This window comes from Dipteris shenzhenensis, chromosome 33, assembly GCF_047967505.1.
Source record: "Dipteris shenzhenensis isolate YYH24624 ecotype China chromosome 33, Dip_SZ_1.0, whole genome shotgun sequence".
Classification (NCBI taxonomy): Eukaryota; Viridiplantae; Streptophyta; class Polypodiopsida; order Gleicheniales; family Dipteridaceae; genus Dipteris; species Dipteris shenzhenensis.
The window spans coordinates 24652479-24796657 of NC_141628.1; the positions used below are offsets into that span (position 1 = coordinate 24652479).

At 42.5% G+C, this 144179-nt stretch overlaps 2 protein-coding genes and 1 pseudogene across 2 annotated transcripts; 1 reads left to right on the forward strand and 2 right to left on the reverse strand.

The window, feature by feature from the left end:
- Positions 1 to 26842: 26842 nt before the first annotated feature.
- Positions 26843 to 104264, reverse strand: TERT (telomerase reverse transcriptase). The gene is made up of 15 exons (XM_087371620.1): positions 104103 to 104264; positions 103685 to 103756; positions 103421 to 103498; positions 103113 to 103232; positions 75942 to 76101; positions 68649 to 69035; positions 68299 to 68537; positions 49225 to 49453; positions 32725 to 32848; positions 31697 to 31847; positions 30774 to 30873; positions 29134 to 30566; positions 28212 to 28936; positions 27765 to 28037; positions 26843 to 27514 (listed from the first exon to the last, which is right to left on the reverse strand). The coding sequence occupies exons 1-15, from the start codon at positions 104262 to 104264 to the stop codon at positions 27238 to 27240; spliced, it is 4530 nt and encodes a 1509-aa protein (XP_087227746.1). The 3' UTR covers positions 26843 to 27237.
- A 15626-nt stretch (positions 104265 to 119890) lies between these two features.
- Positions 119891 to 121619, reverse strand: LOC147879866 (3-ketoacyl-CoA synthase 11 pseudogene; annotated as a pseudogene).
- Positions 121620 to 126696: 5077 nt separating this feature from the next.
- LOC147879867 (phenylacetaldehyde reductase-like) lies at positions 126697 to 128941 on the forward strand. The gene is made up of 5 exons (XM_087371443.1): positions 126697 to 127137; positions 127239 to 127405; positions 127516 to 127707; positions 127792 to 128117; positions 128371 to 128941. The coding sequence occupies exons 1-5, from the start codon at positions 126972 to 126974 to the stop codon at positions 128489 to 128491; spliced, it is 972 nt and encodes a 323-aa protein (XP_087227569.1). The 5' UTR covers positions 126697 to 126971; the 3' UTR covers positions 128492 to 128941.
- The last annotated feature ends 15238 nt before the right edge of the window (positions 128942 to 144179 follow it).

Consider the following 144179-nt stretch of genomic DNA (forward strand, 5'->3'; position numbering starts at 1 on the left):
TGCCAGTACTGCATTAGCAAGATACCTACATAATAGAATGCAATGTGACATACTGTTTATAGGTGGTTGTAGTAAGTTCCTTACAAGAAATTGGTTCCATAGTGAGGTGGCACTGGTAGTGTAACAATACCAGTATAAAAGTAAGGATATGTACACTCATGGGAAAGGAAACAGTGGTAGCACAAGATACTAACCATTCATAGTAAGGTTGTGTGTTGTCATGGAAATGTACTTTACTTGAAACCAGTGGTAGCACAACAATACCGGATTCATGATTAGATTCTATGCTATCATAGTAAGTTGGTAACGTACTTTACTTCCTGTTATTGTATCAATATCATGCAAATAGTTGTTTTTCGTACCATTGACTTAACACTTTCTTAAAGCAGGATCGGTTCCATACAAAAGTTGCAGTGGTTCCACAAGACTATCACTATAATTTTACCAAGAATGTTGGTGTATACTGATATTACCATGGGACAAAATACCAGTTTATACTGGTATCATGTAAGTAATCTATCTATTCAATTGATGCTACAGGTGGAGATTTATGTCTTGTTTAAGGAAATGCACCTAGAGATCAAGATCGACAACGGGCATTTGAGAACTTGAAGGCTTATTTCATTTATATGCTCAAGGATTGCTACACATGTTGTTGCATTGCACACATTCATATGTCCTCTTTAAAGGATGCCTTGAATCACGAGGAGTTTATGAGCCTAAACTTCACACACCTTTGTATCAAGAAAATCAATTACAAAAGATTCCAACGTTTCATTTATAAAAGTGTCCAGAGTGTCAATTACAAAATAATCCAGAGTGATATTTCCAAAGTATGTATCCTTGGATACATCAGGGATAAGCTGTCCAAAAAACAATGTTGATTTCACTGCATAGTGCCATCCATAGGTTTACAGCAATTGTCTATAAGCGTTTGTAGGATTTGGGTTTACAACAACCAGATGTCCCTTCGTCCTCGTCTTCAGACTCCTCTCCTACTTGTCCAACTTCTTTCCAGCCTGCTACTACTAATACAGAGTCAACGTCAACCTCATCCGTGCCTCCACTTTGTGCTGCACCATTCAGAACTCTTGTGTTCTTTATGGTCATTATTTCACTACCTAAAGGTTCAAAAATAAGAATAATATTAGCATTAGAGTTAGGTATCTAATCTCCATCTTGGCACATTGACATTCACATTTGCTAGTCTTCTTCTTCTTCTTCTTGGTGGTCTACCCCAGTTTGTTTGGGGATGTGTTCTTCCTCTTCTTCCGAGCAATCTGTTCTAGTGTCTCATTATTGTCACCTACATGAATTGGAAAAAATGTCAAATTAGGCTCTTAAAGCAAGGCAATTTGGATGTGCCTCCAACTATAGAGGCAAGTCCAACTCAGCGTGTATAAGGGAGGCTGTTGATCCAAGCACCCTCTCTTCAGTTTCCTTAGCTGCCAATTGCATGGAACATGTTAAGGGGCTTCTCTAAGACATTATTTGTATGTATCAGAGTTTTATGTTGATGTTGATCATGATACTCTGAAACATTTTTGTAAACAACCTGACTTGAGAGGCCGCCAAGCTAGGTGGGCAAAACTCATGCAGGAGTTTAACTTGACGATTCGGTACCAAAGAGGGAAGGATAATAAAGTTGCTGATGTGTTGTCATGCATTATGCATGATATGAGAAGTGCTTTAGAGTCTCAACTTTATCAAGATAATGCCTATATTGCAAAGATATGGGCCATTTGGTCACCAAGATCAGCTAACCCATCTCTTTCTTTGGGGTTGGAGTGTGTCTCTTCAAGGGTGTAGCCTCCTTACACGTGGCTATTGGTTTTTCTTCTTTTGAAGGGTCAGGCCTTCGTTAGGAAGGCCTTTGTCAGGCAAGCCATCATCGCCAATGAACCCCTCCCACGTATCTTTATTTGTGTTGATTGGGCTTCTCATGTGTCATTCGGATGATTCCTCCTTTTGTGAGGACTCTCACCTCCCTTGGGAATCTTCAGGATAGATGTCCCTTGTCTTCTAGATACCATCTCTTTTGTAGAACAGGGAATCTCATGGCTGCACTTACTATTTAGGCAATTGTCTTAAGAAAGACAGGCATTTGCAAAGCAACACGAGTGGTATGGGTGTTGGTAGGGCAAAATCAAAAGATTTAGCAGGTCATCATCCTCAAATAAGGGCATACTACAAGTAGTGCAATTAATAGCGATGATTATGCATATCTCTTTGTGCAACTTTGGTAGCCATGGAAACAATGAAATGCTTCCCCTTTGACGAATCATCTATTCAAAGAATGCAACTTGCAATCTCATTTGTTCCACTTTCGTGGTATTCTCCATGTAAGCATGTTGTACATGAGAAAAAGTAATGCAGTGAGAAATTGTGAGAGGTCTAGGGTGCATGCAAATAACTCTTAACTTCTCCAAGAAGATAATTCTCAAGAATAATTAGTCAATATAGTCATCACCTGTGCTTCCTTTAATGAGGTCTGTAGGCTATCATATGATTCCACACCAAAAGGGTTCATGTACTACAATGTTGTTCATAAGCCTGCCTCTTCATCTTTGAGCTACTTTAGAATAATAGCATTAGTTGACACTATAGATTTTGCTTTTTCCAAGGCCTTCTCTTATGTACATAGCCTTTCCCTCAGGCTTGCCATCAATCCAAATGCTCACTCATTTGGATGTAGCTCGCACTTTGCACTCTGCACGTTCCGAGACCATGAATCAATAGACCACACGACCTTCTGCAATTTTTGTTGCACCAACCCCAAGATATCTACCAGCAAAGATTTAGCTGTGTCGCCTGAGAGTACTCTCAATGGAAGAAAAATGGAAGAGAGAGAGAGAGAGCCACAAGTTTTGGTGGGTGCTTAAACACCCTAATCTTTAGTATATCCATATATATATATATATATATATATATATATATATAGTTTTTGTATACATAACCAAGGTAAGGCATAGGGGCCTTTAATCCCACAACCTCCAACTTAAATTCCAATGTGTCTTTAAGGGAGAATAACCAGTGAGCATACTATCCAATGCCCATCAATACACGACAATACTCAAACTGCTGACCAAGTAGACTCATCATCAGCATATCTGCAGAGTTATCATCTGTATGAACCTTGACAAGCTCTATGAGCTTGTCCTCAAGTACCTACCACAGATGAAATGGTACTTGACCTCAATGTGTTTGGTCTTTGCATGAAAGATCGAATTTCGTGCTAGCTGAATAGTACTCATGGAATCAGTATGCAATGTCGATGCTCCTGTATGAATCCCCAAATCTCCCACTAGCCAATCAAGCCATATAGCCTCCTTGCAACCCTCTCTCAACCCTCTGTGGTTGCAATATACTCGGCCTCTATGGTAGACAAAGCAACACACTTTTGTGCACAAGACATCCATGACATTGCACCACCTCCAAAGGTGAACAAATAGCCATAAGTGGATCTCTTGCTATCCACATGCCCTGCATAGTCTAAATTTGCATACCCAAGTACACGCATCTCTCCTCTGCCAAAGCAGATACATATCTCCCTGGTACCCTTCATGTACCTTATGATGCACTTCATTGCCTTCCAATGCCTCTTTTCTAGATTAGCCATATATTGGCTAACAACTCCCACTGCAAAGACTCCCAACCACTGATGCATAAGGAATCTTGGCCATCATGGCCCTCTCGTCATCTTATTTGGGACTGTCTTTCTGAGTTAGTTTCACATATGGAGGAAATGGAGTACTTACTGCCTTCCCCCCCTCCATATTGAAACACTACAATGCTTTTGTAACATACTCCTTCCGTGAAAGCCAAAGGAGTTTCCTACTCCAGTCAGACATGATGCACATACTAAGAATATGACCTATAGGTCCCAAATCCTTCATGTCAAAGGCCTCATGCAACTTGGCCTTCAATGCATCCATCTCATAAGTGTGCTAGCCAATAGCATATCGTTCACATAAAATGCGAAGAGTATTAGGCTATTATCCTTAACCCTCTTAGTGTAGAGGCAGTAATCAATCTCACTTCTTCTGTGAAACCCTGGGACCAAATGAAAAGCATCAAACTTCTGATACATCTTCTAGGCGCTTGCTTAAGTCCATAGAGACTCTTTTTCAACTTGCAGACCGAATTCTCTTTGCCCTTTTCTTCAAAGCCTTTCGGCTGTATCATGTAAATTTCCTCATGCAGATCCCCATGCAAGAAAGCTATCTTGACATCCATCTGCATAAGCTCCTATCCTCTGCTACCACAAGTCAAAGAACACGTCTAAGTGTGGTCATCTTCACAATTGGAGAGAAGATCTCATCAAACTCCACACCCTTGTCTTACTTGAACCCTTTAGCAACCAAATGGGCCATGTACTTAGGCACATCATCACCTGTGACCTTCATCTTGTGCACCCATTAACATGGCATTAGGCAATGCTTTCTTTCCATGTGGCAAAGAGACCTAGCCCTAAGTCTTATTCTTCATGAGTGAACTCATCTCTGATTTCATAGCATACATCCTCGCTCATCATAGCCTATCTGTAGCAAGAAGGCTCCCTGCAATCAGTAAGCATCACATAGTTTGCCCCTGGAGCATATCTCTCAAGTGGTCTAGACACTCTAGTTCATCTTCTCAAGGGAATTTCAGTTTGTTGTCCCTCCTGCATCATCCACATTTGGCTCATCATTTCCATCAATAGATGATCCATCATCTACCCTTGATTGTATACCTATGGGAGTACCTGGTCGCACCATTTCCTGCACATTCGGTGCATGGACAACTTGTTGTCTATCAACATATGCGGGTGGATTCACATCTTGGAAAGTGATTCTCCTCATTTCCACATCCCTCATGGGTATCTTATGCGTCCTCTTCTCATTAAAGACCACATCATGGCTTCGTATGATCTTCTTTACTTTTGAATCCAAGAGACAATAGCCCATCTCTCCACTTTCACCATAATCCAGTAAGATGCATTTCCTAGACTTAGGATCTAGCTTCTTTTGAAGCTCTTTTGGCACATATGCATATGCCTCACACCCAAATATACGTGAATGAGAGTAAGAGGGCTTCTTGCCACTCCATGCCAGAAAGATGTACATTGGAAAGCATACATTGCAACCTTTTCTGAATGGTGCGGTTCATATGTTCTGCAATTGGATTTTTCTCTAGAGTATGAGGGGATGTGAGCTCCCTCTTGATTCCACATGTATCACAAAAATGCTAAAAGTCATGAGAGAGATACTCTCCACCATTGTCAGTCTGTAGGCATTTAAGTATTCCACTTGACTGATTTTCAACCAAAGCCAACCATTTTAGAAATACCTTGAATACATTGCTTTTCTGGGCTATAGCATAAGGCCACACTTTCCTAGTTGCATGATCAATGAGTGTCACATAGTATTCATCAACCCTGCCTATTGACCGTGTAGGCATGAGACCACATATGTCTGAATACACCAAATCAAGCCTTTCAAGCTCTTTCTTTCCCCTTCTTTTATGGGCTAAGTTAGTTTGCTTCTCATAGAGACAATGCTCACAAAATTCAAAGTTAGAAAAACTCAAATGTGGTACATAACCCAAATGGCATAAGAGTTTCATTCCATTCTGGCTCATGTGCCCCAACTAGCAATCCCATAAAGAAGTGCTTGACTACTCGGTTATTACAACAACATGATTAAACACCCCTGATACATGTAAGGGATACAATGTCCCACACTTGGTGCCTTTTGCCAAAACCATAGAGCCCATTTGAATTTTCCAACAGTGAAAGCAACATCATCTAGTTGGCTCACTAAAATGAGACTCTTGGATAGCTTAGGCACATGTCTCATATTTTTTCAAAATAAAAGCAGATCCATTTGCAAATGAAAACTCTATGTCACTTGCTCCCACTATGTCACATGCATAGTTATTTCCAAGATGCACACAACCAGTCTTTCCATTGTCATAAGTGGAGAACTATTCCCTATGGGGAGTAACATGGAATAAAGTACCAAAATCGAAAATCCAATCCTAGGAATATGCATCATCTGAAGTGGTAAGCAACTCTACAGGTAGACTACACATTAAGAGAATGTCATTGTCACTATTATCAGTGATGATTGCATTGATCTCCTCTATCTTCACCTTTCCCTTGTCCTCCCTTAGACTCTTTTCTTGCTTATGTGCACCCCAATTTGCATTCTTTTTCTTATCCTTTTGCTCCCTTTTCATCTTGTAGCAATCCTTCTTTTTTTTTGGTAGAAAAAAGTTTGTAGTATATTATATCATCAAAAATATGATCAATACATGTTCTTTAGAGTAGAACAGTTAGCCCCCATGGGGAGAAGTTTCTTTAGCAAAATATTTCTAATAGAAACTCATGAGCTTGAAGGATTCAAAGTCTATCATAGCAATAGACTTAAAGCAATGGTTGAGAACCATTCTCCTCCCAGCTAGACTGGCTTGGAAACCTCTCCATTTCTCAATCTTGTTTTGAAATCTAAAAACCAGTCCCATCTCAATTTGAGGGAGATGTCAAACCCCATGGGGATACCCAATAATCTAAAGATAGTACCATGTTTAATTCTCTAGCAGCCCATTTCCTTCAAGATAGCCTTTTCATCCCCTTCGAGAGTTGCATAACCAATTTTGGAATGATTGATTCTGGATCCAGAAGCTTTACAAAAGATGTCTAGGCATTCCATAGCTTTTTTTATATCCTGAGTCTCATTCTTGAGGGTTAAATTTGTGTCATCAGCAAACTATTGGCATATAAGGTGTTTGCCAGAGGGTAACTCAATGCCTTTCACATTTCCTTCTTGACTTTGATGTTGAAGAAGCCCACCTAGAGAGTTTGCTGTAATTGCAAAGAGTAAGGGAGCAATAGGACAACTCTGTCTTATAGATCTTTCAAGGACAAAGGCTTGACTCGTGACTCCATTGACATAGACCTTGGCTAAGGCATTGGTGAGAAGAATTTTGATATAGGCGATGAACAAAGGGCCAAGACCCATATCAGAAAGTGTCTGAATGATGAAGTCCCAGTCCAATCTATCAAATGCTTTATCAAAGTCAACCTTCATAAAGCAGATATCCTTCTTTGTTTCCCTTGCATACTCAACCCTCCTAGATATTAATGATGGCTTCCAGAAGAGGTCTACTCTTTATGAGGCCTTTTTGTTCAGGTAGTATCCACTTAGCCATTCTATTTTTGACTCTTAGAGCAAGGGCTTTAGCAAAAATCTTGTAGCTACATTTAAGCATAGTCAGTGGCCTCCAATTTCTTAACTCTTCCTTATCCCCCTCCTTAGTAATTAGTTTGATAACTCCCCCATTGATATGAGTAGGCAGATTCCCACTGTTAACACTCTCTTGCCATAATAGTAGGAGATAAGGGCCAACACTAGACCAAAATATTTTGTAGAATTCAATTGGTAGTCCATCTTCTCTTGGTGTTTTGCCATCTACCATTACCTTGATAGCCTCAAAGAGTTCATCAATAGACATAGGTTTTTCAAGGTATTTGTTATCAAAGCTTAGTATAGTGTTCTTTCTAACACCCTTACATAGTTCCCTGGCCTTGGTCACTCCTGCATCAACTTGTATAGTGGAGGATAACAGGTTCTAAAAGTGGAGATGAATGAGATCAATATTCTCCTCAGTAAAAGACGTAAGAGAATTGTCAGCTTTTCTAAGGAGAAGAATCTCTTCATTAGATCTTTTTAAGAGAGAGAGCACAATTCAATGCAAAAGCATTGATGTAGAGATAGTTTATATTACTTCTCAATAATACAATGTATAGGACTTCTCATGTTTTTTGACATGTATAGTATTTCTCAATGATTAAGTAACCAACAGCCCACTGATTTAGTAATTGAGTACATGTGTAGATATCTACTACTGTGACTAGCTCATAGAGGAGGCTAATCCTCATTCATAGGCTATTGCTTTTTAGGATCCTATTTTGAATGCAATTTCAGCTGCTATCGCGGTGGAGCCTTTTAGCTTCTACTATACTTGGATGGTCCTCAGGAGGCTCTGATCATGTAATGCATGTGCATGATCGTCTATCTTCTCCTCATGCACCAACTCCTCATGTAATGTTTGCTCCTCTAACATTTGCTCCAACACCTTGTTGCATCATCTCTTATTGATCTTTCTACTTTTGTACTCTTAACTATTGGAGAAACATACTAGAGAACCTCTACTACTAGTTTGGCTATGTACTCTAAACTACTGGGGAAACATACTGAAGAAGCTATGCTACTACTCAAGCCTTATACATCGTTTGAATTGTAATAGCCCTCCTTCAGTTGTGTAACAAATAGTAATGCAAATTGATTTTTTTAAATTCTACATGAACCTTTTGTACATGAATTATCCATAATGGAAAGCTTATTGCTTTTAAAAGTGATAAGATCTTGACCTTTGTTGATTTATTGATTTTTCATATGCTATTTTTAAAGCCTTCTAAGAAGGTACCCTTGAGTCCTAATTTGAAATCAATGTTTCTACCACTGACTAGTGCTACATGTTATACATAATGCAAAGAAGAGAAAGAATAATTCTATGTAGCGACATCCCAAATGGGATTAATTGTTGAGAGAAATCAAAAACCCATATTATAGGTCAATTGTATCAATACAAAAATTAGTGAGGCATAAACAAAGACTTCCCAAATGGGATTGTTGAGATAAACCAAAACTCATATTATAGGTATTGTATCAATACAATGAGTGATCCATAATCAAAATCTAAAGTACAACTACAATGACAATATCTACTTCTATGTAGATGAAGTTAGAGGCTGCTATGAAGGCTATTCATAAGGCTATTATGAAGGTTGCTCATCAGGGTGTTGTGGATCCTCCTTATGTAAATGATGGCTCTCACTGGGAAGATTCTCCTCTACTTTGGGTTTGTACTTAGCTAAAATGGTTTCCTCACCCCTTGCTCCTTTATACCACTTGTGGTGATAGGCTCCTTTACACTACTTGTGGTGGTAGGCACCTCCCTGTCAGCACAACAACATGCTCCATGGTCGTAGTAGCCTCCATAATAGTGGGCTCCTTTGTTTCGAAAGCACTACCTCTGGATCTCTCTCTACATCTCCCTCGAGATGCTTTATGAGCATAACCAAGGAGCATTTCTATGACCATGGATCTATATCCATCCACATACACTTATGTAAAACTATCCTGTGTAACCTACAATTAAGAACAAGAATAAGAAAGATCAGATTATATTTTGTTTTACAATGGCATTTTTAAAAGAGTCATTATGAACATATAGATTTATATATTTACCTTGCTTGGTTGTGGATCTACAAAGTAATATTTAACAAATACTTAGCATGAATCATTGTCCTCCACCCACATGAATGGGTATCATTCTATTGTGACACCTTAACAAACTTAACAACCTTAAGATATGGTTTATAATTCAGGAGGCCTGCAAGGTAGTCCCATTGATGAGGTTTCAAAAAATGTCACCAATTAAAGTTGCAAAGAGGGCCTTTAATCTTATCGAGGGAAAAATTAGTTCAGTATAGTGTAGAACTCAAGTATCATATAGTCATTGTTTTGACTATCATGATTGTACATTGATTTGTTAGTAAGTTTTCAAACTCTTGCAAAAAGTAGCTACTACTAATTTTGAATAGTATTGCATAAATGAGAGTAGTTGTATTGAACTTCAAACCATTGCATCATATGGCCACTATTTTACTCTAGGAATGGAAGTGTACATGTATTAAATTTGCAAATTTTACATAATATAGTCACTGGTTTGCTCTACTGAGTTGTACTTTGTACACTTTATTACAAAGTTTTTAAACTCTATTGAACCACTTGTGGTTCACAAAAGTCTTTGAATGTCTCCATTCCACATGTCTCTGTGCAGTAGTTGAATTATCGAAGATTTTCCTTCTTCTTTATTTTGGGCCATCTTGAGTGCTAGCTTGACTTGTGATGTTGCCATTTTTTTCTTACATTGCAATCTTTATAGCATACATTGATAGAACCATTGGGAAAATTCTTTGAGGTTGTTTTCCTTCTGTGCTCCTCCAAATGTTGTGTATGTCCAAAAAATGCATTTCGTGTCAAAGTGCGGATCATACTTAGCCTAGTGCACACAAGATCAACGGAAGAACTAAGGAGGCTCAAAGCACACTAAATAAGACATGAGAGGGAGATAGCAAATCTATATCTCTTGCAATGTGTGCTCAACAATACATGATAGGCCTCTTATATAGAGAGTGCCCTTTGAATAGTCAACACATGTGGGATCTTCTGATCCACATCTCTCCTTATGGATATCCTCAATCCACATCTCCACATCATGTAGTCCACATCTTAGGGTGGCTAATTTAATACATTCCTTATCACATACCTTTGGCCCTTTAATCTATGTGCTCATGGCACCATAACTCTCAACACCTCCCCTTGGTGCCATGACCCTTTGGCTACTGCAAGGTGGTCAGATGTGAGTTACATTCCATCACCTCCCCTTAGTGCTTGCATTGCTACTTAAGGTGGTCAAGTGTGGTTTTTACATGTCAATACCTCCCCTGGGTGCTTTCATAGCTACTCTCAAGTGGTCTGGTTTGATTTACAAAATATAGGCAAGGTTGGCAAGGTTTTTGTTCCTCAATACATTCCATTGATGTCACCTTTTGGCTCATGGCTTGATGACGATGGCGTTTGTTTCTTTGCTTGGTGTAGCTTCATGCATGATGCTTTGTTGTGCCTTAATGCTTTATGTGTGGATGCCATGCTTTGTGCTATGGTCATCTCATGCACTTGTGCTTTTGGCATACTTATGACACCGATGTGTGCATTCATGCTTTGCTTTATCATTTGTTACAAAGGTCTTACCAATTGATTTCTTTCAATATTGGCATATCTAATTGCTAACAATGATTTTGATTTGACAAGCGTGTAGAGCTCAAAAAGACGATCACTTTCCTTTTTGGAGCATGTCCAAATTCCTCCTAGATAGGGAGTTATGGCTTGTTGAAGATTTTGTGAAGAAGAGGGGGCCTTGATGATGTGGCATAGGGGTTCACATGTAGAATTCAAACTGTGCTTAATAGGATGTTGCGTGCTTAGTTGGCAGAGGCTGTTCACATGTAGCTTGTAGGACTGTGCTTGGCAAGGGGCCCTATGCCATGTGGTAACTAACTAAACCGAAGTTACAATGACTTAACCATGGTAAGGCTAGTCTAACCATAATCTTAACTATAGTTAATTGACCAAAACGTAACCATGGTAAATCTTTACCATAGTTACTTAACCAGTCCTATCTGCCATGTGTCACTCAATGGTGACCTTGGTGGATTTGGATTTTTGGTTGTGGATTTAGAGGCTCGGAGCTATGGCGCATCGCAGAGTCGATCGTTTGGAGAAGACGTAGTCGTGTGCTATTGGCATGTCTTCTATTGCAGATCTACCTTGCAAGGGCCGTAGGTGGAACAAAGGTAGAGAAGGCGCAGTCTATCGAGGGAGCTTGGAGCTTGATGGAGCCACATGAGAGGCATCTAGACACGGCCCGTTGGCCTGGTTGGAGAGTCGGCTAGAGTCTTTTGCAACTGGTGTCACTTGGTGGAGTGGGCAGAAGGTCATTGCTACAAAGGCTTTGAAGCCTTGGGTACTGTAGTCCAGATGGCATTCGATGGTTGCCAGAGCTACGCGCGGAGATCGTTTCTAGCTTTGTCTCACTTTTTGGAGGAGCCAACTTCACGGGGCATGTTATGGTATGCGAGCATTAGTGAAATACAGTGTGAGGCAGTGATTAGTAAGTTCTGGGAGTGACATAAACTCCTTAGCATCATGGAGCACCTCCATCAGGGACTTTGGAGAGGTTGCTATAGTTGACGTTGTGAGCAGCAGTGCAGCTTGGCTTGTTGCAGGCTAGTCAAGAAGCGTGGACATTGCTGGAAGGTCAAAGATGCACTGCTCGTTAATGGCTCATTGTGGGAAGACTATGTTGTGAGCAGGAGGCTATGGGCCAATTGACAAGGCTAGAGCTTAAGGCCTTTGAGCCTTTCATTAGCAAGGTTTCTTTTGCTCTCAAAGGAGTCTCAAGATATTTGTCTTTCTATTTCTCCATTGGACGCTGCAGTGCCAAACCTACACTCTTTGAGTCGTTGGGAGCTTCTCTTGCTTTGTCTCTTTTAGTCAAGAGTATGTTTAAAAACATCTCTCCTTCTCAGCAGATCCAAAGGAGGTCACTCACAAATCTTTCTTTGAAAGACTCTCCCTATCTCTCTCTCTCTCACAACAACAAGATCTCTCAAGAGGTTGAACAAAAGAAAAACTCTCATAAAAAGAATATGGAATGCACACTCATGAACTTCCTCAATCTCAATCTAGGCTTAGCTAAACCTATGCTTTGATACCATGTCAAAGTGCAAATCGTATTTAGCCTAGTGCACATAAGATCAATGGAAGTACTAAGGAGGCTCAAAGCACACTAAATAAGACATGAGAGGGAGATAGCAAATCTATATCTCTTGCAATGTGTGTTCAACAATACATGATAGGCCTCTTATATAGAGAGCCCTTTGAATAGTCAGCACATGTGGGATCTTCTGATCCACATCTCTCCTTATGGATATCCTCAATCCACATCACATCATGTAGTCCACATCTTAGGGTGGCTACTTTAATACATTCCTTATCACATATCTTTGGCCTTTAATCTATGTGCTCATGGCACCATAACTCTCAACATTTCGTGAGATGTGTAATGAGACTTCTCCATTCCCTGAATGAACCAAATATTGCAGGGTATCCATATTTTTTAACAAAATATGGAAGATGGTTGTAGTAGATAATATGTTGCATTTACAATACACAAGAAGGCACATTGTGTTGTTAAGAGATAACGTAAGGAAATGCCAGTAAGAAAAGATTGAAATAATTACCATGTAATGTGTTATGTTGCACATTATCCAAGCTTCTTTCATTGATTTTCCAAAAGTCTTCAGTTCCTCTTCCAATGCACACGATGATCTAAGCTCACTAGGGATTAACTAGGTGTGTAGTTGTATAAGAGCCTCCCGAATAACCTGGTTAGCCTTGTGATAAGTGAGTGAAATAAAGGAAGATTCAAGGGGCTTATATCAATAAAAAGCAGCCTAACATAGTTGCTTTGCAAGAACATAATCAACATGCTTTTGCTAGCCGCACGGGCCATTTTGTAGGTTATGATATATTCTATGCAGGTGATAAATGCTAGTCAAGCATGAATATCGACCACTCATGGCATTCAATGATCCACAGGGCCAGTGGTTTGCCATTCAATCTTTACTCTTTGGGAAACTCTTTGACTGTGCTTCGATTTATGCTCCACAATCATCGCACAAGAGAGGGGTTGTCTAGTAGGAAATGCAAACCTATCCTTGGAGGCAAAATATGTTTCTGCTTGGGGACTTTATTAATGCATCTTAGCCCGGTGATGACACCTCGAGCATAACACAAATGCTTGCAATGGAAAGAATGCATTGGACTCATTTGCTTTCTTAGCATACACTTTGGAAAACTATGCAACCTGTGCTCCTTGGATATACTTTTCAACATAATGCTTGCTCTACCTATCAGACCCACTTGGATCACTGTTACATGGTTAATGCTCAGCAATACTACATTTACCTACATGATGTGGGCAGACTGTGCTTTCCCTCACTCTGATCATGCCCCCCTTTGGTTAAAGCTTTCTTTCTTTCCCATGTGTGATCGCATACTTTGGGAAACAGGATCACCTATTGTCAATAGTAGCTACTTGCCACATGATGCCTATAAACATAGGGTGGTAGATGCAATTGCTCCATTTTGGGCACATGCTTATATTGATTGGCACTTTGCATGGTTGACCCTCACATATCAAATGTAGTATGTCATTCGTGACTATGGTAAAACTTATTTGCCTTCTCTTAATTATCTCCTATAGAAGTAAGCTCTCTATGCCAGGCCCATTATTTTCTTCAGAACAATGATTATAGAAAACTCCACAAATGGGAAACCAAGGCAAGGCAAATGGCCTTTACAGGATAAGGGTTATTCAAAAGTATGCATTATAGGAGGCAACGTGATAACATATGTAGAGTCAAGAAAACAGATGGAAGTTGGACCAATTCCAGGGTTCAATTGGCTACTGAATTTGTTCATTATTATGCCACTCATTTTGCAGAGGCTGCCTTTGTATCACGGGATGTGATGACTGCACGCAAGGAATTCCTTCGTTATGTTACTCCAATTATGTCACCCCATCAGGTTGAAAACTTGGAGCCTCATTCATGGACAATATGCTATTAGATCTTGTGGTAATGGAAATCCCTTGGCTGGGATGGACTTATAGTGGAATTACTTTTGTAGTATTGGGATGATATGTCCCTTGCCCTTTTGTATATGATCACTAAGGCTTGGGACTCCTACTGCCTGCCTCTGCCAATTGGGAAAAAGGGTAGAAAACAATTATGTGAAACTTTAGAAGATTGGAGGCTACAATCACCCTTATGTCAATCATTTACAAATTGGTTACCAAGATGCTGGCGGCTCACATTAAGGATTTCTTGCATGAAGGATTCCATCCTACTCAGTATGGTTTTGTCCCCTGTAGGCATTTTATAGACAATGTAGCAAATGCCTATATGGGAGTTGAATATGCCTATGTAGGAATCACACTGCCATACAAAAACTTTTCTCTGTCGAGTGATGTCAAGGTCACCCCTACCCCTACTACTTTTGTCGAAGGTCTATAAGCACCATCAAAGTGTAAGACCCAAGTCAATTTCATATGAGCACCAAGACACGTATGTCCCAAGTCTCTTGATAATCTAGGATTGGGAGGATGACTAGATGAGGGGAAGCCAAAACCTCAACAAGCTCACAAATTTCTATTGAAAATTCACTTTATGTTCAAATAGAATTACCACATGAAGTTCATGATGAGGAACAAATGGGTTCCGAGGACGGAACATCTTAACCATATAAATGCATGTTATTACATAAGAATTCTGAGAACCCTAGCTCCTTTGCGTAATCATAGTAATAGCTCCTTAGCTTTTCCTACACCTTGACCTTTTTCTTGAACGCTCTTTTCTTCCTAATTCGACACAGATGCCCTGTTTGGGTGGAGGTGGTGCATTTTCCTCAGTGTTTGGATTCCCTATTGTCTAAGATTATAGCTTCTTTAGGCAAGGTGGTCTGTCCTCTGAGACCAAATTGGAATTCAAACAGATTATGTATTTTATAGGACACTGATAATTAGCATGGTCAATAATGTTTTGATGGGCAATGCTTTCTACAAGCTTAAATGGGGTTTATTTGTAGGAGCTTGCTTTGACTGTAAAAAATTTGGGCATATGGCATCACAATGCCCCTTGCGCTTGCAAAAATTTGGGCATATGGCATCACAATGCCCCTTGTACTTGCAAAAATTATCGAAAGATTCAATGCCTATTTTTCAGCAAAATAAGGATAGTGTTGTATCTACTGTGACAAAAAATAAAGGAACTAAAAAGGTGTATGCTGCTCAAGAGAAAGGTACAGAGCCAGCTATTGTCAATGGGAATGCCTCTCCTTCAGTACCTTCAACTTCTCAATCCAAAGGAAAAGAAAAGACCTTGCAGGAAGTTTGGCAAACTCTGAGGAAAACTATCACAGCCAAAAAACATTTGCCTTCACGCACTTGAAGTGGTACTTCTTCTAATGGCCACACCCCTCAAGAAAATTCTAGTGTGGGCATTACTTGGGCTACTGTAATAGCCAATCGAACCCTCTTCCTAGAGCAAGATATTGTGGGTTTGTTGTCTTCTCCACAGACTTTGGTGACACCTTAGGATAGGGGTCCTGACCTTGAGGTGGACATGCAATCTTGGTTTCTTTGCTGTCCTTTGTAGATACTCTATAAATATGTTGTCACATCTTAACTGTTTAATGCTCAATGTATAGGGTTTTTTGTAATACTATAAAATGGAATTGGTTTGGGGGTATCTAAACAGTTTCAGGTCTGACATTGTGACTCTGCAAGAGCACAATCAACACATGTATGCTCGACAGCAGGGTCACTTTAATGGATAGGATATTTTTTATCCTGAGCAACATTCTTTCTCAGGTGTAGCATTTTTTATAAGGCATGATTTGTAGCCTATAGTGGCATACGATGATGCAAATGGCAGCTGGATGGTTATGCAATGTCTAATTCAAGGCGATATTTTTGAATTCGCCTCATTTTATGCCCCACAATCATCTCATGGTAGAGGTTTGATATGGGAGGATATGTAGAGCTATCCCTAGCATCATTATGCTTTCATTTGTGGTGATTTTAATAATGCGCCTTAGCCAAGAGATAAAACATCTGGTAAGACACATATGTTGGCCTACGAATGAGATCATTGGTCTCAACTTTTGCTTCAGCTTTGACTAGTTGATCTCTGGAAGTACAGGATCAATCCACAACATTGTGACATTTTAACCACAAAAATGTGGGTGGATTACACTTCAGATCATGCCCCTCTATGGTTGAGGACTTCTTTCCATGACATGCCAGATGATTGCTTATTTCACACAGAAGGATGCTTATTTCATGAACAAGAGTTACTTGTAGCATGATGCCTAGAAGGCTTTGGTCTATGATGTGTATCAGCCTCTTTCTCGTCAAAGTCTCATTGACTTAGACTATGCATGGACTGCTTTTGTTGCCAGAATGTAATCTGTTATCAGAGATTATGGTAAAAATTACATGAAGAATTTGAGGGCAAATGTGACCCGAGCAAAACAAAATTGTTAATCATTAACTGAGATGAGTCATTCTAGGCTTCTCTCTAGGGAAGAAAATGACTTGATCTATCGGGCTAGATTTTAATTTTTTTGGGCAGAAAAGTAATGTATCTTTACTGCTTTATATCATGTGAAACATCAAAAAGATAGAACCAGAGCTGTCTATTGTGGCTAAAAGAGCCCTTCCATCAGAGGAACAACAAAAGGATAAAATCCCAAAAAGATGATTCCAGGATAGATTTTTCTTACAAAGTAATGATCTTACGAAAGTATCTAAATGGGAAACCCGTGCAAGGCAGAAAGCTTTCCTGGATAAAGGTTGATCATCTAAGGAATTTTTTAAAAGTTTACATTCCAAGAGGCAATCTTCAAATATCTCTCATACTCTGATGCCTGATGGGATTTGGACTTCCTCCCAGGCACAACTTACTGCAGCATGTGTTACTCATTTCTCCACACAGTTTGGCATGGTAAATCTTCCTTCTTGAGAGGTTATTTTAACAAGAACTGAGCTCCTTCGTTATGTTTCTTCTACACAGGCTGTCAATTTGGAAGTGCCTTTGATTAAATAGGAGCTATTTGATGCTTTGAAATCCTATGGTAGATGGAAATATCCACGATGGAATGGTCTCATTGTTGAGTTCTTTCTTGCATATTGGGATATTCTTAAGCTGCACCTCTTATGCATGATCAATTCTGCTTGGGAAAATCATCATTTACCACATTCATGGAAAAAGGGCATTGTTAAATTGCTTCCTAAAAAGCAAATATGTGACTCCTTGGCTGATTGGAGGCCCATCACTCTTATGCATGTTATTTATAAGATCATCACTAAAATGGTGGTTGATCACATTAAAGGATATGTGATGATGGCCTTCATCCTGCTCAGTACGGTTTTGTTCCTCGCCGGCATCTTGCAAATAATATTGCTAATGCATATGTTGGCATAGAATATGCCAAATATACTGAGCAAGATGTTTTATTATTGCAGGTTGATATTGCCAAGTATTTTGACATAATCCAATGGGATTTTATTGCTCAGACTATGCGAGCATTGGGTTTTGGTCAAAAATTGCAGCATATTATTTATTGGCTTTATAGTGACAGTCAGGCAGCTTGTATACTATCCAGGGATCTTTCTGAAGCTTGGACTCTTCGGTGTTCCGTTCGGCAGGGCTGTCCACTTATTGCCTTGCTTTATGCCATTGCCATCAATCCTATGCTGCAATATATGGATCATTTGGTTGCCATGGACATGCTTCATGGATTAGAAATTTCAGGAGTGGTACTATGATTGCTCAGGCATGTGCTGATGATTCCTTTTTTTCTCCTCGGAATATGCAATAGGATCTCTCTTCTTTAATGCACGCTCTCTCTCTTTATGGTTTAGCTGTTGGTCTTCATGTGAATTTTCATAAGTCCAAGCTCTTGCCTCTGCACTCTAAAGATTGGCATTCTCTTTTATGGCCGAGTGATATTATCCAACATACTCAATTAATCCATCATCTTGATTACCCTCTTGGTTGGATGATCACGTGTCGTCAGCAAGTTCATTGGATTCTTGAAAAAGTAAAAAAGTTGGAATACTGGAAGCTTGCTACTTGGCCCTTGCATGTCAGGCTTCATATTGTGCAATCTATTTTGATGGTATATATACATTTTTATATGCCTTTGATTATGTTTAGCAGAGGAGATTTGATAGTTTTCATGTCCATGGTTATGGAGCCTTTTTGATGCTCCAAACATGGCAAGAAGAGTTTGTGTTTGCTTTCTATGCAACATCTATGTTCACCTAAGATGCATGGAGGCCTCAATATTTTGAACCTTCATGTGCACATTCTGGCTCATAAGGGCAACATGATGCTACAATTTTTGCAAGGATCATAACCATGGGTTGCCATGATATGTCGCTTTCTCAGATTGCTACTTCTGCTTTTGGTTTTTGGCAGCCCACTCCCTGGGACTTTCTTTTCGGTGCTCTTCAAGGGAAAATCAAAGGTTTCCCTCTAGTTTCCAATATGTTGATGGATTGGAAACATGTTCTTTTGCATTTGGAATGGGATGGCCGGGATACTTTACAGGGTAATTCCTTGAGGGCTGAAAGTGTACACTGGTCTTAGGTCTTTTTCCCTCTACTGGCCTTGCAAGAGCCTCAACGGTCTTATTTTTTGAGTCTAAAGGGGACCTTTTTGGTTTCAGATATTGTTCATGATGATGGGGCCCCTCTTTCTTTCCCTCAAGCTGCTGCAAAATATAGTCTTGGATTGCATTATCGTCCGGTCTAGTATAAGATTACCTCCTTGATTCAGAATTTTACTCCTATACCTGCTTTGGAAGTGGAGGATTAACTACACGATTGGACTCTTCATTTGCCAAGATCGACATGTCATCCTTTGCGGCGGCTGTCCAATATTATAGTTTCAATGCTCTATAAAGTTCTTTTGCCTTTGCCTTGGGCTGTACAGAGGGCAAATAAAATTTGGCATATGAATAGTACGGCAAAGTGGTGGCGAAGAAGATTGAATGGGGTTTGGAAAGAAAAAATTCCTCTTCAACAACAGGTGTTTCTGTGGCGTGTTTTATTAGGAGTCTTTCCAACTGGACATTTTTTGGCACAACGCCGTATTGCTCCACCACTTTGTCGCCGATGTTTGGCTCCCAGGGAAAGAGTGTCTCATCTCTTTTGGCACTGTTCTCATACATGTGATTTCTTGGCATTATTGGGTCAAACTTTATGAGCCAGATTTCTAGGCTTTACTTTTGGCAAGTACTTCTGGCTGTTTGGATACATCCCCCTCGACATCAGTTTGTTTTTTTCTTTATTTGGGTTCGATATTGGGCAACTGGACTCTGTGGAAGGATAGAAACCAGAGAGTTTTTGGTGACCTAACTTTCTCAGCTTACTCTATCTTTAGGCACTCTTTGCAACAATCATTTTATGATTGTTTGCAAATAGGGTCTCTAGATTAGGATGTATATTTGTCATATATTAGTATCTTTGCTTGACATATTTTGAGCATATCTTGCTTTGGGATGCTCATCTTGTAATATAAAAGCAACAATATTTTCACCCCAAAAAAAATGTGTGTGTGTGTGAGTGTGTGTGTGTGTGTGAGAGAGAGAGAGAGAGAGTTTATTAAAGTTTTTGAAAGACCGATGGGTCGAAAGTCCGATGAGTCTATGAGACTATGAAAAACTTGGTAGCAGGTGCTTGCTTTGAATGCAAGCAATTTGGGCACATGGCTTCACAATGCCCTTCTCGAGCTCCATGGATGCCAGTGCAAGCTGAAATGGTTCAACCTTTGAATAAGAATGCAAATGCCTCTTCTATGGTAAAAAATAAAGGGGTCAAACAATTTTTCTCTGTTCAAGATAAAGGCAAAGCCGTGGCTATCTTAAATGGTAATGCTTCTTTTCCTATGCCTTTTTCCTCTCCACCTCAGGGGAAGGGGGAAATTTTTTTGACTAATAGATGGCAAACTCCTCGCAAAGTGATCTCCCCCATGCGACCTTTGCCTTCTCGAACTTAGAGTGCTATATCCTCTCATGGGAAAACACCTGCTGAAAACTCTGGTGTTGGCTTGACCTGGGATGTTGTGACTGCAAATCAGACCTTGTTTCCTGAAGAAGAAGTTGCTCCACTTTTGTCCTCTCCTCAGGCTGATGCTTCATCCTAGGGTAGAGGCTCGGACATTGAGGTGGAAATGCAGATGTAGACAGCCCGTTAGTTGCTGTACATACCTGTCCCATAACTGTAAATATGCTTGGTCATCTGAAGTGTGTTACTCTCAATGTACAGGGAATGTGTGATGGTCACAAATGGAAATTGGTTTGGATGTATATTAGGCAATTACAGCCTGATATAGTTGGTTTGCAAGAGCATAATCAGCATATGTATGCTGGTCAGATAGGCCATTTTGCTGGTTATGATATCTTCTATGCTGGAGAGCACTCCTTTTCTGGTGTGGCTTTTTTGACAAAGCCAGACCTTCAACCTATTGTGGCTCTCAATGATCGCCATGGTAGATGGATTATTGTTCAATGCCTTGTTCAAGGGGAAATTTTTGAATTTGCATCGGTTTATGCCCCCCAATCTTCTCGCGATAGAGCTTTGATCTGTGCTGCCATGCATACTTATCCATGGCGACAACATGCCTTTATTTGTGGTGACTTTAATAATGCCCCTCAATCGGGTGACAACACCTCAGGCCGCACTCATATGTTGGCTTCTGAAACACAGGCATGGTCTGATTTTTTGCTTCAGTTGCACCTGGTTGATCTCTGGAAGGAATTACAACCCATGCTTCTGGGCTATACCTTTCAGCATAATGCTTAATCTTTTTATCAGGCATGCTTGGACAGATGGTATGAGATCGATCCACAGCATTGTGATGCCTTTACTTGTCAAATTTTGGTTGATCTTGCTTTCACACATTCGGATCATACTCCTCTTTGGCTGAGGCTTTCCTTACATGAATTTTCCACTAACAGATTGCCTTGCCGAAGGCTTTTGCTGATTAATAATAGTTATCTGGAGCATGCTGACTCTCTCTCGTCAGAAGCACATTGGTTTGGATTATACCTGGCAGGATTTTGTTGGTCAAATGCAAGCAGTTATTCGAGATTATGGCAAATCCTATATGCAAGCCACAAGATGCAAGCCACAAGGGAGACTGTAGCACATGCCAAATTTACTTGTCAGAGTTTGACTGAGCTTGCTCATCTTCACCCTTCGTTTTTAGAGGAAAGCATGCTCTTATGTCAGGCTCAATTCTCTCTTCAATCCAATGATCGCAGAAAGCTTGCTAAATGGGAAACTCGATCCAAACAACGAGCATTTTTGGATAAAGGCTGCTCTTCCAAGCAATTTTTTAAGAGATTATATACTACAAAAGATAGGCTACCCAATACCTATCGGATTCGGATGCTTGATGGCTCTTGGTCAACATCTCGTTTAGAGCTTTCTGATTTATGTGTGCAGCACTTCTCCACTGATTTTGGGAATGTGGATACTCTTTCTCCTCGGGTCGTGTCTACTCGTTAGCTTCTTTTGCAACATATTCATCGAATTCTGTTTGATGCTCAAGCTTTGGAACTTGAACATCCCTTGACTGAAAGGGAATTGTCTAATGCACTGAGATCCTATGGCAGATGGAAATCTCTAGGATAGGATGGTCTCACTGTTGAATTTTTTCTTGCATTCTGGGATCTTCTTAAATTCACCTTGCAGCAAATGGTAAATACAACATGGCAAAATCACCAGATGCCTGTGTCATGGAAAAAGGGTCTCCTCAAGCTCATTCCAAAAAAGCAACTATGTGATTCACTTGGTGATTGGAGGCCAATCACGCTCATGCCAATCATTTACAAGATCATTGCCAAAATGGTGGCTGATCAGATTAAAGGTTATTTGCATGATGGGTTGCATCCCTCCCAATATGGCTTTGTTCCACGTCGCCATATCACAAATAACATTGCCAATGCTTATATTGGGATTGAATATGCCAAATACATGCAGCAAAATGTTCTACTCTTGCAGGTAGATATTGCAAAAGCCTTTGACATAGTTCAATGGGATTTTATCTCGCAAACTATGCAAGCTTTGGGGTTTGGACAAAAAATTCAGCAGGTTATTTACTAGCTTTACAGAGATAGCAATGCGGCTTGCATTCTTTCTGGGGATATCTCTGATGAGTGGACTCTTCGTTGTTCGATCCGCCAGGGATGCCCTCTCAGTGCTTTACTGTATGCCATTGCTACTCATCCTAGGCTGCAATATATTGATTATCTTGTGGCTATAGAATCACTTCATGGCTTGGGATTGCATGCTAATCGTAGCATGGTTGCTCAAGCTTATGCTGATGATTCTTTCTTTACCCCAAATAATACGCCCCATGATCTTGGTGCCTTGATGCAGGCCCTCTCTGTTTATGGTTTGGTAGCTGGTCTTCATGTTAATTTTCAGAAGTCTAAGCTGCTCCCTTTGCATTCCAAAGACTGGCATAGTCTATTATGGCCCGGGGATATCATTCCACCCACTCAGTTTGTTCGTCATCTTGGTTACCCTTTGGGATGGGAGCTCACTCGTCAACAACAAACTGATTGGGTTTTGGCTAAGTTTTGGAAAAAGCTTGAGTATTGGAAACTGGCACCCTAGCCTTTGCACATTCGTCTTCGAATAGTGCAGTCCATCCTTGTGGCATATATTCAATTTTACTTGCCATTGATCATGTTTACTAAGGCAAATCTTACATCTTTCATGTCTGTCTTTATGGAAATCTTTTGGCGATCCAAGCATGGCAGAAAAAGTCTCAAGCTGCTTTCAATGCATCACATTTGTTCTCCCAAGATGCATGGTGGATTGAACATCACGGATATTCGTGTGCATATTCTTGCCCACAGGGGAAAAATGTTGTTGCAATTTCTATAAGGTGATCAACCTTGGGCTCTTATGATTAGGACTCTGGTCACTCACATCAGTATTTCTGCGTTTGGTCATTGGCAACTCGATCACTGGGATTTCTTTTTTGGCTGCACTGATGGCACTTTGCCTAGCTACCCTTTTGTCTCCTACTTGCTTCTTAATTGAAAGCATGTTTTTTCTCCTCTGGAATGGAATGGACGACAATCTTTGCTTAGGAATTCTTTGAGAGCTGAAAGCATTCACTAGTCGAAAGTCTTTCAGCCTTCCTTGGCTTTACAGGAATCTCGACGTTCCTACTTCGTCTCGTTTAAAGACATCACCTCGGTTGCTGATGTTATAGATGATGCTGGTACTGTGCTCCCCTTTTCTCTAACAGCCACTACATGTGGATTGGGCTCTCATTATCATCCTTTGTGGCGACAAATTACTTCTATGCTTTCGCCTTTTGTTTTGATTCCTCCTTTGAACCTCTAGGACCTACTAGAAGATTGGACTTTCACTTCTCCAGGGTCCTCTTCTCATCCTTTGAGGCTATCTCAAATTACTGTACCTGCATTGTATAAAATCCTTTTGCCTCAACCTTGGGTTTCAGAGAGGTGATTCTGTTTGGCGAATGCATCGCCCAACCAAGTGGTGGAGGAAAAGATTACAGCAACTTTGGGCCTATAAAGTACCGCTTTGCCAATAGGTTTTCTTTTGGCGAGTTCTTTTGGGAGTGTTTCCATCTAGACAGCTATTAGCTCACCAACACATTGCTCCTACACTTTGCCACAGATGTTATGCTTCTTCGGAGACTGTGCCTCACTTGTTTTAGCATTGTTCGTGCTCTCGTGAGTTTTTGGTCTGCTTCGACAGCGCCTGCGAGCGAGATTTCCATCTATTCCATTTGGGAAGTTCTTCTGGCTATTTGGGTTTCATCCATCAAGACCGAAGTTTCATCTTTTCTTCGTTTGGGTTCGCTACTGGGCACTATGGACTTTATGGACATATAGGAATTGTAAAGTCTTTGGTGATCCTACTTTCTCTCTGTTTGGCTTTTTTAGGCATTCTCTGCAACAATCTTTCTTTAATTGCTTGCGAAACCGCTCCATAGATCATGAGGTCTTTTTATCATATATTGAAATTTTCAGTTGATGTAATTGTAGCACCTTATTTTGAGGTTGCTACTCATATAATATAATCAATCAAAGATTTCACCAAACAAAAAAAAGTGTATGTGTGTGTGTGTGTGTATGTGCATAAATACACATATGAGTGTCCTTCTTCAAGAAAAAATAAAAAGCACATGGAGGCAAACTAAATCCATTAAAGGTACTACAAAGATTTGCTAAGGATAGCTAGTAGCGGCATCTTAAAATACTCTCATGCATTGATACAACTTCAAGGCTTGAAGGAAAACACTTTCAGTGAGCTTTCTATGGTAAGCATTTAGGATTAAACCAAAATTTCTGTGAGATTTAAGATAAAAAAGCTCACCAAAATTATTAGGAAGATCTTTAAACGTTCACTAAAATTTTCAAGAAGAGCCCCAAAAGCTAACCAATTATTTTTCCCCTCATTAATCTGACCACACTTCATTGACATGACTAATGTGTAGAGCAAGATCGCCTAAGCCACACATGAATAATGGACTTAAAAGTGAGCTTGAATTTGATCTCTCTGAAATTCAAGTGGCCATAACTTTGGATCCTTAGGAAATTTTGCAAAGCAATAAAAAGCAAAAATGCTCATGAGACCGTGCCGTATGCATTGGTCATGTCAATAAAGTATGGTCAAATCAATGAAGGAAAAAAATAAGCTTAGATTTGGACTCTCCAAAGCCCATTCAAGATATTGGGCTTGAAAAATGGACTCTTTTGAGCATTTTTTACTTTTTACTACACTGTAAAATTCCCTAAGAATGGCGACTTGAGACCAAATTCAAGTGAAAAATGGGCTTCTCTTATTTCAAGTGACTATAACTTTTGATCCTTAAGAAAATTCGCAATGCTATAAAAAGAAAAAATGCTCAAGAGATCTAATTTACACATTGATATTGTTAACAAAGTACAATCAAATCGATGAAGGGAAAATACTATGGTGAGATTTCAAGACTCTTCCTAGAAATTTTGGTGGGCTTTTAAGGCTAAAAAAAACTAAAATTTTGGTTGAATCTAAAAGCTCACCAAAATTTTGATTGGATCCTAAAAGCTCACCATAAAAAGCTCATCGAAAAATCACTCTCCTAAATGAAGAGTTTATCATTGAGTTAGCTGGACACATGATGAAATGGCACATGAGCACGAAGAAGAAAATTGTTACAAATAAATTAAAATGAATGGCATTCTTTACATTTGCGACCCCATTTGGGTAAATGGTTATAAACAAAAATACATATAAGACAAGATAAAAAAGATATACATTTGGTGTTTCGAGGAGTGCCATGGGACACTTTGCTTTGCAAAAGTTTCATGGGCTTGTGAAACTCTTCAAAGTCAAACAAAACTATAGAAACCTTCAGGTCTTTCAATTCAATAAGAGGAGGAACATTGCCTTGAAGATGGGGTAGAAAGATTGTCATCCACTATTGTATACAAAAGACATAGCCCTAATTAGATAGTCGAGTCTAACCTTACAAAAAAATGTTGTGTTTACTTACTAAACTTGTAAATTTCTCGAACATGCAAGTAAATATAAATAACAAATATAGACGCCTATCTTTTGATGGATGATAAGTAGAAATACAGTTTATGTTAATGCAGTTAATGCTAAAGTTAATGCTAACGAAATGCACGTGGAGAGATAAAAGCCACTCGTAAACCTTCAAAAATGAGAAATTTTTAAATGTTACATTAGTATAGCCATTTTTAGCGCTCCCTTGTAGGGAGCGCTTTAGTAACATTTTTGTTAAAAAATGTCCCACACTTTGTTGCCAAGTGGCCCCCTTCTATTTTGGTTCTCTCTCTCTCTCTCTCTCTCACACACACACACACACACACACACACTTTCTTTATTCAAGAACTCTCTCTCTCTCTCTCTCTCTCTCTCAACACACACATACACTTTTTTTTGAGTGAAATCTTTTATTGATTATATATTATGAGTATCAACCTCAAAATAAAGTGCTACAATTATATCAACTGAAAATTTAAGCATATGCAAAAAAGACCTCATGATCTATGCAACGGGTCTGTAAGCAATCAAAGAAAGATTGCTGCAGAAAACGCCTAAAAAAGCCAAACAGAGAGAAAGTAGGATCTCCAAAGACTTTACAATTCCTATATGTCCATAAAGTCCATAGTGCCCAGTAGCAAACCCAAATGAAGAAAATATGAAACTCCTATCTGGATGGATGAAACCCAAATAACTAGAAGAACTTTCCAAACGGACTTCCATCACAAGTGTTGCAAATTAATCATTCATTCATCTTGACAATTGTTTTCCTTTGACAGAACCAAGTTGAAGTCAGTGCTCACGAGTACTTGTACTCACTTGTTTTGTATGGGTGATGACCAAGACAAGCCAAGCAAGGACAAGCTCTATGGAAACAGTCATTAAATTGGTAAAATAAAAAACGGAACCAAACAGGCTACCCCAAAAGCCTTAGATGCAAAAAGAGGCAGAGGATACTATAAAGAAAACAAAATTTCTGGAAAAGTATTAGGTCCTGTTGGGCCCCCGAAGGACTTTAATTGAGCGTTTAATGGCGGCCCCCTTTCCCAAATGCACAAAAAAACTTTGTACATCCAACACCAGGCTTCAGGTCTATATAAGGTTATAGCAGTCAAGATCTTCAAGTCTCATTTGCATTAACTACAAACCCTTCAACCTGCTTTTCTTAGTATCATTTCATCGAGGAAAAAGAAAATTTCCCCGCAGCTTTATAATTGCAGACCACACTTTCATTTCAACAGTAGGTTTTGTCAATAGCTGAAAGTTCCAGACAGGCTCAGATAGCAGCTGCTGTAACATGTGTCTACAAATAGTGTACAACGAATAAAAGCTCAAGGTAGAATCACCACAAAAGCTTGCTGTGGATCAATCTAAGCCTAATAAGGCTCCCACCTAGTAGATGATATGTTTGAACATCGAGGAGCGCCGATCATCCAAGGCAGAGACAAGAATGAGTGTGGTACTTAGACCATAGAACTTAAGAGATTGAAGCTCTGTTCTGATGAGAAAGAGTAGCCTTGTATAACTAGAATGTTTTTTCAAAAGAACTTTCTGGAATGCGCGCAAAGCAAGCCATTCTATCTCGTGAACTTGCAATGACAACAAGGGCTCCACCTTAGAGTTCCTTGACATAGTCTGAGCTCTATACAATAAAAGTGAATGCATGTATCTGCATTACACAACAACAAGCTTAGTGATCCACAAGGGAAACCAAGGAAGTTTAGTTGATAGATGTCTATTTCCTTTTAAGCGTAGTAAGGGCACTTGGAAGACTTGGAAAAAAAGATATGGATCGCAAAATGAACATCAAAGCAGTGAGAAATATTATTTTCTAGAGGGCTCCACAGGGAGCCTAGCATACGCCCTTTGGGAGATGTGAAGTGCAAGCATGACATTGCAAGAATGCATAAGCAGAATACCTTGCAGTTTTCTGGAGGGCCTTAAGCCCAAATTCTGGATTACTTTTGCAAGCACAGGGTAGTGAATGACAATAAGCATGAAATTTCATAGCACATAGTAGGAAGGCTTGGTATGCATTAAGAAAAACAGTTGCTGGTGAGTTGATATTTAAGTCATAGAATAGAGGGTGGCACTTGGGTCGCATGAACTGGCATAGTTTTATCATCAGATGGAATCCTTGATTGTTTCTCCTCCAAACTGTCAAAGTTGATCGTACATCCACCCCCCAATACCTGTATCATATGGACCTATATTAGCAGGCATTTTATAATTTGTCCAAAATGTCACAATCTGTGATAAAGGAGTTCTGACAGGAAACATTGTAGTTAAAAAACATTAGCAAATGACTTAATCTGGAAACTGCATAAACTCTTGGCTATTTACATCAGAACAGGGAAATCACTAACCTGGTATAGTCTGCCTGGACCTCTAGAGTATTGCAATTGATGAGAAGCCCACTCCAGCGCATGAAGCAAGCACCATCTTCTGTTCGATAGACATTCATTCTGAGTAGTGATCCTCCCAGGTGTACATCAAAATTCACAGCCGTTTTGCTCTTATTGGCAGCACAATTATAGTCAGCAAAACCTTTATGTACTTCATTCACAAATCGTGATGCATTCTCCTGAGAATTCGAGATGAAGAGCCAGTCATCAATCAATCTGAGTAAAATATTCTTTGTCATATCCTTATTAGTGTACAAAAAACGAGCTTTCCCTGAGCTTTCTTGTGTTAACATGTATTGGCAAATTTTCTCAGTAACTTTTGGGGAGCCATTTTTAATATCATCAGCTATTCTCATGGATGAACATTGCCCCACAGGTCGGAAACACAGTTGGCTATCTTGGGAAAAATCTGGATGTAATTTTATAGCCAATGAGTTCACATGATCTCCCACTGGCTTGATATTTTTTCCCTTGGCAACCATATGATCCAGTCCCAGACTTGCTGCAAGGCCGTATCTCTCAAGGTGGCCATAGTACACTGAGCACAACAAAGAGGAAAGAATGCTTCCTTGTGGAATTCCCACCACTTGAAGATAAAATTGCTGACCTATTTGCAGTACATTTCTCATTATGTGCTCCTCAAGCATTTGCATAATTTGCTGTCGTGTCACTCTACTCACATAAGCCTGAAGAAAGTATTTGCCCCAGTTAGCTCTTGGTAGTTGTAACAAAAATATTCAGCTTCAGAAAGTTTAACAGCATGCAGAAGACTAAAAAGTAGTAAAATTCACGCATAACAGACTGGCCTCAACGATAATTCAAAATTTCAAGAGCATTTTTTGCTTAAGGAGACATAAGTTGTAAATAGAGAAGGGTTATGCACCTGGTCTACACAGACACTATTTCCTTGTTTTGCAGGTAATTGCAGGAAAATCTTCATAAAATCTGTGTTGGGTATTGCAGATCTTTCACGTACAACTTTAATGGACTTTGCAGTAGGTGCTACATAGCTATAACGTCTCACCAAATACTCTTCTTCACGAACAAATTTATCTAATACCTCAATAAGTTTATCCTGCTTGATCGTATCAAAGGCTTGTGAAGCATCACAAACAGCGAAATACAAAGATGGTACACCTCCTGGGAAACTCTTCAAATTGATGATGAATGGTAAGAGTTTCAGATAGGTGTCATTGTAATCAAAAACTGAACATCCCATATCTTCAGCATGCATTTCCTGCTCATATTTGAGGCAGTAGTGAAGATCCCGCAGTGCTAAATTGACAGGTTTGAAAAAACGCTGAAAAGGTGCATTTGCAGCCTTTGGAGCACATTTTTTGAAACAAATGCACCTGGACCCAGTACATTTCTCCTCGCAGCATAGAGTCTCCATGTGCGGACCTACTGTCTGTCCAAAACATGTTGAGATTCCTTGAACTTCTTTTCTTCCTGTTGAAATTTTTGTCAACTTCCCATAAGGTAAAGCAGAAGGACCACCCAGATTTGTAATCAGCCTCATTCCTGATTTCTTTGGCAGTAACCGAACTTGCGAAAATCCCAAGGACCTCTTCTTAAGCAAACAAACTAGAGATCTGGTACTCAATCTTTTGAAATTAGACTTCAGTATACCTTTCAGAGCATCAGCTTTCATTCTTGCCCACACGGATTTCCGAAAGTACAGCACATCTTGCCTATGCTTTTCACTCTCTGTGACGTAGAAGTGAGATTGGATCAGAGGCACCACCATGTTGGAGAAAAACCAGTATATCCAGTCTTCTAGCATTTTCCTACCCAATAGCCTCTTTTGCTGGAGGGACCAAGCAGGCTCCATCAGTGTTCTTGAAGGTTTTCTCTGTGTTGATTCACCTTTGTTATCCGAAGAAGGAGCATTAGTCGCAGAAGTGCCTATTCTCTGGTGATCTTTCTGTTTTATCTCTTTGTGCGCACTGGATTTGCCAGGATCAATCACTGAATCAATTCCTGCCTGAACACCTGATCTAGTACAGGGATTACAGCAGGTGAGGTTTTGCTGTTGCAACCAAGAATACCCTGCAAGCCTCAGTTTGAACATGCATTGTTGTAGCGACAAGCATTCATGTCTACGAAGGCTAACAAACAAAAATATGCTTTTTCTTAATGCTCTCCAGTTACGCTTAGTGCCCAGCAGTTCTTTAGGTATGATTCTGCGACATACAGCCCATATAAATGCAACAACTTGATTGTGGCTGGAAAAACTGCAGCTCTCCTGCAAAGCCTGCATCCTTCCAGTTGAAACAGTGCATCCATATACTTGATCTTCTTGTCTATGGCATCTTTCTGCTAAATGCAATTATTACTGTTACAGCACTCTCGCATCAGAGGATACATCAATCAACTTTATGCTATGAATTATCATTTCTAAGCAAAGCACACCATCATACTATGTGAAGATCACTGCATAGATGTCTACACCATCATACTATGTGAAGATCACTCCTACTGTTACTAGCATGCTGTCTAGAACTTTTCATGCACCAAGAGTACCTTTAACCAGGCTGATGTCATTTGAAGTTTCATCTCTCCTTCCAGAACAGCAGTCATCACTTTGTGTGGTGTATCCCTTCTCGGGACTCAGCATAGCCACCTAAATCCATTACACTAGCATATGTAAAGTTCACATTTTTGTCCTCGTACATGCCCATTCTCTTTAGCTACAATCAAAACACCTGAAAGAGTTCCAAATCCTAGAGGAATCTAGGTGACTACTTTGAAAGAAGCATGATTCCATTTATACCTACAAGATGGTTTCCGTTTATGCCTACAAGAGGGTTTCTAATTTTGACATGTTAAAATGTTTTAAAGTATAAAATATTTTAGTAAAGGGCATTCAATCTCCATTCTTTTGCTTCAAAGAGTTTAAAATTTCTCTATTTAGGCTATGAGGTGTGTTAAATAAGAGGTTTTTGGAAAAATGTTTTTCGTCAAGCTGTCTATGACGGATTTCCATGTTTTCTGGATGTACGTGATCACGATTCACTGATGAACAGTGCCGCGTGAGAAGCAAAGCCCAATTGGCAATTTTTATTCACTGATGAACAGGGCCAAGTGAGAAGCAAAGCCCAATGGACAATTTCATTTGCTATTGGGGCCTTCGATCCGACACACTGGGATAACCGAGTGCTGCATGAAAACCTCGTCGCTGTGCCCTGATCGGAAGCCTAATTCCCGTCTTTGCATTGAAGGGTTCTCGTCAGTCAATTGTCAAATGAATTATTATGCTGAAGTGGCTACATCATTTCACAAACAAAATAATACAGATATTGCAGGTCTAGTTTGTGTACGATATGTCATAGCCAGTAAGAGTACATAGGCTAAATAGTACTTTTATAGTCCATGTGGATGATCAAAAAATAGCTACTGCCAATCAATGAAATACATTTCTAGTCATTGGAGTACAAGTACCACACCTTGGGCTTTAATGTCAATTCTTCCTGTGGCCTTGCCATTGATAAGCTTACCACTTCGGAAGAGCAATGTCGTTTGAGCAAGCGGGTAAACTGACAGCGCCTTGCATTTGAAATAAGCCTTTTAAGTAGAAAAAATATGCAGTCTGAACATCTGAAACAAACCAAAACCCTCATTCAAATGTTGTTTGAAATATCTAATATACTCAAACATGAATTCCGTAAATTCTTCACACGAGCTCTAAAGTCACAGAAACCTAGCCGTGCATCATCCACACAATTCTATGTATAGCGCAAGCTATCTTTTGGGATGTCATCATGTTTATGTACATGAACAGGTTGGGAAAATCTCTGTCAAGAAAGAATTATCGATGATGTCCTTGTCCATGCTTAATGTACATGACCAAGAAATCATGGGATAATTATTGTCATAAGTAAAAAGAAATTGTGCGTCATCAAGTTACACTGTCCTGAGTGGAGATCATAACAACAAAGACAAAAAGTAGGAAAGATTTTGATAAAACAATATTCCTTTATGAAAAAACTCCATCATAATTTCTGTGTCCAAGCTCACAATCTTCCGATTCAATGTGACATTGAATGGGGAATCTTAAAAATGTCAATCAAACCTCAAAAAACTAATCATGATTGGAAACAGACAAACAACAGAAGCCTTCGATATATCAATAAAAATCTTTGCAGTTTCTCAGTTAACAGGATACAAAAATGCTTTTGGACACTTTAATGTCCTGTCACCAAACTAGTGCTAAGCCTTTTCTGTTTATACATGCCTCTTTTCAGCATCATTGTATCTCCCTCACCACAACACTATCAAACTGCAAAATCTTAGCCAATTACATGGCCACCATAATCAAGCTAGTTATGATCTTCACTCTAGTATCTGAATCTTCTTTATTAATTAGATCATTTCCAATGACATACAGTCAGAATCCCAACTGAAGCTACATAATATACAACTTTGTCAAATAAAGCTACCATACAACCTATCAAAAGATCTGATTCTTACTCACTTTACAGAGCATGGCAAAACGAAATGACCACAAGGTGTGGAGTTGCAGATTCTTTGCCGCCCAAAAATAGCTTTAAAAAGCTTGGCCACATCATTGAATGTAGGCCTTAGCCTTTGTAGTATATCTGAACCTGGTCAAGGAGACTTCACCGAATAAAAAATGTAGATAACTCAGCTGGTCAATCCTCAATCAAAACAGAGTTATAGCCAAACCTAATAGTGCTGGGGAAAAGGTGCTTTGATATGAGGAAAAATAGTACCGAATGCAGCATCAAACTGCCTTCAGGTAATCAACAGCTCCTGCGAAAACCCCCCCCTCCCCCGCTCCCGTCTACCCCCCCCTCGTGCTGCGCGGCCCCCCCTCCCCTCCCCTTCCTCCTTCGTCGTCGCCTCCCGCCGCACCCCTCCGTCCCCCTCTCCGCTCGCTGTCCCCCCCCGCTCCGCTCCTCCCCTCTCCGCTCTCCGTTCCCTCCCCGCCTCCCCCCCCCTCACGTTGCGCTACCACCCCCCCCGCCCCCTCCCCCCCCCGCTGCGGCGCAACGCTGCCCCCCCCCCTCCCCCCCCTTCCTCGCCTCTCCTTCCCGCCCCCTCTCGTGCTGCGCTGCCACACCCCCTCCCTTTCCCTCCTCTTCCCTGCAGAGAACGCTTAAAGAAAGCAAACAAAGAAAAATTGGGATCACTAAAGACTTTACAATTGCAGTCTGCCCATAAAGTCCAAAGTGCCCAATAACGAGCCCAAACAAAGAAAAGATGAAACTCAGGTCGCTGTGGATGAAAACCAAAGAGCTAGAAAAATTTCCCAAAGAGAAGAGTCGGGAATCTCACTCGTAGCCTTTGTCGAAGAGAATCCAGAAACTACCAAGAAGAAGGGCAATGCCAGAATAAATGAGGCACAGTCTCCTGCGAAATCAGACACCGATGACATAAAGCAGGAGCAATGTGCTTACAGGCCAGCAACTGCCCAGATGGAAAAATTCCTAGAAGCACTCGCCATAAAAACATGTTGCTGCAACCTTTTTCTCCACCACTTAGATGACCGATGCATTCGCCAAAGAGAATTACCCCTTTCTAAAACCCAGGGTTGAGGCACAAGGATTTTGTATAATGCAGGCACAGTAATCTGAGATAGCCTCAAACGACGAGAGGAGGACCCAAGGGAAATCAATGTCCAATCCTCTAATCCATCCTGGAGTTCCAAAGGGGGAATCCGAACCAAAGGGGAAAGCATACAAGTGATTTGCTGCCACAAAGTACGATAATGAGATCCCAAACCATACTGTGTGGCTACCAGAGAAAAGGGAAGCATAGAGCAATCATCATGAATAACATCAGCAACAATATTGATCCCTTTAAAAGAAATAAAGTAAGAACGGCGAGGTTCATGTAAAGTAAGCGGAGGCTGAAAAACTTTGGACCAGTGAATGCTTTCAGCCCACAAAGAATTACCCATCAAAGACTGTCGACCATGCCATTCCAGGTGAGACAAAAATGCTTCCAATCAAGAAGCAAGTTAGAGACCATAGGGCAGCCTTGCAAAGTGCCATCAATGCACCCAAACAAGAAATGCCACTGAGTGGGTTGCTAATGACTAAAAGCAAGAGTACTGATATGTGTGACCGGAGATTGAATCATGAGAGCCCAGGGCTGATCACCTTTCAAAAATTGCAGCAACATTTTCCCCTTGTGAGCAAGGATAAGTAGCTGGATATTAGTGATATTCAATCCTCCATGCATTTTAGGGGAACAAATTCGATGCACGGAAAGCAGTCTGAGACTTTCTCTGCCATGTTTGGAAAGCCAAAAGATTTTTATAATGACAAAAATAAAGGAATCAAGGTTTGCCTTGGTGAACATGATCAAAGGCAAATAAAATTGAATGTACGCCACAAGAATGACCTGCATTATTCGGAGGCGAACATGTAAAGGCCATGTTGCCAGTTTCCAATATTCAAGCTTTTTCCGGAGCTTAATTAGAACCCAATCAATTTGTTGTTGATGAGTAAGTCCCCAGCCCAAAGGATAACCAATGTGACGAACTAACTAAGTGGGTGGGATGATCTCCCCTAGCCATAAGAGACTGTGCCAGTCTTTAAGATGCAATGGGAGCAACTTAGACTTTTGAAAGTTAACATGAAGGCCAGCTGCCAAACCATAAACTGAAAGGGCTTGCATCAAAGTAGAAAGATCAGGCGAAGTATTCCTTGGAGTAAAGAAAGAATCATTAGCATAGGCCTGAGCAACCATGCTACGATTTTCATCCAGTTCCAAACCATGGAGAGAATGTGTAGCCACTAGATGATCAATGTATTGCAACATAGGATGAGTAGCAATAGCATACAATAAGACACTAAGGGAACAGCCCTAACGAACTGAGCTACGAAGAATCCATCTTCAGAGATGTCTCCAGAAATAATATAAGCAACATTGCTATCCTTGTAGAGCCAATAAATAACCTGCTGCATTTTTTTTTCAAAGGATCGCATTGTTTGCAAGATGAACTCCCATTGAACTGTGTCAAAGGCTTTGGCAATGTCAATCTGTAAGAGCAAAACATCCTACTACGTGTACTTGGCATATTCAATCCCAACATAAGCATTGGTGATATTGTCCATGATATGCTTACGAGGAACAAAACCATATTGGGAAGGATGCAGTCCATTATGTAGATAGCCTTTGATACGGTCAACAAGCATTTTAGCTATGATCTTATAAATGACTGGCATGAGCGTGATTGGTCTCTAATCAGTGATAAAATCAAAAATCTGCGTCTTAGGAAGGAGCTTATCTCTTTAGATTTCTGGAGTGTTTTCTTTGATTTATTTGATAGAATTTCGGTTGAGAGAGAGAGAGATAGATAAGACTTTGAGTGAGAGTCTCCTTGTGCCTGAGAGAACTTAGGGAAAGAGAGAATTTAGAGAAAGAGAGAAAGGTGATGATGAACATGCTGCCAAACAAGCTGACGTGCAGACACGACCCAAGGAGAAAGAGTATCCACATGCCCAAAATGATTGGAGAAGTGCTGCACACATAAATCAGCAAGCTCTGAACGAGATGTTGACCAAGAACCATCAGGCATCCAGATCGGACAGATATTGGCAGCCTGTCTTTTCTAGTGCAAACTGTTAAAAAATTGCTCGGAAGAGCAGCCTTTATCCAAACAGGTGAGTTGTCTGGATCGGGTTTCCCATTTAGCAAGCTTTCTCCGATCATTGGATTAAAGAGAGAATTGAGCCTGACATAAGAGTGTGGTTTCCTCTGAAGACAAAAGACGAAGGTGAGCAAGCTCATTCAAACTCTAACAAGTAAATTTTGCATGTGCTACAGTCTCCCTTGTGGCTTACATATAGGATTTGCCATAACTCCTTGCATCCAAGCAACAAAAGCCTGCTAGGCATAATCCAAACCAATGTGTATCTGACGAGAGAGAGGCTGAATAGCATCAGAGACCAAGGCTTTAAAGTCAGCATGCTCCAGATAACTATTATTAATGAGCAAAAGCCTTCGGCAACGCAATCTGTCAGGGGGAAATTCATGTAAGGAAAGCCTCAACCAAAGAGGAGCATGATCTGAATGTGTGAAAGCATGATCAACCCAAATTTGACAAGTGAAGGCATCACAATGCTGTGGATTTACCGTCTGTCCAAGCGTGCCCGATAAGAAGATTGAGCATTATGCTGAAAGATATAGCCCGGAAGCATGAGCTGTAATTCCTTCCAGAGATAAACTAGGCGCAACTGAAGCAAAAAATCAGATCATGCCTGTGTTTCAGAAGCCAACATATGAGTGTGGCTTGAGGTGTTGTCACCTGATTGACGGGCATTATTAAAGTCGCCACAAATGAAGGCATGTTGTCGCCATGGATAGCTATGCATGGGAGCCCATATCAAAGCTCTATCACGAGAAGATTAGGAGGCATAAACCGATGCAAATTCAAAAATTGAGAGCCACAATAGGTTGAAGGTCTGCTTTACCAAAAAAGCCACACCAGAAAGGAGTGCTCTCCGGCATAGAAGATATCATAAAACCAGCAAAATGGCCTTTCTGACCAGCATACATATGCTGGTTATGCTCTTGCAAAGCAACTATATCAGGCTGCAATTGCTTGCTATACATCCAGACCAGTTTCCATTTGCGACCATCACAAATTCCCTATACATTGAGAGTAACACACTTTAGATGATCAAGCATATTTACAATTATGGGACAGGTATGTACAGCAACTAACGGGCTGTCTACGTCTGCATGTCCACCTCAATGTCTGAGCCTCCGCCCTGGGATGAAGCATCAGCCTGAGGAGAGGACAAAAGTGCAGCAACTTCTTCTTCAAGAAACAAGGTCCGATTTGCAGTCATAGCAACCCAGGTCAAGCCAACACCACAGTTTTCTGTAGGTGTTTTCCCATGAGAGAATGCACCACTCCAAGTCCGAGAAGGTAAAGGTCGCCTGAGGGAGATCACTTTGCAAGGAGTTTGCCATCCATCAGTACAATTTTTTTTCCTTCCCCTGAGGTGGAGAGGACAAAGGCACAGGAAAAGAAGCATTACCATTTGAGACAGCCGGGGCTTTGCCTTTGTCTTGAACAAAGAAAAACTGTTTGACCCCTTTGTTTTTAACCACAGAAGAGGCATTTGCATTCTTATTCAAAGGCTGAACCATTTCAGCTTGCACTAATATCCGTGGAGCTTGGGAAGGGCATTGTGAAGACATGTGCACAAATTGCTTGCATTCAAAGGAAGCACCTGTAAACAACCCCCACTTGAGCTTGTAAAAGGCACTCCCCATGGAAACATTATTCATAGTAACTGAATATGAAGATGCAGTGGGATGATCCGTATCCCACAAAATGTAGAAGCGATTCGAATTTCCATTGGGTCGCGGTTGACATACCACCTTACCGAAGGAAGCTGTAATTTTAGGTAGAAGAGAAGACGAGCATTGAGGAAAATCCACAACTTCTACCCAAACAGGGCAACGTTGCTGAATCAATGCATGATAATCCCGGGTAGGAGACCAAGGCAAGACATGGACCATCTGTTGGCCATAGAAGAGAGGAGAGTGCTCCAGCAAAACCTAACGGTGCTCCTCATCAGCCATGATAATCTCAAAAAAGCCCCTCCTTGCATAATGAGCTTTTTTGACATAAGAACCACCCACGGTTCGAGTCAACCAATTCCCAACATCTACTACAGCAGGCATCCGTCCTGGGAAGAAAATTATAATAGCATGCTTTACATACTCCTTAACTGGATCAAAGATATCATCCACTTCCACCATAATGTCAATGGTGGGAAGTGCATCTTTCCAAACCTTGCGGGTGTCTTCAAACCCTTCATGCATAACCTCATAAACAAGCTCAGCCTCAGCAGAGTCATGAAGGGAATCAATTGAATCCATCACCTGTTTTTGTTTCTTGTTGGAAACCGACTTGTCTTTGTGAAAGGTTTTCTCATAGGAATAATCTGCCATTCGAGTCAAGGAAAAAGCTTGGAAGCAGCAACGCTTTACAAGGAGGAAAGCACAGCAGGTACAAACTGTACGAAGAAAACTGTACGGATTTTCCCTGGCTGTACAGACAAAATCGTATGGAATTTTTACATAACACTTTTTTTTGTGTTTTTTTATTTTTCGACAGCCAAACTGTACGGATTTTTCCTGACTGTACAGACAAAACTGTACGGATTTTCCCTGGCTGTACAGACAAAATCATACCGATAAAAGACTCGGTTCTAACACTCCTGTGACTCCTGAGTAGCTGCTCCTCCCCGCTCCCTTGCTGCCCCCATCTCCTTTAGCCCCTCCCTTAGCCCCCTCCCTTGCCCTCAGCCCCTCCCCCTCCCTCAGCCTCTCCCTTCCTCCTTCTCTCCCTCTCAGCCCGCTACCCCTTCCCCTCCTCCCCCTCTCAGCCCGCCCCCCCTCTCAGCCCGCTCCCCCTTCCCTGCTCCTCCGCTCCCTCTACCCCGCTCCCCTCACCCACTCCTTGCCTCAACCCTCCCTCTACCCCGCTCCCTATCCCCTGCCTCTACACCTCTCTCCTCTACCCACTCCCTACCCCCGCCTCTACCCCCCCTCCTCTACCTCCCTCTCCTCTATCCCCTTCTCTCCTCTCCCGCTCAGCCCGCTCCCCCTTCTTTGCTCCCCCACTCCCTGCCTCAGCCCTCCCTCCACCCCGCTCCCTACCCCCCACCTCTACCCCCCTCCCCTCTACCCGCTTCCTTCCCCCCGCCTCTACCTCCCCTCTTCTCCCCTCTCCTCTACCTCGCTCCCTCCCCCGCACTTCAGCCCTCTCCTCTACCCCCTCTCCTCTCCCCCGCTCCCTATCCCCCCGCCTCAGCCCTCTCTTCTACCCCCCTCCTCTTCTTCCTGTCTCCCCCCTCTTCCTTCTCCCGCAATGCTTTTGGAGCGGATGGAGCCTCAAAAGTGTCCGAGTCGGCCTCCTCACCTCGATTGGCGATCCATATTCCGTCAGCTAATCCTACTCCACCTCCACTGCCCGCGAAAACTATTACTTTTTCTAAAGGCAAGTTGTAGCAACTCAAGAAGGACGTGGAGATTGAATGCTCTACCACATTGCTCGCACGCATCTTTGGGTCTCACCCTTCCAGATCCCAAGCCAGAGACTGGATGCTTGCGACTCTCCCCCCAGACCTCACTCCACGATTGTTAGATGTTCGTCTTCTGGGACGAGGTTTTTTCTAGGTTGTTTTTGACACTCCAAAGGCTGCGAGCACAGTGCTTTAAGCTGAGTTTTCACACCTGGGACACAGGAAGATCTTCTTTGACGCCTTTGATATTGGTTTCGACCCAGTGGAGGCAGATAAGGAAATCTTTTCGCTCTTCATCAGATTTCCCGGGCTTCCCCAAGTTTACCATCGACTTCTTTCTGTTATTAGGGTGCATTTCGGCACGATTGCTGAGATCTCACCCCTCCCTGGGTTACCACTGACTGCAGCAGAGGCAACCAAGGTTGATGGGGTACCTAGAGTTAGGGTCCTCTGTATGGATCCGAACCTCATGATGGACCATGTTATGATCCAGCGCCCGGATGGTTTCTTTTTTCACCAGAGAGTAGAGATTACAGGCAAGCAGGACTAGTGCAGGATATGCAGGACCATTTGACACTTTGCCAAGGATTGCCCCAGGAACAAGAAAAGGCCCAAGAAGCCCTCTGGTACAACTACCGTCCCACGGCCTCGACAGGGGGTGGTACAGGTCCAACACTTGCTCCGCGACCTCGACAGGGAGGTGGTACAGGTCCAGCACCTGCTCTTCGACCTCCACATGGCGGTCCTCCTCAAGATGGTGGTATAGCTCCTACTCGCCAAAGTGCTCCTCCATTGAGCGCTCCTTTGGTACTGCCACCTTCTACCTCAGGTGCCTCACGACTGTAGGGGCACCTGACGCATACCAGTGGATTCCGGTTCGTATGCAGATTCCTCCTTCAGTTCACGAGGATACACTAGTGGACTCTGCTTCAATTTGGGCTGTCCCTCCAGTCTCACCTCACATAGTCCAAGATGCTTCTTCGACCTCCTCCCCGGTTGCAGCTTCTCCCCCTAAAACCAACGGTACCAGACACTCTCCTTGAGGCTGTAGAGGTCTCCGCGGCTGTGCAGACATAGGATCGAGAGCAGTCCTCACTTCCTCCCTTGGATAGGGGGGAGGGGATGGTTTACACTATTAATCCTCTTCCCTCAGAAGGGATCCTTCGCACTCCGGTGTCTGGCTTACTTCACAGGAACTCATTTTTAGCTCTGGCAGATGCTTCAGATTTCCCAGAGGAGTAGTTTGTGCCCTCTACTTTTGGTGAGCCAGTGATTGGGTTTCCTATTGACAGGGCATCAGGTGGCAGGGTTCTTTCCCCTGTTGATTTTCCACCACTTGGTTCCATTCCTCGCTCCTCGAGCATAAGGTCTTCCCCTCTTGAGGGATTTGTTTCCGCCACTAGGTCGAGTAAGGTGTTCCACTCTACATCCTCCCGTCGATGAGGATTGTTAGCTGGAACATACAGGGCCTAGGTGGCATCCCACATCGCCGCCGCAGACAGCTGGATCCGGGATCAGCTTCATCCAGGTGTTACTGCATCCACGTGTTACTGGGGGTTCCATTGATATCTTATTTATTTAGGAGCACAAACTGGAATCTGGAGTTTGTGCCAAGTTAGGCAAGTTGCTTTCTAGCCATACATTTTGGTCGCCTACCTTGGGCACTAGAGGGGGCACTTCTATTTCAATTTCGCAGTTGGTTCTCTCCTTAGTTGTTGGACATGGAGTCATTATTCCCTCTAGGGCTCAGTGCATTATTCTCTTGATTGGAGGGCATAAGGTTGGTTTCCTTAACCTGTATGCCTCCAACATTAGAAGGGAACGTGTCATTATGTGGAAGGATTTGCTCTCCTGGGTCCCCATTGCGGATTCATGGGTGATTGGAGGTGACTTTAACATGGTTGAGTTATCGTCAGACAAAAAAGGGGGTAGAGAAGGACTTCACTCTTTGGAGAGAGCAACTTGGGATGCCTTTCTTTTTCACTAATGTGGCAGAGATACTTGGTTGGACGCTGCCTTTCTTATTCAGCCACAGTCCCTCCTGTTCTCTTGGTTGAACAGGAGGCAGCAGATGCCTATTCATGCACGCATTGACAAATTCTATGTAGATGATTGGGCACCAGACAGAGGTGGATCGGTATGCATTGCTGCTAGGGTTTCCACTTCAGACCACTTTCCTATTGTGCTAGCTATCTCAGAACCTCACTTGAGAGGCCGGTCTGCCAACATCAGGATTCCAGATGCCTTGTCCATAGAGGAGGACCTTACAGAGGTAGCCCTACAGATATGGGTTTCTCATGTCCAGGGTGGGCAGCCATATCCATGGATCACATGTAGCTGCTGCCCTTTCTGGTATTAGTGACTTCTATCACTCACTTGCTTGTACCAAGAGATGAGATATTCTCAGACGTGAGATTGGTGTTCGCCAGCAGTTGGCAGCTTTGCAGAGGGAAGAGCAGAAACGGCCTTCATAGGCTTGGATTCAGGAGCGCCTTACTGCAGCAAGGGCTCATCAGCAGATATTGCTTGATCAGACAGCAGAGTATGCCTTTCATGCACGGGAGTCCTTCTGGATTCAAATGGATGGCAGAGTCAATAAACACTTTTTCTCTACTCTTGGCCCTAGACATAGTAGAGAGAGTGTATCCCAGCTTATTGACTCACATGGGGTTTTACAGACAGATCCAGATGATGTCATGCGCATAGCTTCAGATTTTTATGCCGCCCTTCTTACTGCAGATCCTGACATGCGGGATAGAGAGGATGCTAGATAGGTTATTTGGCAGAGCATCCCTTTGTTGGTGAAACCAGATATGCATGTTTTGCTTGATGCACCTTTCACCAACACAGAGTTCAGGACTGCACTTTCAGGCCTTCACAAGGGCAAGTGCCTAGGTTCGGATGGCCTCACCCCTTCTTTTTTCATTGCATTTTGAGATATGATTGGAGACTACATTACTTCAGCCCTGCAGGGCATTTGGGACTTTGGCGAGATGCCCACGTCACTCACAGAGGGTCTCATCCACCTTATCCCGAAAAAAGGTTGCTGAAATTTAGTGTCCCAGTGGAGGCCTATCACACTTCCGAGGACATGTTATAAGATTCTAGCCAAGGCAATCAGCCTCCAATTGCAACCCCTTCTCCCATATCTTATTCATGACACTCAAACGGGATTTGTGCATGGCAGAAGCATTTTTTATAACATTTTCTCTCTTTGGGAAGCCTCAGAGTGGGCCATGCAGAGCAGCCAGAATCTAGCCATTCTACTCTTGGATTTTGAGAAAGCTTATGACAGAGTAGATTGGGGTTTTACGTTTTGGCTTTACTGATGCTGGATCAGAGGTGTCTCCTCTTTGTATAGATCAGCCCACAACCAGGTACTTATTGGTGGGGTAAGGGGTAAGAGATTTCAGATTTCTAGATGAGTCCGTCAGGGATGCCCCCTTGCTCCTTTTCTTTTTTTGTTCGTGGCTGAAGCTATGAGTATCTATGTTAGATCTCAAGCCGACATCTTTGGGCTGAGACTTCCCATCACAAGGGAAGAAGAGCTACTTGACAGTGAGTTGGCAGATGACACAGCAGTTTACTTGAATGCCACACCACAAACGCTCACTTCTTTCAGGACAGCATTGGATTTATTTTGCTTGGCAGCGGGGGCGCAGATAAATTGGCATAAATCCAATGGCTTTTGGATCAGTGATGAGGACACTCCAGTTGGGGGGCTTGACATAGGATTCACTTGGGTTCAGAGGAGTGTGCCAGTCAGGTATTTGGGCTGCTAGGTCGGCTTGGATATTTCTTCCACGCAGCACTTTGGTCCCGTGTTGGAGAGCATCAAGAGGAAGCTCCTTTTTTGAAGCTCAGCCAAGCTGGATCTTTGCCTCTAGAGTTGTGGTGGTCAACAGGTCCTCTTGGCCACGGCCTGGTTTGTTTGTTCATGCTGGTGCTGTTCTAGGTTTTTACATCACTCAGCTCAGGAGACCGATCAGAAATTTTCTTTGGAGTGGGCTTGATGGCACAGCAGATGCATTAGCCAAGGTGGCTTGGGAGACCCTCATCCTCCCTACACAGGAAGGGGGTCTCAATATTATTGATCCAGATTTACAGTGCAGAGCTTTACTCTGCAAGATGGTGCGGGGACTTATGCCAGGGCAGGAGCCGTGGAAGGCCTTTTTTATTAGCAACATACAGACGTGCATACCTTCTTCAGGAGGAGACTGGAAGAGCAGTATTAGGTGGATTTTCACCACACCACACCTCAGATCACCTTCGTCCCCTCTCATGGTTGCCATACTGAAAGCATGGGCCAGTTTCAAGAGCACTCTTCGGAGGATTCCTCCTTCCTCTCGTGAAGAGATTGATAGGCAACCGATCATGTGGAATGATAGTATATTGGATGATCATGGCAGACCACTTGGTGCCTCACTCTACATGCAGTGGTCCAAGTGGGAGAGGGAACCCACCTCATCATTGGAGTCATGGAAAGCTTTCCGCAAGCTTCCAGAGGAGACAAATCTCAGAAGAGTACGATTGGCTGTGACAGCAGCCCAAGAAATGCCTACACCTGAATTTTGTTCAAGGGTGTGACCATTAGAAGAAGCCCCATTCCAAGTGCGAGGAGGTAGAGGTCTCCTAGCTGCAACAGTTTTTCGTGGAGTCTGCTAGACTTCCTGCAAAGTCTTCTGTTTTCCTTTTAATTGAGAAGTAGAGGGGAGTGAAGCTACTAGTAGCATTTTCATTTGTAACAGCCGGTGCTTTGCCTTTATGCTTCTGCTTTTTATGCTGTCCCAACCTATCTTTGTAGATTTTCTTAAAGGCATAGTCAGCCATCTTGTGATGTCAAAACCCTGAAGCCTGAAGGGAGCAGTAAAGGCTGTAAACTTGTTTGCACAGAGCAGTAACCAGCCAGAAGAAACAGACAGAAGAACCCTTGGCGGAACTCTCCACAAGAAAACCTGTTCTCAAAGGGGAATTTTAGAATTCCAAATCGCCGGCAATCTCATCCGCCACCACTTTGCACGACGATTCATTTGCCAAAGCTGAGTTTCCTTGTGTGAAACCAATGGTGAGGGCAAAAGAACTTTATATAAAAACGATACAATAATGTGGGACAGCCTCAGAGGATGGCATGCGACCCTAGCGAATGAAGAGTCCAATCTTGAAGCCTGTCCTCAAGTTCTAGTGGCAGTATTGGCTGAAAATGCTGAAGCATCTGAGTAACAGTGTGCCATATAGAATGATAACACATGCCAAGACCATATTTTGCAGCAGCCAAGGAAAAAGAAAGGAGGGTTCCATCATCATGAATAATATCTGCAACTGACTGGATCCCTTTAAAACTAAGAAAGTAGGAACGTCTAGGCTCCTGTAAGGCCAAAGGAGCAGCAAAAATCCTTGACCAATATATGCTCTCAGCTCTCAAAGAATTTCCCTGCAACGAGTCCCAACCATGCCATTCCAAATGTGAGACCATTACCATGTTTGAGACGGGAGGACAGCCTTTGATCTTGCCATCAATACAACCCAAAAGAAAATCCCACTGAGTGAGCTGCCAGTATCCAAAGGCAAATACAACAAATAGAACTGAATATATGCCATCAAAATGGATTGAATAATTCATACTCTGACATGCAATGGCCAAGTTGCTAACTTCCAGCATTCCAGCTTTTTCTTCACTTTTGCAAGTATCCGACCAGATTGTTGGCGACGAGTAATCGTCCAACCCAAAGGGTAACCGAGATGACAAACCAGCTGAGTGGGTTGGACAATTTCCCCCGACCATAAAAGTGAATGCCAGTCTTTGGAATGCAAAGGCAATAACTTAGATTTCTGAAAATTGACAGGAAGACCAACAGCTAGACCATATAAAGAAAGAGCATGCATCAGAGAGGAGAGATCCCGCTCAGTATTCCGAGGAGTAAAAAGGAATCGTGTCTTTCTCACAAAAGAGGACACTTATCTTTGAGTTGATCTTTGATTATCCATATGCCTTTACTAAGGTCTTTGTCTCTCCATTTGATCAAGCATATGCTGTAGCTTTTCCTCTAGGGTCTTCACAGTCTAATCATCGTGTATGTACTCAAGATGACTAGTCTTCATCTTCAAGCCCGTTTTGTGTAGATAATGAGGACTGGTTGTTCCCATCTTCATCCTGTCCTTCTTTAAGGTTCTCATGCTCTTTGTTCATACCATGATAATTATAAGTCTACGACATAGAAGGCAGGACTGGTTTTAATTTCTAGAGAATAGCTCTACCAAATGCTTACTCAAGTAAACCCATACAAGACCTCCTTCGTCAAATCATTTATCTCTTCTTCTTTTCACTTCTTTCTTTTAAGATTACTTCATTCAATATGAATGAAAACCACAAGAGCAAGCTCTAATGCGGGAGAACATCATGCCATGCATGAGAAAAAAAACCAGCTCAATAAAAATCCAAGGTGGAGGCTGAAAATGCCACCTCAACCCTGAAGGAGACTTGGAAAAGAAAGAGATCCTCTCCAAACTCTGAAAAAAGTCTCTCTCTGGGCTATAGCTATATCTCTTCTTCTTTTATCTGCACAGTTCTTATATTTCATATTTTGAACTTCTAGTGTCCTTTGTACCTCCTTGAAGATGCCATGCATGCTTTACAAGAATTAAGCTGCTGCACTTTGTTTTCCTCCACTAATTCCACGATCTCTTACCTCTAAAGAGTATCTTGGTCTATTCCATAAACTACATAGAGAAGAGTAGTATCGTTTTGGCTGCTGTTGTAGGCAGATTCAGCTTGTGTCAAATCTCACATATTTCCCAAACTTCTATTCACCACTTCATTTTGTCCATCAGTTTGAGGATGATAGCTGGTGCTAAAGAGTAACAGTGTCCCAGTTTTCTTTCATGGAGTAACTCTATCTAAGGTAATGCTCAATGGAAAAACATGGTTTTTCATCACTTCTCTATACTTTGGAGTCTCCTTACATACAATGAAAAGTATCGTCTTACTGAATCTTACCACAACTACCATAAGGCTACATTTTCTCTCATAGTTTTTATCAATCCCAACAAAGACCATGCTCAGAAGCTCCCATGGTCTTTCTGGAATGGGCAAAGGCTGGTATAAACCTGCATTTGACTTCTTTCCCTTGCCTTCTTGCTTTGAACACACCTTATATTTGCTGAAATGAGTAGTCATACCTGGTCAATAGTACTTGTTTTGAATATGTTGTAATGTTTTATCCCTTTTAAAACGTCTTGCCATACCCCTTGAGTGATGAGCAAAAATGATCCACTCTCTTAAGGATCCTCTTGGAACGCACAATTGCTTTCCTTTGAAAAGAAAACCATCTCGAATGAAGTAGCTCAGATCCTGGCTGCTTAATCCATCTACATACTACTCCTTCATTTCTTGAAAATGAAGGACTTTATTCTCCATGGTAACCATCATTTCTCTTGTTCTACTTAATGCATCGCCAATACTAAGGTTATGTTGGGCCACAGATGTATATTCTTGCAGGAAACTTGCTCAATTTGCATGTCTAGACTGTAATTTCTTGACTTTGCAAGTACTTCAATGCTTGATGATCCGCATGTGCACACTCTTTCGGCAACAAGCAATGTGTCCAATATCTCAAAACTTGTACAAGAGCATATAATTCATGATCAAAAGTGCAACATCTTTGCTTCGGATCATTCAACTTCTCACTACGTATGCCACGGGTCTTCTTTCTTGCATAAGCACTCTTCAATGGCAATACCCAATGCATCATCACATTCAACCTCAAAAGTATTTGGAAAATCTGGAAAAATCAAGATAGGTGACATTGATATCTTCTCTTTCATCATTCGAAAAGACATTTGTGAACTCCATCAAAAGCCATGACCATTCTTCATTATGTTTGTAAGACGTCTGTAAGCTTTGAAAGTCCCTCATAAACTTTCATTAACATTGATGCATGCATACGTGTGTGTGCGCGTGCGCACAAGGAGCTCATTTGCATGGAGGGGGGGGGAGAGAGAGAGAGAGAGAGAGAGAGAGAAGAAAGAAAGAAATATTAACGTCCACATGAGATCTCACGGGTCTATGGGACAAAAAAAACACACACCAAAAACATCAACATCAGTTAGAGACTGAGAGTCTTTGGGGGAGTATATCAGCCCAGCCCCAGTTTATTTAGATGCATAACTAGCCACTAAATTTAACTTAGAAAAAAACGGCTTGAGCAACATCAGTTTAAGACTGAGAGTCTTTGGGTTTAGATCTGAAATCACGGATCAAGGCTTGTCCATCCCTATATACTGCCCATTTTCCATCTTTGCGTGCATCCTTCACTTTAGTATATTCAACATTTCTTTGTTTGAGCTGATTCGGGGTAAGCTCCTCAGATATCCATACCCATGTGCCTTTCAATTTGTTTGTCTGTTGGAGAATCTCGACTCTACCTGCCCTCTCTGTGAACTCAACTTGTACTTGTGTTCCCTTCTGAGAGATCCAACTCATGTCAGTTTCATCCCATTCTATCTGTGGTATCTCCTTCTTGAGACTTGTGATCTTCTCTTCTACTGTGTATCCCTCCGTAAAATCATCTGCATGACAGCCCATACAATCCTCTCGCAGCCCCCCTATGCGCAATCTCTTCCTGTTTTTTGCCATGGCTTCCTGCTCTTTTACCTCCGTATACAGATCTGCTTTGTTGATTTAATGTTGGCTAGAATAGCTATCTCTTTCTTGGATGAGCTTACCTGAGTGGTGATCATCTCTTCAACCGTGGAGACAAGTGTTGGCACTACTGGAGATGTGTTGTATTTTTCATGGAACCTTAGCATTTATAACTGACCAGAATGGGCATGGATCCTGTTCGCAAAATGTCCACAATGGAGAAAATACACAATGGCCACCAATTCGTGGATACAAAGATAAAAGAACAAGCCACTATGGAACTCCCGAAGATGAAGACTTTTGCCTCTACACCAATTAGAAAGCCCTCCTACTCTGATGTTGCAGCCTCCATATTAGAAAGCCCTCCTACTCTGACATTTGTGAACTCCATCAAAAGCCATGACCATTCTTCATTATGTTTGTAAGACGTCTGTAAGCTTTGAAAGTCCCTCATAAAATTTCATTAACATTGACGCATGCATACGTGTGTGTGCGCGTGCGCACAAGGAGCTCATTTGCATGGAGGGGGGGGGGGAGAGAGAGAGAAGAAAGAAAGAAATATTAACGTGCACATGAGACCTCACGGGTCTATGGGACTACTAATGTCCACGAGAGACCAACAGGTCTATGGGACAGCAAAAAAACATCTAGTACGTTTGCTTAAGGAGGGCACATGGCAGCTCCCAGTGAGTGCAAAAAATGCAGCTCCAATTATTTGGAGTACCTACATAATAGTCTAGAAAAAACAAAATCAGCCATACATCAATTTAAGACTGAGGATCTTTTGGTTTGGCTTTAAAATCTTTGATGATTGCTATGCCTTCACGATATACTGCCCATTTTCCTTCCTTCCTAGCAGCCTTGACCTTGGCTAAATCTGTTGCTTTATTCTTTAATGGAGCTCGTGTTGAGTTCCTCAGCTATCCATACCTTAGTCCCTTTCATATATATGTCTATATATATATATATCTGTATGTCTATATATGTATGTTATATGTATATGTATACATATCTATACAGATATGTATATAGATATATATATCTGTATGTATATATATGTATGTTATATGTATATGTATACATATCTATATATGTATATATATGCATGTTATATGTATATGTATACATACATATATATATATATATATATATATATAGAGAGAGAGAGAGAGAGAGAGAGAGAGACATGCTGGGCGCAATGCGCACACACATGCATCTAGAGCCATTCTTTGGAATAATATTACTCATGACGAGGTTGTGATTCATTGCAAGGGGTGCGCAGGGGGGGGGGGGGGGGGAAGGCAGCATATTCAAAGGATACGGTTTCTTGGTAATCCAGCATGTCGAGAGAAAGAGGCTTTATAGAAAATTGTCCTTCGATTGATCAATCTTTTCCCCATTTTATAGCCAGAGACACCAGCTGCAGGCTGCAAAGAGGCCTTGTTTTCTTTTAAGATTTTCGGCACTCTTTCATAAGAGGGTAGTCTAGTCTTAGCTGTACTGCATGACACTAACTTCCTTGGCATCTTTAAAGTTTTATGCTTTCCTTCCTATTATCGCAACAAAAAAAAAACATTCAAGAGTTATCGCTGTGAAGCAAAAGAGTATCCAACCTATGCAAAAAGAGTAATCACTTCACCAAATCTTTGCAAAGCTCAATAGCTAGAATAAAAGATTTCAACAAAAAGCACACACTGGAATATTAACGTTGAAATGATAGAGACAATTTGCTGAGGAACAAGGTTTTCAATATGGCTAAACAAAATAATTCAAGCAACCCTAAAATATGGATGCCCTAACTTCCGTTTATAGACACAAAAAATCCAAAAGCAAATGTCCACCACTCAATACACAACATCAAAATGGACAAATGATAAGCATGAGCAAGCATGTCAGCATGATGAAGGATTATGATACACATGGGAAACCCACAAGAAACTGTTTAAGTTTTGGCCTGATTTATCCCAAAAATTGATCCACAATTGGATATTTAATTGAAATTTAGTATTTTGGATAGACAAGTGTTAAATTTTCTTTGATGGGACAGTTTGTCACACATCATAGCACAAGGCATTTTTGGAAGACCCTACAGAAAGATATATAACCCTCCTTGGCAAGGTAGTTTGTGATCCCTCTCCAAAGGCTCATAAGGATTACAGGTACCAGACTAGTAATGTCATTACAGATTATTTTTTGTCACCTTTCTTGAGCAACCTTCCTTGAATTCAATTGTGGATTACAGAGGGGCTAGATGAGAACCTTTTACAACAAAGTTGACTGTAAATTTTATATTTGTAAAGCGAGCATAGCTAACATCCTCCATCACAAAGCATAATCCATAGGTCAGGACCCACAGGTGCTCCCTAAGCAGATGCAACATTATAGTATTGTAAGGGGGTCGAGGTGCAACATATACGGGACACTTTTCCAAGTCTTTTGTTGCTCCATAAGGTACAAGAGCACTTTGTACTGTTTTCAGTAAAAATTTCCATGTTTGGGTCAAAACGCCTGTACTAGTGGACTATCACACCTTGAGCTGTGTGAAGCTCAAACTATGCACAAAAAGTAGGCACAGTCTGTGGATCTTGTAGGCTTGCTCCAGTGTGGACCTCAATCTATGTATGCATGCCAACATCAAGAATTTGTGGTAGAAAACATTTTGGTGGCAGTTTGTAACCGGCCTTCGGAACCCCAAAGGGCGGTAAACCGCAACTAACTCTAATTACACCGTCAAATACAGCCACTTAGCATCACTTTAAACACACCACAGCAGATAGCATAAAAGAAAGTACAGGTGAGGCTAGAATGCCCCTGCTAAATGATCATACAGCGACACCGATTGGCACCAAACACTTGGCGCCCCTTGCGGTATTTCTTTATTCTTCTTTAGTGAAAAAGTAATAGCAAAATTACAACCAGGGCGCACCCTGAACTGTTCCTAGTGGCTATCACTGTTCACCAGCCCACACTAGGCACACACTACATCAAATTGGCAAACTATGCATCCCAACTGCTAGAGCAAGGCATAGGCATCCCCTGACCTCAACAACCAGTGTCAACCTGGGTACACCTTCTGTAACTGAGTGATTGCAACAAACCCAAGGAATCCCATAGAGAATCTCAAATAGAGCACTAGAATTAAATCCAACAGAGACAAGGAAAGCGAAACTGGACTGGAATTCCGGGATTGTGCGCCCACAGCACGGGCTGCAATCAAAAACACCTACTCTGCACTAGAAAAGGTTCCTGTGGTATCTAGAACCCCGCCAAAGACCTCAAAACAGAGATTTGTAGCAAGAAACCCTAATTTGCAGCAAGAAAACCTTGCCTCGGGCTGCGTGCAAGTACAAAGCACCAGCAACAAGGTCCGTATAGGCTGTACTGCCTGTCCGTACAATCCATACATAGGTACCTGCAGCCTGGAAAGATTCTGTACAGTCTGTATGGACTGCTTGTACAGCCTGTAAATACTGCCGTACAGCAGCAGATCAGCACCAGGATGGGCTCCAGCAAATCGCAGTAGATGCTCCCTGGCTTGAATTGCGTGCAACAGGGCTGCAGGGCAAGGAGACAGTAAGAAACAGCGACCAGATAGCAACCAGCAGCCTACAGAAGGTCTGGCACAGCAAACACGAGAAGAAGGAGACGGCGAATTCCAGAACAGGCTCCAGAGTTGGACACCAGCTGCCCTAATAGGAGGAGGATGCTAAAATTGGAGCTGGCTGGCTGCATGCCTGACACGTGGCACATTAATGCCCCTAACCCCCTGTACCAAGGAAACACTGGTTTCCTAGGGCCAACTTTTAAAGGTTCTAACCCCACTAACCAATGACAAACATTGGTACTGTCTAGGGGCAACCTTTTGATCCTTTTCAACCCCTCTTCCAATGTGACACTTCGGAATCTAACTAGGGGCAAACTTCCTAGCTCCATCCTACCCCTCTGCGAGGTCAAAGTGATGCCATGCCTTGACTCTAACAGTTAGGTCTAGCTAGTGTGTCAGTTAGATGTTTACACTAGGGGCTTTCAGATACTCACCGCTCCTCTAGGCCAGTCCCCCATGGCCAAACTGGTTACCAACTTAGTCACAGGTTATTTGCTTACAAAATTCATGTCCCCATGACACAATTCCTCTCCTCCATGTGGTCCAGGTGCTCTTCCTTTGTGATAAGCTTGAATGAATAGATGAAGGATGCAAGTGAAAGAAAAAGATTGTCCTTGAGATGAAATTGAAAGCTAAGAAAGAGCACACAAAGAGTGGAGAATGCAAGCTGAATTGTGTTTCTACAGTGAATATGCACTTTCATACTGTCTCAACTGAAGAAAGAACATTTGCCATGCTGGAGTAAAGTTAAAATTTGCTAGATATTGGCAAATAAACAGCAAATCTGACACTTCCAAAGGTGCAACTATTTTATTTACACCTCAAACGATGTGAATTTCCTGCAAATGACCCAACTTAGGGGTCACACATATCAATGTGCACAAGCTGCAATATTTTGTGGCTCTTATTTGACAAAGGCATATGACGCCAATTCCCAAACCAAGCTGTTAGGTTTTACACATACGATGTAACCATGTTAATCTGCATAAATCCAGAGCCTATAAGAGATATGCTCACATCTACCATGCCATAGTGCACTCATAGAAGAGAAAAAACAACCATGTATTGCTATTGGCTCAATATCAATCTTCTAAAGCCCCGGATCATATGAACCACAGGCTGCCACTTTATCGCCCTTTTGGGGATCTTTAATTATGCAAAAACCATCTTGAAATTCAACCATCATGTGCTGTCCACATGAAGTGGTAGGAATGTAAGTCATATCTTTTCTTGATACAAACCAAATATCACGTATGTACTGAGTTTTGCCAGTCAGGTAGCATACAAATGGGAAGATCTCCCATACAATCGATGTCATATCTAGCTTGTCTCCCATGGACAGATTTGATGTAACTTATCTCTTATGTGGTCATGCCATATCCGACTTCTCAACATCCTCTCTTTTTCTTTTCACATGGTATCCTTTTGAGACACTTTGCCATGTTGTGGCCAATTTGATGGTAATAATCACATTCCGTCTTCTTAACTTTAAGTTATCCCCATTCTTATTATTGTGGGTTTTCCTTGGTGCATGAAACCCACCCAAGCAGCTTTTACACAGTCTTTAGAGAAAAAACCAAATACATTCTGTAGTACTAGGTGCATGGCATGCTAACTTGCTAGGTTATGGGTTTCTCTATTGCACATTTGTCACGATATCATCTCTCTCTGAGAGTTTGGCTCTATGGGCGTTCAGGATATATATTGCATGGCACCAACTATTTCCTTGGTTTTATATATGCTCAAGGACAACACTTGTGTGACACTGTGTCCATTGATCACTTCAGACCCACTGATGCATGGCAACTAACAAGGTCCTTGCCACAATCAATTCTTCCTAGCACCAAATGTATCTCACCAATTGAATGCTCAGCCTTCGTTCCATATCCCAATATGAGTGAAGAGATGTATTATTAAAAATGTGCAAGGTGCTAAAGGATGCTCACCAAAGGTATCTCACCAATTGAATGCTCAATATGAGTGAAGATATGTATTATTAAAAAGGTGCAAGGTGCTTCTCATGAAAGAAAAATCAGAAGAGCTTCCCTACTTTTCGGACTTCAAGGAACTGTCATGACGCAGAGTTGATGCAAACTCAAGTCGCTACATAATGACAGAGGAGAAAAGTATACATCCCATGCCTTCAAAAATCCTTGTAAAGTCAATGGCATTCATCATGAACAATAAGTGCCATACTACACTGGCCATAATCGAGTTACACTGGTATAAACTCTTGTGAAGCTAATTAGGTGCATGCTAGAGCAAAAGGCTGCCTACCACATTTTGGGTCTAGCTGTAGTTATAGCAGTTTAGATTATCAAAAACGCATTTGTGAATCAGACCCCAATTGAGGCATTTGTGAATCAGACCCCAATTGAGGCATGATCTCATTAAAGCCAAATGTTCGTGATATTATGGGCCTGGGGTAGGTGATGTATCAAAAGATGTGAAATAAGCTAATGGATGAAGAAGCCAAACACAATTTTTTGGGGATATATAACAGTAAAAGCAAGGGAGACTTTTGAACCCCTTAGCTAGAGAGATTATGACAAGGGGAGTCATCATCTTTCACCATAGAGGGAACACGCAGCACACCAGATCTGGAGCCTCCACCTGCTCCACTATATGCTCTATTGTGGCCACAGATCGGACAGCAATTATGTTGTAATAAAGGGGGGAAAGGGGCAATTTAGAGGACCTTTAGAGGCCTCTTAGGTGGGAAATGTGGAGGGACTATATACGTCCCCCATCCAGCTCTATTTGTACACTTTTGGATGTGACTTGTAATCCTATCTACTCCCACCTCCTTCCTCCTACCTGCTGCCTACACTCTCTCTCCCAACCTCTCTCTCTCTCTCTCTTTTCCCCTCACTCCCTTTCTCTCTCTTCCTCTCCCTCTACCCCTTCTTCCTCCTATCTCTCTCTCTCTCCTCTTTCCTCTCCCCTCTCCTCTCCCCCCCTTTCCTGCCATCTCTAGCTTTCACCAAATCAGCCCCTGCCTCCTTCATTGCACTGGTATCAAAGCTCCAACCCTGACACCTTTGCTTTTCCCATTTCACCTATTGCAATGGCACTGCAGAGCGCTGAACCTGATGATAGTTTGCTAAAGAGAGAACTATGGAAGACAACACTGGTCTTTTGTTGTCCGTCAATGATAATTGTCGATTGTAGCACCTAAGCTAGGAGAAGAAGATCTTGGTTACTAGAAGTTAGCGACAAGCAACAAGCCAACATCAGAGGCCCTGTGTGTCAACAATTTAAACGCAACCACCTATCGACGTTTGCACAGACGGACCAAGCAACACCTAAAAGACCACTGCCGTATCTAGCTCTTGTTTGCTTCAAGCGATATCAAATGGGAGTACAAGCGCATCAGCTCCACCCAAATCTGGCATAGACCAAATAATCCATCACATGTGGCGTAGAGAATGAATCGTCGATGGGAATGTCGCCTGCCACCTATTGTCTGAACTTAGAAGCCCACAAATCTGCACCCGCCCTTGCGGCCACCTATCCACCATTGTGCTGAATTGGCTACCGTCCATCGCCCTCCGTTGACGCTGCTCAGCCCTCCGTCGCTGACAATGCCATCCATCCTTGCCGTGACGCTACCACCCGCGCCTATGCGATGCCGTCGGCCGCTGCCCTCTTTTTTTTCTTTTTCCTACAAACCTTAGCCTACAAGGTTTGCTTCCTAGGTTAGACTAACAAGGGGTTAGTTTGGTTGGTTAGGCTAGTAGTTAGGGTGTGGTTTGGTTTGGCTAACTTGGATCAAGTTAGTAGTTGGCGTTAGGTTAGATCAACTTACTAGGGTGAGATTAAGTCATTGTTAGGTTAGGTTAGACTAACTGCCTGTTCTTACTATCCTAGAGGTCTTTAGGTCAATGGACTAACTGTCCTAGGTGACCTAGGGACATCCCCAAACTTTTTTTTTTTTTTTTGAAAGGAGGGGGGGGAGGGGATTCCAACCTCTTTTAGGGGCCTTTCACAGCCCCGTTTGGAGTCATTTCGACTCCATTTCGAAGCCTCTTGATCGATTGTCCTCTCGAGCTTCACCATCGGATTTTTTTAAAAAAAGTTATTCTACACACTATAACAAGTACTCATTACAGCAAGGTTTTGTTGTCTACTTCTTTGAGTCCATTTCATTGCCTGCATTTGAGCTTTTCTCTCTCCCGGACAGCCACCATGCCACCCAAGCGTGCCCCTCGAGATGCATTGCATGATAGTGATGAGGCTGCTTAGCATGAACAATTGCCTTCCACAGTGGGTGCATCCACTGGTGGTACAGAGATCCCTACAACTCAGCCTCTCTATCCTGCATCTAGAGAAGCGCTGGCAGTGCAGACAGTTTTTGAATACCCCTGCTTCTATGCTCCAAGGTGCTTTCCGCCAGATGGGACTTGAGTTCAGCCAACAGCTTACCACGGCCATGGCTATGCAGGATACAGTTCTTGCCCAGTTGCCCAGATGGGACAGCAACTCGAGCAGTAGATTGGCCAGGCTATGCAGGAAAAGGGCAAGGGGTCCACTCAGACAGTCAGGATGTTGTGTCTGCTCCATGTAGGGGTTTTATGGCAGATGCATGCCATGCCTATGACCACAGTCTTCTGGACCGTTGCATGTACCCAAGCATGGGAATTATCTGGACTTAGATGATGCATTTTCCGTGCTGCAGAACACCTTCTGGCAAGATGTTAGGCCATCTTTTGGCTCACAGCTTTCTGCATCTATGTAGGTTGAGCCATCTCTTTTGGGACGACCCGTTGGTATGCATCCGGTTAGTGCTCCTTTCACCACACCAGCGAGTATACCTGGAGCTGGCTTTGGTTTATATGGCAGCCCACATCCCTAGAGAGAGGTCAGTCCTCTTTGCAGCCCTTAGGTATGCAATAATTTTGGGAGAGATGCATTTGGCAGAGAGACCCAGCAAGGGATTCTGACACGCTCACTAACGTATAAGCCGTTCCAAGTAGTCAAATCTACGATCAATCACCGTGCAAGCACACGTTTCTTTCCTCTAGCCAAATCTCGGTGTTAGCAAGCTCTCACAAAATCTGAATTGCACGTGAAAAGCTTCTACTTGCAAATCGACCAAGCCCCAATTCCCTGGATGGATCTAGTATGCCACATGTCCTCATTCTAGGGTACCTCTTAAATGCACCATATACCCCTCTCTTGGGATATCCATTACTTCACTTGCCCCTAGGCACATTACACATTCAATGCATTTAAGACCCATAGCCTTAGACCCATCTAGTCCAAGTCCTATCACCCTCATCAAGGACCTTGACATTAACCCCTTTGACCATTTACATGAAGCCCAATAAATATAATACAAACATTGATCTTTTAAAGGAAAATGTCAACTAACCCTTCCAAGGTCATGTTACCTCAACTTGAGCGTAACATTCCTTCCCTCTTCAGGCATTAGCGTCCTCAATGATAAAGTCTGAAAACACTCTTCGTAACTGGTATATGGATTCCCAGGTAGCTTCTGATAGAGGTAAACCATGCCATGCAACCAACACCGTGGGTATCTTCGATTGCGTACTTGCATTGTTCCTCGGTCCAGGATTCTTGTTGGTTTGCGTCCTGCATTATCCTCTATCTCCTGAAATAAAACAACATCCTCGATTAGCTGAGGCATCAACTGTAGCTGATCTCTGGCTTGCCGCACAAGGGAATCTCTGTGTCTCTGCATCTCAATCAGGTAGAGTCCAATGCAAACCTGGTCAGGGAAGTCGAGTGAGTGGTTCGAAGCCGAGCCTCTCTTGAAAGAGACAGTGGTATCGCCCTCGGATCTCATAGTAGGCTGGACAAACACACAGAAAATGCTCCTATGTCTCGACCCCTCCCATTGTGCATAGTCTGCAGACTCGTTGCTCTATAGGTATGCCGCCGCTCTCCCAACCTCAATCCACAGCAACTGGTGGGACAAGACTCGTATCTGCTCGATAGCAATCCGCAAGGCATGTGAGACTCTCCTATCCTCGAGGTACTGGGGCCTGATGATGAGACCATGCTCTGATATCCTCAGAAAGTGGTCATGATAGAACTGGGTCTTGGTGGGGAACTCCTGATCCCCCCCCCCCAAGCCCGAGATGTATGAAGCTAGAGAAGGTCTAACCGCATGATACCATTAAACTCATCAAGTGAAAGGAGTTCCGGTGCTGCATCCATGCTGTACTGAAAGGGGGGGAGCCTATCCATCTGGATACCGTGGCTATCAAACCATGTGGACACCGAAGAGTTGAACCATTGGAGCCGCCGTCGTGCACCCCCTGGTTGCCCCGTTGCCTCGCCTCGCCCGCCCCTTCCGTCCTCTCTACAAACCCTCGCCCTCCTTGCCGCTCTCCGCTCGCTGCGCCCCCACCCTCCGCTCACTCCACCCCCGTCTGCTCCGCCTCCCTTCGCCTCCACCTCCACCCCCCACTTCCCCTGCCTCTTCCGCCTTCCTCCCCCTCTCCCCCATCGGCTCCCCTCCCCCGCCTCCTCTCCACTCTCTTGCCCTCTCCTTCCCTTCTTCTCTCCTTCTTTCTTCCTCCGTGATTGCCCCCGTGGCCATGGCCGAGTGCGCCCCCCCCAACTGCAGAGCAGACAGAGTCAACAGGCCCGAGTCCAAGCCCGAGTCCAGCACCCTCTCAAGCAGGAGCAGCAGGAGTCTCAGACCCCCTGGGTTACCCCCTCCGAATGGGACTGGACCCAGGTTAAAAAGAAAAAGAAACCAAGCAAACAGGCCCGCAAGCGCCGCAGACAGAGGGCCAAACGCAGAGAGGAGCAGCGGGAGCCACCTCCACCAATGGAAGGGGCCACCGTCCAACGAGCCTATCCCTCCCCCTCCAGATCCCTCCCTCTTCCTTTCCACTCCCCCTCCCCCTCCAGGGTTCCCTCCACCCCAGCCCCTCCGGCTATGATCACTCTCACCACCTGCCCCCTCCCTCCGCCCCCTGCTCCCCTACCTCCCCCGCCGCCCCCCTCTCCACCTCTGCAACAGGTTCTTCCGCCTCAACACCCCTACCAGCAAGCAAGGGTAAGACGATGCCCCCTTCTGCTTCCTCATCGCAGCAGCCGATCCATCCGGGGAGGGATCCAGAGGGACGGGCTTGTCCTCCCTGCCAGCAGCTCCCAACCTCCAACTTGGGCGTCCCTTACCACGGGACTTATGGAGGTTAGGACCTTGGAACTATCTTGAGATTCCGAACTCGTATCCTCTACCGCTGGAGGTAACGCTCATGGTCCTACAGCCCCGAAGGGGGGTTTGATAAGTACAGTTGGCTCTCAGACACACCCCGTTTGGAGATTCTAGTTTGCCTCCACAAGATTGGAGAAGTGGTCCCCAGAGGTGTTTGATGCTATTATGGGAGATCAGATTTCACGCATGACGGACGAGTGAATGGGGCCATAGGGACTGGACCTTTGGCACGCCCATGGTGCAGAGGTGAACTTTCAGATAAGCTTCACGCGCGAGGAGCCGGTGTGGTTTAGTGGTAGGAGTTATCAGATTGCCGCTGGAGACAAAGGTGGAGCAGGGATACTACTGAACCCTCCAGAAGTGTCTAGAGCTGTTCAGGGTGGAAGTCTCCTTCATGATGAAGTGGGCACGAAGATCAGTATTGAGCCGGTATCCACCCTAGTATGTCGTCGCACAAACACGGACTATTCGCCCTCCAAACCCTCAGCAAAATCACTTAAGGCAGTCTTTCTAGAACAGACACCCACCCACAGGAGAGCCTTGTTCTCGGCACCCCCGTCCTCATGAGTTGGACCATAGTGAGTTGAAACATGCACGGGCTCCACGACCGTGCTCGTAGCCAACCGCAGTACCTAATACTCCGGTAGGAGTTGCAAAGGGCAGTGGTAGGGCGGACAGTGGACATCCTTTTGATTCAAGAGCACATGTTTTCAACATCAAACATCAGACAACGACACCACCTTCTCCCAAGGAGAGGTTCAGAGGAGTGGTCCCCTGCAGTAGGACGGAGCGGAGGGGCCTACATCTCAATTTCACTGACTTTGGTTCCAGAGGTCTATGATCAGGGCGAGCTCATCCTAGGACGGGCAGTTTGGATGGGAGTTCAGACGGGAGAGTCCAAGATTGGGATCCTGAACGTGTATGCCCCAGCGTGCAGACAGCACCGCCCGGCCTTTTGGAGGAGGCTGTCAGAGTTTCTTCCGGATGTAGACTCTTGGATTGTTGGAGGGGACTTCAACAACCTGGAATTTGGGGAAGACGAGCAGGGCGGCGCCTCCTTCTCTAAGATGCCAGTAGCAGAGCATAGCACCTGCGAGTAGTTCATTGTCATGATCAGTGGCAAAGACCCATGGAGAGAGCCAGATTTCAGCAGGACACCTAGCAGCCTCTTCTTCTCCTTTGGGCAGAGGAGACATGATGGATTGCTTGAGAGACTAGACCGTTTTGATGTTGGGGATGGGCACTGCACAGAGGCAGATCTATCGGGATTCTAGCAGGTAGCACGATGTCAGACCACTCTCCAGTAGTACTTCACCTAGATCAGCCCCATCGACATCTCCCCTAGAAGGGGGTCTGCATTCCAGAGGACCTCCTACATGACGAGGAGATCCAACAAATCATGGCAAGGATTCGGGAGCAGTCAGAGATGACACCATGCGAGGGCTAGGCTGCGTAGGTGGTCGATGCGATTCAACGAAGCAGTGAGGAGTTGCAAGCTCATGCCATTAGGCGGAGGAGGACTCTTCACGAGCGAGAGCGGGCTTTTAGGAGAGACCTCACCTCCATAGAGCGGCCACTCCTCCCGGGCCCGGTGGGTGCAGCAAGGGATAGGATGATGAAGCAGTTTTTTCAGACCACTGGGCCCCGATCGGCAGGCACACTGCTTCAACGTCTCCGTGATTCGCAAGGCATCATGCGGCATCATGCACACTGACCCGGAGGAGATCTTAGACCTGACCACAGGTTTTTACAACCAGCTCTTTCAGACGGAGAGGATGACCCCAGCTGGTCTTGTGGCCCGAGAGGTAGTTTGCGATCACGTTCCGACAGTACTCTCGCATGATTTATGTAGTAGACTAGAGGAGCCTTTCACAGATGAGGAGCTCTCGGAAGCCCTTAAGGCTCTCCTGACCCAGAAGTGTCCGGGCAAGGATGGCTTGAGTCTGGTCTTCTTACGGAACTTCTGGGAGATCATCTCCACCCTTTTCGATTAACTTGCCAGGAGATATTTGACATAGGCTCCCTCCCGCAATCCTTGAGCAGGGGGTGGATTTGTTTGATCCCGAAAGGGGGAGATAGGTCAGACATTCGCCACTGGAGACCGATCATTCTGCTTGATACTGCATACAAGATCCTCGCCAAGGTCTTGAGCTTGTGGTTACGACCCCATCTTATCGACATCATCCACGACACACAGACAGGGTTTGTCTAGGAGCGCAGCATCCTGGACAACATCTTTCACATTTTGGGAAGCAGTGGATTGATCCAGGGAGGAGTCACAGCCGCTCGCCGTCCTTCTCTTGGATTTTGAGAAGGCCTACGACAAGGTGGAGTGGTCCTTCCTCGAGGGTACCATGCGGAGATTGGGTTTCTCAGACAGATGCGTCCGAGGAGTTTCTACACTCTATGTGGGGAGCTCTAGTTAGATGCTTCTCGGAGGACACACGAGCGAGGCCTTTCCTCTCTCTCGCTCGGTCCACCAAGGCTGCCCACCCGCTCCCTTCCTCTTCTTGTTTGTGGTAGAAGCTTTGGGCTATTACTTGAGATCATAGGTGGCGGGCCTCACCGGATTGAGGCTCCCAATCAAACAGGAGGAGCTGCTTGACTCAGAGTTTGCTGATAAGACGGCCTTGTATGTTGAGGGCACCACAATGAGTTTGGAGAGAGGGGGGACGCCCCGGCTATCTACTGCGAGGCCTCGAGTGCACGGATCAACTCAACAAAATCCATAGGTTTCTTCACAAGCTTTGAGGAGACACAGGAGATTTGTGAGTGAGGGAGGGACTTTGGCTTCAAATGGATTCCGCGGGGCCAGACAGCGAGATACCTCGGATGCCAAGTTGGTATTGACATTACAGCAGAGTAACAAATCGCCATGGTCCTTGAGAGTGTTCGGCGCAAGCTTCTCTACTGAGCTCAACCAAACTCTCTCTAGCAAGTCGCGCCTTAGTGGAAAACCAGGTCCTTCTTGCCACGGCCTAGTATATCACCTCCTGCTGGTGCCTTCACAGAGAATGCATTCGGCAGCTCCGATGGTTGGTTCAGAACTTCCTTTGGGCAAGTTCGGATGGCACGAGGAACACTAGAGCCCGAGTAGCTTGGCAGACGGTAATCATGCCGCGGGCACTGGGAGGCTTGGGTATAATTGATCCAGAGATGCAGAGCAGAGCCCTCTTGAGCAAGTTGGTTGTTCGTGGCCTCACCCCACGTGCAGAGCCTTGGAAGCTCCTCTTACAACAAGGGCTTCTAAGGAACACCCCACGCACCGGGGGACAGTGGCAGCCTTCACACAGATGGATCTTCTTAGAGGCCCCCCTTACAGGAAAGGGTTCCCCCTTGATGAGGAGCCTCCACAGGGTCTCGCAGAGACTGGCAGGGGGGCTCATTCGTGCTCTACCCAGATGCAAAGAGGAGTTTGAGCATCAGCCCCTTATGTGGCACCCAAAGATCAAAGATCAGGAGTGGTAGAGGCGAGGCTTGACGCCCTAGCGCATTTGCGAGGGATAGGGCAACGAATGAGCGAGATTGACTTAGCCATTCCTGAGTCCAGGTGGGAGGGACTTCGCGCATGGAGAGACAACAATTGGGGCAGTTTTCTCGTACTGGTGTCCCCCTGAGGATGTTGATGCACCTCGGGTTCTTCCGTGTAGGACCTAGAGGCCTACTTCAGCCACTCACTGAGAGAGACCTTGAGATGGACGGGAGTCTTGATGGGATTCATTGGCAGATGATCAAAGTGGTGGGATGTTTGGGAAAGGAGTGGCACATTGACCCTCCCAGTATCTTAGAGCAGGATGCCCCCAAATGGCACCTTTGGCTGTGGGAGGGTAGACCTTTGAGGGAGGTCCAGTGGGATCCAAGAGAGTGGTACTGGCCTTCCAGGGGTGGCCTAGCCGAGCAGGTGGATGAGGTGCCCTTGTTTTCCTACACCACACGGATAGGCAGGAGGCTTCAGATGGACTCGTCGAGGTGGACCCCCTTGAGGGAGAGGCATTGGGTGACCCAGGGAGTGCCCCGAGATGTTCATTCCAAGTTTTGGACACGGTTATGGTCCAGTTTGTGGCCGAGGAAGATATCCTACTTCTTCTGGCTAGCCGCCCACGGAGGCTTGCCCATCAGACTGTGGTTGGAGCAGAGGCAAGTGGAGGGGCAGTGCCAAGTCTCCTGGAGACTATCCTGCACTGCCTGTGGATTTGTCGTAGCGCAGCGAGGATTTGTATGAGAGCCCTCAGGATCATGACACGTATGCAGAGTCTTCAGAGAGACTACACCTGGGGATGGTGGCCTGGTTAACAGAGGGAGAACACACGTTTTAGATTGATGAGATGTCCCCAGCCTACCGGATACAAGGTCAAAGCATCCAAAGGATAGCACTCCACAAGGTAGTCCCTCCTGACAGCCTAGCTCCTCCTCCTAGGGAGGACAGCATTTGGGAGATGGTAGCCAGCATCACGGCATGGAACATTTGGGTGGCTCGTTGCAGTCTCGTGATGGGTGAGCACCCGGTTCCACCCTCGGCTACCCTAGTCACCATTTGGCAAGATATCATATACACACTATGATCCACCTGGAAGCGTGGGACTCCAGGCCCCAGGGCGACTATCGAGAGGCGTGCTCGTTTTTGCAAGGCTTGGCCTGCAGGAGTTTTCTACATCTTCACCCCACGAGGGATTCGCTGGTTGTATAGTCCCCCCACTTGGATGTTAGCCCCAGTACCAGAGATCCCCTAGGCAGTGAGCTGGGTTTCTCCGGAACAGGCCGGTTCTTTCTTTCAGCCTTTTTTGGTTTTTTCCATACTCAGCACCTTCGGGGCTGCTGTCTTGTATGAAATCTTTCAAGCATTAATAGAAGGTTCCTTTCTTTAGGGGGGGAAAAAAACCATGTGGACACCCGCGCATACCATGTTGTATCAAAGCGTCTCTCTGCCAGGCTCTGGGATGACTCCAGTGCCAGTCTCGGTAATCTCCACACAAGTAGGGCCCAAACTCTGTGGAGAAACGTCATGGTCTGGAAGGGGGTGTCCACCTGGAGAGGTGTCATGGCGAACTCTACCTGCATGATCTGATGGAGGACTAAAGGCTTACTTCGAACCATCCTAGACCCCATGATCACCTGTAGCCTCTCAAATCCCTTCCATTCAATAGCTGAAAGGTCACTCCCCCAAAACGGTGTTGCATACATGGCAGTCGATCTCATGAGAGTGTCAAAAAGCCATCCCTTCGTTGGTGGATCTTGGAAATGCACCTGGAAGCACTATCTCTCTAATCGGGCCAGGGCTCCCTTCCCTCGTGTGAGTCGTGCTTTGGCAGCATGGGTCATCGTGAAGCCTGGACCCGTGAATACTGCCCCTAGGTACGTGTAGGACCACTATCTCCACTGGCTCCCCACGGTAAGTGAAACTATGTCGACGTCGATGTTGGTGAAGCACTGCTTGGGATGTGTTGAAAATCATGACCTTGGTTTTCCCAAGGTTGACTGTCAGGGTCCACTCTCTGTAGAACATCTCGAACATCTCCAAGGCCTCCAAGTGTCTCTGCAAACCCTCTGCTGAGGACGAAATGAGGACCATGTCATCCACATAAAGTAGTATCTGTACCATCAAATCAGCCAATAGGGAGCTCTCTCCTTCTAGGCGATCAACAAAGGATGTGATCTCATCAATATATAGTCCGAATCGGTGAGAGCGGACAGCCCTGCTTCACCCCCATGGTGCTCTCAACCCAATCTGATAGCCCCCCAAGAGCACGGACTCACCCTCTGATAGACTCATATAGACTCATCACTCCCCAGATCATGACCTCTGGGAGATACAGCTTCTGTAGTCACCTGATCAGGCGAGAGTGAGAAACAGTGTCAAAAGCCTTCCGAAATTCTACGAAGCAAGTGTAAACCTTCTGGCGTCTCGACTTCGCCTCCTCGATGATGGCTCTCAGAGTAAAAATATGGTCCAGTCTGAAATGCCGTCTCCGAAAGCCTGCCTACCCAAGAGCCCGCTGTCCATGGTCCTCTATATAGCTGATGATTGCGCTCTCCAATATCAATCCATAAATCTTAGCCAGATTGTGGCCAATCATGAGAGTGTGGCAGTTCCCAGTATCCATGGGGCCCCTTGCCTTATGTATTGGTACAATGGTGGTAGTGGTCCAAGTAGGATGGGATGTGTCAAAATACATCAGCAGAAGATCTCACCATATGACAAGTATACATCAAAGTCTATGTAATGAGTTTGCAGACAATCAAAGAGAGATTGCTGCAAGGAGCACTTGAAAAAGGAGAAAGTAGAGAAAGTAGGATCACAAAAGACTCTATGATTTCTATCCTTCCATAGAAAATAGGTGAATCCCAAAAAGCCAGAAAAACTTCCCAAAGGTAGCTCTAGGAAATCTAGTTCTCAAACGCTGCGCAACGAGACCCAAGAAATCACGGGTGTGGGAGCAATGCCAAAAAAGTTAAGGCAGAGACTCCAGCAGAGCCAAACATCTGCAGCAAACAACTGGAGCAATATGTCTGCGTGCCAAAAGTTGGCCCAAATGGAAGAACCCCCAGCAATACTCTCCACGAAAAAACCTGTTGTTAAATAGGAGTTTTAGTATTCCAAATCAATTGCAATCTCATTTGCCACCACTTTGCAGGACAATTCATTTGCCAAAGCTGATTTGCCCTATGAGAAACCGAGGGCGGGGACAAAAGAACTTTATATAAAGAAGATACAATAATATGGGACAGCCTCAGAGGACGGGATGACAACCCTGGCAAATGAAGAGTCCAATCCTTAAGCCGAGCTTCAAGTTCTAGTGGTGGTACTGGCTGGAAATGCTGAAGCATATGAGTTATAGTGTGCCATATAGAACGGTAATGCATGCCAAGACCATATTTTGCAGCAGTGAAAGGAAAAGAAAGGAGGGTCCGATCTCATGAATGATATCTACAACCGAGTGGATCCCTTTAAAAGTAAGGAAATGCGAATGTCTAGAATCCTGCAAAGCCAACAAAAGGGAAAAGGCCCTTGACCAATGTATGCTCTCAGCTCTCAAAGAATTTTCTTGCAATGAATCCCGGCCATGCCATTCCAAATGCGAGAGGATATGTTTCCAATCCATTAACATGTTGGAGACCAAAGGACAGCCTTTAATCTTGCCATCAATGCATGCCAGTGTCCAAAAGCAGGGGTGGTGAGTTGTAAGAGCAAATGGCGCATCATGGCAGCCCAAGGTTGAGAACCTTGCATGAATCGTAGCATAATTTTCCCCTTATGGGCAAGAATATGCACATGAATGTTAAGAATAGTTAGCTCCCCATGCATCTTTGGCGAACAGAGATACTACACTGAAAGCAATCTCATACTTTTTCTCCATGTTTTCAGCGCCAGAAGATTTCCATAACAGTGGACATAAAAGATGTTAGATCTCCCTTGGTGAACATAATCAAGGCAAGTAGAACTAAATATATGCCACCAAAATAGATTGAACAATTCGTAACCTGACATGCAATGGCCAAGTTGCTAATTTCCAGTATTCAAGCTTTTTCTTCAGTTTTGCAAGTATCCCATCAGACTGTTGGCAGCAAGTAATCATCCAACCCAAGGGGTAACCAAGATGGCGAACCAGCTCAGTGGGTTGGACAATTTCCCCCGGCCATAAAAGAGTATGCCAATCTTTGGAATGGAACGACAACAACTTAGATTTCTGAAAATTCGGCCAAAACCCAATGCATGCATTGTCTGTGGTATAAAATCCCATTGGATTGTGTCAAATGCCTTGGCAATGTCAACTTGCAATAATAAGACAGCTTGCTCTATGTATTTGGCATGTTCTATTCCAACATAGCCATTTGCAATATTATCAGTGATATGCCTACGAGGAACAAACCCATATTGCGCAAGATGAAGGGCACCATGTTAAATACCCTTTGATACGATCAACTACCATTTTAGTGATGATCTTATAGACAACATGCACGAGAGTGATTAGCCCTCCAATCAGCCAAAGATTCACAAATTTACTTTTCGGGAAGGAGTTTTACAAGCCCTTTTTTCTAGGAATCCAGCATGTATTGATTTTTCCAAGCAGAATTGATCATATGCAGCAAAGTTGATTTAAGGATATCCTAGTACGTAGTGGATTGCTGCAGGTATTTGGGATCTCTGGTAAAGTTTGTTTGACTGAGATTTCTGCAATATATTCTGAGGCATTTTGTGAATTGCTCTACCATTGTCTCTATTTCTTGAGTTTGGTGTTTTGTGAGTTTTATCTTGTGGACACATAAATTAAAGTTTTGAATCGCAGCATTCCCTTCTCCTGTCCAAATTTTTGCCTCTCGCGCACCTCAACTATGTACTATATTCTGCTGCATGGAGAAACTAGCCACAAAGACTAGATTTTTCGACTATGAAAATAGGTGCAACAACCAGCTCAAAAGCTAACCTGCCTGAAATGATGTCCAATCACTTGTACTGAAGGCAGCCAGGTCAAACACAGTAGCAGCAGTCCACCAACAGGTGTGGCCAGGTCTAAAACAGAGGCACAACTCCAAAATTGTGGTGGGTACTTCAAAAAATGGTAGACCTAGCACGAAAAGGCCCTCCCAAATGGTGTCCTTGAGAGCCAACCTGGTATGTTCTTCGCGATTGAAACTGCCCCACAATGTGGCGGCCAGTCTGATCAGCAGAAGTTTTTGCGACAGAATTGTGCTCTAGGTGTGTCAAGTAGTGGAACTGAAGCACGCAGGTGTGGGAGGGCAAGGTGCACTGCTTTGATACCTAATGAAGGCAAATGGAGGGAAATTTGCAAGTTGGCAAGGAGCTAGAGCATAAACTTGTCAGATTCAGAATTAAGAATGAGAGAGAGTAATAGAAAGAGCGTAAACATGACAAAACCCTAGCTCAACCATTACCTAGGGTTAAGAGCACACGCCCACCTATTAACTAATCACTAACTATGTCTGGGGAGGGGAAAAAGGTGGGGCGGGGGGGGGGGCGGCGGCGGCGGGGGAGGAACCTTGATAAGGGAAACATGCTCCTAACCTTCCAACCTTAATTAATACATTGACACTACATTAATATTTCTAAAATTGGTATGATTAAGAGATTAAAGAAAAAAAGAGAAGAGTAGCATGGTAGTTATATGATTCCCCATCTTGGTGCGAAAAAGACTGCTTGAGCAGACATGGAAAGGATATCAGATGTCTGAAGGTTCAATAAGAGGACATAATTTGTTACTGTTGAACATTAACTGCGACTGAAAATTGATCTCCCCAAAAATCTGAATGATGCATATAGTTATCTACATCTTTAAGATGGGACTTGACCACTGTTATTGGTGATAGATATTCTGGACATCCCTATGAGAAAATGTATCTGTGTCAAATTGTGAGTGTCCCTGATTTATAACCATGACAATCTTTACAATCTTCTAAGAATCAGGAAATTTGTTAATACTGGTCCCTTCACTTACAAATCAAGAACAACAGCTCTATGCAAAGCAGCACATATAAATTGATAAGACCCACATTGTGGACTTTGCTACAACAATCTACGCATAGATACAATTCTAAATTCACCCTTCACTCTAATTTTTATATAAGTCTCTGAGAATCACCTCTGTTCCTTGCAGTTGTGTTCCAAACGTGTACTTTGAAGACAAAAGAGTTTCAGCAATGTCTAATGGCTTTTGTAAAGCCTCTTGATCCTCAAAAAAGTTCTCCCTCACTGCATTGAATGCAAAATTACAGCCAAAACTCCTCCCACATGACAAATGGTCAGCAATTGGCTCGTCTAAACTTACAACATTCGTCGACCTCTGCTCCACTTCATCACGTAAAACAGAACTGCTGACACCTGCAAAACTGAAATTGCTGAAGCAAGCATCCTTACCCTGGAAGCTTTTCTGAGTGCTAGTATCACACTCCACAATTGCACAATGATAAAATGAATCTATGATATCAGAACCTGTCATGAAAGGCTTGTGGCTTCTGCCTGCATGCAAGATACACCCACACATTAAGTTGTGGTTTTCCATTTCCGTTGCCACTTTTACGGTAACATCCTTTTCTTGCCTGGCTGTCATGGTGTTACTCTGTCTAAGGGACGACAACAAATTCTGTTCCATTTTCATCTCTCTTGGTTCAGTCTGCAACTTTCGAGCTTTTCTCCGCTGCCAGCTAAAAGGCCTGCAACGCTTTCTGGAATGTTTGTGTACCTTATCATAAAATGAAGCATTGACAGAGGCAATGCTTCTCTCACTCCTTACAGCATTGGATTCTTTGTGGTCCTGACAAATGTCCTTACAAATATGTCCCAGTTCCTTGTAGCATTCAATCATCTTGCTTGGAATATCTGCATAGATTTTTGATTGTAAGGCCCCCTTTTCATCGACGACACCTACAGACAAGAATTGTGACCATATCTCAAAAGCTTACAACATCACTTGACTAATGCCGACTCAAAACAAACTGTTGGTTCTTATCATCTCATCAGCATCCCTCTTGTATTGACTTCATTACGTACGTACACATTGTGTATACCTGTCAGCATATATGCAGGAGGGTGTGTGGGTCCGTTTGTGTGAGTGCCTGTGCGCATGCATACAAGGCGGCAAACTAGGGAGGGGGGGCAGGGAGAGAGAGAGAGAGAGAGAGAGAGAGAGAGAGAGAGAGAGAGAGAAAGTTTATTAAAGTCTTAGACCGATGGGTCTATGAGACTGTGAGAATCCTAATACAAACAAACTGTGAGGGTGGAGCTACTAAACGAGCATCCACACCAATGCATAATGCAAAAAGCTCATGTTGAGTACTACATAGTCATGTCAGAGTGATCAACTACACATCAGTATCATCATCATCATCATCATCATCCTTCTTATCATCATCATCAAGTCATCGAGGTGGATGAGACAAAAAAGCATGAAGTCGGCGATAGAGTATTGTCGGCTGCTCACTAGCATGGCCGTGCATAATCTCCTGGTCATAGCTCTGCGCCTAACAAGGACTACAGTGACCCCTGTCGGTCGAGCCTCGACTCTAAACAGAGAGGGGATATCCCCAAGTGCAATCTGTGCGTCAACCCTTTGTTTGAGCTATCGTGTCGCTGGCTTTGGATCCCGATCATGTCGGGGCCTCGTAGTATGGGGGTCCACATGCTCTGACTGGAAGAACTCTGTGATCGAAATCTGAGAAGAGTCTACCAAGGAGGAGGACTGCTCCTGTCTCTGTGATCGAAGTAGACGCTCGCGGTGCCTGACTGCTTCATAGATGCAGTCTTTCTGACCGAGGGGGTCCGACACAGAGAGTACTTACTCAGGCGACGGGGCTTGGCCACACCATCAGACACCTCTCAGAGCAAAATCACAGAGTTCTTCCCATCGAGTAACATTGATCGTCTAGTGTCTAGCCGTAGACGTGATAGAGACCCACACCCGACGACCGCAACACAACATACGAGACATCGAGAGGACACACAGATCACTCTGGGGGACCTCCCGTCATTGCTTAGACTAGTAGAAACTTGGAAGTAGGTACTATACCAAAACATCGAAGGCAAAACATCATAGAAGAAAAGGCTGCCACAGCCCGGAAATAAAGCTGAAAATTGAAATGCATCACGATTCACAACCAATGAGGCTCAAGCCTCAAGCTACAGCCTGCATCCTCATCCTCATCCTCATCCTCATTCTCTTGCTCATCCTCATCCTCATCATCATCTGCATCAATGCCATCCTCCTCCTCATCCTTCTCCTCCTTGAGACCATCCTTGAGGCCAACCACAGCCAAAGTTGGCCAGCAACGTACGGATTAGAATAGTGCTAAAAGTGTGTTTTCCAAAGTTTTGGCCAGGCACAAAATCGATCCCCCCTCCCAAACAAAGACATGTGTCCCAACCGGCTATGCCACAATGAAACCTTTAGCAGCTCGGTTATGGCAACAACATGATTACCCACACTGGAAACATAAAGAGGGTACAAGGTATCACTCTTAAAACCCTCAGCCACTACAGTCTGGCCATCAGTAATCACCCATTTGGAATCCCCAAATGTGGTGTGGTAACCACTGTCATCCAATAAGCCAGTGCTAATCAGATTTTTCTTGATTTGCGGCACATGGCGGACACCATCAAGCATGAATATGCGTCCATCAGGAAATACTATCTGTATACTGCCAATCCCTGCAATCTGACATGCATAGTTGTTCCCAAGAAGAACAACTCCATGAGTACCTGTGTAGGAAGTAAACCACTCCCTATGAGGAGTAACATGAAAAGAGGCACCTGAATCCAAGAGCCAGGTGTGCATGTCGTGACCATCAATAACCAAGGCATGTGCTATTACAGCAGAAGAGCATAAAACATCATGTATGTCACTGTCACTGTCCTCTGCTGCAACATTCACTGCATCCAAGTCATCTGCCTTGGCCTTGCCTTTGCGTTTGATTGCATTTCCTGCATTCTTTGTTTCAGCCTTCTTGGCTTTCTGATCCCGTATGAACTTGAAGCACTTAGACTTCACATGTCCCTTCTTGCCACAATAAAAGCATTCAATTTCCTTTTTACCACGGGACTGACTTCGGGATTTGGACTTACTAGCAGATCTCCCCTTCTGCTGAGTCCTGCCTCTATCCTGTACCTGCAAAGCATTTGAAGACTTGCTGCCCGCATTATTCTTCCTGCTCATCTCCTCCATGAGGAGAGAGCTCTCTACATCAGCATATATAAGAGTGACATTTGAATTAGACAGGGTGGTCTTGAAAGTGTCCCAACTCTCAGGGAGGGTACACAACAAGAAAGTAGCCTTAAACTCCTCATCAAGATTCAACCCCTGTGCAATCAGCTGTGTAAAGATGGCATTGAACTCACTCAAGTGTGAGGTCATAGCTGTACCTTCCTTCATGCGAAGATCAACCAGCTTCTTCGGCCAATAAACCTTACTGGCTGAGCTCTTTTGGGCATACAATTCTTCTAGTTTTTGCCATAGACCATAAGAGGTCTTTTCAGCCTGAACATTGAACACAAGAGTGTCTGAAATAGTGAGCATGATAGCTGCCCTTGCGGACAAATCAAGCTCTTCCCAGTCATCAGCTGCCATGTCAGATGGCTTGACACCCTTCACCCTTATGGGCTTAGCAATCTTCTTTAACAGAAGTACATTCAAGCACTGTTCTGCCCATAATGCATAGTTGTGTGCTCCTTCCAGTTTCTTTATGTTCAGAATTGAAGAATCACTTCCCCCTGATGCCATATCAGATAAGGAAAGTACCTGACTCCCTGGAAGTTAAAAAAACTGAATAAAAATTCTGATTTCTCAGAAAAAACCTGCTCTATTCAAGAGCCAGAAGCACTCTCAATGGTGCTGTTTTTACTGTCAGGAAAATCTGCAGCAAAACAGTAAATGACCCTGCAAATACTGTACCTTCTGACACACTGTACCGTGCTCAAAGAGGCATAAAAACAGTAATTTCAGACTGCTGCAGTTGCTCAACAAGTGCTTAACAGTGCATAATCATCTGACAAAGCACAAACACTGCTGTAAACCCTGATGTACTGACTGTACTGATCACTTCTCCCACCTCAGATGAGGTATTGCACTGAGTTAATATGCATAAACCACTTGGCAAACACCCAAAAAAAAATGACACTTCAGCCTGTCACACAGCCTGCAACAGAAAATGGGATAAATCCCAAGCAATCACCCTTATACCAAGGGGAGAAAATGCATCTGAAGATCTCTGTCGGTAACCCAAGTGCTATCAAAGAAAGTCTGGGCAAAAGCCCCTTGATCTGACACCTGAATCAAGTGGAGAACACCTCAACACTGAGGTAGCATGCAATATGAAAATCTCTCTGACAAAATCATCCACCAGTGTAATGCATATACTGCCCTGTGTAGAAATGACATACACAGATCCCAACGTACAAACACTCAATGAGGAACCTTTTGAGCACTGTCAACGATGGACAGTTAGGGACCGAGTAAACTCGATGCGCCCTGGCCAAGCGTGGCTCAACTGAGGTTCTCTGAGTGTGGCACAAGAAATGTGACCTGCAAGAAAATGTCACCTCGACACTGCGGAAATCAAGACAAATGTGCTCTCTCTGGCACCACACTGCCTCAAGGCATACAATGCATCACCTGCCGGGCAAAAGCCCTATGATCTGCTCACCTGTAAACTGAGATTCAAACCCAGTAAAAGCATATGTCCTCTTGCAAAATCAAGGCATTACCTTCCCAGAACAAAATAGCTGTGCAATCAACCACACACTGTGATTGTCTTCACCTCAAGCACGAGATGAATGAAAGTACTTGCTGTACTTTCAGGATAACACGGTTTTGTGAACTGAAAAATGACCCTGAATCAAGAGGAATGAAGAGCAGAATGCGCTTTCACCTCTCTTTCTTCCCCAAACAAAGAAAATGTACTCCCTGCTGCAAAAAGAGAAAACAGCTCCCTGTACCTGCGCTGTGGAGATCCGTACAGATGTACGGCTCCTGTACGGAATCCCAGAAGAGGAAAAACTGTCGAAAGGTGTGGCGGCGTCGTCCGTATAGCTGTACGGCAGTCCGTACGACTGTACGGCAATCCGTACGGTCTCCCCTGTGTGGACTGCGCGACGCCCGAAGGGCTTGGCAGCTAGTAGCAGCTGCTGACTTGATGCGGCGACGCCCTGCTGCTGTCAGCAGCTGCTGTACGGCCCGCGACCCGCGCCGCAACCCGAGCCCGCTCTCGAGCTGCTCCCGTGCCCACGCCACAGCCCGCGCCCGCACCCGCGACGCTCCCGTGCCCACGCGCCCTGATCAGATCCGTACGAAGTCCGTCCGTACGACTGTACGGACGTCGTACGTCCGTACGGCACTGTGTTACTGCGTTGTACGGAGGGGGGTGGGTAGGCTGGTCAAGGGTAGAAGGCTCTGATACCAGTTGAAAGGGACTTAAGGGGGAAGAAGAGCAAGAGGGAGAGAGTGAGAGAGAGAGATGACTCAAGGTGTGCGGGTGTGAAGTGATGAGCCACACCACAAACTCATTTGTTTTATTAGGATTAGGTTTGCCCTATGACTGTCTTAAGACAGTCATAGGTGTCCTATCTTTAATGAAGGGTTGGCAATGTGCCTTTACCCCAACAGATGTTGATCCATAGCCAAGACTAAAATAAACTTCTATGGGGATCTACTCCTCCACCCAATTGGATGGGCTCCATTCTCCAACTGGAGTCACCTGCCGATCCACAGTGGGGAAAAACTCTCATCTCCTCCATTTTGTCATGGCTCCTCACTCAGGAAGTCCAAAACCACTCCGCAAGATCCCATTGGATCTGTTGCAAAACGGGCAGCCTCCCAAAGCCACAAGCGCCGCTGAAAGAAATCTTCCCAGCTGGAGCAAATTCAACAGCCCAGCATCTCTCATAGGTCTAGTCTCCTCCTGACTTGGCATGCCTAAAAGTCAAGGTCTCAGTCCAGACATCTCCTGGCCACATCTTCTCCTATGAAGAAGAAGTTCATGATCTCCTACTATCTAGATCCGTGACCCATGGTAGGTCACAAGGGTCTAAACCAGAGTCAAATGACCTCATGTACAAACTGTGCAGCTCATCTCTAATCGAGATAGTCTGCTCATATCTGTATATCCATGAATGAAAAAGCGATGGTACCTCCCTCGAATCTCATGGTACTTGGGATGACATACTCCTTGGTTTCCACTTTGTGTCACAATGAGTGCAGAGCCTCAAATCTCTACGGTGTCATGTGGCTGCAATTTTGCATCCTGCCTAGATCTAGAATTGGGGGGATGAGGTCCTAAGCTGACCCATTGTGATCCATACTCATGGGAGAGGTAGATTTACTAATTGGCACTCTAGTTGGCGTGAAATTCATCAAGGCGCAGTCGATCGAGTGATTTGCATCCAAGTCCTGTCTAACCGAGGGACTCGTTGCTCAATACGGCTTCACTTTACTCCCATTATACAACTCGGAGAATACATTCCCTTGCAACAGTAGTCACTATTAACCTGCATCTATCCAATCAAACTGTCTGACTTAGTCCACATACATAAAGACCTGGAATGAGGCATCTATGTGGAAAGGTCTCACTCCAAACTTTGCTAGGATAATGTCGAATGGAGTACATCTCTTACCCCAAATTATGTGAGACTGATCATGACCTATGGCCTCTCAAAACCACTTCACTCATCCTCTTTGAGGTCTACTGGACAAAAAGCATCCACATAGAGAGTCCCTGGCCGAACTAGAGAGTCAAAGAGGAGTGGTTTCATATTCACACGCTAGAAATGTACCTGGAAACAGTCTCTCTAGTCTCGACTAAGATGTATGCCCTCTAGCAAGGCGTGCCTCTGTTGCCGGCTTCATGGTAAACTTGGGGCTTGTGAAGATGCACCCCAAGTATACATAATATCTAACTATCTCCGTTAGCTCCTCTACAAGTGTAAAAGCCTCTCACTAAAGTTCAGCTTCAGTAGTGTTGAGGATCATAACCTTGGTTTTTTCCAAGTTAACTTCATGTCTACGCTCTCACAAAAAGCCTGCAAAGCTTTCAGATGCATCCGTAATTCCTCTGTTGTGTCTATATCATCAGCATATAGCAAGATATGTATGACAGACTGTGCCAAAGCTTACCCTCAACCTCCTAATGTATCCATAAAAGAGTCCAGTTCATCAATGTAAAGTACGAAAAGGGTAGGGGAGAGGGGGCATCTCTGCTTCACCCCAATGGTGCTGCTCACCTCCTCTGACATCCCCTACGTGGTGCACACTCTAACTGTAATCCTCTCGTACAAAGTCTGAGTTACATCATAAGAATAAAATATCTCTGGCAAGGAAATTAGTGGTGTCTAGTTGACCAATGCAAACTGAAATCAAAACTCGAAGCAAAATACACTCTTGAGTGTGTATATGGGATCATGTCATGTATCTGCCATGAGTGAACTAAGCTCTGTGCGGTCTTGACAGGCTCACATCGAGAATCCAGGTGTCTCTGTAACATGTTAGAGATCCACTGCTGTTGTCCCTTGTTCCACACTGTGGGGCAAACACACTCTGACATTCTATGAGGTGCTTGCATTAATGGGGATGGCTTTGTGAATTTAGAACTCCGTCCTTTGTTTTTACCTAAAGATTATTAATCTTAAAGCATACACTAGCTAGCATTGTCTGTATTTTGCAGGTAATCCAATGACCATGTGCCAGGTGATACTCATCAATCCAGAAACAAACACATGTTTTGAGTGCAAAGCATCCTGTACCGTTCCATGAAGAATCCCATCTTTCTGCAATCCCCATGCGACTGTAAACTTGTGCAGATAAAAGCAACGAAGTGCCAGTAACCTGTAAGTAGCAATTATGCGGAAGAGGATGGAAAATATCCACATATGATAGAAGGTAGAGCATGACATTGTCACCAATCTGCACCCCCAATATGACAAGACAATCAGCACTAAGCTGCCAGAACAAATTTCAATGGATACAGGGTAAATGCTTGATATCAAATTCTAGCACGTTTGTTAGATCAAGCTCACTATTTATATATAATAATTTTAATGCAACATAAAAGAACTTCAACAACAAGACAACAGTAAAGAAAACATTTCCAAATGAAAATGCTTCCAACAGTAAAGAAAACACTACAAAATGAAAACAGCATCTCTTGATTTTCAATCTCGAGTACAGAAGACAGAATGCTATATGAAAACCACGGAACGAAAGCTACTACACTCAGGAATGATGAAAATTTGATAAAGTTCCATCCCATTACTGTAGCAGCTGATGAAGAAGGACTATGCATGCCACAATGACAAGCCCTTATGTCATAAACTACAGTGCCTCGATGCATAACTATGCATGTACATCAAGTTCTTCTAGACTCATCATGATGTATGACTATGAAAGGGTCATGCGATAATATAATCAAAGACATTCATGTATAATGTAGATTGTGCCTTGTTTATGCCACGGAGTACATTCATGTTTCATGACAAACTGCAAAAGAGCACCCTCAAAAGAAACACCTAACATTTAGTATTTAACACAGTATCATAAAGTATAATCATTTACATGTAGGTTATGCCTAGAATTCCACCCTAAAACATAATGCATGATAGCCAAAAAATTTTAATCATATTCTACAAACAACTATTACTTCATATTGTGCTATCAAGGTTACACAGTGTTCTGCCATCCCTTGTACAAAACTGCGGTTGTGGTGTCGTCTCCCTAGATTTTAAAGGTGTATGGTTCTGCATTTATATTTCCATATCTCAGGCATGCAAATACTTCCAAATCTACCTTATCAACTTTCAACCTGGAGGGTCTCTTTTCTTGCCTTACACTATGTGACCTTGTAGTCGCTGCATATATATTCCTTTATTTAGATATAGGTTCAGAAATGCCATAAAGCTGGCACGTTCCATTTCTTGATGGTAGCTACCAGCACAAGAAATTATGCTCAATCCATCTTGGCTTCAAGGCATATGTCTCTTCATAATCATGACCATATTGTTGTAGCAACATTTGGGATTTGTCTTTTGTTATATAGGCAAACACACACTTCTATGTACAATCTGTTCACTTCTTTGACAACTGCTACTTTTCATGCAAGCTTTTGGCTGCATCTTCAAAATAAATTGGTTCTTCCACTTGCATTGTCGTTGTCAGTAATGCAAAAATTATTGTCTTCACAAACGTACCTTTATGCTCACGTGTCAACCTTGGACGTACCATTTTTTTCTCTTGATGATCGTCTTGGCTCTTCTCCATCTCCAAATGGTTCTGACCTTGCATCTTACAACTTACTCTCTTCTTATTTATATTATTTATGAACATGCTTCAGTGAATCATCTTTTAACAGAATAAACGATCTATTGATTGGATTAAATAATTTGCATGCTTTTCTTTGTTCACAATAACCATGATGTGTTTTTCAGATTTTACCTCTATTGTTTTCCTTTGATTGTCACTGATATATACATAGGCAATACACCAAAAATCCTCAAATTTCCATTTGTGGTTTGTGATGTAAGTGCCTAAATATAAGACATTGGTCAACATGTATCATCTTCCATGATGGATGCTCCACAAATTGAGTCTCCTCTATTTTGACATCTCTATAGATTTAGATGACAAGTATGTTGAATGTATGGTGCCACCTTCCTTTACCATCTGATATGCTCAGCCTGAACCTTTCTTTGACGTTGCAAGCGCTTGCTCATTTCAAATTTCATGTTGAGCGTGAAGTGCTTGAGACTTATGTTCTTCAACTACTACATTGAATGTCCTTCTAGAGTGCATTGCTTTAAATAATTTCTCAAAGTCTTCTCCACCTACATCTAAAATCTGTGCTCCATGTCTATCCAAATGCTGTCAGCTGAAATTAACTTCGATATTGAGCACATGAGCACGTGTCATGTTGGACTTGAGACTTCAATTACTTTGATTACTTAGATGTTTTCTTTGTCATACAAAGTGTTGTAAATCTTCTACAAGGTGGCTCACTTCAGCATTATCAGTTTCACGTAATTGGTCTTCAACATCCTTTGCTACTCTAGGAACAAAGCTCCAATATTTGAGGCTCTCATGATTCTAAATTATTGCATATTTCAAGCTTTAACACTGTACTCTCAAGCAACTGTTCAATGATATATCTTGCATAAAGTGAATTTCTGCTACAAATCAGGTTTTTTTGAGCATCAATTGAACTTTTCAGCACCTTGTCAAGTCTACATGAAAGCTTTGGTGAAAGAGCAGCTCATAGTAGTTAGCAAGCTCTTAAAGAAGACTTGTTGGACTCATAGTAGTGAGACGACACTTAAGAATCATTGAAAAGCTTAAGTGGTTGCAGCTATCACCTAGATTGGGTTGCAGCAATCAGCTCAGCAACGATCTGAGACAATGACACAGCAGGCGTCTGCTCTTTATGAAGAAACCAGTCAAAATGAACTTCTGAGTAGATGATGCTAATGCAAGATTCAAGGAAAAACTTTGAGCAAAGAAGACTTCATACAGGCGCAAGTTTGGGTTTGAGCAAATTTGAATGACAAATGTTGATCATGCAAGCAAACATCCAACCTATGTTCTATATGTCAAGACTTCTAAGCATATATTAGTGATGTTCAATCTTTGCAAGTCAATAAAAATAATCAATTCCAAGACTCAATTCGACATTCCAATTCTTTGTCCTCTAAACAGCAAGCCACTAATGCTCCAAGCAAGGTACATCCATCTTTATCCTCAGCCTTGTCAAAAAAGAATGAATTTCAAGAAAGGAGATGCCTGCTAGGAATCTTGTACATGCAATCGGCAATGTTCAAATGGTCCCAGCCATCCATAGAGACCTTCAAGGAGGCTCTCAAAATCTTCTCCAAGCCTTAGATGAGATGATTCTTCTAGCAGGCTCAAGACTCTATTTCCAACTCCCTCTTGGGTATATGCACTCAGGCCCATGCTTCATACATGAGTTCACTTCAATTCTTTATCATTTTTGCAAGCTTCTGCACTGAAGAATTGCAATAGGACAGATTAAACAGGATGCAGTCTACAAAAGTAAATTCATGCTAAAAGAACAGCTCAAAGGCATTTCTTGGTGACATTCTTTTGGGAATGCCTCAGTTTTCAAAAAAAATTTATTACTTTTCATGAGAAAGTTACAATTCAAGAGCTATAAAAAGGAAAAATGTGTGTTTTGGCAAGCTCTATCTACTTGTGGAGTCCAAAGTTCCAAAAGTGTAAGGTGAAGCCAATAAGTGCATTTGAGGCAACTTCGTGTGACGCAAATGGTGCAACTTCATCCGTTGATAAGATAAAAAAAGCTGTGGGAAGATGCACTCTGTAGATAAGGGAAGGTAGACACTTGTACATACACATAGTGTTGTGATGGGGGGTTTAACCACAGAGCAGGCATGTTTTTTAAAAAATTGGAACTCTACTGATGTAAATTTTGTGAGTAATGTAAATATTTTTGCAGGAACAGTGGGAAGTGATGAAGAAATGCAATGTACCAGGAGTTCCCAGAGCAAGTATCCAGTGTGCATGCGTGGTTACAAGATGATATGTATTTTCCATGCTTGTTCCCGGAGTCATATGTTATGATGGCATGAGGTGTCATGTAAATTTCATGTGTGTCAAGGATGGGTGGATTATGTGGTTGGTCTGTGAGTGATCGGGCGTTAAATGTTAGCAATGGTGTGTGAGCCTAAGCCTAGAATTGTGGTGCAATTAATGCTTGGGGTATGATTTCGGGAAATTTTTGAGAGTGGTTCAATGCACTGGTGACATGGCTGGATCAACGATGAGATGGCTAGATTCATCTGGAACAAACGACGTGGGGCTGCTAAGAGAGACTGCCAAAAAAGGTTTGAAGGCAGGACGAGAAAGAGGACGGGCTGCACATAAGTGAGAGGGGGGGACTGCATAGTTTCGAAGCTTGCTGGAGCGTACTCTGCTGAGCAATCAAAGATTGGAGCTTTGCCTGAGGTGCTGGGAGCTCATCGTAGAGATTGCGTGGAGTTACAGACTGATACGCTGCTGTTCCTCCTGAATCATGTTGCTGTGTTGATTGTGGAGAAAGATTTCTAAGGGAACTGAAACTTCTTCGCCATGATGATGGATAGTGCTCACGGCAGGTCTTTAGTTGGTTCATCGTAATGAATACGATTGATGGCGCTGACTCTAGTCCCAGATGATGCTGATCGTTGAAGGCTGTTCGTCGTCATGTGAAGCTGCCCAATGAAGGTGAATTGCCAGAATGTATTTTATATTTTGGATTCTATGAGGAAGAGGATTTCTGAGAGGTTTTAGTTCCGTGATTAATTACTCCTCCATCAAGAACCCAGGGGATGTGACTTGACGGTTCTAGGAGACTACTTTGGTTGCGGTTATTGGTGTAGGTCTTTGTGTTTTCTTTTGGCGTATTACCATCAGTAGACAATCAAAGTGGATCATCCCACTTGGTGGTTGTCGGAAAAGTTTTACATTCCTTGCGATGGCCAATCCCAATACCTGAAGGCCAGCTACCAGATCAACGAAGCATAATGGGTCTTCTTCCAAAAAACAATATACAATTTGCACCAGCAAATCACCGATGGGTAAATAGTCCTAAAAGACCAAAGGAAAATTCCAATATGGAACCAAAAGTTGCAGCTCATTCACAAGGCAACGCGGTGCAAGTAGCCCATACAATACACATGCCAGTGACCCTGAAGCCTCCTTGCTAGTCCTTGGCCACATAGGTTTTACAAGAATCAAATCCCGCAACCATTCTAATCAACAGTGGCTGCTCCCATAATTTTCTTGGCAATTCTTTTGTACAACGTCATGAATTGCACATAAGCCCAAGTAAATTTGATCACAAATGGAACAACTTTCTTGTGCACCACAAGGGTCATCCTTTCATATCCAACAACATGTGATGTCATTCTAGGACAACAATGGCCCTGCGACGAAGATTCAATTAGTTTCCGCAGTCATACACCCTAGTTTGTCCACAACATGAAGCTTATTCAGCTAAGTTGTTGTAGGAACGCTCTGGTTGTCTCTTCATTACAAGTAGTGAGTTCGCAAGTAATAAGTTCGAACAACACTTTTATTAGGTAACTCAGCTGAGGTCATGCCTAGGAAGGATCCTCTTGAGTATTTGAATCAACCATTTTTCCAGCCATATCTGGAAATATTCCCAGAGGAGTTACCACTGAAATTACCACCTCGACGACTATTGGACCACACAATTGAACTAATTAGAGGCAATAATCTACCGTCAACTGGATTTCTTTACTCAATATGGTCACGGATCACATTCAACCTACTCGAGGTCGCAATCCGTCTAGTTCTTGGTGCTCATTCATTTTTAAGAACATCAAGTCTATGCACCTCTGCATTGACTATTGAGCCCTTAATAAGCTCTCAATTTAAAGAAAATACCCATTGTCTCACATTGTTGACCTTTTTAATCAACTCTTATATGCAATACAGTTCTCCAAGATTTATCCATTTAGGTTATCCTCAGATCCGCATGTGAGTACACAAAACACGGACTATGAAGGTTCGGTCATGCAATTCAAGTTAAACCATGCCCAAGTAGCATTCATGACTCCTATCAACTACATCTTTCGTCCATAGCTTCATAAGTTTGTCACCATCGTCTTCTTAGATAGCATCCAGTAGATCTTTGACCAAACACAAGCAACTTCTTTGACGAGTTTTTGAAATTCTCACGATAATTTGTGTTCATGATGTCTCTCGGCTTGGCACATTTATATTATGCCAAGGTTTATCCGTTCTCCAAGATTGAGGCGCCTATGCCCAAAGTACTACAGCTTTTTAATACCTTCCCAAAGCAAAGTATAGTTTCCAACAGCTTAAGCAAGCCTTAGCTACGACACCAATTATGGTTGTTGCTGGTTAAATCTCCCTTGGGTTATGACTACTGCTCTAACATCGCTACTAGAGCATTCTTGATGCGAGAAGGCAAAGTTATTGCTTGAGTACCATTCTAACATACAGGCCAAATATACAGCTTATGACAAAAAGTTCCTTGATGTTGTTCAAGTCTGACGCGCATGGAAACATTATCTTACGGGAGCTGACACCTCGGTGGAAATAGATCATCATTACAGTATATTTGTACTCAGCTAGTTATAAATGCTCGACAAGCGCTAGGTAGAATTTGTAGCCAACTTTCATATGACCATTCAGTACATTCAAGATTATACAATGTGGTTGCACATGCTCTTAGCAGCTTACCTCTAGCCTCTGTTATAGTAATCACTAATATTTCCATCGATATCCCACATTCTTTCAAAAGCAAATATACACACGATAAAGACTTCGACACAACAATACAAGTTTTGTTCAACAATCAACCATCTCCTTCAAAAGAGAAGATTTTTCATCCTACTCTCACACAAATGCAGCGCATCCAGGCATCAACATAACGTACAACTTACTCAGTGCAATTTATTACTGGCCTCGAAAGGGCGTCAATCAGCCTTCGGCAATCTGCCGACAAGAACTAGTTGGCAGGGGCCAATACAGCCAATCGCAGAGGCTAGTATAGGTGGCCATATAACCTTCGTATAAACTATACAATCAGCCGTACTATTGAAGTATGAGACTTGGTGGCCAAATTATCCATGGCTACTCGGCAGGTTCAAAGACTGGTCGGCCAATACACGGGAGCATTCCTTTCCCTATAAACAGGCCCCATTGGTTTTGGGGGGGGGATCTAGGAAGAGCCTCACTAGTGGCTGCAAGTCTTTACCAAGGAGGAAGACAACAGGAAGTCTATGGGAGCAACAACAAAGACAGCCCATTGAAGCTCCATTGGAAGTGTTCTGTGGAGGTAATCGGCTACACACAGAGGTACATAGAGTCCACATCTACTTAGCACACAATGAGCAAACCATTAAGGTTTGCCAATTTAGTGCAATATATTATGCTGTACTTCACGTACATTATCTAGGTATGCATATCTGATTTACTAAAGTATACTAATGTGCACAAGAGATGGAGTGAGATTTGGTTTGTATTCTTGGGAAAAATCTTTACCTATGGCTCAAGCAGGCAGCTCTCTATTTTCTGACATGGTATTCGAACCCCAAATGAGACTTACAAGTGTTGCTACTGAGCCTAGTAGGAGCTAGCTAGCATCAACACTGGCCACCGGTAATTTGGAGCTAGCTCTTACACTCCCTGGTTTCTATGTGTTGCTGTCAAGAAAGTTGAGCACTGGTTCATCTTCAACTTGGTTCAGCCTGAAGAGTCGACTACAAACATGCTTAACATTACCTAAAACTCCGCTCTTAGCACATGTCCTCCTTCGATTCTAGCATCTAAAGGATGGGTACCTTTGCAAGAACAAAGGTCGCCTAGATTCAGATAAGTGTGTCTTTGTCAAGTAGAGATTCCAAATTTTGTATCAATTGCATCTTTGGTGTTAGGTATATTTCCATCTTCATTCCAATGGCTTCACGGATCCTTTTTCAAACTCGGGAAGGGGGACAAACTGAGCATGGAAAATTACCCAATCTGGGAGGTAAAGCTATGGAGCCACATGGTGATAAGGAAGGTGTGGAAGGTGATGACACGAGGCGAGCTGACACCCTGGGACATAGTGGATGTGACAATAAAGGTAGTAAAACTTGCAAATCCAGATGAGCTGAAAGAGTGCAAGTAAAAGGATGAAGAGGCACTATCTTTGATCATTGAAACAACAACAAGAGCAATGATCCCACATATGCTCTTGGTGGATATGTCAAAGCAAGCATAGGACATCTTTAAGGACCTGTATAAGATGAACAACTCTATGAGGATCCTCAACCTCCAACGTTAAAGAGAAGTTTTGAAAAATTAAAAGTAGCTATAGCAGCAACTCCTGTCTTAAAAGTAGTGGATCCCAATAAACCATTCATGGTTGAGACAGATGCCAGTGATTTTGCTGTTCGTGCGGTACTTTTACAAAAAGATCGACCAGTGGCTTTTGAAAGCAAAAAGTTAGATCGTGCCCAACGGAATTACTCGACATATGAGAAGGAACTATATGCTATAGTCTATACTTTAAAGAAGTGGAGGCACTATTTATATGGTGCAAAATTTGAGATCATCGTTGATCAGGAGAGCATTAAATGGATTTGTAATCAACCAGAGCTTAAAGGCAGAAAAGCTAGATGGGCTGAATTAATGCAAGAGTTTGATATACAATTGACATATCGGAAGGGGAAGTTCAATGTGGTAGCAGACTCTCTTAGTCGAATGCCAATTGTTAATGTTAAATGAATTGAGTTTTACTCAATTTCAAAATGATTTCCTAAAGTCCTTAAAGGGAAAATGTGAGTTTGATCCTCACTTCTCTGAAATATGGAAAGCAATTAGAAGTAGGGATCCAACTAATTGAGAAGCTTTCACTGAGGAGTCGCATGGAAATGGCAACACACCACACGTTGGTAATAAAGGACTCAAGTGGATAAAATATACTATTGAAGATGGCTACCTGCTCTACAAGGGTAGAGTATGTGTCTCAGATAATAAGAACATTAGGCGCCAAATTCTTTTTGAATGTCATGATAGTCCGAGTGCTGGGCACCCGGGAATTCTAAAGACATATGTGCTTCTGAAAAGACAATTCTTTTGGCCTGGAATAGGTAAGGACGTCCAAGATTATGTATCGAAGTGCCAAAAATGCCAAATCAATAAGGCTGAACACCTTAAGGTAGGAGGTCTCCTACACCCATTGGAGATTTCATGTGGCAAATGGAAAAGCATCTCCATGGATTTTTTGTGGGATTACCTAGGACACAGAGGGGACACAACTCTGTGTGGGTAATTGTGGATCGGTTGACCAAGATGGCTCATTTTATTCCTGTTAATGAAGATGTTAAAACTCCAGAATTAGCTAGGCTATTTGTGGAGCATATCTATAGACTATATGGGCTACCAGCCGGTATTGTTAGTGACCGGGATAGCAAATTTAACAGCCATTTTTGGAGGGCTGTGTTTAAGAGGTTTTGAAACTTCATTGAATATGAGTACCGTGGATCATCCACAGAGTGATGGTCAAACTGAAAGAGTCAATCAGATCATTGAGGATATGCTTCGTGCATATGTGAGTAAACGGCAATCTAATTGGGAACAGTATCTGCCCATATTAGAATTTACATATAACAGTGTCAAACATTCAGCTACAGGTTTTAGTCCATTCATGATGATGTATGGATTTCAACCAAGAGCCCCAATGACAGTGGGACTCGAAAAAGAGAAGATTCAAGCAGCTAAAGACTTTCTAGAATATATGAATCAAATGCTTAAATTAGCTAAAGATAGTATAAGAAGAGCTCAAGATAGAGCACGAAGTTATGCAAACCCCCACCATAGAAGGTTAGAGTTTGAAGTAAATGAGAGAGTCTACCTCAAGGTACCTGAATCTTCGGAATCTCTAAAGACGGGTAAATATCCGAAGTTGTCTCCCAGGTATTGTGGACCATTCACAATACTTAAGAGGATTAAAGAGGATTGGAGAACTCGCTTACAAATTAGCCTTACTTGAGGGATGTAGAGTACATCCAGTTTTTCATGTTAGTAGGCTAAAAAGAAAGTTAGGAGATGATGATAATCTCATTGGAGATGAAGTCCTAGTTGAACTCATTGAACTTGCATCTTTACCACACGAACCAGAAAGAATTCTAGATAAGCAAGAAAAAAGAACACGACATACAATATGGCGAGAATGTCTGGTTAAGTGGAAAGATACATCTGAAGAAAGTTCAACATGGGAAAGGATAAGCAATCTCCAAAGGAGGTTTCCCAATTTTGTTTTCGAGGACGTAAACCATTCTTAAGGAGAAGGGAATGTTACGTCAACCATAATTGCATAAATCTGAGGCGAGAGACCAAGAGGGCTTGACAGTGCAACGGTGGACAAGCAAATTAATGCCTAAGTAAAATAGATCTAGCATTCAGAGGGATGCCAAGAGAGGTTAAAAGGATAAAGGCCTTGGAAATGACACTTGGCATCATAAGGAGTCCACATGGCATGCATTGGGCAAGGGGGAGACTTCTAGAGAGAGGCTCCACAAAGGAAAGAGAGGGAACGAAAGGGAGCACTCCGGTATGTCGTGGTCGCGTGGAATTGTTAGAGAAAAAGCCCTCTGAGAGGAATGGTCGTAATAGTAGACTTGAGCGACAGTGCTTTCATTCCCCTTCAGGTCCCTTAGACCAAGTCTCTCCTCTTCAACTCTCTGGTTCGACCCGCACGTATGTATGGCAGCCCTTGTTGGGGACCTGATCTATCAGAGACGGAGTGGACTCGAATTGAGAGGCTTCATGTTCTCATGCTTTCATGGATGATCCGCAATAAGGCTTCTCTTCCACATCAAATAGTTCTAACTGAGTTCAAGGCATCCCCACTACAGCTCAATGCAACATTCAGTTGGCTTTATCCTCCTCCATGGTGCTGGCAACAGAGGGTGACCAAAGGTGTTGGTATGCACTTACTTGTAGATGGTTTAAGAGCCTTGGGCTCCATATAGACAAGCTATCCCCTTCTAGTATAGTGTTGATGCCCTCTCTATCCTGCTCATATATCACGAGGTAAGCCAGGTCATCCAAAAGGATCTCCTATAGTTACACACATTCAGGACTTGGCACATGAGCTTCCTACGAAGCTAAACTTCTACATAGATCAATGCCTACAGATTTCAAAAGAGGGCTTAATCAATCCACCAGAATACACACGGATCCACCTTTCCCACTCCTTGAGGATTTCGATCAGGCAGTTCCGAGTCTCATCACACAGTCTCCATATAGAGAGTGGTTGAGCGGAGGGGGTACCTAGAGAGGGTCACATCTGCACATTGTACGATTCCCAAGAGATTGAGTCAGAGGAGTATTTCAATTTTAAATGCCCGGTGTACTAAGAAACCATGGATCGGTATCACTACCTTTTTCAAAGATGGCTTTGGCTCCTTACCCAAATTCTTGTCCTATCCAGACCAGAGATGCTTAGCAGGAATTAATCCATGAGGCCGTACGACACAAGGAGTGGTTACTCAAGGCACGTAGGGAAGATCATGACACATAGCCAGACTCCACTCAAAGCATAATCACCGAGTTTTTCTAGCCAGACGAGACTGACCAGTAGGACCCAAGGAGGCAGTGCCTCAAGGACCCGAGCTAAAGTCAGACAGACACCAGACTCATCAGCGTACTAAGGCACAGATCACACTAGGGGACCTTCTCTCCAAGCTCACTAGACTGGATGCACGACCCACAAGGATGACAATGGCACTTGTTCATCGCAGGGCTATGGCCGGGAGACTATAGCGGGGTGTACATGCTGACAGCTGCCAGTACCCTATCACAAGGTTTTTGCCACCATAGCTGCCTCACACATCGATGCCCCCCTCCTAGCATTGACACTCTCATTGGCTTCCACTCAAAGAGTTCTCTCTCTATGTACCAACGCCATTTTGGGCAGGATTATGGATCCTCTTTTGTATTCGTCCTGGGTGTTGATGAGTGTTTAGTGGCTCCACCCATCAATTCTTTGTATCAGCTTTTTCTCAGTCTCATAGACCCTTTTGGTCTTCCGAAGACTTTAATAGACTTTCTTTCTTTTCTTTCTCACTGGATGTAAGGGAGATCCTGAAGCGTCTCACACGGACTTTAATACAATCATATCCTCTCTCTATTTCTTTCTTTCTTCTCTCCCCCTACTCTTCCAACTCGTCTACCCCCTGCTCTTCCAACTCGTCTACCCTTGCGCTACCCCCTGCTCTCTCTCTCTCTCCCGCTACCCCCTGCTCTCCCCCCTGCGCTCCCCCTGCTCTACCCATGCTCTCTCCTTGCGCTACCCCCTGCTCTCTCTCCCGTTACCCCCTACTCTCTCTACTACCCCCTCTGTTACCCCTCGCTACCCCCTGCCTGCTCTCTCTGCTACCCCCTCTGCTACCCCTCCGTACCCCCTCGCTACCCCTCTCTCTCCCCCGCTACCCCCCCCCCCCCCCCGCTACCCCTCTGCTACCCCCTCCGCTACCCCCTCTGCTACCCCCGCTACCCCTCCATTACCCCTCGCTCAACAACCCCCCCCCTTTCTTTTCTTTTTTATTTTATATATATATATATATATATATATACAGGTCGGAGCTGCGAGCGGGGGTTCTCCAACAGCTCCGACCTACTGCAATCTCTTCTTTGCCCGCTACTGCCTCCCCCATAATGAAGGGAACAGGGGGATGAGGATAGGAGACTAGGCGGAAGACCCTTCGGTCCAAATTTGCATACGCATGGAGATGCGGAAGGGGAATGGTGACAAGGTGAAAACACAAAAGCAACTCAATCTGGAGAACTTCAACAAACGCAGCAACCGGAGCGGTTTGACAGTAGACAGCACCGCGGCCCAGAAGAAAGGGACCCACCCAAAGTCCATGCCGCTCACCACATCCTCGACCTCTATGGTTACCACCACTATTTCACCACCATCATCCGCCTCATCATCTACGCCACCTCTCTCCTCCCCCTCTCCTGCATCATCATCACAAGTCTCCTGGAGCCGTGGCCGATGGGGCCAGTGGTGACTTTCCCCTCGTATCACCTCTACCTCTCAATTAGCCACCCTTCATCACCTCGTCCGGCCTCGCTACTCCTACATACCACTCCCCTGCCCAGATCATGCTGTCCCCACCCTCAGTACAACCTCAGCAGCCCACCTTCATTCCAACCCCTCTCAAGATCCAGTTCCCACCTAGACCAGGACATCTTAGGCCCCCACCAGATGCTTGGAACTCCCTATTGGGTGAGATACACAGCATCCGGACCCGTCAAGCAGAGCGACACATTACACCCAGGAGCAGGCCCGCATTATACACGAGCAGGGCACCCTTATCTAGGGACTCAGGCATGACATCACACAGCTTCGAGAGGAGCTCGGGACCCTCAGAGCAGCGCCTGGAGGGACCCCAGTCACAGAGATGGAGGCACAGATAGCCACGATACAGTCAGCTATAGCAGAGACGACTAGATGGGTGGACGTGGCGAAACGGGAGCCCGCAAAGGCAACCGTTTCAGCCGCCATACAGGAGCAGCAACAGAGGGCTTCGAAGGCCCTCAACATCCAGATACGAGTCACACGAGACAACACCAGCACCACTACAACGCCCATGGAGGAGGCGATCACCTTTGTGACCACTACCATGGGGGTCCCCGACCATGGCATAGAGGGAGCATGGCATGTTGGGAGAGATCCCAACCGAGAGCAGCCCCTAGTCATTCGTTTCAAAGATTCACATGCTCAACTAGCGACACTCTGACGCCGAGCCGCTCTACAAGAGCATCCCACCCTGTCCATGGACGAGGATTTGACACCACTACAAATTGAGGAGCGACGAGTTCTTCTACAGCAGCGAGATGTTGCTCGCAAGGAGGGAAAATGAGCCGTGGTCCGAGATGGTAGGTTGTTGACCGACAAACGTCGGGCTCCCACCCGTACCCCCTAGGGGGACAGGGCCTATGAGACTCAGGTTTCCGACACCCTAGATTGCACCATTTGGAACTGTAATGGTACCTTATGGTCAGACCCAGGGAACTTCTCGGAGTCTTATACAGGACGAGACATAGTCTTTTACGCGGAGACACACCAGAGCCCAGAGCATCCACTACCGATAGTCAGTGGCTACACATGGGAGTCAGCGTTCACGGATGAGACGAGGGATACAAGAGGAGTTCGAGGATCAGGCGGGGTCGCAATATTATACAGGTCTTCCCTCGATAGAGCCACCTCCATTGAGAGGAAGGACGCACACTCCCGATTCATGTGGATCCGGATCCGAGCACAAACACCCGTGACCTTTTCATAGCAATATGCTACTTCCCGCTAGACACATCCCACTTTGCCAGAGTGGCACGAGAGGAGGGTGAGACATCGCCATATGCACTACATCAGGATATCCCAGACATTTCAGCCCGCGGGGAAGTTCTCCTTGTTGGGGACTTCAACGCTAGGACAAGCACGCGCCAAGCACCACTCCTGACTTTCGAGACGACTCTATCATGCTACCAGACATGGACCTAGACGGAGCAGGTATGACCAGGACCTCATCGGACTGACACGGGCCTGTTACACCATATGGACATGCGCTCCTTGATCGGGGCAGGATGCATGATCTCATCATCTACAACGGCCTTAACCTATGGCCCTCCTCAAGTGGCTTTACTTGCTTCCCACACGGGAGGGTGCACTAGTGTAGTAGATTACATCATGGGATCCCCTACCTTCACTTCATGTATCACCAACTTCACCATAGCACTACTCCCTCCGGGAGCTGATCACACATACCTATTCTTCACTATCGCCACCCCACGCTCAGCCACACCACACACACCACATAGGAAGCATGACACCTACCACGACATACACTTTGATCACAACCTCTCACCGGCCTACTCTCGACGCCTGAACAGACTCCTAACCTACATCGATCACATACCACTCATAGAGGACCGTGCTGCCCTGATTAGTCACACACTCCACGAGGCTGCCCTCGAAATCTTTCCCCACACCACACGGTCCACTAGACCACCACCTCTTGGTTCTATACCCTGCAACAATTGGTACAATGCGGAGTGCAAGGCTTATCGCCGACAGCTCCGACTTGAAACCAAATGTCACCTCTCGAACACACCAGACATGGTACGCAAGTACCGACGTCTCGTACGTCGAAAGAAGCAGACATTTCTTCGTCGAAATGAGGAGCTGCTGCACATCTTGTACAACAACAACTCTAAGGATTTTTTGCGGAGATTCCTTGAGCGTAGGTCTCCATCACCCCTCACCGACACAAGAGTCTGGCACACGTATGCACACCATCTTTATGATGTCCCACACCAGCCCACTCCGGATCTCATACACACACGTTGCCCCACCACTTGCTCGTTGTTCACTAGAGGGGGAGTCAAGGACGCGACATTGAAACTGCACAATGGCCGAGCTAAGGATCACGAGGGGCTATGCACTGAGTTTATCGCATATGGGATCGACACGTTAGTCCCGATCCTAGCAAAGCTATTCAATGACGCTGTTTGCCTTGGCTTGCCCTGCACCTGGACACTCAACACCATCACCCCCATCCACAAGGCAGGGGATCCCATGAACCCGAGTAACTACAAAACTGTCATGATTGGACATGTGATGTCCAAGATCTATGTAGCTGTATTGGATGCGTCGGTCAGCCTGTTCGCAGAGATGAGAGGGCTCAGAGCAGAGGGTCAGGCTGGTTTCAAGCGAGACCATGGGACTATGGATCACATACTCACACTCAGGAGTGTCATTGAGGAGGCCAGATCATGGAAGGAGAGGGTATATTGCTGCTTTGTGGATTTCCGCAAAGCCTTTGACACAGTACCTCGAGCTCGTCTCATCACACGCCTACAGACACTGGGATTTGATCAAGAGATCATCTGGCAGTCATGGCATTGTATGAGAGTCTTAGGCCGAGTTCGGACAGGAGCAAGTTGGACAAATGAGATCTTGAGTACCATAGGAGTCAAACAGGGTTGTCCCTTATCACTGATCCTGTTTGGCCTCTACATCGATGAGCTTGAGACGTTCATAGGGGCGTTCGGAGGGACCGGTTGCTCACTTGCCGGGATCATCATCAGGATTCTTCTTTATGCAAATGATGTGGCACTCTTGTCGTCCACACCCGAGGGGCTCCAACGACACTTGGATGCACTGCAGGGTTTTTGTTTATCCCATGATTTGGAGGTCAACCTTGGCAAGACCAAGGTCATGATCTTTAACACCTCTCGAGCAAACATGCAACGGAAGCAGTTTACTTTTACTTTCGGTGGGTCACCAGTTGAGATCGTATCCTCATACACTTACTTGGGGGTCATCTTCTCCGGCCCGATCTTCACGATGAGACCAGCGATGCAGGCCAAACTGAGCAAGGGATACGCCTCACTAGCTCAACTAGAGAGACAATGCTTCCACTCCCACTTCCAAGACCCTCGGACGAAGGCTCTTCTCTTCGACTCCTTGGTCCGACCAGCCGATATGTATGGCAGCCCTTGTTGGGGGCCTGACATGTCAGAGATAGAGTGGACATGGGTGGAGCGCCTGCAGATCCTCATGCTCTCACGAATGATCCGGAGAAAACTGTCTGTACCACATCACATCATTCACACCGAGTTTGGAGATCTCCACTCCAGCTAGATGCAACCTTTCAGACCATTATATATCTACATCGGGTTAGATCATATGGGGACTGCACATCAGGGAGACAAAGGTTGCCATGGTTGGCTCTCGATTGTAAGAAATCCTAGATTTATTATATTTAGAAATGTGCTAAGGAACAGAAAGGAGACTGAAATAGCAAAGAACAAGGAATAATTGTATTGCTTGAGTGTCTGTAGTATCTGTAGTGTGTCATCCATACAATTGGGCCTCTCTTATATAGAGAGTGAAGAGTCACACATGAAAAGGTGTGTACTCCAAAGTGTATGCGCATGAAGAGGTGTGTACCCCTTGTGAAGGGTGTGACCCTTGATGAGAGGGTACATTACAATAGAAGTGTCTCTTCCATAGAATGTCTCTTGTGAAGGGTTGTGCCTCATAGGAAGTGTCCCGTCGAAAGGGCATACCCTTCCACAAGTGTCCATTCATCAAACCATCCATAAGTCTAGATATAGAGAAAGGAATACGTCACAGATCGTGACATCCCCTCCCACTCAAAATAAGACCCTGGTGGATATAATGAACTGATACAGAAAATATCACGGTAAATTCTGAAAATACTGCTGTAAAATGTCAGGGTACTATTGTAAGTATTCATCAGATTGCCAAGTAGCGTCGGAGTTGTCCAGATCTCGCCAAAGAACAAGGAATTCTGTGATAAGTCGATGTCGAGTCTCTTGCTGTCGATGGTCCAGAATACGCTCAGGAATAAGGAGAACATAATCGTCTTCGGTTTCTGGGAGGAGAACATAATCGTCTTCGATTTCTGGGACATAATCACCTGCAGGAGGAACTGTTTCATCGCCTAGAATGTACGTCTTTAGCCAAGAAACATGAAATGTCGGATGGAATTTACCCCATGATGGTGGTAATTCCAATTTGTAACTTAAAGGTGAATTTTTCTTGACGATCCGGAAAGGTCCATAGTATCGTGATCGCAACTTAGGAAACACAGACTTAACCATCTTATAGCGATGTGGGGCTACAAATAATAGCACCATGTCACCAGTGTTAAATTCCAGGTGACGTCTATGTTTGTTGGCAGACCGTTGATACCGCTCTTGCGCTTTTCGCATATGATCCCTGACTTGGAGTAGAATGTCTTGCATTTCTTGAACCAGTTGATCAGCTAGGGCCACTCGATGTTGAAGTACAAAATTCGTTAGTACAATCGGAGTGTGTCCATAAGCTGCTTGGAATGGAGTCATGCTGATGGCACTATGGAAAGAGTTATTATAAGCAAACTCAAGGAGTGGTAGATACTCTTCCCAAGCTGCTAGGCGTGACTGAATATAATGTCGAAGCATTTCTTCCAGAACTTGGTTGACTCTTTCAGCCTCGCCATCTGATTCTGGGTGGTAGGCTGAACTGAACAGTAGAGTTGTACCCAAAGATTCGAACAATGAAATCCAAAAGTGACTGGTAAACTTAGGATCTCTGTCGGATATGATATTCTTGGGCAATCCATGGTGTCAGAAGATGTGTTGTATGAAGAGTTTGGCGATGTCCGGAGCCTATGCACTGCTTTTGCAAGCAACAAAGTGTGCCATTTTGGACAATCGATCAACAATTACCATAATCTGAGTGTTACCTCTGGAGGATCGTGGTAGTGTTGTAATGAAATCCATGGAAATACTTTCCCACCTTTCAGTTGGAATTGGAAGAGGCTGAAGAAGTCCTGCTAGAAGTCGTCGGCTTGCTTTCATTTGTTGACAAGATAAGCAAGATGTAACCATTTTGATGACGTCACTTTTCATCTGAGGCCAGTAGTATGTTGCACTCAATAACCTATAAGTCTTGTTGATGTCTGGATGGGCAGCATAAGGAACTACATGATGCTCTTTTAACAAAAGACATCGAACATCCTTGTCATGTGGTACACAGACGCGATCTTGATAATACAAAAGGTCGTCCGTATAAGAATAGGATGAGAAAATCTTCTGTTCGGAAGCCGAAGGTTGATCTTTTGAAAGAACTTGTACTGCTGTGCCGAAGTCTTTATCATTAAAATACTTCCCTTTGAATGAATTCGGAACATCCACAGATAATGTAGAGATTATCATAGCTGATGTTAGAGTTAACCTGCTGAGAGCATCTGCAACTACATTGCGTAGTCCTGGAATGTACTCAATGGTCATGTGAAAGTTGGCCAGAAACTCAACCCAACATGCTTGTCGAGCGTTCATGACTGGCTGAGTAAAGATATACTTTAAAGAGTGATGGTCTGTCTTGACCACCGAGTCGGCTCCCATGAGATAATGTTTCCAAGAGCGATAAGCATGTACAACGGCAAGAAACTCCTTGTCATAAACCGGGTATCGGGTTTGGATATCAGAATGTTTATGGCTGTCGAAAGCAATAACTCTACTTCTTGCATCAAGACTGCTCCTGTAGCGATGTTGAAAGCGTCGGTCATGACCTCAAATGGAAGGTTTGGGTCAGCAATAGCCATAACTGGTGTGGTAGTGAGTGCTTGCTTGAGTTGTTGGAAACTATACTCTGTTTCGGGAAGCCACTGAAAAACTGCTGTGCTTTTCAATAATTCGGACATAGGAGCTGCGATTTCGGAAAACTGATAGACCCTTATATGGTAGAAGTTTGCCAATCTGAGAAAAGAGCGGACATCATCAACATTCTTAGAAGTAGGCCAGTTTCGGATTACCACGACCTTCTTGGGATCCACAGAGATGCCTTGAGCTGAAATAACATGTCCCAAATATTCGAGTTGGGTCTTGAAGAACTCACTCTTCTCAATGTTGATGTAGAGAGAATTTGCGCGGAGAACTTAAAAAACTTTGTGAAGATGTTGTTTGTGCTCATGTAGGGATCTGCTGAAAACGAGGATGTCATCGAGGTAAACGATGACGAACTTATCGAGGAAAGGCCTGAAGACGTCGTTCATTAGTGTCATGAATGTGGCCGGGGCGTTGTTTAACCCAAAAGGCATGACCAAACATTCATAGTGTCCATACTTTGTTCGAAAAGCTGTCTTGTACTCATCGCCTTCTCGTATGCGAATTTGAGATAACCTGAACGAAGATCCATCTTTGAGAATTGTGTTGCGTGTAGAAGTTGATCGAAGAGGTCATCGATGCGAGGCAATGGATACTTGTTTTTTATAGTGAGCTTATTGAGGGCTCGGTAGTCGATGCAGAGGCGCATTGACTTATTCTTTTTTTCCACAAGTAGTACAGGAGATCCGAAAGAGCTGCGACTGGGCCGAATGTGACCTTTGTCGAGTAGTTCGATCACCTGGCTTTGGATTTCTTCATTTTGAGTGTAAGAAACCCGATAAGAAGGTTTCGACGGTGGATTACTGCCGAGAATAAGTTCGATTGGGTGATCCACTAGTCGTCGAGGTGGTAACTGCTTTGGCAATTCCTGTGGAAAAATATCCATGTAGGGCTGGAAAAAAGGTTGGTTGAGGTATTCAGGAGGATCCTTTGTTGGTGTCTCCTCTACTGCCGTAACCAACAGAAGTGAAGTCTTTACTTGACATTTACGAACCCACTTCGTTACTTATAGGGCAGAGGCAATTGGGGTTGAAGAAGAGTCCCTAGAACCAGTTAGCTCAATAAATTTTCCCTAGTGGACAAACTGGATAGTATGGCTGCGAAAACTGATTGATGGATCATAGTCGTAGAGCCACTGTTGTCCAAGTATGACATCGCACCGAGAAAGAGGCATGATGTCGAAGTTCAACTTGTCCGTATAATGTTGGATGCGAAAAGACAAGTTTTTGATTCTGGTGTTGCACAAGAAGATAGTTCCATTTGCGAGTTCAATCTGATAGTCCATGAGACTAGGACTGGTGGTCAACCGAAGTTTGTCGACCATAGAACTAGCTAGGAAGTTATGAGAGCAGCCACTGTCGATGAGGATAGTGACCGTTGTTCCACGAATCGATCCTTGAACACAAAGTACTTGAGTGGCCAAGAAAGGTTCGGGGTTGTTGGCAAGGCTCAGGTGATGGTATTTGCCATTCGAACAGCTTTGCCTTTCTTGTCTTGTGCTGAGGTAGCATCTTCTGTTTGGGAAGTGCTAGGTTCCATATTGAAATTTTGCTTTGGTCGCTTGGGACAATCGAACCATCTATGGTCGCCTGTACAGATGGTACAAAGTCCTTTTGTACTGGAGTTGTTCTTCTTGTCAGTGACCGCACCTTTATGTTGGGGATGATGGTGATGACTTTGTGAAGAAGAAGAGGCGCGATCCTTGGAGGAGTGCTTCTGTTGGAATCCAGCATATGATTTCTGAGACTTGTGGGGATCTTGAGACTGTCGCTGGCCTTAATTACCCGAGTTTTTTCTAAACCTGGGGTTATCTTGAGGGCGAGCACCTTTGGCCATAGTAGAGTTCTATGTTCGATTAGCACTTTGCTTCCTTGTGTTTTGGAAATCTGTAATGCCCTCTGCGTAAGCAATAGCGCCAGCTGTGGTGGTGATGTTTGCTTTAAGGACATCAATGCGTAACGAGGGATTTAGGCCTGAGATGAAAGCATGAAGGCGATCATCCTCAATTAAACCATCAATCTCCAGCACCAATGTGGTGAACTGAGAGATGTAGGAAGACAGGGAGCCTGTTTGCTCCAACTGTCGGAGTTTTGAACGTGCTTGGAAGTCTGCATTGGCAGGTATGAACTGCTTACGGAGCATGTGTTCAAAACGTTCCCATGTTAACACACTTTTCCCGTCCTTTAAGCGTCTTTGCCACCATAGAAAAGCTGTATCCTTAAGGAGGGAGGCTGCCAAGGCGATCTTTTTGCCTTCACTGAGGTCAACAGTATCAAAGTACATGCGCAATTTTGCGAGCCATTGGTTAACTATTCGGCGATTTCGTTGACCAGTATAGGCTTTCGGAAGTTTAATGTCAAGTCTTTTAATTTTGGAAGCTTGGAGTAAACGGTAGAGGACACGGAGTTCAGTGTTTTCTACCTCTGGTGGGAATGAGTCCACACACATAGTCGTATGGTTACGTCACGTTATCCTCTGTATGTGTGGTACTGCGAGAATCTTGGAGTTGTTGGACTTTCTGGACCAAGTCGGATATGCTGTCCTGAAGCTGGGAAATTTGAAGTTGCAGTAGTGTTTCGCCTTGTATGTTGACTTCAGAGGTCTTTTTTGGACTTGAGTCGCTCATCTCCGGAGAGGCTGCACGCGAGCGTTGCGACATATCTGAGGCCCCCGTGAGAAAAGCATGAACCTGCGCTCTAGTTTGTACCATTCCTGGAAGAAGATTCAGGCTGCTCCCTGAGGTTGCTCATGTTGGAGGGGGCAGGCGAGGCAGGATGGAACCACCGGTGGAAATCTGGTAAAGAAGGTCCTGTCTGAGGTAACACTGGTCATGCCGAAATGGGTATTACTGCTCGTGAGAGGACAGGAGTAGGTTGCAGATTCCACGGATCTGAGAAGGGATAAGGAGCTGCTGTCGGAAGTGGAGGATATCCAGGAGAAGGAGTGCCTTAAGAGTGTAAATACTGTCTTGGGGAAGGTACCACCTGTAAAGGAGGATATCTGGGAGCTGAAGGAGGTGGAGAGTACCCTGGAGATGCGGGTAAAAATCTCTCCAAAGATGGACAGCAAACTCGTGAGGAATATCGGGTTCTGGGTATCTTCGTGTCTCGTGGAACACAACCTGGACGGTGCTAAGGAAGTAATGTAACTGAGGTGCCGCACGCAGAAGGTATAATATGTGGTCCAAATCACTAGGAGGGCACGTGACACAGAAGACCCATGATGCCAAAGCTCCGAAATGGGCTGGTTGTGCAATCTGAACACGATATCGTGTGGTAGATGATGCCTGAGGTGTCCTTGAAATGCCGGGTGAATTACCAAGGGTTTCCATGCTTTAAGGGAGCGTCTTTCATTTGCTATAATTGGATAATGACAAGAGAATCCTTAAAAGTAGAATGGAAAGAATCCACCTGGCATTGATTTAATCTGCCAATTTGTTGCGTAGAAAAGGCCTGTAGATTGCTGTCCAGAGGTCCATGTTGCAGTGGGTGGCGAGGAGCAGATCTGGGCCTGGCTGGTCCGGATTGGAAAACAGCAACAGTGCACATTTAATCGGCAGTCTAAATCGCGTAATGTGAGGCATTTTTATAATGTGTAAAGCACCTTATTCAGGTTGTTGACGTTTATCATATATATCAATCTCTAATCCTACGGCAGGTTGAGAAACTCTAAGATTTAAGAAAACACAAGAATCTCCTCTTGAAGTGCACTTAAGTTCATAAGAGTCACAAGGATAGATTCCTTCTCCAAAAGCACAAGCATCTTTATACATACAATCTTGAGAGTTAGGAACATCTGTTACAAATAAATCATCTATAAAATGCCTGACTTGGCTTAGCTTATGTAAAATGATAGGGCAAGTATTGATAGAGATAAGACATTTGATAAACTCCAATTCATAAGTGGAGAGACAAAAGTTTGCTAAAAAGACAGCACAATTAGTGCCCGTAGGGATTCCTATAATCTGTTGAAACAAAGATCACCTATTGTGATGTAAAGATTATCTAAAAGAAAATCTATCCAAGAGCAAACATCTTCAACACTTACAACCTTTGTGTATCTTTTCTATTTAGAATCAATGTCATGATGTTTATTATTTAGGCACAAAAAGTCAAAACATAAAGCTATTTTCTCAGCTTTAAGCGCTTTGCATCTATCGTTGTCAATCTCAGCTTAAAAACTTCAGCCATTAGCTTTTTAATTCTAAACTTCAGATCTTTCAGCTCGATCTTTGTATAAAGCATGGTAAAATCATAAGTTTGAAGGAGAATAGGAGACTCTTTTTCTTGAATGCTTCAAGAGGAATTAAAAAATTTTACAATAGGAATCACTCCTACAGAGTCATTTAAAATCCGGCTTGATTGTGAAGGAACATCTGCATCCTTTAATAAGTCCCTCCAAAGTTCATGGACACTAGGCAGCAGGGCTTTGAAGCAATACGTTAGCCATTTAGAGACATCTACCAAAGTACTCTTACAAGTAGCTGCAGTAAATCTTGGCTTTTTTGGAATTTTGTGAAACTTTCAAGCAACACAAAGAAAAGGGAGATTGCACCCCCAAGGAAGGCAATATTGAGCCACAAGGAGCACCGCCGTGAGCTGCTCGAGCTCGTGCACCCCCGCTGCCTCGCATCTTCCCCTTCTGCCTCTGCTCCATCCCAATCCCTCATCCTCCTCCGGCCTTCCTTCCATCCCCTGCCCCTTGCTGCATGACCCCTTCTGCGTCCCCCTCACTGCCTTGGAGTGCCACGCCAGGCCCATGTGGCCTCAGCTCTGCCCACGGCAAAGCTTAAGTGCCCCAGGCGCCTTGGGTGCGCCATCATGGTGCCTAGAGTGCCCCTGCCAGACCGCGCTGGTTGCGGGTGCCTAAGGGCCTGGTTTGGGCCCTTGATGTGGTCGCCTCTTGCATGGAGGCTGCATGCCAGCCCAAGAGGTGGTTGCGTCTTCACCTAGGTGCCTTCAAGGTGGCCTCAGGCTGCCTTGGGCAGCGTTCAGTGCTGCCCTCACTTAGGAGTTCCTTCGCCAAACCCTTTTGACCCTTTTCTCCTTCCGTTTCAGCCCCCTTTTCTCTCCACAGTTGAAAACCTTTTGTCCTAAAGTTTTTACATACTTCAAGCTACTATTTGATCCTTCCAAATTCTTCTTACATAACGAGGGAGAGAATCCATTACTTCAGGATACTCAAAATTGAGTTCAAGCCTACCTTGTCAAGAGAAGGAGAAGTAAAAATAGAAATCAAGAGTTCCTTATCTAGATAGAGTTCTTTGTTTGAAAAGAAGCTTTTAGTTTTAAGAAGCGATCCGACAAACTGTTAAGTTGGATACAATGGAGCTTTTTTAGATCCAAATCCTCAAAAGAGAAGTTTTCCAAGGTGTATATAAGTTTGAAAAGACCTTTGACATTATAGTTTTCAAAAACTTCTATTGAAAAAAGACCCAAAGACATTAGTCTATCTAGGTAGAGAAGTCTTCTTTTATAGTCTCGAGAAGCAAAAAACTCTTGAAAGAGGAGGAAGATGAGGAAGAGGAAGCATAGGAAGCAAAACATAATCAACATGTGAGATTGCAGGAGAGCTAGAACAATCCCACAACATATATACCTTTGTAAGACTAGAATAAGTCCAATCATACAAATTTAGATTTTTTGTTGTTCTAAAGACCAAAAATCTACACAGAAAATAAAAGAGAAAATGAAAGAGAAGAAAAAAGAGGTAAACAAAAACTATTATGAAAAACAAAAGGAAGACATACTTGCAAGCAAAGCAACACTTATGTCGTCATCAGTGCCCAAGCATAAGCAGCTATACTAGGTTTCTAAAGACCCGCAGAGTCTCTTGGGCAAACCCAGTGCTTACTAAAATATGTCAAATAAACAAAAGAGAAAGAAAACAAGAAATAAAGAAGAAAGGAAGAAGGTGACTAAGCAAAAATAAACAAGCAAGTCAAGAAACAAAAAACAGAATCTTCCAAAAAACTGGAATTAATGCTCTCTCTCTCTCTCTCTCTCTCTCTCTCTCTCTCACACACATTTAAAACATAAAAAGCTAAATGGACCCTTTTACACTCATGTATCGCTTCCTACAAAGAGGCAAAATTACATTCCTAACTTAGAAAGCACAAGCATGCTCAATCAAACTCTCTTTTGAAACTAAAAGAAAAACGGACTATTCAGCTCCCCACTTTTTGTTTTCAGCTTATGTTCAATCATTCTAAACATACCTAAGGCCGATACAACATAATTTTTTGTTTCCATACAAGGGTAGGTATATGACTATGAATGTTGAAGGGCTTTGTATCAGTCCTCCACATCATAGGGGTTCTTTTATTCTTACAACAAATTGATTTTTCTTCCAAATTAAATTCTCTTCGGAAGAGAGCGAGGTCAAGCAACCTAAATCCTTGGCATTATTAAAATGGCCCTTTATATGCTCAATAGAAAAGCAACTAAAACATTCAAAACCAGATTTCGTCATTGCTACATATAAGGGTTTCGATTTCTCAACCAAGCCTAAGAACTTTTCTAGCTTCCCTAACATGTTCTTGAAAACGAATAAAAGCCGTTCGATAGGTTTGTCCTACATAAAGCATATTACTACTATGTATGTTATAGACAACATAAATTACTTGTGTGGCATGAATAGGACTAAAAGAAACACTACGACATGAAATTGCGCTTCGCATAAGCATGACTCTGACATGTGTCGAAGTGTTTCTTTTTCAATTGAAGTGCGTGGTAATACCACTTAGGTCAGATTAGGAATTCTTGTGTGCGTGTTTGTGTAAATGTGTAGAGTCTCTGTTTACTCCAAACTTAGAATTTTAATTTGCCATTTTTTTTTAAAGAACATCCCCACACATATCATTCAAATCCGTCTCTATCTTATTTTTATAAGAGTCAATAGCTGAAAAATATCCCATGTCATCTCATCTCTAACAAGCTCTCCTCTAGTCTCCTGTGCCACGGGAATCTCATCCTCCTCTATCTCCAAGTGAGCTGATCGCATCCGATCAACATGCTTCTCAATCTTTCATTGCTTCGTGGGCATAGTCTTCTTGGCTTCCAGGGTTACATTCTTGTTGTTCCTCCCTTTATTCTTATGGTATTCACCATTTGAAGTTTGGAGTAAACAGAGACTGTACACATTTACAAAAACACGCACACAAGAATTCCTAATCTGACCTAAGTAGTATTACCAAGCTCTTCAGCTGGAAAAGAAACACTCCGACATGAAATTGTGCTTCAAGTAAGCATGACTCTGACATGTGTCGGAGCGTTTCTTTTCCAATTGAAGAACTTGGTAATACTACTTAGGTCAGATTAGGAATTCTTGTGTGCGTGTTTTTGTCAGTCTCTGTTTACTCAAAACTCAGAATTTTAATTTGCCATTTTTTTGAGAGGAACATCCCCACACATATCATTCAAATTTCACACAAAGGATAGGGAAGAGAAGCGAAAAAGAGTCTGACACCCAACGGCAAGATACACCCCTACCTGGGCTGATCCCAGGTATATTTCTTTATTACAATGATGCTCATCTTCAATTACAATAGTAATGTAGACCCTCGGATAGAACCCGGCTTAACCTAGAAATCCTAGGACATGAATAAGTTAGTCCAAAACATATACATAAAACTGTAAGAAACTGTAGAATAATAACTACTAGTAACCACTGATAAAAACTAGGTGAAGAGAGACCCAAGATCTATGAAATTATTGAATTGGCCCCTTGAACTCACACGAAGAAAACTCACAAAATGTGTGGTCAGTACACATGTTATCATATTCAATGAAAATAAGACAGCCAATAATTATCCAAAAATGTAGTGGAGAAAGGTGTAAGTATGTTACAATAAATACTCCACTCCATGTACAACCCAATTTGATAATCATGTTCCAAAAATAGCAATTTGGGATTTCATCTCGGAGTCTTAGCTTTAAGCTGTAGAATCCGGCACCCCTTTAACTTCCCTTTTCCAAACCGAATTTCGGACTCAATTTGGGATTTACACACCGACGTTGGCCTCTTAGGACACACACAAAATTCTTGCTTGCTCTAATCAGTGAACAAGCGGTCAATGGCAAGCTGAATGTTAAAGAATTCATATTTTAGAACTACTTTCTTAGAAATCATTTAACGACTGCAATCTTTGAAATTCACCTCTTGAACGATTAAAAGAAGACAGCAGTTACCCTTGAATGTAAGGTCTTCCACGCTTGAGAGTTCAATATTGCAACTGCAGCATTCTCAGACACACAATCTAGGCCAGCAGGAGCTGTTCTTTCTTTTTCCATAGCAAACCTCGGCCGGGGCTGCAATAAAGTTAGCGCCAGTAACAAAGCACAATGAGCAATATAGACCTTGGTAAGTGACAATCTGAAGGGCATAATGAGCAACATAGACCTTGGCAAGTGACAATCTAAATGGTATGAAAATTCATAGAGTCCTCTCACAATATGCATCTCAGAGCAGAGCATTGAGGGCCTTGAAAACGCCACACCTGTTGATAGCCAAAACAGATGACGCTTGAAACATTCTTCCCTTGCCGAAACTGTAGTTGTATCACTCGCTCGACAACCTGAGAAATTTGACCAGCTCATGATCAGCAGGAAACTTATTAAACAGGTAGTTTTTCCAAGACAACGAAGAATGGTGTGCGAATGTCTTGCATCATTTGTGTTTGACAATTGCAAATGTGCAAAATGAATTATGCAGGCCAGAGGACTCCTAACACTTCCTTCAAGGAAGGAAGGCCATCCGCTACCTTAACACAAACTTGCCTTGCGTTAATGGAACGCACGGCACTATTTTGAAAGTTTGCTTTCGATAGTGTCCACTGCAGAGGCCCACAAATAACACATGAAGATGCTAGCTGATCGGAATAGATCAACATTCATTCAAATCAGCTAGTGATGCCGTTTTGTTTAGTGGCACCAAGTCTACCTACATTTTTGAAAGGTGAGACAAAGCGCGGTTGGCGAAGAATGAATTGATGATTGAGCCAGCGACATCAAGAGCGTAAGATGCGCATTTCAACGTAGCTCTCCGACGCCGTCTTCCTCTAAATTGAGAAAAGTGCTTGACAGCTGTCGTTCGAAATTAAATAGACTGTGCGGATTAGACGGTTCGGACTTTGCATTGATTAATCAATGTCGTGAGATCGCGAGGAGAGTAATGCTTGCCTGCTGTTGCGTCCACCGCTGCTCCGATGGAACCACTCCGATTGGAGGGGCGGCGTCAGAAAGCGCTGCGCGGCCATTATGGAGGATGGACAAGTAGTCTACGGGATCATCCTCTCGGACGAGCAGTGAAGGAATGGCAGAAGACTGCTCGCCACCCTGCATTGCCACTGTGTTTGTTCTACAAACCAAAGCTTGGGGATGGGAAAAAGATGAGGAAAGCAAGGTGAGGAGGAGGTCGTAGAGGCTGCAGAGGCGAGATGGAGCAGGATACAGAGACGAGAGGACTCTATGAGAAACTCTATTGTCCTCCATCCTTTTCCTCTTCTTCCCCGTCGTCATCTTGCAGACAACCTGGTTACAAGAGGCAGCTACCTACCTAATAGTACTACCATGAGCTTAAACATGATTTTGCCCAGATTATGACGGCCCCAGTGAGTGCTTAACTTTTTACAGTTTACTTAGGTGCAAGGTTGCTCAACTTAGAGATGCTGCTTGACCTTGATAGATGTAGATGGGTTGGTAACTCCATGTCAACATAGAGATGCTAACTAACTAATTGAGAAATGTGCATTGACCGAGATAGGTCACTAGATGAATTTGGCTCCATGGGCAAATGCAATTGCATGTCAAAGGCAATGATATTATCACTACTTGGGCTAGGATGAGTAAAAAAATGATATTATTGCTAGTCCCACTCAAACTCTAAGAATCTACAAATAACATTACCAAAGTTGTTTGTGTGAACAAAAAAAATTATAAAGGCCTTCATCTCTAGTAGAGCCTTCATGTGACAATCAAACAAATTTCAAAAGAGGAACAATAATACACAATGAAGACCTTTATGTGACAACAAATATCATAATGACCTTCATCCAACTGAGACCTTCATATAATAATTAAAGAAAATACAAAACAGGAACAACAACACACAAAGGCGGCAAGGCCACTCTAAACCTTATCAGAGGGAAGCAAGAACTATTGCATATAGTGGTCTCTTATGATAGCAATATGACATAATCTTATCATCAATCAATGAAAGATTATAGTAACATCACATTTCTATATTCGAGTAGTCAAAGGCTTGCAAAGGAATAGACTTCCTACAAAAAATTGCAATTTTCTTACAACGATTGCAACCACCAAAGAATTGATTTCTTGTAACTAGTTTATTGTTTGTTCACTAAAGTTCTCGTAGTTTGGAGAATGGTCTTGTAGATCTTATCATAGAGGAAGGTTGCACCGGCAATTGGAATTTTGTCAATGTAGATGGGCTAAGTGAGCGTCATGTAACCACTTTGAAAGAGTTATGAGTATATACAACACACTAATGCTGTGCGAGCATTTGCAATAAGCAAATTGCTGAAATAGGGAAGACATTCTAGAGTCGAGTAGGTGCACTTGCTTCCCTTTTCAAGTGTACCAGATACAACAACATTTGCCAAGCAAGAGAAACCACCTTCAAGGTCCAATAGGACGAGGTAGATTTGAGTGTGCTTGCACATGCAAGGGGTAGATCATATGCAAGAAGTTGGGTAGGAAGAAATCTAGAGCTGATTTTGATAGAATTGTCGCTTGCATAGGAGGTTGCAACTCATAAGAATTGGCATAGGAGAGAGATGGTTAACCTCATGACCTTCATAGGGGATCTAATTCCCTAGACTATTATAATTCATTGCTCCTACAAGGAGAGGGGACAAATGTACAAGACACAAACTACCGATTCATTCTTAAGGAATGCTACCGACCGCTCGTCAATAGCTAACATGTTAGAGGAGAATGAAGGAGGAGCAAATGTGAACAATGAAGAACATAAGAGAGAGCAGTAAGAAATAAGAGTAGTGGGTAGGGAATGCTTATCCATGAATTAAGCCCAAAACCCAAAACTACCCCTAGCACAACGTAACCCACATGCTAGTTTAACTAAACCTACCCATTATGATATTTTGACTCCAAATGATGAGAGCCCTTCCTAAGGCTCTTAAAAGGGTCAAAAACACAAAAAGACAAAACCACCATTAGCCTTGTTGACCTAAAGATCAAGGTACCATGAATGCATGTGGAGGAGAAAAGAGGCATGGAAAGGGAGGAGAAAAGAGTGGTAAAAACGAGAGGAGATGTATGGAGGAGAGGCCCGTTAATTAGTCAAGGACTAGATTAGTCCCATGTTGTACAATAGATATATTATTGGTTAAGGCCCATCAAAGTTTTCAACATCCAAAATTCAACCTAAATCAATAACCAAAACATATATGAGTAGTAAGGCCAAAATGTTAGTGTTTCTTTTTCAGGAGATGAGTCGAGCAATCTTACATACGACTCTGATCACCTAGGGACACAATTAGGTGCAACTTGCAAGATAAGGGATAAGTTCAGGGGTATATGGTCCCTCGAGGGCATGCTCCAAGAATGCCAAGGGACAGAATGGGACGAAATCAATTTTCGCCCTAGATAGAAAAGATGCCAATTTAAATGGAGAGAAAGAGTCATAGTCAATTGCACAAAGAGAAGCCCATTCAAATCTTTTCTACTCTTGTGTCTCCTTGATACTCCATGGAGGATGATTTCATATCACTCTGAAAGATGGAACATCCCTCTTTTTTGAGTGCAACAAAAGACATTAATAGGGGCCCTAATGCAACTTTTCAAGTTCCATATGATATGTTCTCTTTGCAACAGCAATCACGATGTCTGATGTGTCGGGGATGTGGCCGAGGAAGAAACTCTTCTTTAGAAATGAAAAGACGATGCTTTGAGCATTTGAAGAAAGGGGATCTCTTTGTGAAAACCAAACAATGTTAGCTAAGAGACCATTTGATTAAGTTTGCTTGAACTATCATTTGAGGATTGGTTTACTTTTGTACTAAGTGTCCCCAACCCATAGACTTTCTCAATTTTGCTAATACTAAAGTCATTAGAGCTAATGTATGTTAGAGATTATGAATCACATATCATCATACATAAAAAGCTACTTCTGTGAATTGGGATGAGCCCAAATTCAAAATGTAAATGTTATGCAATGAATGCCAAAAGCCCATAGTCTTGGACAAAATGATTAGCATAAGTGGAGGCTATGGTCTATTCAATATCTGACTTAAAGATTTGTTTTCAACTATAAAATTCTGAGTACTAAAATTCACATTTTGCATTCTAATGTACTAGGCCAAGTGATCACGTATAGTTAAACTTTGTAATAAACAAAATAGCTTAATGTCCATAATTTTGAGAGAGCTCAATGTTAACTCCTTTGCATAGAGTTTCTCATGTCTTAGTACTTATAATGCAATATAGAGATGCTCAATGTGTGCGTCAAGTATATGTTTGTATACCAAAACATTGTCTAAGGATAATACCACAAATTTCCCTAAATAATCTCAAAAGGGATCATCCATCACCTACTGCTGAAAGGTTGCAGGAATATTTGTGAGTCCAAAAGGAAGTACAAGAAACTCATATAACCTACACATCTTTTGTAGTATTACAAATCAATGCTAATATGATAGCTATCGATTATCATCTTTCCAATACTTCAAAAGTTAAAGATCGAGACCAATTTAGTGAGAATTTAGTCAAATTTGAGTAGAAATTCCACGTGCACTTAAACTTGATATGAATGAGAGTTCTTTCTCTAATGATACATGTGTATTCTTACTTTGGCATAAAGTATCTCCCACATGGGTTGAAGAGTCATATCTACCACATGGACGAACACGAAAAGCTGAGCTTCATTTTAATTGGATATCATTTATACATACATACACACACACACACACACACACACACACACACACACACATATATATATATATATATATATACATGTATATACACACACATATATATACATATATATATATATATATATATATATATATATATATGTATATGTATATGTATATACATATACATATACATACATACATATATATATATATATATATATATATGTATGTATGTATATACATGTATATGCATGTATATGCATGCATATACATGCATATACATACATGTGTGTGTGTATACATATACATACATACATACATACATACATATATATATGTATGTATGTATGTATGTATGTTTATATTTATATTTACACATGTATATATTTTTTCATACATACATACACACACACACACACACACATACACACACACACACACACACACACACACACACACACACATAGATATTCTTATATATATACATATATATGTATATTCTAAACTTTTGACTAATGTCGTCAAATGGTAAGATATCATCAACATGCAATACTTAAGCCTTTGTAAGTTCTTGAGGTGTTTCAAAGCTCGTGTATAAGAACTCATGTTTAGTTTATGTGAACAAGCTTCACATGCTATGATGGGATTTAACGTTATCAATCTCTAGTTTTCTTTGGACTCATTTCATAGCATTTATTGACTTGAAATTTCCCCTTCTATGAAAGGGCTCTTGGAAACATCACGATGATTCCGTACACATGACCTTTCAACATAATTGCCTTTTTAAATTCACTATTGCTATAAGAATTTGTTATGTTAATTGAAGGCAACACCATCAAATCCTACTATATGTTTTGAATTTCCCAAAAACTTTGCATATTTTAATTTAGTCATTCCAATTGCTTCCTCATTGCTTCACTAACTTTATTGACTTTGTTAAATAGGATGACCATATCTTATTGATCCATAATTTACAATATCGATTGTTGTATATGTACATACATGCACACATCTACAGCTCAAACAACCTCTTCATGAGGCAAACTTTATTAGAGGCAGTTTCCTTCTCATAAGTGGCACATAATTTCTTCCACAAATCTTTCGTAGTTTGCTCATTTACTACCTAGAGAGCTTCTCTCCCCAGAACCAAAATCACATCTAAGTGAAACAGGTTTATGGTCTGATAAACTTAAAGAAGAGAAAGTCTTCCCATAGTTGTGACATTGCTATCATCACCCAGGAAGGTTGTAGCAGGATAAGGCATTGATCAACTATTTTACTTTGACAGTGATATCCCTGGTGATGTCATCCAATTGTCACCACCTCTACCAAGAACCCTTGACCATTGCTCATACCTTATGACATGTAGCTAGAAGTTGGGTTCCTCCCCAAGGTCTCGTTTATAATAGATGAGAGCATGTAGCTTACAAGAATAAAACAAAATCCAAACGAGCTTGATTACATGAGCTCTAACCACGATTAGCTACAAGTCAAGCTTGACGAACTCCAAGTGGCCCAAACCAAGCTGCAACAAGCAGAACATGCCACAACAACTTGTTAGCTTCAAGAGACATAGGCCAAGCTGGTGGAGGCATAGAGTATAGTTGCCATGCAAGCACAGTTCCTTGCAACGAATTAAAAAGAGTTAGAGTCGCTCGTGCAACCTACTACCATCACTATTGGGCTTTGCCAATTGTGGCAAGAGAATTCCATGCTCCAAGAAAAGGTGCCCACTCTAGAGAAAATTCAAGCCCTATTGCAAATTTTGAATGCCTCTGATAAGCACACGAGAAAATTGACCCAATGCCAAGGACTAGGTGATAATGACAAGGATAATGTCTCCAGGTAGAGTGATTCTCGATCGGGCTTACATCCCCTCACCAAGCCTAGTGTGCTGGTGGTTGGTTTAGTGATGAAAACCACTGGTTTCGAGACCATGGTGGCTAAGGTAGGTCAATCCCAACCAACAAATATAAGCAATGGACTTGGATGAGCACCATGCTTTATTACTACGACATCCAGAGCCTTGCTTTGTGCCATTCAAGGCCAATGGTTTGTCATCCCTGGGTGCATTAAGAGAGATATGTACATAGGCAATGATTCCATGCCTAATTTAGGTAGTAGTAGAGACGTCCCCAAGAAACTTCCTTTTGTAGAGCCACTTCCTTTGGCTGAAGAAGACGTGTGACAACAACACATGACATCCACGGCATGCTCCACACTATGCCTAGTAAATTTCATTTATCCATCACCTACAACAAAAAAATTGTCCTTGTCCCAAGCCATTGGGTCTAGTTCATCCCCTCTAGTGCATATTAGTCCCTTCATAAGGCAAAGCCCTTGGGGTGATTTACCTACCAAAGTCTCCATTGATGACAAGGCTTGCCACAAGTTTGATAAAGGAGTGAAAAGGCCCAAGGCCAATGACTAACATTTAGAGCCAATTTCCACACAATCATCAATAAAATCCAAGTGCTACATCATTCCACAATGGATACATTACTTGTGTATTACACAGAGCTCTTACAATTGCTCGAGAATTTAATGGGACCTGTAACAATAAAGGCCACCAACATGCAACATGACTTATTAGATGTGTGCAAAATTCTTGTGGATAAATGGATGGAGCACACCTTCCAATTCAAAAGATAAGGGTATGAGTTCAAGGACTTGGGTATAGTAGACCTAGATGTTGATTGAGGTGTAGAAAAATGGTCAAAAGGCTGGCTCCAACACCTAGAGAGGGAGCCAATTAATGTTACTTCACTTTAGCCTTGGCCACAAATGACAACCCTTGAGTGTCCAAACCTCTTAGGAAGATTGGCCTTGTCTAGTTCATTGGGAGTGCCTCATCCTTCCACAACTCAAAGCCTTCAAAGGCTTCATTATCTTTACAGTGTCAAGACCCAACTCCCAAGAGGCACAAAACAAATTTCGAACCTCATCACTAGAGTCCCAACATTTGGGCCCCAAGGTTTGAACAAAGATTGATCCATGCAGGTTTAGAATCATGAGGACATAGTTCAAGTAAAGCCAAGGCAAAGTGTTGGCCTTGAGTTACCTAACCAACTTAGGCTAGGACCTAGCAAGTTGACATGGGTGAACCAAGAGGTACCACCCAAAAGCCAAGTGGTGTGACCCCAAGTATCTAGGAAGGGCCAACTCAAGCCACGCCATAGAGCCAATCCCTAGTAATGATTTAGTGGGTTTCTAGGTTCAAGATTAGAAGGTGGTTGCCAAAATCAACTAACTAGAGTCCTAGGTTATTTAAGTCATGAATTTGGTATAGCATGGGCTTTTATTTTCCCACTTATTGGTCTTGTAGCCTGAGTCCAAGTGGAGCCTTATTGCTCAAAGTGAGTGTCGTGCCTCAAGCTGAGACAAGAGAGTCTCTGTGAGTTATTTATAGCTATTGTTTTTTGTAATGGGCCAAGGCCTCCTTGATAATATAAGGATTGGGTTTGATATCTCAACTATGGATTTCTTCCAACATCTGCACTTGTCTTTTGTATGCTTGTCTACTTGTCTTCATATTGGTTCATTTGGCACAAAGCCCTGTAGTACTTCTCAGTGTCTAACTTTTGCACCCAAGTATTGAGTAAGTTTTGTGCACCAACCAACCCTAGGGGTGCAAGAGAGCATCTTCCTCCCAAGTATTAGCACTTCTTGCATTTGAGCACAGGGTTTGGTTGTTAATAACCAAAGGGTGAGAGGAAAGGCCATCAATAAATCCCAAGCATGCATTTAATTTGAAGCAGCCCAATGGCCCAAGTAGCCATCATGATACCTAGCTAGAATTAATTGTCCATTGATGCTTAAATTTTAAGGCACCAATTTAGATCTCCCATGCTTGGCTGGATTCTTATTCATCATTAATTCATGTCAAAATGTAATTCAAACTAACATGGTAGCCTGGATCTTCCACCCCAGTGGCTAGAACAAGATTCTCCTCCATTAAGGTGGACCACATCCTCCACCACAATTGCCTACCTTAACCACTATAGTGTCTAGAAATAGATGGTGTACCTTAACCACTATAATGTCTAGAATTAGATGTTCTAATATTGCTATTTAGAGCTCTTAAAATAATTAAAGCATGTACGCCCTGTGGTGATCATATTTAGATAGTCCAAATTTTGATCATAAGATTATTTAGAGCCCCAAGCTTATTTGAACATGAAAGTCTAGTGGCCATCACTCTTTTTGCACTTTCATGAATTTCCAATGGCACGATCACTCTTTCCCTACAAGTTATGCACTTTCGTCTTCGTTCTTGCAATACTTATACCTTGGTCTTCTTCCTTGTAAGTCTTGTCTGTGATACTCTTGAGTGCCCTTCTTACTTCTTGTGACCCTTATACCTCATTCTTGCTCTGTGTAAGCCTTGCATGCAATTCTCTTAGCCTTACTTCTTGATACTTATGTTCCTTATATCATCATGGATGTCTTTGCATGCTTGAAGATCAAAAAAATCCTAGCAAGGTCATTTGAAGTAAAATTTTATGATATGTATGTTGACCTAAAATTTAGAGAGGAGCACCTACACCAAAGATAAAGAGATTGTTGGCATGAACAAGACCAAAGAACTGCAATGACTTCCAAGCTAAAGATGGAAAATTGTGAGAATTAGGAGGATGTAGTAGACAGTCACCTATATTGGAGAGCTTGAGGTAGAAGAAGATCTAGCCATGGACATAGAGTGTTGGCTTCTGACTACTACATTGATACCAAGAGTGAGTTTATTCCACGAAGGTGTATAAATCGAGTTGAAGGGTTTGGCCATGATTTAACCTTCATGCATTGTCTAAAAGAATGTGAGCAAAATTCCACAGAGTCTTGTTCATGAAGAAGATGATGAACAAATTATCCCAGGACCAAGCCATGTGCATGGGTCTTGGCAAGAAGGACATATGTCTAGAATAGAAGCAAGACATGCTTTAGATTGGGAAAACTACAAAAAAGACCTACCCACGGGGTAGAGGTGGAGTAGGAATGGAATCACAAAGGTTCAAACACAAAAGAAAGCCAAGGTACACAGTGGAGGGTAGTACCAGGGTACCAAGAGCTCAAGCCCCGTGAGTATCTAGTCCCATGCCATCAAGTATATGAGACCAAGCAAAACAAGAACCACAAGAAACGGATCAAGAGAAACACTAAGCACTTGAGGGAGAATGATGTGGCCAACCACAAATGTGTCACACACTTCAAGAACCACTTGTTCCAAGATGATGCTATGAACATGAACACATTCATGTTTATTCACATGGTAGGCCTCACTATTGACATTTTCATGCTGAAGAACACTCGGTGGAACCCAAGTTTATAGTCACCAAGCTAAAGATGGCTACTCCAATCAAGGTGAAATTTCAAGATTTCAAAGGCACTTATATGATAAATAATTATAAAATATCATGACATTTCTTCCAAATTATCTATCGTTTGTTGCCAAATGTTTGACACATTCCAAGGAGGCACCCCTTGAAATAAATACATTGCTTCTCAACATTGGTGCATCATTCCTTGACTGTAAAAGATTACTTTAAAATCAATTATCATAATGGCATTGGCATTGAGCCTGCAATACAACATAGCAATGTAGACATAGCATTGAAGGAGTGGCTCCAAAAAAAGGAAGAAATGTGTAAGAGTTTGGATTAGAAAATGCATAAGTTTGGACATACAAGCTCATTCTTTACAAATTTACCACTAATAAGACCCTTTTATCTATAATAACTTGAATAAATATAGCAAACACAAATGGATGTTTTATTTAATCCATGGATGCTCTTCCTCTATTACATTAAGTTGATGCCTAGGTTTTATAGTTTTCTCCCAAACATAAACATAGTCTCTGAGCTCCTCAAACTTGGGCATAAATCCAAAGTTCTCTTTTTAACACCTCATTGTTTGTAGCCCATATAGGATCCCATGATCCTTTTATCTCATTGAAAACCTTTTGTTAAGTTCAATTAGGCAATGATGTTTATACAATAAAATCACTTTCTACTAGACATACTTCTTCTTTGAAAAAGATTCCTTTACTTTCCTTACTTTCTTTCTCAAAGGATGCACTCTAGCATTAACCTAACTCCTTCACAATGGGATAGCTAAAGGTGGCAATTGTTATCCAAGGAACATTGCCAATTCTCCTACCAAGTCTTCAATAGCCATTGGGACTTGTCGATTCAAATCATTATTAACATGATTGAGATTATCACTATCAACTCAATATCAGGCATATTTTCAGCCATATTCTTGATTCTCATGGTGTTCCTCCCTTGTCCACTTAGCTATAGGGCCCCATTGATTCTTCACTTCTAGATTCTGTACATAACCTACTACCTAGAACTTCCCATACTCTCTTAGAATCAAAATTTCTAGATATTTTATTTTGGTTTCCCATTGTCTTTAAATCACATAATAGAATAATATGCAAGAGCCTAGAGATGCTATTTAACATATAGTTAATAACATGTTTAAAGAAAAATATTTAACAATTTAATAAGAACCCTTAGTGTTACCCTCTATTGAGTATCTATCAATGTTTCTCATGACAAGAAACATAGTTCCATCAACAAAACTATGTTAACTACAAGGGACACAAAGTTGGGCCTATTACAAGGGATGCTAAAGTCCTGCACCATGGTCTCAGACTTTTGTGACTTTGGAAGGGGATTAGAAGGAGAGTATTCTATATCCATACATTGAACACAAAGGGCATGGCAGTCTCTAGGCCTACCTTTCATGCACACTACATCATGACGGATACATTTGTTCCAAACTTATCAATGCACTTCTAAAGCATCCAATAAGCTAGATGCATGATCTCCACCTCTACAACAAGTAAATCACTGTAATTGTCAAGTCTGCTCCTGATCTCTCTACTATAAATTTGAGTTGGTAGACATCTAAATCACCATGGTTCAGCGAAGTAGATCTCTTGTGGACCCATCCACTACATCATGCAATAATTACTCTCTCATGAAGCAATCAAATAGATATAGGGTCCATTGCTCCTTGCCAGTAGAGGCAAAGTGAAAGCCCCAAAAAGGTCTAGTGTGGGAGCTAACTACACTAATGGAGCCCCCTTTACAAGGGTGCAAAATCAACACAGTCACCTCTAGAGCCAGGGGATACATGTCAAAGACATCAAGATAGTTTCAAGGTCCTAGCCCCCAGAACTCCCTTAGCAATGGTTGCCCATGGCATGGTCTTAGGCCTAGGGGTTAGAGAAATGGCCCACCTTTCCCTGACATAATCAAAGAGGCACTATCTTGGGGAGAGCTTGTCTGTGTGTAAGGAGGGGAAGCCTCGGACTAGAGGGGGGGAGAAGAATCCCGAGTTTCCCCCTTGCTCGAGTATTAGGAGATTAACTCATGCCTAGAGAAAGAACGAGGAATGGAAGAAGAAAAAGAAACTGATTAGAATACTGCAGTGGGAGGGGGAGAGGGAGAGGGTGAAGAAGAGGCGGGGAGGTGGGGTAGTAACAGTAACAAAAGCATGGGAAATTGGAGGAGGAAGGGGATTGGAGGGAGACTATGAAAGGCAGGTGGGGGGAGGCAAGGGAGAGGTTATGCAAGGTAGGAGGGTGAATTGGAGGTGCAACAGCCATGAAGCTCCAGTATTACTACAAGAGAGGCTATGGAATCTAGACTACTCCCCTAGAAAGCAAGGGAGGTTTAATAAGGGGGCAGCAATTAGGAGAGCATTGGGAGCCCTTACATCCTGTTGTTGGGCTGATGCGTGTGTATCTTGGACCCCTGTCACTTAAGAAAGTCTCATCCTCTAGCGTTTGAGGGTGATCAGAGGAGGCACTTCCTGATTTCTCTCCCTGATCATGGGAAGTAGCCTCATGCTCTATACTTTTCCTCGAGTCTAACATGCTTTTTATGATTCCTCTTGACCTGCTTGCTTTGTTTTTCCTTTTTTTCCCCAACTTTGGCTAGTTCCCTTTGGATGGATCCACCGATGGAGTCCCAGACTCCTGATAATGTTGTTGTCCATAAGGTCACTAAGACATATCTGCCTGGGGCTCCCACTATTGTCGTGGGTGGATTTGTAGAGGGTGAGGAGGGACCCGTCTCTAACCTTGAGGGAAATTTTATGGGACATGATCCATCTGTTGACACCTAAGCCACTACCCAGGTAGCCCTGAGATCTCAACCCTCTAACAGAGCTCTCTCTCCCATCTAGGCTCTCAAGGTAAATCTCCTCTGAGAGGGAATCTAGACTCTTGACCACTAATTTAAGTCTAGAAACCCTGTCATCTACTATGATTGAGGTTTTATGTTTGGTGGAGACTATGTGAAAAGTGCAACTAATGGATGAAAGGATGGTCCTATACTCCCTCGAGAGTCCTGAGAAGTGAGATGTCATCAGGAAGTGAGGTATGTGATGTGTCATGTCCATGTCCTCTATTGTGAAGCCATGATACCAAGGAAAGAGATACACCAAATGTGAGCCAAGGAAAATTGTGCTTTGCTCTTAAGGGTCAGAGTAGTGTGCAATGACTGTGGCTAGATTTTAAGTACTCCTTTCTAGTCAATGGTGACATCTTGAATGTGATCACCTTCTAGTGCTAAGGCTGCCTAGATCCAATCATGCACCTGGCACCTTGTATGCATGAGACTCACAATACTGCCTATATCACTGCATTGTTCTATAGTGATTGAGCTGCTTATTTCACCTGTTTCTTGTCTTGGACCTTGATAGCATAGGTATTTGAGGGTGCTACCAAGAAACTTCTTCTCCAAGGCAAGGCAAAAAACACTTATGTGAAGAGGAAACAAGGGGTGGAAAAGGAAGACAGAGTAAAGGGAAAAGAAAAGGGCAAAGGGGAGGGCTGTTTTGAGCCAAAGGGGAGGGCTACTAAAAGGTAAAAACTACCACACCAAGATGAGAGAAAAGAGCTACAAAAGGACCTTTGTAAACTTTAAAACAAGGAACTAAGAAGGGGGTTGCTAGACTCGAGTGAAGGCTTAGACTAGCTTCGAGTGCATGTGGGATGCATGAGAAGTCTTGAGCAATAGACAGCCCCTTAGGCCCCTTGAAGACAACCACCAAGATCCAAGGCATCCTGGAAGAGATGCAAATAGCCCACGAATAGGTTCATAGCACCTCCATGATGGGCCACCTTCAAGAAAACTGATGTGTGTTGTTTAGAAGCTCCAAATGCTAGCACAGGTGGCTAGGAAGCTTGCCAAAAGCATATAAGTTGCAAAGGGTGTGCCCTTGGCACCTCAACTTAGCCATCTAGGTTGAGGCAATTGCTATGCAACCCAAGGCGAGGCAAATTTGCAGAAGGAGGCACTGAGAAAAGGTGGTTAGTAGGAAGGGGAAAGAAGCACAAGGGGTGGCGAGGTGAAGAGGAAAGGTGAGGGGGGCTATGGCAAAGGGGAGGAGAGGCAGAAGGGTAGCAATGGCAACAAAATCTCAAGCGTTTGCTTCAATAGTGTAGTGTTCATACAAGTATTGGCTTTCTTGTGCTTATGTTGCACATATATGTGAGATAAATCAATTTGAATGGTTGAGAAATATGAAAGGTAGGATTTTTCAATAAAAAAGGTTGCATGGTTAGCATTGTGATAGTCGAGCATCAAAGGTTGCTGATTGCTTTTCCATGAGCTCTTATTGCATTCCAAAGATTGAAAGGAGATTATATAGTGAATGCACAAAATATGTTGGCACCATATCCATCCGTTAGGGACGATACCTGATTCAAGATGGATGAAAAACATGTGAAAGCTTGAGAAGAACAAAGCCCAACAAATATGGAAAGACTTTGTATTGGTCAATGTCCTATCACTAGAGCATGAGAGCCATGGAATCATTAGTGATGGAAAGTGTTGAGGAAATCGTCCTTGAGATAGAACCATTGAATAAAAAGAGATGGTAATCAAAATTATAACTACTAGGCGTTACCAAAGCAAAAAAATCAAGCCATGTTTTTACAATATTGTTAGTGTCAAGTTTGTAGATCTAGAAGGGTATTTATATTTTAAGAATTCTAGTTTCTATGTTGTTAATGTGAAGATGCTAGTGCTAATTTACTTTTTGTTTATTTTCTTTATAAAGTTGGCCACCATTGGATTGCAACATGTATATTATATTTTCATTGCGTAGTTGAAGGAACCAATGAAGCATGCCTTTCTCCATAGATCTTGTATTCCTCATAATGAAAGCTCATGTAAATTGTATTATTAGTTGCCACATGATGTGGGATAGAGTTAGCGTTATAGGCATCTTTTAGGTGTACTTATTTTTTTATGTTCTTGATTTTTTCCATGTGATTCACATGTTAGTCAAAATTATATGTATCTTTTCAATATAATTATTTTTTGGCTTCTATATTCTCACTATTCTATTATTAGTATGGGATAGGATTATATTAAACCTTTAGAACATGTAATTCATTTGTCAAAAGAGTCCAAAATTATCATCTTGCACATTTCTCATCATTATTAAGGTTTGGATGGCCAATAAGTTCTTCCTCATCCTCCTCTACCTTATTGGTGATGTCACGTTCCTCAAGGGGGTCACTCATCATACCTAAATATGCGTGTGGGCTCAATAAAGGGGGATTTAAAGTAATCATTATTCTCAAAAGTTTTATAGAAATATACTTAAGGGGTTTTCTCATCGGGGCATTGAAAACATCATACTTATACACCTTGTTGGCACTTTTCGGATTATAAAACTCCACAACACTAAGATTGGGCTCTATTCCTTTTCTTTTGTTCAACTACCTCCATTAAAGCTCTATGGATTGGCAAAGACACACTAAATATTTACTCTAGTAAATATCATCAGCAAAATGAAATCACCACAAGATACTCCCAATATCCAAAGCTTGGATATTATGCAATAGTCTCATGAATTGCATATAGCCTTTTACTCTCAACACATCTGACCGTTTGTCACCAAAGGGGCTTGTTTGCACATAATCAAGTATTGCTTTGTACTTAGTAAAGTATGGTTTTGTACATAGTCGAGTTTTGTTTCGTATGTCTTCAAGTGTCGTTTTGTAAAAGAACTATAATATTTTGCCAAAACTATAATATTATAGCTTATGGAATGGGTTGGACTATCAGGCATTTTACACTAACATCCCCATTTTGTATCACTCTTGTATGCCTTACAAAAGAAGAAGGCTCCTTGTGCTCCATATCTTACACACAAGGTACAATCTACTATATAGTTTACCAAATCCTATCCGGGAGCCAATCCTCTAATCACCTTGATGATTAAATCTCAACACCCCCCTTTAAAGGGAATAAAAGAGGAGTATTGCACTACATCATATGATATAAAAAATGGGAGAAGTCCATAACTAGTTCAATTACATTAAACTTAAACCTAATAACATTAGTACCCATTATGTTATGTAGATACTAGGAATTCAAGAGATAGCCCATAGGTACGCATATAAAGGTGGTAAAAGTAAGGACCTAGAAAGAGCTAATAAGCAAAACAATATATGCATGTACATAAAAGGGATAAAATTAGTACGGATCTAAAAATAGGGAGTACATAAAAGTATGCACATAAAAGGGATAAAAGTACGGATCTAAAAATAGGGAGTACACAAAAAGCTAGAAGAACTCAAGAGATAGCCGATGGGTACACTTTATAAAGGGGATAAAAGTAAGCATCTAGAAATAGTAAATAAGCAAAATAATGCATATAGGTTCGTATACAAAGGGGGTAAAAGAAAGGATCTAGAAATAATGACTTGGCTAGCTACGATGGTCTTTATAGACTAAGCCCCCGCTTGCCCAAGACTCTATTTTTTCCCTTTGGGTAGGCGACCCAAGTCTTACAAAGTATGTGTAATCACCACAATACATGCCTTGAACTATGTAAAACCCCCACTCATGGCGGTTCTTGGCTGCGCAACTTTTATCCACCCCCTTTTTTGGTGGATCCAATAATGTGGCACCATGCCCCTGTAACATGGGGCTTGGGCGGCCCTTGAGTAAATAGGGGAAATTCCACTTTTAAATTAAAGGAAGACAAGGCCAAACATTTTCTAAAACTTAAATCTACATTTTCCATTGCTTTAATGTTTGCATGTTTAGGTAGAGAGAAGTGCTCAATGTGCACTTTACTTAATAATCTTCAAATCGGAGATACGATAAACTTTCATAGTTCCAAAGTTTCTGCAATCTAATGTAGCAAACACCTCATTCTGGAACAGCAAGCAGGTAGATACGTACACAGTGCACATTTTGCAGTTCAATCAATGCTAGAACTGCTCTAAGCTGCCTCGGGCACCTCGGACGTCAGGGTCTTTTCTACTGCAGGAATGTGAACGGGGAAGTTATCAATGAATTCAGTCCAGCAATTCTCCACAGATGTAGCTTTCTGGTCTCGGAGCGATCTCCACACCGCGCTGTTGCACTTGAAACCTGAACCAAAGCCGATTTGCCAAATCCGCTGGCCTTTTGCAATCCTGCCCTTAGCTTCGATGTATGCAAGTTCATACCACAGGGAGCTGCTGGAGGTGTTGCCGAATCTATATAGCGTCATGCGGTTGGGCTCCATATGCCAATCAGAGAGATGAAGATTCTTCTCCACTTCGTCCAACACCGCTCGCCCACCTGCGTGGACGCAGAAATGGTCGAAAGCCTTGCTAAAATCGGGGACGTGGGACTTTATACCCATCTTGAACAGTTGTTTTCCAATTAACATCAAGACGAAAAGCAGCTGCTCCCAGAAAGGCAGCACTAGTGGCCCCAATGTGGTGATATTTGTCCTCAAAGCGCCTCCTGCAACGCTCATCAGCTCTCGTGACAAGTTGACTCCTACTAAACCCGTCGGATCCTCCTCTTGCTGCACACAATAGAAGCACGTATCTTCTTGAGCCTTGTTGGTTCTAACGGTGTGCATAAGCTGGTACTTGGCCCGCTTCTTGTCGCTTCGGAAGTTTGAGAGGAGCGCAGCTGATCCACCCATACGGAAAATACAGTTCGACACCAACATATTTTTCTCGTTACCGCGGTACCAATTCAATGTAACGTTCTCTGTGCTGACAACCACAGCGTACGTGCGCTGATGTACCTTCAAAAGATGCTTCGCAAGATCGACTGCTATCACGCCTGCGCTACATCCCATACCTGCTAAATTGTAGGAGAGAATGTTTCCTCTCAATTTGTAACGATTGACAATCATTGCAGTCAGAGAAGAGGTAGGGCAGAAGGCGCTGCAGTTCACGATCAGAATTCCGATATCTCGGAGTCTCAATTTAGTCTTTCTGAATAGTTCATCTAACGCACCGAACATTACTAGCTCTGCCTCTTGGCGGGCTTCGTCGAGACAAGGGTTAGGGGGCACGCTAGTGACTGCCTTTGGGAAATAGGTCTCCTGACCTAGGCCAGACCGCTCCAGAATCTTCTTTTGAAACTCGAGACTTTCCTCGGTGAAGAGACCAGTGAGGCGGGAGTTACCGACGAAGTATTCTCTGGAGACTTTCCTATCATCGAGGGGCTTAAAGCAGGCAAAATCGAGCAGATACACAGGGGTCCGGCGAGAAGCGAAGGCGATCGTGGCAAACACAAGCAGAGCAAGAGACGCAGCTAAGGCAAGGATAGGAAGCTGATGGTGTTCCCACGTTGAAAACAACCTGAGCTTGCTTGCCCGGAAGATGATGAGGATGGAGAGGGGCAAGAGGAGGAAGTAGAAGGCATGAGTAACGAGATGGTGGTAGCCTAATTTGACATACTTGAGCTTGACGGAGGGGCAAGGTTTGTGTGCAGGAGGAGGGGCTAGCGTAGAGGGAAGGAAGGTGGCCATGGCGCGAAGGAAGGCAAGGCAGGCACGGGCAATGGGCATGAAAGGGAATAGATATTATAGAAAAGCTTTTACGTGATCACATGCATGGTCTTTCTAGTGGCTGGTGTTAGGTGGCTCGCATTCAGGAGCCTTGGAAAACCCTAGCACCTTTAGAGCCTCTTTCCACACGCCACCTAGGCGCGTGGCAATGGTAGATGCATCGGTGCACAAATGTGTCTCCACTTGTGTCCATGGGTTGGATTGGTTGGCCACTAGTGGCCAATCCATCATTGTCACGCACCTAGATGTACCTCCATCATTAATGCAGTAAATTCAAAGAGAAAAAAGCAAGTGAAAGTAGAATACATATGGGGAGAGGAAGATGAATGAGAAGAGGGGAAAGACCAATAAATGTCGCTGGAACATGGAATGAAACCTACTCGTCATACATGAAAAAAACCTTAATTCTCATACATTAAATACTAAATGAATCATTACTCTAAATGCTTGACCATGAAAAAGGGTCATTAGCAAAAGAGCCATCATGAATCCATAGTCCGTTAGAGAGGAGTTTCTTCCACTTGTGGGAGATGCAGCCACTTCAAATATTAAAGGTCATGAAATTGCAATTTTCATGGCATTTTTATGCAAAGTTAGGTGTTGCATTTCAACTTGCAAAAGCTTCAATTAACATCGTCAAACTAGGTGATGTTAAGCACACCCTTAATCTCTCATCAACTTAGAGTTAGTCCTTGCAAAGCTCTACTAATGAAAACATGAGAGCTTATGTGACATCCCCACATGTGACGGCAAAAAACTTCGAGAGCATTCCAGCTCCAGCTAGCCTTGTTCCGATGTTGCTCAAATTGGACGATCGAGGTACATCCAGGTGCGTGTTATGTGACATCCTCACATGTGACGGCAAAAAACTTCGAAAGCATTCCAGCTCTAGCTAGCCTTGTTCCATCCCAAAACCTTCTAAAGGGTAATGGAGCAAAAGGAAATACATCCCCAATTGGATGGTACCGCACTAGCCAGCTTGATAAGGTGCCCCATTATGATGCCAATTGGAAACTTACTAAGAAATTTCCCTACAATGTGGGAGAGTTTCAAGAGATGGATAGAATTTTCACAATGCTTCCCCCCACCTAAAGAAGAAGATAAGGTGATTTCAGTAAAATTCGGTGCTAGGGATGACATAAAAAATGTAACCATCCTGTTGGAGCATAAAGCCTTTGGCCAATACCTTGCAATAGTAGACAGCGGAGCCGGTGTAAACATTTATAATCGACCATGTACCACAGGTCGGATCACTCGATGGCTTCTACTGGGAAGGAATAGAAGATGGCCTACTAGATGTTGCATTATTCAAATTGATGTTGTGCTTGACTGGTATGCATACATCATTGGGTACTTAATGGCAGGAAGACCACCACCTGAAATGAAATTAGTAGATGCAAGAAAACTAATTCTAAAATTTGCACCCTATCAACTCATTGCAAGACAACTATACAAGATGGGCAAGGACCAGGTTTTAAGGAGATGTGTAATGCCACATGAGATCATGCCAATCCTCAGTGAAGTCCATGAAGGCATTGCAAGAGGACACATCCAAGGGGAAGCAACAGCAAGAAAAATCCTTCTCGCAGGCTACTAGCGCCCAACACTTTGGGTAGATAGATGCCTATGAATATGTCAAAAGCTGTGATGCATGCCAACGAACTATAAACCACAACACAAGGACTTCAATCCCTTTACAACATTTGTTGCACAAATATCATTTGAAAAATGGGGGACATAGGCACGCTACATCATTGTGGCCAATGGCCACTGATTACTTTACTAAATAGGTTGAAGTAGTGAGAAAGGCAGATGCCAGAAGCATAGCAAAGTTCTTGTACGAGAATGTGATCACCTGATTCGAATGTCCCATTGAAATTGTGTCAGATAGAGGCACGCATTTTGTGAATGAGGTTATCAAAGAACTCTTGTTTGGCTTTATGGTGATCCATAGAAAAAGCACACCCTACTATCCCCAAGGGAATGGACAAGCCGAATCCACCAACAAAATATTATGCATTGTCCTCACCAAGGTAGTAGAACTAAAGTGTTCTCATTGGGCCTAACAACTAAATGCATCCTTATGGGCATATCGTATCACACTCAAGGTCAGTATAGAGAATACACCTTCTCAATTGGTGTATGACCTTGAAGCTGTGTTCCCATTGGAATTTGTAATACCAAGCCTACGCATAGGAGTACAGGAATGCATGGGAGATCATGCATCTCTGAAAGACTCTATCAATTAGAGAAGCATATAGATTAGTTGCCTACCAAGCCATGACAATAGAAAAATGAAGAAGGAAGGCATGGTTTGACAGAAACCTTAAAGACAAACATCAAAGAAGGTGACCGAGTCTTGCTCTACAATGCCAAGATCCATACAGGAAAGCTCAAATATCTAGGTTAAGGAAAGGTATAGAGTCAAGAAGATGAGTTCAATTGGAGCTATGTTGCTAGAAACTCTGGACGGAGTCAATTCACCACGATAATCAACGGGAGCCGATTAAAGCAGTACTACAACACACTAGCCATCCCCAACAATAATGAGGATTCGGGAACCCCAAACATCTCCTAGTTAGCACTAGATTGTATCACAAGCACCCATTGGCATATGTATGTTTTCGCACATATAGGTAGATTGAATCGATCTCAACCTAGGGCTCCTAGGGCTCAGAAGTGATGATGATTGAGTCCTAGCTGCCCTATGAACTCCTTAGAAACTTAAGCATATAGGAGAATTCCCGCCTCACCAGTCATGCATAGAGCACTCACATGTTTTGGGCACACGAATAAATTGCACAAATAAAAGCCTACATGGTACTCTTCTCACATGACACTATTGGCACATGGTACTGCCAAATTGGAAGCCAATTCATGTGTGAAATGCCACGCTAAACAGCTCGACAAGATGGAAACAAGATGAACTACATTCATGACATCTGCCCACGAACCAATCAAATCGCCATGAACTCCATGCATGATAGCAAATATGTAGGCTTGCCCATCAATCAATCGAAGCTTTGAAGACCTCCACGAAATGACAGCAAATATATAAGCTTGCCCATGAATCAATCGAAGCTTTGAAGACCGTCACTAATTCCACACATGATAGCAAGTATCGAAATTACAAATATCCACAAAACAAGTTTTGTCTTTGGAAAAGAAGAATGATTACTCACACCTTCCCCATGAGGGGCAGGCCAAAGGCAAGGGACCCTCGTCTAAGAACTCCACAAGGCTTATTTTGAAATCATCACCATCAGAGGATTTCAATGCATTTCTTCGCACAATAGTTTGGACCATTGGTCTAGAGGCAAAGCCGATTCAGGAATTTTGTGAATCATTCAAGTTTCTACGTAGACTAGCAGAGGTTGGTATATTGCGGGTGGGAGGTTTTAGGACTAGAATATTTTATTCTTGCTCCGCCTTGTCCCATCCTCTCTCCTCCTCCTCCTACCCTTTCACCAATTCCTTTGCTCTTCTTCCATCGCTTCCACTAATTCCAGTGCTCCATGCTACCTCTTGCCCTCCTGCTAAGCCGTGCTGATCCTCTTCCTCATTGATCATATATGCCTATTCATGGCACTGCCCCACAATCTCCAGTCGAACGATTTCCTTACCTTAAAACCCATGCTGCTTTCAATGCAACAAAAAGTCATCGTAAACTTTCCCGTGTGCATTTGAACTCTTGCATCATTTTAGTCATTGAAATTGTTTGTAATGGTGAGCTCATAACAACAATGGCTTACCAAATAGATGCTGGTGTAGACTACAGTATTTGAACCCTCTTTGGGCCTTCAACACATCATCCAAGTAGCTTGAATAGATTGTGATGCTCTACATTTGTAATGAGTTCCATCTCGGTCGCTCCTACTTTTCTTGGTCGCTCCTACTTTTTCGTCTTCAAGTGTCCCTGCAAACACTTGCATATGTTGTTGCTCGATACAAGGAGTTTTCAAGAAACAAACCTGGACTGTACGCTTTCATATCCTAGTAGAGAAGAAAACTTGCAAACCAAGCCAAATGCTCCCTCTCTAACCTTATAGTTATCGTGAAAATTAATTGTCACCATCTTTATTTGCCTCGGTCGATGTTGCAAGTATGACTTGCAGTCCTTCATGTCAGTTTCAAGGATGAGAATAGCCAAACCATTAGATTTGCATCGAGCACCAAACAATACACCATTAAAAATAAGCATGAAAGTGAATGAGGTGCCAAAGAATCATGAAAGCTTCTTGGCCTCACTTAGTGCCTGCAATTACGACAGCTTTTGGTAGCACGAATCCCGTGAAGGATGCCCCGAAGACCAACCTTGCAATCCAAAAGTACTATGGCTATAAAAGATGCAGAGTAGGCCACAAAATTCTCTGGACAAACATGGAATAATGAACTAACAGCCACCGCAAGATTCTCGCTCCCTCTGCTAAAAAGGGAATAATCACAGACCGCTTGAGCAAGCATAAATTTCCCAAAAAAAAAATTCCAATAATTCCCTATTTTTCTCTTTTACCTCCAAACGTTCACTAAGGCCTTCCCATTGGCGGTAGGCCAAAAAGGCCTAGGCCACCATAAGGTGTGATTATTCAAAGTTGCTGCTCATCAATGATCAGAGTCCAGACTCCCTAGAGCCACGATCGCCGATTGGTGGTGGTAGAACGAGTACGAGTGCCGAGTCTGGACCAGTGTTCACAGAAAACATTATTCTCAACAAATCATAAAACTTGGGGTTTCAAATTTAGAAGGTTTTCCTGAGAATTTGCCAAAAATTTGGCTAAAATATAAGTAAATTACCTAAATTTTTGCAGATTTTACAAAATTGAGAAAATATTTTTTAGGGGTGAAAATGAAAATGTTGCAAGTTCATTATATATAGCTTGGAGGTTTTCTGTGAACACTGGTGAGAGTCCCGATGTTAGGAAAGAGTCCAGTGTGTAGGTGTGTACGTAATACTGTGCGTGAAGACGGGGTCCAGGAGTTGCTGTGATTATTTATGGCAACGTCCGGGAGTGAAACACCAAAGTCAATGTCTTGGAACTTTGTAGTCGTCTTCTTCCCATCGACTTTCTCACTTGTAATTGCTCAGCTACAAGCTCCTCTCTTCCTTCATCCATCTTTGTGCACCTTCACCATCTTCCCTTCTCACTGCGCACCTTCACATCCCCTCCCCCCTCATCATCCATCCGTGCACCACTTTAGAAGTCTTCACGTTCTTCTTCACTTTCAATCTGCCTCCAGATTCGTCTCAGCTCTTCTTCCCCTCCTTTGCTCCTCCCTATTCATTTGCCTGACTTCTTAATCCTCAATCTCTGGATACATCATGGGCCGCAACGTCGATCTTCACGTTTCCTTCCCTCCCCCGAGCGAAGCACACGGTCAGCAGGTCGTCTGCGTTACTGGGAATTGGGGTTTACTCGGTTCTTGGATCGTCCGCTTCCTTCTCCACCAGGGGTACCACGTGAGGTCCGCAATTCCTACAAATGCAGGTACTTGCAAACTTTCTCTCCACCTTCTTGCTATGCCTCTATGGGTTCTAGTGACATTTGCGTTTGGCGTAGGAACACAGCTAATTCGTAATTCGCTGCAGAAGAAGCATCCCAATTGCTATCTTGTGTGGGGGCAAACGAACGTCTGCAACAAGCGAACGCGGATCTTTTGGACTACTGCAGTCTATCAGAGCTCTTCGAAGGATGCATAGGAGTTTTTCACGTTCCCGCCCCAAATTATCATATCAACGGCTTTCGGGATTACCCTGTACGTTGAGCTATCACTTTCATTTGCAGCGGAGCTACGTTTGATATTCTGACTTTCCTTTAGGCTCCAGCTTGTCGATTTCTGTTAAATCGAAAAAAATATCTGGACAGGTCGAGATGATCAATAACGAGGTGAGGGGGGTTTTGAATGTGGTCGAGGCTTGCGCCAACACCCCGTCGGTGAAGAAGTTGGTTCTTACCTCCTGCTTATCTTCCGTGCTGTGGGACAAGCGGTATTATTCCACTGGAATTGTTCTGGACGAGAAGAATTGGAGTAACGTAGAATTCTGTAGAAAGGAGAAGGTAAGCTGCACATGCCTGGATTTTTGCTATGTTTGTCTATATCCGCCCTTGCAGCGATGTAAATAGAGTCTCGTCCGCACGCAGATGTGGTCTGCATTATGCAAGACATCCGCTGAAAGAGCCGCATGGGCGTTGGCGAGGGACAGAGGACTGGACCTTGTGGTTATGAATCCGGCGACAGTCTTGGGGCCCAAAGCTTCGAAAAGCACCAAATGGAGCAGCTCTGCTGCGCTTGATCAGAGTGGTATCTTTGCTTATGTGCATGTAGACGATTTGGCTGCCTCCCACATATTGGCTTTCAAGGCTGACCGTGCAACGGGGCGGTACATTTGTTTCGAAAGGCTGTTAACGAAAGCCGACATTGTGGAGGCTGCGAAAGAGTTGTATCCAAATTACCCGGTATCTAAAAGGTGCGTTCCCAGGTCGATTTGAGCAGAAATAGGAAAAATTTACATCGCATGTGATCTTGAAACAAGCAGCATCAATACATATGGACCAAAACGCCGCAAATGCTCCGTTGATGCATCGTAAAGCTCTTTTTCAGGCCACAATTTAGCTTATCCGGGTTCTTGCTCCGAGGTTGTGCAGCGCCTATCGTTAGTTCGGCATTCTAAGGGCGTTGTGAACGATCAATGATAGATTTGTATTGTGTTTTGTTGGCAGGTTGGAATCGTTCAACCCGTGCATGTTGTCCAATGAGAAGGTGAAGGAACTTGCTGATGGCCAAGTAGGGGATTTACAAACAGACAGGCAACAATCACCCTTCAACTGCAGCTTCCGATAAAAACTTCGCAACACTTTTTGTTTGTTGCTCACCCACAGAATAAGAACAGAGAGCTCAGATGGCAACGCTCTTGATGCTCAACCGGAACAGTCTTGGCAAAGGCTGAACGTGGATCAAGAATTTTGGCAAAACTGAAAGGAAGATGGATGGCCGAAAGCCCATATACAAAGTTGCAAACTCTCAAAGTTGCAAAGGCTCTGCAGAACCATGTCTATAAACACCATCGTCCGACGCCAAATCCCCCCCTCCATTCTATTGAAATCATGCTTCAAAGCTTCCTCGTAAGGGAAGCCCCAATATACTGGTTATGTTTTGTGTAAAATGTTTCCGTCTACTTGTTATAAGACAAGTTCAGTTATTTTGAGACATCTGCAAGTCTCAATTTCAATTCTGCATTATTTTTCCAATTTATGTCCTCATGCACAACAAAGAAATGCATGCTTTGTTGACCAGTTATGGCAAGAGGAAGTGCTTGAGTAAACATAAAATGCCTTATTTTCTCTTGTACTCAAGTCAAATTCAATCTAGCATACTTGAAGGTATCTTCGATGTCTCCTTTAAGCGATATTTAGATGCATTGTAATATTTTTTCAATAGTGTTCTTGTAGTACAATAAATATTATTGTGTTCTTTTGAAATTATATATAACATGAAATGGTTGGAGTGAGATGGTCTACATTTGAAGTAGTAAATATTTATAAAAAACTCTTATATAGCCTCTATCAAGGAGCTAGGGAACTTTGTAGTGGCAAATTAAGCCACGCCTCTATGATTTGTAATGTAGAGAAGCCATGAACATGCTTTGAGGCCTAGAAAGTGCTTCATAGGTACTATAAAGTCGCGCTTACACATTCTAATTAAACATCCACCACCAACTCTCTCTCTCTCTCATGGTGATTGATTAACAAGTGATATCAAATCATTGTCAAATAGTAGCCAAATACAATTGGTGAAGCGAAGGCTGCGCATCAACAAAGGATGGTTGGGAGAGGGATACTCAATCGAAGAATCATGAAAGGTGAAATGTACACAAAGGAAAGGAAGTGAGATTTTCATAGAAGGTGATGGTGGGAAAAGAGAGGGAGGAGACGAAAGAGCCTTTACAGCATATCATTCTAAGAGAGGGGGAAAATATATAAACGAGGGGATCTGCACATTAGAGAGTGTTTTGCGTCAGTTTTGGCAAATGAACACATTGGAAAGAGTTTTGCATCAAGCAAGAGCCCCCATTTTATAGCCAATTCTCCATCAATTAATTGGCACATGCAAAAATAATCTGGACATTCCTCCCAAGGTTTGGATGCAAAGCATTCCAAACCTTGTGTTATTGCACCGGCTTGCCATGATCAAGCATATTGTGAGTTGCCAATGTTCGACCCATACATTCTAGATCTAATGCCCATTGTCGATGTAATGACATAATATCTTGGTCAATAGGGCCCCTAAAGCTAGATGCTATATTAGCAAACTCCAAAATTGGTCACTTCCTCATGTATTAAAGAGAATAGCCCCAAACAAATCCTTTCCCTTGTGGAGGAGAACCAATTAGGCACTTTCAAACGGTCTGTCATTTTGGTCTCTATAAAAGCCACTCCTTCAAATGAGCTTGCTCACCAAGCACAATGTCATCACCTATGGAAGCAAAGGAAATGGGGTTTTAAAAAAAGGTTATTCAATAGTTTTGGTATCATTCAACTACTTTGACTCAACATCAACTCCTTGAATATTTTGGCATGTAGGTCCACCTTGAGAACCATAGATAGGTATGCTCTTGCCGTACCTTGCCACATCCATCTTTTCCAAGCAATGGGATCTCATAAACCTCTACAGGGCTAAATCATGTTCAGGTGTAGTCATTTTGGGTGCAACCACTTTTAAGAGCCTAGTCTAAAACCCATATCCTCAATCCATGACAAATTCTATGGATCAAGCAGAGTTCCTGGTATAGATCCAACTTACGGTTCCAAATCCAGAGGCATTTCCCATATTGTGCATTCTCAGATTCTCAGGAACATTCCTAGATTCTACAATAATTTTTGAATGCATTTTCTAGGCTTAATCCTCTCGAATGCTTGGATTTATATTTCTAGCATTCATTCATGGATTTGCTAGCTCATTTTGAACGATTATCCCCAATCCAAATTCTAGTTCTGTATACACACCCAAATCGCGGATTCTACTTCCACATCAACACCTTCTTGAATCTTAGGTTCTATTTTCACATCAACATATCTATATATTACATGACTATCAAGTCTTGTGACATGTTTGCACGATTCGAAGCACATTGTTTATGCCATCATTTTTTAGTTCTCAATTTATAGTACATTTCAACAAGTCTTAGTTCTCTTAATCCGACCCACTGCAGTCTTGGCTATCTCCTAGCATAGACCGCGTAAAGTTTCCATCTCTCTTTGACTTGGGATACAAATGCTAGCTCCATATTGTGGTGCCATCCAACTTTACAAGTCTGTCTAGATAGTATATCTTTAAACTCATTTTCAGCATTTAGCAACCCACATGCTCCTTACACATTTTATATATTCTTTTATGAGGTACCAAGTGTGAGGACACAACGGAAGCTGAAAGGGTGAGAGGGAGCTTGAGAGACACAAGTTTTGGTGGGTGCAAAACACTCTAATCTTCTATTTAATCCATATATATATGTGTTTGAGTATTGTACATAACCGGGGTTAAGGTATAGTGGCCTTTAACCCCCACAACCTCCCACGTAAAGGCCAATGTGCCTTTAAGGGAGAACAACCAATGAGCATACTATCTAATGCCGTCAATACATGACAATACTCAAACCGCTGACTAGGTAGACTCTTTGTCAAAATATCTGCAGGGTTATCATCTGTATGGAACCTTGACAAGCTCTATGCGCTTGTCCTCAAGTACCTTCCTGATATGATACCTGACCTCAATGTGTTTGGTCTTTGCATGAAAGACCGGATTTCATGCTAACTGAATAGCACTCATGGAATCACTATGCAATGTTAGTACACCTATATGAATCCCTAAATCTCTCACTAGTCAATCAAGCCATATAGCCTCCTTGCAACCCTCTGCAGCTGCAACATTCTTGGCCTCTATGGTAGACAAAGCAATGCACTTCTATGCACGAGACATCCATGACATGGCACCACCTACAAAGATGAACACATAAGCAGAAGTGGATCTCCTGCTATCCACATGCCCTGCATAGTCAGAATTTGTGTATCGAAATACACACATCTCACCTCTGCCAAAGTAGATACACACCTCCTTGGTATCCTTCATGTAGCTCATGATGCACTAACATAATTTAATAAACCAATGCAATAACAAATATTATGGTGATTACCTTCTTTTGTCGAGCAAAGGTTCACGTTGTTTTAGGAAATCTTGTAGCTCAACATCCGACATCTTAATCCAATCTTGCACTTTTTTAGACAATAAAATTTCCATAATAATGTCTTGGACAACTATATTTTGTATCCCTTTAGGGCATATAGCACCACCAACCCTCACCATTTTAGAAATTTTGGTTTTAATGGCATCCTTTGTTCTCCTAGTCAAACCATCTCCAACGGGATGATTATGATGGCCATGGTGTATGACTGCAGGAGTAAGATTCACACCATCTCTACCTTCTGGCATGCAGAGTAACATTTCACAGTAACATCTCTCCAAGAAAATTAGTGGATGACCACTATGTATACATGATAAGAGCCATATGATTCAATTGACACATTTTCTAGGGCCACTCTAATCAATCTCCCATCCCATTCTGTCTCATTCTCTATCCCAATTCCTTTTTTATAACCACAAGTTGCATTTATACAACGAAGGTGACCACATGGGATTAAGAAAGAGCTCACGTCCCCTCATACTCTAGAGCAAAATCTAGTTGTAGAACAGATGAACCGCACCATTTAGGAAAGGTTGCAATGTATGGTTTCCAATGCAAGTCTCTTTGGTGGTTTTTGGGCTGAGGCAATGAAGACTGCAATGCATGTGATCAATTGATCACCTAGCAAGAGTTAAGATGGTGGTATTCTTGAAGAGGCATGGAGTGGCAAGAAGCCCTCTTACTCTCATTTGCGTATATTTGGGTGTGAGGCATATGCACATGTGCCAAAAGAGCTTCAAAGAAGCTAGATCCTAAGTCTAGGAAATGCATCTTTCTAGGTTATGGTGAAAGTGGAGAGATGGGCTATCGTCTCTAGGATCCAAAAGCAAAGAAAATCATACGAAGCCATGATGTGGTCTTCAATGAGAAGAAGATGCATAAGACACCCATGAGGGATGTGGAAATGAGGAGAATCACTTTCCAGGATGTGAATCCACCTGCATATGTTGATAGACAGCAAGTTGTCCATACACCGAATGTCCAGGAAATGGTGCCACTAGGTACTCCCATGAGTACACAATCAAGGGTAGATGATGGATCATCTATTGGTGGCAATGATGAGCCAAATGTGGCTGATATGCAAGTAGGTCAGCAAGCTGAAATGCCCTTGAGAAGAACATCTGGAGTGTCTAGAGCGCCTGAGAGATTTGTTCCTGGGGTAGACTATGTGATGCTTACTGATTACGAGGAGCCTTCTTGTTACAAATAGGCTATGATGCGCGAGGATCAACACAAGTGGGAGTATGCTATGCAATCAAAGATGAGATCACTCATAAAGAATAAGACTTGGGACTTGGTTTCTTTGCCACATGGAAAGAAAGCATTGCCATGTAAATGGGTCTACAAGATGGTCATAGGTGATGATGTACCTAAGTACAAGGCCCGTTTTATTGCTAAAGGGTTCAAGCAAGAGAAGGGTGTCAACTTTGATGAGATATTCTCTCCGGTTGTGAAGATGACCACAATTAGATGTGTACTTGGACTTGTGGCAATAGAGTATATGGAGCTTATGCAAATGGATGTCAAGATAGCTTTCTTGCATGGGGATTTGCATGAGGAAATTTACATGAGGAAAGAGTATTTGGTTTACAAGCTAAAAAAGAGTCTCTATGGCCCTAAGCAAGCACCTAGAGAATGGTATCACAAGTTTCATTCAGTCCCAGGGTTTTAGAGGAAGTGAGATTGATCATTGCCTCTACACTAAAAGAGCTCAAGATAATAGCCTGATATTCCTAGCACTTTATGTGGATGCGGTCCTGTAGGTCATATTCTTAGTATGCGCATCATGCGTGACTGGAGTAGGAAACTCCTTTGGCATTCACAAAAGGAGTATGTTACAAAAATATTGCAACATTTCAATATGGAGGGGGGGAAGGCAATAAGTACTCCATTGCCTCCATATGTGAAATTGAGTCACGCAGATAGTCCCAAATCAGATGAGGAGAGGGACATGATGGGGCCAAGGTTCCTTATGCATCAGCGGTTGGGAGTCTTATGTATGCTATGATAGCTACTAAACCAGACATTGCATTTGCAATGGGAATTGTTAGCCAGTATATGGCTAATCCAGGAAAGAGGCATTGGGAGGCAACAATGAATATTGACCAACTTTATGTCTGTGTATAGATTATCAAGATGGATTCACGAGGGTCGACGTGACTCTCGACCTATGTCACATGGGCTAGATGGAATTTTATACTTGAAAAGACATTGTAGATATAATTATTTCCAAAGTGTAGTGTTTCTTGGACAATTGCAACATAGTTCATTCAGCAGGTGTCATGTATTTAAAATGTCTACCCAAGGTTCTGGTTCAGGGGTTGATTTGGTAAATAAAATGAGATCTGGAGGAGAACTGGGTCATTGTTGGGTGTTTGATTTTGTGAAGCGAATGAGAGATTGGACTACCATGGCTTGCCATGTGTATAATCCTTTTATCCAAGAGTTGCAAATAATTGCAACTTGTGACTTCAAGGTGGAAGATACTGATGCACAAATTCTATTTTGGGATACTCTCAACAAAGTAATGGTTTCAGAAGGGTTTGACCATGCTGAATTCAAAGGGTTCACAGCAGATGAGGCCCAAGCCAACTGGAGAGCTATACATGCCACTTTTAATGATGGCCCTGACAATATAATGGAAGGGAAAGAACATTCTTGCCTTTTCCATTAGGAGCAAAGTCTTCATTCCCATGCAAAGGCATGTATAAAAGTTGGCAGCCAAGAGGAATCTAAAATCCGAAGTAGATGCTGGAAGGATGCCTCTATAGAGCAAGCTGCACAAGTCGAAATGAGAAGCCTAAGGGCATGGTGGAATGTAGGCCATGCAAGTGATTCAGACTTGCCATGGCTTGAAACTTGGTTTGCATGGTGGCATGCTAGGATTTCCCATTGGGGCCACTACATTTTAGAGGTTGGTTTTGTATTTCTCTTGCATTTTTTTAAATCATGCTTATAATAAATTTTGCCATTACAATATCTCTGTAATGCTTGGTTTGCAGAGTACGTTAGATAATGAGAAGTACTTGATACCTCAAACAAATCTAGCAGAGTCTATTCATGGTAGTTGGAGGGCTAGATTGAACCATGTCAAATATGTTGGTCTCTACAATGCCTCTATTAGTGAACTCTCAAATGCAATTTTACAAAGCTCTAAATACATATCTTTTTTGAAGGGCCAGTTCATCAGAGTTGGGCCGAGTCTAGAGACCTTAAAAAAAGATCTTTAAAATCTCAGATTAACATTAGTGCCAAAACAGTTGTTGATCTAACAAGTAATGTTGCAAAGGAAATGGGTGTTGTATCTGAAGCATGTTTTAATGATGGAGATGACAAGACTGTGCAAAGGAAAAGGCCAAAGTCAATGCCTTCAAATATATGTGAGGATGATAGTCACTGCCTTGAGTACAGTTATGCAAATAAGAAAAGATACTCCATGTCTCCAAAATCTAGTACTAAATTTGCAACAGAGAGTTTTGAGGATGATGATTCCAAGAATGTACAAGAATATGAAGTGCATGATGCAAATTGGGCATTATGAAGAGTTCCTATAACAAGCCAAGTCCGTTGCCAGGCTTGGCAAGGAGGAAAATGTAACAAACTTGTCAATATAAAGGATCGTGAAAGTTGATGTGGAGTTGTTGCACCATGATTCTTTGGGGGGGATTCAAACACCAATTGGAGTGCGCTCCCAAATGATTTGGTTTTGTGGAAATGATGTAACCCACACGTGGAAGCCATCAACTAGCATTACAGGTATTCTAGGACCATCACCAGGAAGGTGGAAGGTTTATTCAGGAATATCCTTGACAAGTGTAGAGATTGCCAGGTTGACAAGCTCGGGGTTTGTCATATTAGGAGTGTCAACTCCGATGGTGGGTGCAAGTTGTGCTTCACCAATTCAAGCCCATGATGAAACAATAGTATTGCATGAAGATTGACCTTGGCGTCGAGATGGCAAAGCAATCAGATGGCAAAAGAAAATCTCCAAAGAAATGGAAAATAGAATTCAGAGGTCATTGGTCATGAAATGCATTGTTAAGGACGCAACAGTCGTGAAGGCCATGGAGCATGATGAGTTCATTGTTTCTACAAAAGGATCAATGCAAAAAAGGTATTGAATACAAGGTTGACATTTCTGCATTTCCTTCTTACAATTGTGAAGACTTCATTGGACGATCATGCAAATTGGATGCCTATGTTCCATGCAAACATATTTATTACATCTTCCTTTCATACCTTGGATTGGATAGCAGAAATAATATGTTTGTTCACCAAGCCACCTTGAGTAAAAAAGAGATATTTCAGGCATTGTCCTGCATGCCTTGAGGTTTAGTTTTTGGAGACTGTACTTTCATGATGGTCAATAGAAAATGGAAGGGTTTTTCCATGAGGATTTTGAACCACAAAAATAGTATTTTTTTGAAGACTAAACCTTCATGATGCTGAATACAAAATGAAAAGATATTTATAATAATCCTTTTTTCCATGAAGATTTTGAACCACAAGAACAATGTTTTTGGAGCCTTTTGCATTTCTCCTTGTGTAAATTTTTGGTTTGTTTCTCTACTTGTTGATAATTTTGGCAGGACGCTTTGTAGGATGATTCTGCAATCACAAAACTTTCAATATGTCTTTTATGTGATAAATCATGTCTTCATTTATAGTGATGTAGGTTGGAAACTTATTTGAAATAACATGAACTCAACACAACTAGTAGCCAAATACCAAACTATGAGTGTAAAATATTGACTTAAATTTTGGCTATATTTGTTACAGTTCCTTTTTACCTTGGATTGGATATAAGAAATCCTTTTTTCCATAAGTAATTTGAACCACAAGGATAGTGTGCTAATTATTCTCCACTTAATAATTGTGGTAGGACATTTTGAAGGATGATTTTACATCACAAAAGTTCGAACATGTTTTCTATGTGATAAATCATGTCTTCATTTTCATTTGCATAGGTTGAAAACTTATTTGAAATAATATGAACATGTATTGGAATATACAACAAATAACAAAATAGAAAATATTGTGAGTGTATTTGACTTAAAATTGGGCTATATTATTTACATATTACTTCTATGGATAGAAAAGATAATATTTCTGGTCACCAAGCTAACTTGAGTACAAAAGAGATCTTCACAACATTATCTTGCATGCCTCAAGGCTTGGTTTTTGCAAATTGCACACCTTCATGATGTTGAACAAAATTTGAAAGGACTATTATAATAATACTTTTTACTATGGAGATTTTGAACCACCAATATAATGTTTTGGAGTCTTTTTCATTACTCCTTATGGAAACTTTAGGCTATTTCTATACTTCATACTTGATAATTGTGATAATTGTGATGGGACGCCTTGTAGGATGATTTTACAATCACAAAACTTTGAACGTGTCTTTTACGTGATAAATCATATCTTCATTTGTAGTGATGTAGGTTGGAAACATATTAAAATTGTCAATATACAATAATTAGAAAACTATGAGTGGAAAATATTTTGACTTAAAATTAAGCTAGTGTAACAAAGATGCAGAATACTGGATTTTGCTAAGGTCGAATGTAATCTTTTTTTTTTGGTGGACTATACATCCCTTTTAATCAAAAAAGGGGTCTAGCAACTTCAAGATTTGTTTTTTGGTTATTGGTTGTTGTGGTTTATTAGTTTACAAGGATAACCACTTCTTTTATTGAGCAATATGGACCCTTCATTTACAAAATGGTTTCATAATCATGGCCTCATTTCATGAACTTCAAGAGTTAGAAAACTTGTTTAGTCAGAAGTGAGGATATCCATTTCTTTTATTAAGAAATATGACCCCTTTATTCACAAAAGGGGTCCATACACTTGGATTGTTTTCATAAACTTTGACACAAAAAAACTACATTCTGATCCAATTTGCTCAAATGCTCAGATGGTTTTGCTCAAAAATTGGAAATCCCCAAATATTGTCTACATGTATAGTAGAGCTTTCTTTCACCCTTCAATGCTTTTGGGTGAATGTTTTAGACTTGGATCTTTCTTTCGTTGTTTTTTTTTTTTGCTTGCTCATCCGTGCTGTAACAATGCATGGGATTATCTTCTATCCTTTATTGGATATCATGAAACAAATTCAAATAGAAATTTTTCATCACCTAGTTGCTTAATTTAGACTTTGACTCATTCCTGGTCGCTTGTGAAATGGACATCCTCATATGAGCTCCAAAATCTTAACAATTTAATTATTTCCAAACATAGCTTAGTCCAAAGACCGCCAGCTGCTGTGAAGGTGACCTAAATTGTGATTTGTCATCACTTTAAAAAAAAAATTCTTTTTATTTATAAGTTCTTAAAAAAGGAGATATTACACTATGGCGAAAAGGCACCACAAAAAAGTCCACCAAGAGTTCCAGTGATTCACTAATCTTCAAGTTTCATATTGAACTAAACAAAGGTCTGCTACTCTTACCACCATCCTTGAAATTGAGGTAGTTGTTGAACCTCTTACCACCATCTTTGAAATTGGGGTAGTTGCTGAACCTCTTCAAATGTTCATTCTGTCTTTAAGTAGCTAGAAATAGGCCTCATTGAAATTCAGTGTGTCATGATTAAGCTACTCTAGGGCCCACTCAAGAAAGAAGGCACGTTAATTATGTAAGATTTTCATTAAGGCTAGGTGTCGTTTGACCTGTGACTTCCAAACCAGTTGCAAAAGGCTTCCTATACATTGATGAGAAAATTGCAAATTATTTTTGGATATCCAAATCTTCTAGAGAGCTTGAGCTATAATAAGTAGTCAGACATCTTGATATGTTTCCTTTGCATCTCCTAGAAGAATAGCTTTCTAGTTAATGTGTTCACCTAGTTGAATTTGAACTGTTTTCCAAACATTTCTTGTGCAGATAGGAGACAAACAAAATGTCAAGCAATTTTTGCTTCAAGTCCTTTCTAAGTTCAAATGTGGATGTGTCAATGCTTGCACCTTTCCCTCATAGATGTTTGATACTAGGCCTTCCACATTGAAAGTGGATGTTTTTGCATGCTTACACTGTTTCCTCGTAGATGTTTGCATCTAGCATGTAGAGCTATGCATCCGATCCGCAATGTTTTTGCCCTTGTGCATACCCCTTAAATAGTTATTTGAGGGCCAAATGGTGTCTCCTTGAGTTTACCGAACTTCCTAATTGGGCCAATATTGAAATCGCCACAACCATGCATAGTAAATTACAATTCACTTCTCAAAATGACTAACATGAAATCTCAGATGCACTTGACATCCTTTTGGTAAGGCTTGTAAGAAAGCTCACCTAGCCTCTAGGGTATTGTGAATTGACCACACAATAAGTTGGAGACAACTTAGGGCATTCACAAGTATTTAAGGTTTTAGAGGAATTGAATACTCTCAAACATACTCTCATCTTCTTTGAATCCCACTTTGTGTCCATGTGAATTTACATAATGTTTAGCTCTATCTTGAGCTTTTTAATACTTTCTTGCACATGAATCAACATATGATGCATACCCTAGAGGAATTCGTTCTTTCTATCCATCCTTACAAATGGTGGAGCTCTAGGTTGAAATCCATACTTTAACATAAATGAACTATAGCTTGCAGTTGAATGCTTTGCATATTATAAGCCAACTCCAAAATTAGAAGATGTACTAGTCCTAAGCACACAACATATCTTCCAAAGTTTGATTAACTCATATTGTCTAACGATTATATTCTAGATAATTAGATGTGATAGTATTCAACTTAGGTAACTTATGAAAGTCAGCACTGCAAAAGTGGCTATCAAACTTATTATCCCAATCACTAAGAAAATTGGTAGGCAAACCATATAATCTAAGAACTCCTTTGACAAACAATCTTGCTCACATATTTCTTAGTTCGAATAACGTAATTGACCTTGGTTAATTGATTTTTCTATGTGTTCTTGGAAGATCAACAATAAAGTCCATAGAGATACTTCTCCATTTGCTAGATGGAATATCTCATAAATGTAGCAAGCCCCCTAATGTAAGATGTTATGTCTTATTGAGTTACACCAACTATAGGTGCTTCACCAATGATACTTTATCTTGGAAATCGTAACTACTCTCACTAACATGTGGTGCTTGTTCATCAACACCAACTATCGGTGTTGAAACTTAGGATGGTTGGCATCAATAGATGAGACCTCCATTTCCTTTGATTTTTCCTTTATAACCATGCCCTTTTCGTGATTTCCAAGTAAACGTGATCATGTTCAGCCAAGAACTAAATTTGACTTGAAAATGCCTACAAGAATGTCTGCTAATAAATTAATAGATTACATCTCTTTATTTCGGAAGCCTTCTTCAATTCATATAGACACATGCATGGCATATTTAATGCATCAAGTTTTGCAAGACTCATAGCACTAATCATGCCCCATGTCATGGGTTTCTTCAGCCGAAAGGTCCAGCAATATAATGGGCTCAACACCACAGGTTGCAATAATTCATAAGAAAAATAAGCCTACACAATTAGGCATTGGCACTTACCTCCAAAGGATTCCACACAAAGGATTCATAAGAAAAATAAGCATACACAATTAGGCATCAACACTCACCTCTCAAAGGATTTCACACTATTGGACATCACTTGATAGTTGAAGCTAGCAGACAATAAGGGCATGTTCCCATGCACTAGGAGGCCAATCTAACACTTGCCCCACATGTAAACTAGCAGGGGTGGCTATACGGATCCCTGAAGGCCCTGTCTCCTCTATTTGAGCACCTGGGTGCTCAATTGAGTTTACACGTGTCCTTTTGTGCCCGGCTAACCATCTCACACCACATGTCTAAGTGAGGTCCTCTTGACCATTTCGTATGCGTAAACCTCTACTCTTGCTTTTCCTTGTGAGCCGTATCTCCATTACCTTACCAATGTGTGGCTTGGATGGCTAGGTCGCTTAATCCCACCAATAGGTCACTAAATTCTAATGACTAATGACCCATTATTTTACTTCTATCTTCCTCACCAAAGGCATTCCCCTAGGAGAACACTTACATCATACTATCATTAATGTAACACAACATCACAACGTCCATTGTTTCAAGTGTTTTATAAAGATGTTGTGGTCATGCCATGCCTTTCACTATCTTGGTATAGCTTGTTGGGTCTATGTTGACTGGGCTTGGAGCTCGTCCAAGTGAAAGAGCTAATCAAGTTGCTCTACACAACCTCGAGCTCTTCAAGTTTGTGTTCCATAGCTACTCAGAGACTTGAAATTGTAGACTCTAAGGGGACCATTGATTCCATAGCCCATTTGGAAAGGGTAAATATCATGGTTACCTTATAAGGTAAATATCATGGTTACCTTATAGGTTGTTTGGTAGGCCCACATAGCTACATTGAACTTTAAATCCCTTGTGTTTGGTTGTCGCAAACCATTTCTATAAGGATGATTTTTTAACATCTTGTTGGTGGATTTGTCTTAGCAATTCCATCATGGATAATATGGGTAGATATGCTTCATCAAGGCCCTTGGTCGCTTCAAATATTCTCTCGATTTTCAACTAGAAATCAATATCACACTCAATTCGGTCTATATGCAACTTTTTCCTTATGGGCTTGACTATTACGTTCAATCCTACTACTCTACGAATCAATAAATGGTCTAAGATTGCCCTTCATTTGCATTATCACATCTACCTCTATCTATCAAGACCATCCAAGACTCTAGCTCTCATCCTTTTCTAACCACTCGATCATAACTTGCCATTGACTTCATTAGGAGGCTTGTGGATAAAAAGGATTATAACCTTAATCTTAGGACACTTAGTGGGGGGTTTTGCCTTGAGGCTCCATTATCATCCCAACCTATATCTTGTGTAGTCTTAAGCTTTACACTGACCATTGCGATAAGTTGTCAAGGCTTCCTCATTTATTCCATGCCTTAATGTTTTGACTAATTACATGGCTTGATGTTTTGACTGATTACATGGCTTGATTGTATTAGATTTTGCTTCCTTGCCCTCATCTTTTCTTCAATCAGCCATGGTATCTTTCACTCACAGTAGAAATTAACAGTCAAGAAATCTACTTAAAACAACAATGCCCATACAAAGATGACATAGATAATGATACTCAAAAACACACTTTATTGGAAAGAGCATGTGCTCAACACATTGACCATCTCTCTAATACACACTAGTCCAAAGCCTACACACTACTCATTTATCATAGAGTGAGGAGAGCTCCCTAAGATCTCCCTTTAGACATGCCAACCCTTCAAGTAGTCCAATTGTTCCTTTGTAGCCCCTTGCCAAAATTAGAACATTGTAAGCTTGGGCTTGATTGAGGTGGTTACCTGGAGCCAAAAATTTTTGGGCAAGGGCGAGACGCTCCTAAAGACACCCCCCCTCACATCTTTAATTAGTATTTCTAGATTTGTCCCTAGATGCTCGATTTGCATCATTTTACCTTCATCTCGAATTTAGTTGATGAAAAAGAAAAGTGTTAAGCTCACCTACATTGACATTTTGTTTTGATTTATTACAAACTTAACATACCATCCTTAAACTAGGTTTCAAGGGTTTTCTAAATAAAATAGATGCTAGTCTTAGGTGCTCATGTGTCGTGTGTTTATTTTAACATGCTATCCTTGAACTAGGTTTCAAGGTGCTCATGTGTTGTGTGTTTATTTTAACATAGATTCGAGTAACTAGATTGCCATAGAGGGGATGCTTTGAATTTCCCCAAGTTGCCAATCTAAGCCATGCCCAAAATTCTCGACTAGTACCTACAGTCCATACGCTCACATACAGTTTCACATCATTACATTACCTGAAACGTTACGTTCATTAGTTCAGTGAGAAGACTTTAGAGAGTTCAGAGGCATTGGCAATTGTTCAGTGGGCAGATAGCAGCAGATATGATTTCACACACACATGCCACCATTGTAAAGCCTATACAGCTATATTACGGCATTGTGCACATCATTTCAGCCCTGCAAAGCCTCTTGGCTACTATTGAGAATCTAGTAGTTTTGTGCATCTTCGGTACACATATTGAACCCCAAGATGCACAAAACCACTGGTTCTAATTCGTGTGTATTCATAATTCAATACAATTATTGTTGCATCATTGAATGTATTTTGCACTAACTCCATTTTTATGAGATCATTCATGCTAGTGATATAATCTTCAACTTGAACAAATAGTGGTTATGAATCATGAATCTTTATTACAATTTTTGTGAATTTATCAGCATACTTTGTTATAGATAAATTCTTCTTTCGAGATACCTATATTGATCCCCCATCGATGCTTAGGTAGGAATCTCCATCTTGAGGTTCTCCCAAGTAACAAAACCAAGACTTTCCTTTTGTTGCATGGTCCACTAATGTTAAACTTCAAACACTTTTGAATTTGTATGACCCACATCAATCAAAGTGTCAGTTTTGGAGAAAACGATATAACTTTCCAACACAAAATGTCAACTTGGCTCTAATACCAAAAGTTGAACTCTAAATTTCTTTCTATATGTTGCAATGTGAATTTGTCATTCAAACTTTGTGTTAAGGCTATATAGATTCTACAAAAGACTCACATGGGGTTGCGTATTGATCATCCTTCTAGTCTGTGAGATGGATTTTTCTATTTTATTCATAAAACCAATGTTTCAGTCCTAGGCATATTATCACATCATCCCTCAATTCCATAGAAGGTTCATTTGCCCACCCTTTATAATTAAATACCGAAGTCATTACTTTGTTCCTTTGCACATGACTCATCCAGTAGAATATGCACATTGGCATGTTAAACCCTCTAGTCATATTAACACCCAGCATGTGACACCTTGACGTTTTAGTCCTTAATCACACTTAAAATAAACACACAACACATGAGCACCTAAAACTAGTATCTATTTTATTTAGAGAACCCCTATTGTTTTACGTTGTTGAAAATCTTGATGCAAGACAACTATATGCTTATTTTTTGTGCATCCTAGGACCGAATATGAGTAGTGAAGATGCAAAAAACTCATGGATTCCAAATTGTTTTACGTTGTTGAAAATCTTGATGCAAGCCAACTAAATGCACCTCTACCTTTTACTGCTTTGTGAATCTCTCAAGCAATCAAATTACCAAGTTAACTTTCTTTTAGATAGCTTTTAGAGGTTGCTTGGGCCATGTAGAATCCCCAACCAATATAATTACCATATAAACCTGCTCTTGGATTGCTTTGTAATTGCTTGGAGCCATTATGAGTCCACCAACTAGAAAAAAACCCCAGATGAGGTGCTTTTGGATTGCTTTGTTGCTGCTTGGGGCTA

Bases quoted from the DNA above. Each gene is read 5' to 3' on its own strand.
- TERT (XM_087371620.1), bottom strand. From the start codon at position 104,264: ATGCAGGGTGGCGAGCAGTCTTCTGCCATTCCTTCACTGCTCGTCCGA. The intron at 32,849-49,224 runs GTATCCTTTGAA...GACCAGGTTCAG, and splicing joins TGCTGGATTACCAAGAAACC to ATATACTACAAAGGCTAAGG. The intron at 27,515-27,764 runs GTATTCTGCTTA...TGTGTAATGCAG, and splicing joins GCCCTCCAGAAAACTGCAAG to ATACATGCATTCACTTTTAT.
- LOC147879867 (XM_087371443.1), top strand. From the start codon at position 126,972: ATGGGCCGCAACGTCGATCTTCACGTTTCCTTCCCTCCCCCGAGCGAA. The intron at 127,406-127,515 runs GTACGTTGAGCT...ATATCTGGACAG, and splicing joins ACGGCTTTCGGGATTACCCT to GTCGAGATGATCAATAACGA. The intron at 128,118-128,370 runs GTGCGTTCCCAG...TTTTGTTGGCAG, and splicing joins AATTACCCGGTATCTAAAAG to GTTGGAATCGTTCAACCCGT.